Source organism: Glycine soja, chromosome 17, assembly GCF_004193775.1.
Source record: "Glycine soja cultivar W05 chromosome 17, ASM419377v2, whole genome shotgun sequence".
In the NCBI taxonomy this organism is placed as follows: Eukaryota; Viridiplantae; Streptophyta; class Magnoliopsida; order Fabales; family Fabaceae; genus Glycine; species Glycine soja.
In genome coordinates, this window is record NC_041018.1 from 30,818,326 (window position 1) to 30,962,504 (window position 144,179).

The 144,179-nt window shown below is 35.8% G+C and overlaps 5 protein-coding genes and 1 long non-coding RNA gene across 15 annotated transcripts; 4 read left to right on the top strand and 2 right to left on the bottom strand.

Annotated features, from left to right (window-relative positions):
• Window positions 1–4,659: 4,659 nt before the first annotated feature.
• On the bottom strand, window positions 4,660–14,298 carry LOC114392978. 2 transcript variants are annotated; one of them, XR_003662443.1, is made up of 5 exons: window positions 13,825–14,298; window positions 13,671–13,737; window positions 13,517–13,582; window positions 5,186–5,408; window positions 4,660–5,014 (listed from the first exon to the last, which is right to left on the bottom strand). It is a non-coding gene; the product is annotated as an uncharacterized LOC114392978 (long non-coding RNA). The 2 variants fall into 2 exon arrangements; XR_003662442.1 differs by lacking the exons at window positions 4,660–5,014; window positions 5,186–5,408 and having other exon boundaries at window positions 12,924–13,582; window positions 13,825–14,288.
• Window positions 7,769–12,296, top strand: LOC114392977 (pollen receptor-like kinase 5). The gene is made up of 3 exons (XM_028354238.1): window positions 7,769–8,417; window positions 9,816–10,451; window positions 11,417–12,296. Exons 1-3 carry the CDS (start codon window positions 7,769–7,771, stop codon window positions 12,082–12,084), a joined length of 1,953 nt encoding a protein of 650 aa, XP_028210039.1. The 3' UTR covers window positions 12,085–12,296.
• Window positions 14,299–17,234: 2,936 nt separating the features above from the next.
• Window positions 17,235–23,196, top strand: LOC114394185 (U-box domain-containing protein 52-like). 4 transcript variants are annotated; one of them, XM_028355823.1, is made up of 8 exons: window positions 17,235–17,337; window positions 17,863–18,071; window positions 18,181–18,268; window positions 18,822–19,137; window positions 20,063–20,164; window positions 20,251–20,679; window positions 21,278–22,033; window positions 22,853–23,196. In XM_028355823.1, the coding sequence occupies exons 2-8, from the start codon at window positions 17,954–17,956 to the stop codon at window positions 22,916–22,918; spliced, it is 1,875 nt and encodes a 624-aa protein (XP_028211624.1). In that variant the 5' UTR covers window positions 17,235–17,337; window positions 17,863–17,953; the 3' UTR covers window positions 22,919–23,196. The 4 variants fall into 4 exon arrangements, with proteins under 4 accessions (XP_028211624.1, XP_028211621.1, XP_028211622.1 ...); XM_028355820.1 differs by lacking the exon at window positions 17,235–17,337 and adding an exon at window positions 17,527–17,768; XM_028355821.1 differs by lacking the exon at window positions 17,235–17,337 and adding an exon at window positions 17,527–17,745.
• Window positions 23,197–24,261: 1,065 nt separating this feature from the next.
• On the bottom strand, window positions 24,262–95,128 carry LOC114393389 (DNA topoisomerase 1-like). 6 transcript variants are annotated; one of them, XM_028354711.1, is made up of 23 exons: window positions 94,821–95,127; window positions 94,177–94,707; window positions 93,186–93,550; window positions 90,812–91,463; window positions 90,564–90,650; window positions 90,192–90,238; window positions 88,497–88,606; window positions 88,304–88,404; window positions 65,856–65,948; window positions 65,102–65,185; window positions 64,008–64,091; window positions 63,440–63,508; window positions 58,787–58,846; window positions 58,443–58,514; window positions 57,764–57,871; window positions 57,518–57,594; window positions 56,586–56,669; window positions 37,910–38,021; window positions 37,715–37,804; window positions 28,085–28,150; window positions 26,587–26,682; window positions 25,786–25,915; window positions 24,262–24,634 (listed from the first exon to the last, which is right to left on the bottom strand). In XM_028354711.1, exons 1-22 carry the CDS (start codon window positions 94,914–94,916, stop codon window positions 25,787–25,789), a joined length of 3,213 nt encoding a protein of 1,070 aa, XP_028210512.1. In that variant the 5' UTR covers window positions 94,917–95,127; the 3' UTR covers window positions 24,262–24,634; window position 25,786. The 6 variants fall into 6 exon arrangements, with proteins under 6 accessions (XP_028210512.1, XP_028210514.1, XP_028210515.1 ...); XM_028354713.1 differs by having other exon boundaries at window positions 24,262–24,710; XM_028354714.1 differs by lacking the exon at window positions 24,262–24,634 and having other exon boundaries at window positions 25,299–25,915; window positions 94,177–94,701; window positions 94,821–95,128.
• A 21,294-nt stretch (window positions 95,129–116,422) lies between these two features.
• On the top strand, window positions 116,423–117,534 carry LOC114392023. Its single transcript, XM_028353063.1, has 2 exons — window positions 116,423–116,986; window positions 117,065–117,534. The coding sequence occupies exons 1-2, from the start codon at window positions 116,638–116,640 to the stop codon at window positions 117,226–117,228; spliced, it is 513 nt and encodes a 170-aa protein (XP_028208864.1). The 5' UTR covers window positions 116,423–116,637; the 3' UTR covers window positions 117,229–117,534.
• A 1,752-nt stretch (window positions 117,535–119,286) lies between these two features.
• Window positions 119,287–122,960, top strand: LOC114392022 (probable xyloglucan glycosyltransferase 5). Its single transcript, XM_028353062.1, has 5 exons — window positions 119,287–120,157; window positions 120,790–121,098; window positions 121,193–121,483; window positions 121,635–121,748; window positions 121,876–122,960. Exons 1-5 carry the CDS (start codon window positions 119,438–119,440, stop codon window positions 122,521–122,523), a joined length of 2,082 nt encoding a protein of 693 aa, XP_028208863.1. The 5' UTR covers window positions 119,287–119,437; the 3' UTR covers window positions 122,524–122,960.
• The last annotated feature ends 21,219 nt before the right edge of the window (window positions 122,961–144,179 follow it).

Sequence of the window (144,179 nt, forward strand, 5' to 3'; positions counted from 1 at the left end):
TATATGTATATAGTAAATAAAACTACATTATTTTTAATCAAAGAATTTCTATAACAATTAATTTAATATTACATCAAAAGAAATTACCACTAGGCATTAACCTTACAATTTTCTTTAATTTATTATTCTAGTATTACAATAAATATATACACATAACATGTTGATCATTGTCGTAGAAAAATTAGAACAAGATAATAATTTGTATAAAATAATTCATTTAATAATATTATTTAAAATATAATTTACGTTTATAAAAGGAACTCAATTTTTTTTAAAGGGTTCACACTCAACACAAGAACACATCAATTTCACAGCAATTTCTCATTGAGACATCAACTTGTTCATCAAACATATATAATTCACAGTTATAATTATAAGGATAAAATAAAAATTGCGGAAACACCCCAAAACTCATTCCAATTGATACCCTAAAGATCTCTACACATGTTCTCACTAATCCCCAATTGTGAATAATTCATCCCTTACCTCTAAGCGGACTCACGTGTCTTTCGACAGTGATAGCGGCATCTCTAGCGGTTCCCTGAGATTCCTCTAGTTTTTCCTCTGACTGCTCCAACAGAGTTCCCAAACGTCAGAGAGACAGGGAAGGGATTGAAGCCTCCATTTTGTACTGTCTTTGTGCAATTCGGTTTTCTCTCTCCATGGATACTTTTTCGCAGATCCCAACGGTAAAGGTGTGTGCAATTGAATTTCTAACAACGTATCGAAATTTCACAAAAATCCAACGGTTAACAAATCCGGGATCATAATTTTACCGAGACAGCTCTGGGTTTCTGCGGGAAAGAAAAAGTCACCATGCAAAAAATATTTCTCTCAGCTCCGGCATCTTTTTGTAATTCTCAATGGTGACTCGGAATTGAGATGTGAACTTGGTGCTTAAATTTCACAATGATCCAACGGTTAATGAATCTGAGATCATCATATTTTTGAGACAGATTTGGTGGTTTGTGGGAAAAAAGGTTTTGGGAGGAGAAGAGAGAAAAACAAAAATGAGGGGAAGAGAAAATATCGTCGGTGTGAAAACTGACCTAACACCTCTCTACTTATTATTTACTCTATTTATTTATTTTTATTATTTATAAAAACAAACTATATTTTATTTCCTATCAAATGAATAAATAAAATATCCTTTTTATTTTCTCTCAAATCATTATTTTAATTAATAAAGTATTTCTCCTTATCTATTTAATCATAAAAACCACATCATTTTTCTTAAAATTATTTATTTATATATATAAATCTTTTTTTTAAATTAGTTTACAAAAAAATGAGATGTTACAAAGGGACCTCAACTCATCTAAGATTCTAGATAGAGGGTCCTTATGACTAGTACACCGCCATTAACACTAGATGAATGATGACTCATGTTGGTTCCTAAGTTGTGGTTCTTTCTTGTTGGGGGTTTGAAAAAAAGGTAAAAGCTATGGTTCCAAAAGAACTCAAGATAAGTGTGATAAGCAAGAAGAAAGTATTATGCAATAATAAGATAAGCTAGGTGTGACTAGTAAAGAAAATAAACTATGAAAGTAAGCAACAGGTTAAAGTGAAAGAAATGTAAACTAGGCGGTTCCTAAGAGTGTTTGGATGACCTCATTTAAGGTTTCCAACAAAACACTCACTATCCTAAGGGAAAATTGCCTAAAATTATTACACACAAATGGAAGTAGGGTGACCTATTGGAGGCTCCCAACTTACTTCCAATGAAAGGCCTTTTTGTTACAAAATTTGAAAGCAATAAAAGTAAGCAATTGTCAATTACAAAATTACAAAAAGGTCCTCAATTTTGGTGGTTGTTCTCTCTTTGATGATTCATTCAATTTGGAGTGCTTCTTAGTCCAATAGCTCTTAAGGTGGTTTTCCCTTGCTTCTTGACTCAAATTCTTCAAGGGATGGCACCAATCCTCCTTCCCAATTCCCTATATGGCAACTCACAAACAAGATTTAAACAAAGAGACAAGAAATAACCAAAGACCAAAAAAATGAAATGAAAGCTAAACCAATAGAGTTTTAACAAGACAAATTTTCAAGGATTATTCAACAATTAAAGCAATGAAAAACACATAAAAGCAAGCTAGGACTCAAAGAGAAACTTAGAATGGCTCTAGAGTAGAGTAAAAAAAACTAAAAAAAGACTCAAGAAACCTCTAGTTTTGGAACTTGTTTTCACACTAATTTTCAATTGAAATTGCAGAACTAAGATTGGTATAAAATAGGCAACAATTATAGAACAAATTTCGAGCCAAAACAACAAGCACACTTCCCTTTCACTTTTTTTTCCTGGACACTGATTTTTCTGCCAACTTGTGTGATTTTTCTTATTTTTTTACTTTAATCCAAATCGTTTTTTTATTTTTTTTATAATTTTGTTCCAGATGTCTAGAAAATTCAATAAAAATTTCAGCTCAAAATTCGTAGTAACCAATTCCCAGTAATTTATACAAGTTCGTATGTTCAAGCTACCAGCACTAGCGATTTCAACCTAGAAATCAAGAGTAGTGTTCATGTTGCTTAAGGCTTGGATGGTTATAATTTGTATTTGCTTATGCTCAATTATCTTTAATAACACAAGTCAATAGAGCTAAAGACTTATTTGATTCACAAATCCAGCCACAACTCAGCACCACAACTCAACTTCATCATAGGCATCATGTAGAAAACTTAGAAAACAAAAAAAAAAGTTCAACAACAAGACTACTTCGAGGAATTGATTTAGAACATGTTATGAACTAAATAACATGCATGAATTAGACTCAAAATTCAAAAGATAGACTAAGAATGAAAAGAATACATGAACAAATGTATCTAGAATTCAATCAACAAAATAAAAATTCAACATAAACTTAGAACATAATGTGACAATTATTATGACTAAACATGACTCTAAGACAACATGGATCAAGTTACACTTAGATTTTTGTGTTTTTTTTTTCTAATCAATATTTTGGATGAAGATTTATATCTAAAGGTTTAGCACAAGAAGATTATGACTAAAAAATGTTAACACCTAAAATCAACACAAATACATGATTCAAGAGTAGAACTATAAAATTTAAACCATAGAAATGCAAGAACAAGTGTAGATCTAAGATTTAATCAGTTTATTTTTTTGAATCTACTCTAAAAAGCACCAAACCACAAGACAATGGAGAATATGCATGGAGAATAAGATGAAGAATAAGGCATTAAAGTGAATTGACCGAACAAAAAGATAGAAGAAGCAAAAGAACATCACCTAGATGAAGATGCTCTAATACCACATGATGTAGCTCCATGTAGAGCTTGTAGGCCTTGGATCTTCTTCATCAATGGAGTCCTTTGCTTCTTGAAGATGAATGGCAGCAAAATGGATAAAGAAGATGATTGGACACGCCACTTCAAGGAGAAGATGAGTCAAGAAGAAGCTCACCACCATAGGAAGCCATGGATAAGAGCTTCAAGGAAGGAGAAGATGAGTGGAGGGAGAAGGAGATAAGGAGCATGAAATTTAGTGCCTCAAATGAGGTCTGAACTTTGAAGTGTAATTCTCAAATGATCAAAGTTCAAAAAATGCACACACATGGCCTCTATTTATAGCCTAAGTGTCACCCAAAATTAGAGGAAAATTTGAATTTCTATTCAAACTTCACTTGAATTTGAAATTGAATTAGTGGAGCCAAAATTTCACTAATTATGATTAGTGAATTTTAGCTATGGTTCAGCCCACTAATCCAAGATCAAGTCCAAGATTCTCCACTAAGTGTGCTTAGGTGTCATGAGGCATGTAAAGCATGAAGGACATGCACAAAGTGTGACTAGATGATGTGGCAATGGGGTGTAGCAAACAAATGCTCACCTCCCCCTCTAAAATTTAATTGGATTGGGCTTCTCCCAAATCAATTAAATTTATTTCCAACCACACACATCAAATATTCACTTAATGCATGTGAAATTACAAAACTACCCCTAATACAAAAACTAGTCTAGGTGCCCTAAAATACAAGGGCTGAAAAATCCTACATTTCTAGGGTACCTTACCTATATTATGGAGCCCTAAATACAAGGCCCAAAAATAATGAAACATTAATCTAATATGTACAAAGATAAGCGGGCTCATACTTAGCCCATGGGCCAGAAATCTACTATAAGGCTCATGAGAACCCTAGGGCCTTCTCTTGCATCTCTGGTCCAATCTTTTTAGAGTCTTCTATCCAATGTCCTTGTGGGATAGGATTGCTTAGATTACGTAGGTTTTTCCCAAGGCTTTGACTTTGGCTACTGAGTTATACGAGGCATTGGTGAAAGTGATAAACAAAGGAGAAATAGAACAACTAGAAAAGGATATGCTATTGATTGAAGGTAATGCCAATTGCTCTCCTTTAGAGAGCAAGGCAAAAGGTAGGTCATCAACAGGATTTCAGCCTTCTTTTGGCCTATTTTTAATTTGTTCTTCTATTGTTATTCTGGCATTAATATATAATATGATTTGTGTGTTCAAGATTAGTGTAGAGATCTTCTCTAGCTACATGCATGTAAAATTAACTGCATTAAAGAGTATATGGAGATGCAAAACCACATGTTATGTTGGAGTTGTTCAAGACTCCAATCAGGGAGTATGAGAAGTATTAGTACTGCCATAGTAACAAGAAATGCAAAGGAGACTATCATTAATGATTAGTAAAGCACAATGAATGTTGAAATAATAGGTAAGAAGTCTAAAAAGGAAACTATAAACACATACATAGAATACAAACATTTTTATGCAATTATGTCTTTAACAATGTTAACTAGATGGAAAAAGCATTTACAAAAAATTTAAGCAAATAACCTCACGAAGAGCACTTTCACGATCTTTAATGGGAAATACATCCACTAACCCATATGATGTATCACATAATGACTGCACAAACTCCAATGAATCACGATAAGCCCCTTTCCAGAACTGAGACAAACTAATTGGTAATGGTGGCTTTGTGCTCGACTTTTCACTCTTCTACTTCAGGGATCCAAGATGCTTCTGCCAAAATAATATGGTAACCCCCAAACGAGGCCATAATAATGTGATATGTGAGAAATAATCTTTATCTTAGATTAAAAACTAGCAAAACATAAAGGAGAAAACGGAAATAAATCATCAGACCAATCTAAAAGTACATGGAAATTAACAAAAATCTAAAAAACGAGGTACCTGAAGAAATGGATTCGATGGAATCAAGATTGGACACTTCGATTGGAGATTGTAGCGAAACAAAGGTGGCTCGGGAAGGCACAAAGAGGAAGAAGAAGACGCAAACGTGGACTGAACCATTTCCACACAAAGGAGAAGAAGAAGAAGCGAAGCGGCCATGAAGGAAGAGTGAGAGGGAGTCGAAGAGTGGGAGCACCAACAGTTGTATTTGTGGCTTCGAACCCTGGAGGGGAGTCGAAGAGTGAGAGGGAGAGTCATAATACAGGGAGTGCGAGAGAGTAAAGGGAGAATATCAAATATTAAAATAAGAAAAAACCTTCTAAGACGGTTTTCGTAAGACCATCATGGAGTGGTTGTATTTATTTACAAAAATATCACCGTCTGATATACAAACGGTGTCGTAGAAAATACTTTTTCTAGTAGTGTATGTTTTTATTTTAAGAGCACTGATTTGTGGTGTTTCTTTTTTATTGTCGGTTATGTTTTAGCTCTACATAAAGAGCAATAACTTTTTGATAATCTATGTGCGTGCTTGCAATTATAAAATTCTCATCTTATATTTTCATGTATTTCCATATTTTCTATGTTATCTTTTGATTTGTTATTCCATATTACCACAAATTGGCACCATAGCTTTTTTCTTGTCTATGAGAACAGAAATATACATCAAGAAGGGAGACAAAAACAAATGTTCCTATTGCCATACCCATGTTTGATGACGAAAATTATAATTTTCAAAATTAAATCGGTTGTTAACCTGATCAAGACAGTTAGGATTACTTGTATTGGAGGTGTCATTGGAGTTGTACGTCGCTGAAGCTTCCTTTCAAGGTGTTCAGAGAGGGAGGAACAAAAAGGAGATTTTACAATGAGGAAGGATCCATGATATTATTATGCACACCTTCATAAATCCAAGGACTCTTAAAAGTGATTAATGATGGATCATATAAAATGTGATCCATCAAAGATATAGTTGATGTTAGGTCTATAAATAGAAATTCTTGATGTGAAACAAATCTCCCCCACATGATCACTCTAGATAAGAGAGAGATCATGTGAAGGGAGGATTTACAAGTTTTTTCAAAAAAAGGAAACATGAAGATTAATAAAGTATTGATGAAGTTTCTCTATCTAATGTATGAAAAATGTTTAATAGACACTCATTACGCTATTCAACACCTAGAGAGAAAAGAAAAAAAGAGAATCAAAATATAAGTAAGGAAGATTTATGATATGATAAAAAGAGAGATAAAGAAAAATAAGAGTTGTGAATAAGATGTTTAAAATTAAGAGTAATTTGTGTATCATTACTCATAATATATCTCTATATCTCTAGTATAAAACAAGAAACATCAGTTTTTTTGGTTTAGCAATGCCATAAATTTCAGTTGCTTATTATGGGATATTGAGACCCTCGATACTTTATGTGCTGCAGATAAGAAATATGACGAATAGAAACTGAAAGCCAAGGTTGGTAACCCTTTGATAGATTAGTAAAAGTAAACTTTTCATTCTAAAGTGGGCAAATAACATTAACAATAGAGGCAAATAATACTTTCCTAATAAAAAAACATGTTAGAGTATTTTTGCTAGTCTCTCTTTCTTAATATAGAAATTCTCCAATAATCCAATATGAATTCTTTTTATTATTTTGAGAAATTATTTTTGTACAATCGTAAGAGAACCGGGAATGCAGTGCGAGATAAAATGAGTAATGCGACGTGGAGAAATCTCTCTCTCTCTCTCTCTCTCTTTTAATATAGAAATTCTCCAATAATCCAATATGTATGTAGTCTTTTTTATTTTGAGAAATTATTTTTGTACAATCATAAGACAAATAGGAATGCAAGAGAAAAAATGTGTGAGATAAAATGAGTAATGCGATGTAGAGAAATAGGTAAAAACAATAATATTATTAGAAGTGTCGTAAAATATGTTGAACTCATGATATAACCTGTCTTTTTATATATAGAAATTCTCGTATGACTGGGTACTAATTATATCTACGTTCTTTATTGTAATTGCATAATAACAATGCCGCTATTGGGAAGTTCTTAGTTCTCATCAATATGTGTCGGAAAGAAATGCATGTATGACACAAAATAAAAACACATGGCACATACAAACTACGACCAACGTAACATCAGAATAACAACAAAGCACACACCAAACAAATAAAACTCACATAAAAATTATATGAATCAAGCTACGGCCAATGCAGTAGAAGACACTATCCTCATCAATAACAAGAAAAAACAGCTTTAAACTAACCCCTCTTCTTGATATAATATATGCTATTAAAAAAAAGTACCATAGAAAACAAGGTCCAAATTCAAATTAATACTATAGTATATGGCCGGCCTAACCAGCTTATTATTTGCATGTAGGACTTTGTCAATGTCACCCCTTAAACCATTGAATCATAATTTCCTATGCACACTTCCTTTCAAACTCTCGATAGTTCTTTGTTCTTAATTAGTTTCTCGATAGTTCTTTGTTCTTAATTAGTTTCATTATTCCCTCTATTATTTCCTTTCTCGTCAACCAATAACCCATTTTGGTTCAACCTGTGATCAACTTACTATGGCTCTTAGAAGAGCATATTATTGCCTTCTTATGCTGTTGGTGTTGGCCAATATTTGTTTTGTGCCATTGTTGGGAGACACAAATGCTCAAATTTTGATGAGGTTCAAAGCTTCCTTGTCCAATAACAATGCCTTAAACAACTGGGTGAACGAGTCTAGTTTATGTAGTTGGAGAGGTTTGTTATGCAACCACACTGACCAAACATTTTATGGTTTGAGACTAGAGAATATGAGTCTAGGGGGGAACATTGACGTAGACACCTTGTTTGAATTGCCAACTTTGACAAGCTTTAGTGTCATGAACAATACATTTGAGGGTCCAATTCCTGAGTTCAAAAAGCTTGTGAAGTTAAGGGCATTGTTTCTGTCCAATAACAAGTTCTCTGGTGATATTCCAGATGATGCTTTTGAGGGCATGACAAAACTGAAAAGGGTTTTCTTGGCAGAAAATGGCTTCACGGGTCATATTCCTAAGTCACTTGCTAACTTGCCTAGACTTTGGGATTTGGACTTGCGAGGGAACAGTTTTGGAGGCAATATACCAGAGTTTCGACAAAAGGTTTTCAGAAATTTTAATTTGTCAAATAACCAATTGGAGGGTCCAATACCAAAAGGCTTAAGCAACAAGGATCCAAGCTCATTTGCTGGTATGTTAATAGTCATCTTCTGTTTTTCACCAACAGACTTAGTTTTTAATTTGTTTGTTGTTTATCTTTTGCAGATTTAATTTATTTTATTTGTTTTGAACATCCATGTTTATTGATTACTTATTTAAACCTCACTCCTTTGCCAAACTAAGCCTCTTGCTTCCTATCACTCTTTGCTGCATAGATCATATATATATATATATATATATATATATATATATATATATATATATATATATATATATATATATAGTACATTTGAAAAATCTTGCAGCAGCATCATTAGCCTAAGAATAGACTTTAAATTAGACTTAGATACATACAACATACAAGGTTTTAAATTATAATTGTGGTTTCATAATGTTCCTTAATATTCTGAAAAATTTTGGACAAATACGGTCAATATGGATATAAAAATTGCGGTTGAAGCCGAAAACACAGTTATAGATCGTTTTCCAAAACCTAGTTTAGATTCTCTATAATATTCATCCTGTTTGTTTGATCTTCAATTTATTTTGCTATTAGTGACCCTCTTTTATGTTCTTCTCCTTTTTCTGTTTTGGGAGTGGGTGGAGGGGTAAATATTACTCACATACTCCTTATATCAAAAGGAAAAAAAAAATAATCTTCATCCTAACTAATCCTATTAATTTTAATTAAAAATTAATTTTTTTTTAATTTATCTTTCATTGAAACTTGATATTATGAATAAAAAAGAATCATTAAAATTAAAATCTTAATTAAATTAAAGATGTTTTAAAGATAGTAACATTAAATTAAACAAAATAAAGTTAGTTAAAATATTTCTTATTTAAAGCCAAGAAAACTTTTTTTTTTCTTTTATTTGAGACAGGAGGGATTACCATTTATTTTGAAAATTCAATGAGGTATTGTGTTTCTGGTTCACGTAATATTCCTAGAGGTTTATAAATACACGGGTAATACGTGTGAAGCTTTATAGACTTAACTCCCTGATACAGAAAAAGTTACAACTTACTGGTATTGGATTCAGATTTATGCATCAGCACAACTTGACTTAGTAATTCATTGATCGTCCATTCAAGTGCACATAATCCTTAAAGTTATCTTAGAAAAGATATATATCTTAGACTCGATCAAATGGTGAGTAAGATCTAAAACAAATTTTAAGATAAACATTTTACAATGAGATATTTATACTGTAGATCTATATTTTGTTAATATTGTCGGTATATGAGACATTCTTGCTATATAAAAAATATCAGAAAATATTTTTTTAGGTGAACCTAAAACTTGAACCTTAACTGCTTTATTATTAAGTCGGCTCTACTAAGACTGGTTACTAGATATTGTTTCTTTTTCTTCTTGTTGTTGGATTTTATCTCACATGTTCAATTTATTTGTTCTTGTGCAACACAGGCAACAAAGGCCTATGTGGAAAACCGATGAGTCCGTGCAATGAGATTGGCCGCAACGAGTCAAGATCAGAGGTTCCAAACCCTAATTCACCTCAAAGAAAGGGAAACAAACATAGAATCCTTATAACTGTCATTATAGTGGTGGCAGTGGTTGTTGTTGCTTCAATAGTAGCACTTCTATTTATCCGTAACCAAAGGAGAAAAAGGTTAGAACCCTTAATATTAAGCAAGAAGGAGAATTCCAAGAACAGTGGAGGCTTCAAGGAGTCACAATCATCCATTGATCTGACAAGTGATTTCAAGAAGGGTGCTGATGGGGAATTGAACTTTGTTAGGGAAGAGAAAGGGGGCTTTGATTTGCAAGACCTGCTTAGAGCTTCAGCTGTGGTTCTTGGTAGTGGCAGTTTCGGGTCCACATACAAGGCCATGATTTTGAATGGACCAACAGTCGTTGTGAAGAGGTTTAGGCACATGAACAACAATGTCGGGAAACAGGAGTTCATTGAGCACATGAAAAGGCTTGGAAGTTTGACACACCCTAATCTTCTCCCTCTTGCTGCATTCTACTACCGAAAAGAAGACAAGTTTTTGATTTATGACTATGCTGAAAATGGTAGCTTGGCCAGTCATCTACATGGTATGCCAATGTTTTACATTATAGGCTTGAATATATTTTTTTATTGTTAATAAATATCTATTTTTTGTGTTTTCTCATTGAGTCCCTAACGAGAATAACACTTATTTTTTTCTTGATATTTTGTTTTAGTTTATGATATATAAACAAACTTTGTGTTTGATCCTTAATAAATTAGTGAATCTTGTTTTAGTCTTGACTAATAACAAATGAAATTTTTTTATCAGAGAGCAAATAAAAAATTAGTTAATTTATCATGGACTAAAAATAAGTGTTAAGTATAAAAAATAAAATTATTATTTTATTAAAGACGCAAAACAAAAAAAAATTATTGAAAACAATCGTGAAAATCAAATACTTATTAAGAATAAAAATATATTTAAGTCTATATTATAATAACATATATTATAGTTATAGGCAGAGTCTTGTCACTCTAATTGGCTTCAATCAATTAATGAATTAAAAATGTTAATTAATCCTGACCACTTGAATCAATTCATTTTGTTAGAGATATGAAAAACACACTAGGTGGTGTAGGTGGTGAAGTAGTTCTATTGTTATGGTCAATAATATGTTTAAAATTTTATTAGTAACCAAGCCTAATAATAGGGTGTATGATATATGTAACCAATCTCATTTGGTCAATAATGCTTTTGTTGTTGTTGGAGAGATGTTCATATAATAGCTTAAGCTTTTGGAATAACTCAACAAGAGTTTGAACTTTTATCTCAATGAAAGTTGAGTTTAATTTCTATACAATAATTCTCAACTAATCAGAAATCATCATTGGTAAGAGTTTTAAAGTAATTATTGTAAACATCAATAAATTTATCATACATGTTATATATATGACAATTTGTAATTGGATGACACCATCAGTGCATAAACTATTTATTCATTAAAATTTAGTATAACTTCAAATTTAAAGAAAATTGATCACCATTACCATATTTTGCATTGACATGCAGGTAGAAATAACTCAATGCTAACCTGGTCAACCCGTTTGAAAATCATAAAAGGAGTAGCTAGAGGCTTAGCCTACCTCTATGAAAGCCTCCCTAGCCAAAACCTTCCACATGGTCATCTCAAGTCCTCCAATGTGATTTTGGACCATTCATTTGAGCCACACTTGACAGAGTATGGCCTTGTGCCAGTGATGAGCAAGAGCCACGCTCAGCAGTTCATGGCAGCCTACAAGGCCCCAGAAGTGATCCAATTTGGGAGGCCTAATGTGAAAAGTGATGTGTGGTGTCTTGGTATCATGATTCTAGAGCTACTAACAGGAAAATTCCCAGCAAATTATCTGAGGCATGGGAAGGGTAGGAACAATAATGCCGACTTGGCAACATGGGTGGATTCAGTAGTGAGAGAAGAGTGGACTGGTGAGGTGTTTGATAAAGACATTATGGGGACCAGGAATGGGGAGGGTGAGATGTTGAAGTTACTGAGGATTGGAATGTTTTGCTGCAAATGGAGTGTGGAGAGTAGGTGGGATTGGAGGGAGGCATTGGGAAAGATTGAGGAGTTAAAGGAGAAGGATAGTGATGAGGAGTACTACTCTTCTTATGTCAGTGAAGGGGATTTGTATTCAAGGACTATGACTAAAGATGAGTTCTCTATTTCTGTCACTAATTGATGATGAGTTTCAATAGCTCAATGTGGGGACATACATTGGATCAAGGGGTGGCTTCAACATTGCAGTTGTAGGTTTGGTTATTGGGATTTTGATTGAGGTCATTTTGAGGCCTAAAATTGTTTTTATGTTTGCACAAATGTAAAGAACATTTTATAATTATTGTCAAGATTTTTTTATATAGATTATTATTCATTTTAAGACTTTGTATCAATTCAGTGAAAAATCTAGATCAGATTTATATTTGTGTTGCACTGTAATGACTACAAATAGTTTTTTTTACACTACTAGAAAAAGCATTTTTTAGGACAGCGAAACGACGACGGTTATCCAATAACTATATTAGGCGGTGGCAATTTGGTAAATCCTGAGTTCTTCAAAGAAGACGATTTTTTGATAACCATCTTAGAAATTTCCATTCGACAGAGGTTTTGTCAAAATCGTCTTAGAATGGTTGTCATTCTAATTTAATTATTTTACTCCAAACTCATCTCACTTGCTTTCCTGCTTTTCTCCTCTCTCTCACCTCACTTGCGTTATTAGGGTTTAGTGAGACAGTAGTGGTGGGGCAGTGACAATATAGTGTGGAAACGACGAGGGTTATCCAATAACTATATTAGGCGGTGGCAATTTTGTAAATCCTGAGTTCTTCAAAGAAGACATTGCTGGTTAGGATCAAGGTCATTCAATATTCATAAATTATCCTTTTGATCGAATTTGAAAGATCATTGTTCTAGGAGCAATGTTCATTCATGAAACTCCAATAGCCACGGATTCAAAGTGCACAAAAGTTAATGGACATTCAACAAAGTAGCTATTTTGTTAATTACTTTAGCTAACAATTTAGGTGCCAAAGCTCATGCACAAGTTAAGTAGATACTATCTAAAAAGTATTATAAGAAAAAAAAGATGTCACTCTAATGAACTAAATCTCATAAAAATTACAGAAGCATCCATCCCACAATTCAAATATATACAGTAATATAATAGCAAAATATTGACCTTAATGACATCATTAATTCCATCAACTATGTAATCAAATATGGTTGTGAGCTCAGATTCAAATGCATGCCAATGATGAAGACATTTGCATATGATAATAGGCAATTACCACATAGAAGGAACCTAGCAACACAAGCAAGACAATAGCTATGATGGATGTTTCCAGAATAATAGTTAGCATGAATCCTAACATCATTTAAAAAAAAATGGATTTAAAGAAGAAAAAGAAAGTAGCAAGTTCCAAACATAACAAAATAGTAAGTAATTGGACATACACCACCCATGAACTTCACATGACACTAGGACTTCATAGGTATTATCCAATACACTCATATGTCTCCACCTTCACAGTATCCAGTAACAATGCAAACATAGCAAAAAGTACATTACTGCATATGCAATATAACAATTGAAACAGGGTGCTTTCTCTAACCTTCTCAACCCAAGCCTCTTTAAATTGCACAATGTAGGGATGCTAAATTCGAGCAATAAGAGCAGTCTACAATTCCCAAAACAGTCCACAATGGTCAAATCACAGAACTCGAAGCAAATCAACAAGCAAGAAATTGAAGAAACCAAAAACCTACCTCTTGATCAGTAGATCTTTTGCATCGTTCAGTCTGTCGCGCGAGCCTGATTTTCTTCAACACATACCTGCAATCCACAAACCAAACGAACCGTTAGTTCTCAAAATTTGAATAAACACAAACTAAACGCAAAAAAATCGAGATGCAAATGCACTTCTTCTTCTTCGCTTTTGTGGTTTACGAGAATCACGGTGCCAAACGCGCCACGACCGATCTTTCTCCAATGGACGCAATGAGCTCGAGTCCCTTGTGCAAGACCTATTTCTGCGGCGGAATACCTCGAGGCATTTCACTGCTTTCCCTATTTCCCCTCTCTTCCCATGGTACTCTGCGAGTCCCCATAGCCCCTCCGCCACCGCTTCCATCCAAATGCGATTCTGCTTCCATTCAAATGTGTAGCTCTTTCCATGGAGTGGAATGCGGGGAAAAGGAACAGAGTGACATGGAGAAGAGGAAAAGATGTGAGGAGAAAGAGGAAAGAGGAACAGACGCGGAGAAATGAATGCAAGGGAAAGGAATGAATGGAGGGAATTAAAAGTTGAAAATAAAAAATATTAAGAAGACAAACAGATGCAAAGAAATTTTCTCAGGGAGGACGGGTTTTTCTAGAAACGATGTTAAAATCTAAGTTTAAAGACGGTGTTAACAGCACCAGTCTTTAAAAAGTTTCATTTAATTACAAAAGGACCACCACCAATCAACAAGGACGGTGTATCCATAACTGTTTTTAAATATATGTCGTAAAATAAACATTTTTTAGTAGTGTATACGTGTATCGTCACAAACCAATAAAAGTTAGCTATTTAACCGTATCATATTAGTCATTAAAAACTATTTTAAATTAAAACAACTTCTAAAAAAATTATCCAATCTCTCTTTTTCTTCTCTTTGGTAACTCTTCTAGTTCTATTCTCCCATCTCCAAAACTCCAACACTATTTTTTCGGCCACCATCCTCCACTTGAGCATTGTCAACTTATGTTAAATGTTATGCTTTTGAATATATCATATGTCATATCTTAATAATAACACTTCAAACAATTATTAGTAACTAAGTTTAACTACTTCAATTTTGGTTTATAGTAATTTGTCATTATTAAAACATTCAGTTCCTTAAGGGACTTTGTCTCATCATCAATTTGAAATTTTGAAGATGAAAATATCAAAAGTTTTTAGAAAAGTAATTTTATTATTTGATCTTACAAATTAAATATAATTAAAATAAATCATATTTAAAATACGAATGTACAATAACATTATAAACTCTCAATTTTATTCATAATCATAATGTCTATCTTAATTATTTTTTTAATGAGATAAAAATTACTCAAATTTTCAAAACAATAATTATTACAAAAATTTTCAAAGGAAACTTATGCATCGTAGCTGTTGGAATTCAGTTTCAATTTATAATTCAGGTGTAAAAAATTCATGCATAAGTAAATGGATGCACCATTCCGTTTTACAAGGAATAAGCATATATTTTGTCCGGATACCTCATTCCGTGTCAAAAGGGACAAAGTCAAAGGAAAACCGCAAAGTCTGGTTATTCTCTCTTGGGAGAGAGAAGAGAGAGCTCGATCTGTGTGGTTGTTACGTCCGTGAAAAGCTCAAACTGGCTAAAAAGGAAGCCAAAAATGGTTGCGAATTCTAGTTAGAGGAACTTGTATATCCTTAATCTTCTTTGTTGTTGAATACATTGTTTCAAACACCGAAAAGATACAAAGAAGCAAAGTACGCAAATAGAACACATCCAAGTCCTTTTGTCTCTCGGCATTGAAGGAGGGACAGAGGAGATTCAAAGAAGAAGAGCAAACATTGGCGTGGCGTTTGCTTCATTATAGGACCCTTTTGAAAATAGCAAACATAAGAAAAGAAAAAGAGATAATAAAAGAGGAAGAGAAAAAAGGAAGCAAGTTTAGAGCTAGGTCCTTTTGATAAGAGTTTTTGGTTTCTTTTCATTGGAAGAGTAAAAAAAAAGTGTAGTGTTTAGAAAGGAAAAGTAAGGAAAGTAATGTGGCTTCAAAAGAATCATTGGGACAAGAAGGATGTGGTGAAAGGAATAGTGGCAGTGGCAATAGATTCAGACAAGGGGAGCCAAAATGCTCTAAAATGGGCCATTGATCACCTCCTCACCAAAGGTTCAAATGTAGTTCTCCTTTATGTCAAGCATAAGCCATCTTCTCTTTCTGCATCAGCTTCTCTTATGACCCCAAGTAAGTATTCATTATTATACCTCATTCATGTTCTTTTCAGTCCCATGGTATGAAATAATAATATATAACACATTCTAATTTTACAATTATTTTTTACTACCCTTTGCACAATTAGGAATCGGATAAGGGGAAGTACTTATAAAAAATAAAAATAAACTGAATTGAATTGAACTTTTCGTGTAAGTCAAATTAACTTATGCACATCTAATTGCTGAGACATTAGATGAGAGCGTTTCTTAAAAAGTTGAGAAGAATTTATTTTTTTTATTTGCTTAAATGTTTTTAAAGAAATTTATTCAAATTGAACCATGAAGAGATGAAAAATAGTTTGGGGTAAGATTAAGATAAGTGATGTAATGAAGAGAAATAAAAATAAAAAACAAATAAATCATACAAAAAATTGTGTTGTAAAAGTTCAAGTAAGAGAATGATAAAAACTCAATATATAATAGCCTATGCATGAATGCCTCCTTAGATTATTTATGTATATATATTATTTGTTATAACTCGCATTTTAAGATGATATTAGATTTTATTTTAACAAAATTTGTTGGGCCTATCAGGCCACATGCTATCGGGTAGTCATCAGATCACTTGCAAATATTCGGTCTGCCAAATACACACTTGACATGTTCAACCCTTGGTGTGAGGGAGGTGTGTTCGAGATTTCAATCATCTAAAGAAATGATCAAATAAGTGTATATAAGAGGGAGTCAACGCTCACCTTACAAGCTGATTTTGTAGGATTGAGTTACACCCATAATATTCTAAAATGTTATATGAATTGTTCATGTTTAGTTTTAAAAAAATAAAAAAAAGAAAAAAGTTTCAAGCATGGAGAAAAAAGGAATATTTGCATGCATGCATTTACTAGGCACTAGATTGTTTAGTAATATTGTTGGTTGCAGGGGTAGTAGCAAATGGTATTGGGCATCCTGAGCCGAGTGCACTTGTTTGTCATGACCCTGATGACAAAACCAAAGAAATTTTCCGCCCTTATCGTGTGTTCTGTGCACGGAAAGATGTAAGTTTTTTTTTCTTTTTAGTCCCTTCTCTTGCTCCATTTTTTCTCTACAAGATTTTACTGTTCTCTCAATTATGTTTTGGACTTTTGGTTCATAAACATTTTTACATTACATCAATAGACTTTTTTAAAGTGAACCGAATTTGGGATTCAAAATGGAAAAAAAAGTAATACTACCGAATTTGGGATTCAAAATGGAAAAAAAGTAATAGTAGTAGTAGTAAGAATAATAATAATGGTTTTCATTTTGGAGTTCTTGACATTATTTGAGCATCTCATCAATTTTATTTTGTTGTTGTTCCATAGATACACTGCAAGGACGTTGTACTAGAAGATGTGGACATATCTAAAGCTTTAATTGAATATGCTTCTCAATATGCAATTGAGCATTTGGTCATAGGCTCTTCAAACAAAGGTGGTTTTCTTAGGTATGTCTTTCTGTTTCTCTATCCATGCCAAATGGCCGTGTTGGGCCACGAAATTTCACAAAATTTGCTTTCTAACTCTTCTTTCAAGGTACCAATAATAACATATACATGCGGTCATTAGAAGAATAAACATTGTAAAGTGCATCTTATAAATGAACTTAATAACAATGAATCATATAAAATAAAGCAAAATTGGCCTGTGATCAAGCTTGTGTCATCTTATCATTTTTTTCCATATGCTATTGGTTGGAATATAGATTGACTTTGTCAACAACATAACTCCACCGGAGAATCTAGCTAACGACCTTTACCCACCAACCATGTTCTTTTCTATCCAGCTTGAACCCGAGACTTTGGTTAAGGAATCTAGGCTCAATTCCACTCCATTTTCTTTCATTTGAACTTATGGTTATATACCTTAGTGTATAAGTGTACATTACTAAGCACAAATATTTGCTTGAATTTCTCTATATTGGATATCTATCTGTGTGTGATTTAGTAAGGAAAGTTTATTTTTTTAATCAGATTCAAGGTAGCTGATATTCCTGGAACAGTATCAAAAGGGGCACCAGATTTCTGCACAGTATATGTTGTTGCTAAAGGGAAGATTCAATCCATGCGATCTGCTTCTCGAGCTGCCCCTGCCTTCTCCCCTCTACAAAACCAGCTTAGTCATGCCAGTGCTAGGTCAGACCATTCAGAACCACGTGGGCCTCTGGTTAATGGTGCCAAAGGTAACATTTAATTTTAACTCTTCAAAAATGGTATCATCTATCTATATGAGTGTGTGAGTGTAAATTGCCATGATGTTGCTGAATGAGAAATTTGGTTTCTTTAATTTAGGACCTGAAAGGAGGTCCTTTGAGGCACCACCCCGTAGATCACAGGATGCACCCCGTAAATCAAATGATGGAACAACAGATTCCTTCAGGTAATGACATTTCATTGTATACACTGCATGGTTAATTTTTTTATCCGTAGGAATTGAACACGATGCCAGGAAATTTACAATACTTACACCTTGATTTGCATAGTTCATTTATTCCTTCGCTTGAAAAAAAAAAAAAAAAAAACAAGAGAATCTAGGGTCTGAACTTTTCACTCCCAAAATGCCATCAGGAACTACCAATTTCTCAATTAGTCCTTCTTCCATTTAAACATAATTAGTTTTTTGGTCACCATTTGATTGGTGCGAAGTATCCATTGGCAATTTTTTGTGAGATTTTTCATCTAAACATAATAAGTTTAGTAATAGTGTTCTCAGAATATATAGGTTAAGAGTGTAATTCTTTATAGAAAATGATTACTAATATATTTTTTTCAAAATTTTCAACAAATCTTTATTTACTAATTCATTAACTAATATACTTAGAACACTTGATAACAGAATTACTTTTTTCTTTCTACGTTTTTGAACCATTTAATAATACTGACATGATGTTAACCACACAACAAAATACTGAAATACTAATTATTGGAAGCAGGTCACCATTCACTAGGAGAGGTATGTATGACAAGTCATATGGAGAAATTTCAGTGCCAGATTCTGACATAAGCTTTGTAAGCTCTAGAAGGCCAAGCACAGATCCCTTATTCCCTTCATTGTATAACAACAACAACAACAACCACTCGGAGACAGGAATATCCAACCCCCGGCTATCCTATAGCTCTGACACTGATGGAAATAACTATAGCTTTGAGTCTATGCATTTTGGAAGGAGGTCTATGGATATCAGCTCCGACTTCTCATCCTTTTCACAAGAGAGTGAGGGCTTGTCATCTTCTGCATTACGGGGTGTGGTAAGCAGAAGACATTAAGGGAATGTGCATTTTTATTTCCTACTCTATTTGTGCATGTCTTAGCAGTTAGTACTTCTCTTAGTCTCACTCTTATAAGAGGCCAAATAATTTTATAATTTATATAAATTTAGCTTCTCTAAACTTCGAAGTTGCACTTTAGAAGAGAAAATAAAATTATGGATTTGGCTCTTCTAAAGCGAGCAACTCACTTTAAAGGGTAAAGTAATAAATCACAGTCGTGGACTGGAAAAAATCATGGATATATTGAAATATCTTGATTTTTTTTCATCAACAACTTACTTTAGAGGAGTCAAATCTTGAAAGGTAGATTTTCAAGATGTTGATCATGATGATAAATACATCAATAAGGTGCTAGGACAACATATCTTGCAAACTATAATTGCTTTATGGAAGATGTTTCAGTCCATGTAAAGAATCAGTATAAACAAGGGTAAATTAGGCAACCATGTAACGTTAAATTATAGCTAAATTGAGCAAAATGTTTCATACAGTCAATATGATGGTTGATAAAGTATACACTGTCTCATAACAGTTTACTATAGTTTAACATAGAAAACTTTATGTAATTAACCAAAATGTTTCATACTTTCATAATATTGCCAAATATAGTAACAGAGACCAAAGTCATAACAGTGGTTAAAAATGCTGTCAATATTGCCTAAAACTGTAACCAGTTTAAGCAAAGTTGATGGAATTTACCAACTTTTACTTTAACTGAAAGGGTTAATGACTAATAGAAAAAAGTAAGGGGATAACTTGAGCAAGTATTAAACTAAAGGGGTAGAATGTAGTTTATACTGGAAACAAGTGATCAAATAGTAAAATATTTCAGTTACTTATAATGTTAAGTATTTTAATTCTTGATTGGTACTACCTTGTGGATAATCATGTCTTGCAAGTGTAGGATGACGTGGAGGCTGAAATGAGAAGACTGAAGTTGGAGCTCAAGCAAACAATAGAATTGTATAACAATGCCTACAAAGAAGCACTCACGGCTCAACAAAAGGTATGAAATAATAATAATAGCTTCTACTTCTGCATCTTAAAAGCACGAGATGATCTGACTCTGACATGTTATGCAATGCATCACAGGCTGTGGAACTCCAGCGCTGGAAATTAGAGGAAGAGAGGAGATTGGAGGAGGCAAAGCTCGCCGAAGAAGCTGCATTGGCAGTTGCAGAAAAGGAGAAGGCAAGATCGAAAGCAGCCACGGAGAGTGCTGAGGCACAGCAGAGGATTGCAGAACTGGAAGCACAGAAGAGAATCAATGCAGAAATGAAAGCATTTAAGGAAGCAGAAGAAAAAAGAAAAGCAGTGGATGCTTTATCAAACAATCATGTGAGGTATAGAAAGTACACAATAGAGGAGATTGAAGCTGCAACCAATTTTTTTACTGAGTCACAGAAGATTGGAGAAGGGGGTTATGGTCCAGTTTATAAGTGCCATCTGGACCATACACCCGTGGCAGTAAAGGTTCTACGTCCTGACGCAGCACAAGGAAGGTCACAGTTTCAAAGAGAGGTAATTAAGCAGACCAACAAAACTCCTTGCCCATATATACAAGACTTCAAATTCAATACAATAAATGAAAATTTTAAATTCAACTAATTTAGTCAATCAGGCAAGAAATGGATAAGATATATGACCAAGATATATACAAAGGTTTTTTATGAGACATCCATATAAGTAACATCTCATTCTCTTGGGCTTGTCCATTTTGGTGATGTGAGACTTGGTTATTAACATAAAGTTTGTATGTTTAGACTTGCTCGCAGGGTTTTAAATTGGTAAGAAGTTTCATTAAAGTGAAAAGGCTTCTAATGCTTCTAAAATGTAAAAGTGAGGGTGCAACCAAAATTGATTTAAATTAAAGTGTATCTTGAAATTAAGCTACTCACCTTTACTAGCAAGGGTTAAAGACTTCCTCACATCAATAATCTTATCCTAAAAATTGTGGTTGGTAACTGTCATTACAGTTGTAATATTGTGGTTTGAAAGGTCTCTAAAATTGTAATTATGCCACATTTGCCTACATTTTTCTGCAATTTTAGTACTCAACACAAATATTACAACAATTGCATCCACAATTTAAAACCATACTTTTGGATGAAAATTACAGGTTGAGGTATTGAGTTGCATTAGGCATCCAAACATGGTTCTTCTCCTAGGAGCCTGCCCTGAGTACGGCTGCCTTGTATATGAGTACATGTCAAACGGAAGCTTAGATGACCGCCTCTTCTGCCGAGGAAACACTCACCCAATTCCATGGCAGTTGAGGTTCAGAATTGCAGCTGAAATTGGCACAGGCTTGTTGTTCCTCCACCAGACCAAACCCGAGCCTCTTGTGCATAGAGACCTCAAACCAGCCAACATCTTGCTGGACCGAAACTATGTTTCCAAGATCAGTGACGTAGGTTTGGCCAGGCTGGTTCCACCCTCTGTAGCAGACACTGTGACACAGTATAGGATGACATCCGCAGCTGGAACATTCTGTTACATAGACCCTGAGTACCAGCAGACAGGAATGCTTGGAGTGAAATCTGACATATACTCTCTTGGGATCATTTTCTTGCAACTTTTGACAGCAAGCCCTCCAATGGGTTTGACTCATCATGTTGGGAGAGCCATTGAGAAGGGCACATTTGCTGATATGTTGGATCCAAAAGTGTCTGGCTGGCCGGTAGAGGATGCCTTGAGCTTGGCAAAGATCGGTATCCGGTGTGCCGAACTGAGGAGGAGAGACAGACCTGATCTTGGCAAGGAAGTGCTGCCTGAACTAAACAGGCTAAGAGAACTTGCTGAGAACAATGATCATCATTCAATGTTTAGTGGCTATGCTAGCCCATCCAATCAGAGCCAAGTTTCTCTTCAGCTGGTAAGGTTCTTTCAGTTCATGTAGGAATTACTAAAGGATCTTTACAAGAGTTTTTATGAAGCTTGTGTTTTGGTAAACAACTTAACTAACTTCTTATTGAACAAGTGTTTATCATATCTCATATAAACGCTTGTGTATAAGCGCTTTTTATAATTGAAGTGGAAAGAAGTAAAGTTAAACTGTTTTCATATAAGCTATAAGTTGTTTTCCTAAACTATCTTGAAGAGCTTATTGAAATAAACAGAAAACAGCTAATAAGCATATCTTAAACACTGTTTTCATAAGCTTTCTCAAACACTAACACAAAGTTCATGAGAGTAATATATGTCCTTCCTACAAATTCTTTACTGCTTAATTCCTATAAGCTCATGTGCATGATAAGTTCACAAGGGATTGATTAATCTGTTTACCTAAATGTCACAGGGTGGTCATGATTAGGGTATTTATACATCAGTATAATCATACCTAATAAATAACTATATTATAAGTGGGTATTATAATTATAACCATAACTTGTTTTTTAAATATGGGTATATAACTAGTTATATAACCAATTATATGACAAGTTATATTTAAAAACATTTACCTAACTAGTTATGAATGAATAGAAATAAGTTAACTTGAAAAAATTATTTCTATCAAACTTGATATAGTTTTACAACTATAACTATTTTTTCAATAAAAATAAGTTATTTAAAATACTCATAATTATAAAATTGATTATAGTTCTATACCTACTTTTATATAACTAGTTATAATTATTTTTCAAAAACTAGTTTTTTTAAGCATCCTTACATAATTTGCATTACCCTTTTGCAGGATGGAGCCAGTTCTCCACTTGCCTATTCTGGGGAGAGCATAAGAAACGCATCAAGTCCTGTTTGACATTCAGTCAAAACAAGATCTTCTTCAGTAAAATAGATAGTATGTTCGGTGGAAATGATCCCGAGGATAAAATGTAAAATTACTTTGGTGAATTGATGTAATAGATTCTTTGATTCTTTCAATTTGTTCATTTGATTTCGTTTTCTCGTTTTAATTTAGATTGTAAAAACAGTAGAGTCGAAGTGTAAGATCATTAACCCAAGTAACTTCACCGTGTCTCTCTCCAGGGACTATTTGGTCCGGAAATGATATCCAGTCAAGTTATTTTATTTTCTTTACTTATTTATTTTATTTAATTATTTATGTATTTACGGTAGTTGGGTGGGAAATTGGAAAATGGGTGCAGGGAAATCGAACATCCACCTTGAACACCACAATCCTCTAACAGTGAAGAAGTTGCTATTTGGTTGCCGACAATGTTTAATTAGAACTAAAGTGAACTTTAAAATGAAGTTTATTTTTGGTACTTAAAAAAGGAAGTATTTTAAACCATGTAAATTAAAAAAATATCCAGTAATATTATGACAAGTGTTTGATATTTTTTATTGATAATAAGTGTTTGATTTAAAATATAAGAGAAATTAACTTGGTTTAATTATTATTTTAGACCTTGAATTTAAAATGCATGTTTTCTTTTAGTCCTTTACAAAAATTTTAATAGAGTTTAATCTCTAAAATTTAAAATTATTTTTTCCTTAAATTTTATCAAATTATACTTTTTAGTTTCTAACATAATAAATTGACACTTTATAGTTATTTTTAGTTATCATAAATTAATTTTTATTTTTTAATTATTTAAATTTGTATTTTAAAATTATCACACAATACTAAAAAGAATTATCAAATCATTTTAAAAACGTTATAAAATATCAATTTATTATGTCATGAAATAAAAATAATAATTTATCAAAATTCAAAAATTAAAAAAATTTAAATTTCGAAAAACTATGTTTGATTTGTATTTTCATTTTTTGTTTTCATTCCCTGTTTTCATTTTCTGAAAACTGATTTCATTTTCAAAATATTTGAATTCTAAAAACATGTTTGATTTGACTTCTTGTTTTCTATTTTTATGAAATAAAAATACTGAAAATTTATTATATATTGACTTCTTGTCTTTTTGTATTTTTAGATTTGCTTAAAATTACATTTATTGCTACCGCAATTTCATTTTACCTGAAATGAAGTTTCTGTTCTCAAAAAACACTGAAAACGAGAATTTATTGTTTTCATTTTCTGGTTGTTTTCTATTTTCATTTTCACTAAACATGTTTTCAGAAATCCAACTAAACACATTTTCATCACCGCTTTCTATTTTCAGTGAAAATGAAAACAAAAAACAATCAAACCAAACACCCCCAAAAAAATTCATTCCCTAAATTTAACGACTAAAACATTAATACGTTTAATCTTATGTGTCTGGTTAAACATACAGGTGGCTGATTAAACATCACAAAATCTACCTCACTGTCATACGCAGTATTAGTCAAAGCATCAGTACACATATTGACGTCCTGGTATATATGAACAACACGAGTCCCTTCGAAATCCGCCATCAACTTTCTAATGGTTGTTATCAGTCTTCTGCCATTAGAACTTCCAACATTCCTCCCTTTGATGCTCATAACAGCAGCCTGGGAATCAATCTGCAGCTCCACTTTAGGAAATCCCTTAAGCTTAGCTAACTGCAATCCTTCCAAAACACCCACAGCTCAGCTACATATGAAGCAGCCAAACAAAATATGAGTGATCAATGATTTAGATTTGATATGGTACCCCCTTAGTGAGAACCCTGATCAAGTATAATAACAAGAGAGACCTTTAGAGCAGCATTTTCTATTACTTTTCTGCAAAAGATATTTTAGTGATAAAAATATAAAAATAGAAAGAGAGGTATACATACTAATTAATGGAGATAAATATATTAAAATTTACTCATTTAATCTCATGTATTTCTTTAAAAGATTCCAATCCAAGAAAATAGATATATTTATTTATATCAATTATCATTTTAATGATCAACTCCCATATGTCGTATCATAATATTGGTCAATTCCTTTCTTTTAACTAATTAGAAAAATATATTTGCAAAATAATAAAACCTTGAAAATGAATATTCCATCTCTAAGGAAAATCATTATGATCCCTTTAGAAAATCGTCTGACTTTATCTACGCTCCCCTGTTAGCTGATTACTCGATTGTTTTTCCAGGTGAATTTTAGTTATTTTTTGAATTCCTTATTGCTAAAAAAATAAGAAACAATTCATCGTATTAACTTTAATACTGTTTTAAAAGTTATAAATATTACTAACACTTTTCCACAATATAATCATGTTATTAACTAGTATATCCTTGCATAAATTAGAATAGACACCATCGTTATGCAAGTTTTGGGCTCAGAGAAAGCTAATTTAGCAGCCACTCTTAAACCCTAGCAAGGTCAACTATTAAAAATTAAAATAAAAGGTACGAGACAGATTTAAGACAATGTAATGAATATGCGTCTCTATGAATTTGTTAATACAATAAAAGAATATCAACCCTTAGGCTTCTCAAAATCTGGCAGGGCTTGGAATCAAGTTCAATCAGGATTCGCTATAACAAATTTCTATCTAAAGTAAATATCATATTGGCCAAACGTTATGGACAGTTAACCAAAAAAAGAGACGCGCAACAAAATTTCTAAAACAGTAATAAATATACATTTGGCTCCATAAAAGAATCTTCCAGGACTCGTCTGGGATTTGATTTGCAAACTATGGTTGGAAACTTGTTGGAAATTGCCACTAGCTAAAAGCAGGCATGCTGAAGAGACAGGCCAAAGCCTTAAAACGCTTATAAATATGCTGAAGAGAAAGGCCAAAACCTTAAAACGCTTCAATAACTTCAACTTCTTGAACTTTAGATTTGCCTTTTGGACGACCAGATCGTCTAACATCATCACCAGATAAATATTCAAGTGCTTTTTCCAGGGTAACATCACTTGGCTTCACATTCTGAATGTCAATTTCAAAAAAAAAAAGGTCAAAAAACACAGCAAGTGTCAGTTTGTAAACCCAGCCAAATCTAAGTTTAGTGAAAAAATTTAGCTTTGGAAAAACTTGCTTTGAAATGTTATTTCCCATTGGAAAGTGAAGAAAAAATGTGAAAGGAAACTTTTTTTGCGACTGATCAAATGTCTGTCTTTTTTCCAGCGGAAAACAAAATAAAAAAACCAATGTACGTGTTAAAAGACAAAAGGAAGAAAACAGCAAAGTCCTTTAGAATAGCCTATCACCCCAACTGACTAGGCCATAGAATCAATTTCTAAAACAACGAAGGGGAAAATTCACAAAAAAATATCCATCCACAATTGTCATTTCTACCATACATTAGATGCGTGTTTGCTTCATTGGGAACAAGATTTTTACAAATCCAACATGCACCAACATCGGAAACAGAGCAATGCTAAATGTTTTGTTTCCTTTCTCTTAGAATTAATGTCTTTATTAATGTAGTTACATCCTAAAAGATAGTTTAACCAAAATATGTAAAATCAAAACCATCCACAATCACATTTGCAAATGCTTACCGAAACACATGCTTAACTACTAACTATGTTGCTATGGTGGCAAATATGGAATGAAAAATATCTAAAATTAGAAAATGTTTAAACCTACAATCATACCTTAGGAACAGAAGCAACCGTGCGCCGATGTCTAACACAAAGCCCAGCTCTTGCAAGCTTTAATATGACAGGCTGCCCATCCTTAGGATGATTACCCTAACCACAAGAAAATTAATAAGTTCAACAATGACTACAAAATGCAGACAGGGATAGAGATCAGATCTGTTAGTGCACAAATCAAAATATCATACGAATGAAAAATATTTTATAGATCAAATAAAATCATTTGATTTCAAGTTCACAGTGTACATGTCTTGTTCATAAAATCTCATTAACTATGGATGATTTATGTAACCCAACAGTATTTATTAAAATCAACACCAAATAAGCTTTTTAAAGCATATGTGTGTGTGTGTGTATCAACACCAACCATTTTCTCATATTTATAATTGTTAAAATTTGGAGTGCAAAATCAAGATTGTTGAATTTAGAGGGAGAGATTTAAAATGGAATGGCTAGTGTAGATGATGATAATATTTTGAAGAGTACTTTTGAATGAAAAGTGCAAGGGGTGAGTAAAATTGTAGACAAGTATTGGAGATTGATATTCTGCTGGTTCAAAGGTTAGGAGATATGGTTATAGCTCTAAAGTTTGTTGTGGACTAACATGATCATTGCTTACACACCAAAAGATAAAAGTTTGAGAGGATTAGAAGCTTTAGTCCAAAGAATATCATTAGGGAAAAGTTAAAATTTACATGCTGAAAATTGGGAAAAATGTGCGACAGCTAAGAAAGATGCCAAAAAGGCACTAAGTGAGGCAAGACAGCCAGAGCTAAACCATTTGATGCATTATACCAATCCTTAGGCACCAGAGAAGGAAAGAGACATTTATAGCCTAGATAAAAGTAGAGTGTTTAACTGAATAATCATCAGCAGAAATTTTTGGGCAAGCAAATTATACACAGCATCAACTAGAATACTCCAAATTCATCAAGAAAGGTCACTGGAAGTTAATTGAAAAAATTGCTGCAAATTTCGCCAGTAGAGAGGTTTGCTAGAATAGGTCACTATAAAGTTTGCTGGAGATGACATTGTAAAGTTCAACTAGCAATAACAACTCACGGAAGAAGTTGCAGGAAAAGAGTAACAGATGAGGATGTCAGCAGGACGATTGCCTATTTGCACCAGATGATGAGGCTAAGGAGAAGTAATAAGGAAAGAAAAAAAAAAAGATAAACGTTTTAGGAATGTGGCAGTGAAATTGTGACGGGACAAGTCAAAGGGTGGTACCACCCGGATACAATGTTGAATTTAGTGAGAATAGTATGAATGAAGTTGCTTTCTTATGCAATATATCCTTTATGCAGCTCATCCATATATATATATATATATATATATACTAATTCATATGCTACTTCCTATGCTAAGAGATACTAATTCATACAAACACTAAATGCATTTAAAATGCGGATACATGAAATAAATGAATCCAGTGTACATATTCTATCAAACATGATAAGTACCTATGGCTCAAATTGAAAAGTGAGAAACATACCAATGTCAATGGGTATTGTAGCACCTCAAGTGCATCTTTCAGGGTGATAGAATCCACATCCTTGATCTGAAACAACCCAAATTGTTACTTCTCTCCTTTAATTGGAAGATATAATAATTGGTCATATTTGTACAGGCAGCAATGTGTAATTAGGGAACCATAGTCCTGCTAAAATTGGCCCAATGTGTTATTTCAACAGTACAATTTGTACTGATTAAGATATAATACAATATTATTTTCGCTGAGTAAAAAAAAAAAATATTTGTACAAGCAGCTCTTAACTCACAAAAAAAGACAAGACATCAACCAGAAGTTGCACAAATGCATGCGCAGCATACTCACTCAGCAGCCACATTCATAGAGGAACAAGAAGAATTTCATGCACTATGGAAACAAATAACCACGTTATATAACAGACTTCGAATATAGAGTGTATTCTACCGATTTGATTTTAACAATCATATTAAGAAAATAATTTCACACAAAAAATCGGTCCGTCCGCCCAAACAAAAATGCTACCCTAAACAGGGGAGGGGGGGACTAGACAAATGACTTCAGTGCAGTAAAATTAACAGATGACTCAAAAGAGAATCAGGTTAAGTAAAGGTGCATTAAAAACTCTAGGGGAAATTGGTTTGTGAATCAAATAACTTTCAACTTCACCGTCAATTGGACTATTCATTAGACTGCATTACGACTTTCAAAAGTCTTATTCATATTTCCCTTTCTGCTAAGACAACTTTTTGTCCTTTAACTATACATTTATATCTTGTTTGAAGAACAAAAATGTAATGCTTATATATTACAGTCTGATATCTCCGTATCATTATGGAATATGAACTGTAACTCTAATCGCATTAGTTTCAGAATGCTTTCAAGTCAAGCAAATTCCAGAGTTTTATCAATCATAAATTCAATCAGAAATACATTTCTGATTATCATTTTTTGTCAAGATTCCTGGAAGATTGGGTTCGAGGATTCCAAGTTACAGTATATTTAAAGGTGTGAACTGTGACGCCAATATTCTGTAAAATGAACAATGCCACTGATCCACGGAATGATTCTGATATGTTTTTACTATTCTCCTTTATTGAAATATCTAGCCAATATTATGCAAAGATTTTTTTTATAAGCAAAATAAGCATGTATTCTATTAATTAGGGGGAATAAGTTATACCCAACCATCCAAATAAAGTTATACAAATCCATCACCAAGATCCCAATAGCCGGTTACTCCCCATTTATGAGCAATTATGTCAGATAAATGAAGGATAACCAATAAACAGCAGGAATCACGAAAAGATCAGAATTAAAGCCCCACCAACCTCTCCCTATAATTCGGCACATTACATTTATGTCTCACCAACCTTTCCACCGTATAGACAGCTTCGAATCCATTTGTTCATGTTAAGGTCTTCACCGTCAATCACATACGTGTGAAATCCTCCTCAACTCATTACGCAAATTCCATAGGTGTCACCATCGTGCACCAGAGTGTGTTCTATTCAAAAGCTGCAGATCCAGATTTCTACCAAAAAATCTTCTCAAGTGACAATGGTAGAGTAGTAAACAACCTTCCTTGTAACATCCCTAATTTTTGAGGTCTCGGAAAAGGCTACCGACGGAGGGTTCTGATCGGTGGAAGGTTCTGACCAACAAGGATGTTGAGTAAAGTATCATCGTGTGAAGTGTCATAGTGTGAGAGCCGCCGAGAAGTTGAAAATCAGGGATATCACAAATGGTATCAAAGCAAACCTCTCTCCCAATACAGTGTGGTTCGAGGACGAACCAGGCGGAAGCTGGTGGACATGTACCATCCCGATCAAATCACACCAGAATAAGAGAGATCCAAAGGCTGTGCAAATATGAGACTATACAGCTAAGGATGTTACACATAACCTGACTAAGGTAGTTAACTAACCAAAGTTAATTACTGCTCTAACAGAATAACAAAATCACAGTTGTTCTAATTGAACCATAACTGCTCTAACAGAAAAACAGCTGCTCTAACTGAATCACAAAGTAAAACTTACTTAATACACTAATACTATATATACTAACAAGATGCATTTACTTTTCGGTAGTCCATCACTTAAGAAATTCATAGTTAAACGTGTTTGGCTTGGAGTAGTAATGGGATGGGTGACCTTCTAGATCAATTGCTTGGAGCGTTAATGGTCTCTAAGATAGACTTAAGGTCAGGATATCACCAAATTAGAGTCAAGAGCAAAGGCATTCCTAGTACTGCCTTTAGGACAAGGTATGGGCACTACAAGTATTTAGTAATGCCCCAACCGTGGCAATTGATTCTAGTAAGGTTGATGCAGTATTAGGATTGGGGCAACCTAAGTTAGTGACAAAAGTGAGGAGTTTCCTATGATTGGTGGGTTACTATAGGAAATTCATAAAGGGTTTCTCTAGACTAGCTTTACCCCTCACTAAGCTGACTAGGAAAGAGAAACCTTTTGAGTGGGATAAGGAGTGTGAAGCGAGTTTTTAGGAGCTTAAAAAGCAGTTGGTCTCATTGTAACATCCCGTTTTTCGTAAATAAATTAAAAATATTTTTAGTAAAAAAAAAATAGAGTTTTAGAAAATGGTGAGATTTTATAATTAAAAAAAATAAAGAGAAATAAGTGTATTAAAATAATGGTTTGAAGGAAAAAAGACAAGGAAAGATATTTGATTTATTCATTTGATAGGAAATAAAATAGAGTATTTGTTTATAAAATAATAAACAAAGAAAAATAGAATAAATATTAGGCTGAGTACCCTAACTATAAATAGAGGCATCTTAGGTCAGTTTTGAGACTGACGATATTTCCTACGCCTCCTCTTCCTCTAAATTTCGTTTTCCTTTCCCCTTCTCCCAAAACCCTCTCTTTTTCCCGCATACCACCATACTTATCTCAGAAAAACAATGATCTCGGAATCATTAACCGTTGGATCGTCGTGAAATTTGAGCACCAGGTTCGGAACTCATTTTCAAACATTCTCACCGTTGGGAATTACGAAAACATGTCGGAGCTGAGAGAAATACCCTTTGCATCGTAACTTTTTCTTTTTCCGCAGAAACCCAAAACTGTATCAATAAAACTATAATCTCAGACTCGTTAACCATTGGATTGTCATGAAATTTTGATATGTGATTCGCTATTCATTTCCGCACATCTACACCGTTGGGATTTGCAAAATAATGTTTGTGAAAAGAGAAATACTCATCGCACGTAGACAATGGAATGGAGGCTTTAATCTCTTCTCCTTCTCTCTAATGTTCGGGAACCCTATTAGAATAGTCAGAGAAAAAACTTGAGGAATCTCATAAAATCGCTAGAGATGCCGTTATTGTTGTCACAATACACACGTGAGCCCACTTAAAGGTAAGAGATGAGCTATTCACAATTAGGGAGTAGAGAGAACATGTGTAGGGATCCTTAGAGTATCAATTAGATGGATTTTCGGGGTGTTTCTGTAAATTTTGATTCTATCTTTATAATTATAATCGTGAATTATATATGTTTGACAAACCAATTGATGTGTTCTTGTGTTGAGTGTGAACCCTAAAAATTGAATTATTTTTATTAACGTGAATTATACTTTAAATAGTATTCTTTTTAATGGCTTATTTTACACGAATTATTATCGTATTCTGTATTTTCCCACGATGATGATCACAGTGTGTGTGTGTGTGTGTGTGTGTTTCTAAAACCCTTTTGATTAAAAGTAAATTGTGACAACATGAGATGTGAAATTGTGAACATGAGTTTTAGTTGTGAATAAGTGTGTGATTAACACCTGATGTGACATTACTTGTATTATAAGCTGTGAATTGTACAATAACCCTACCAGTGTTTATCTTGAGAAAAGTGTTGATGCGCAATGTTAAAAAAAAAGTGTAGGTTTCCTATTTAAGAACTAATATTAAATTGTAGCACAATGTGTTAAACGTGTTTAAAACACAAGTGTGAGGTCGTGGGTATTGTATAATTCATGAGCAGTGTCTGCATGCAAAAAATTGTTTTAGGGGTTGGACCTGAATCAGGAGGAAGAGGCCTTGACAGACTCTTCAAAGTGTAGGCCTTCAGGGTAAATACATCCAATTTGAGTGCTCCTTTAAGCTTGTGCCGATCCCACATGGTTGGAGCATTCTCGTAAAACAGCGTGACCCTAACTGGTGTCCCTATGATTTTACTTAGTGAGAGTGACCTGATATACCCATTTTGTAGTGTGTCTTGTTATGTACTCCTAAACGCCCCAAGATGGTTTTTAACTAACATGGTACCACATTGCATATAGGCTTGAGTCTTAGCATAACCGTTGCATAACGCTTGCTAATTGTTTATTATGAAATTGATGAATGTTATTATGTCTTGATCGGAGTGTATGATTCATGTGTAATGTGATTGATGATTGAAAAGTGAATTTTAAATGACAAAGTGGTGGAATTACGTAAGCTATGTTTAAGTAAGTCGTATCTCATTTATATGATATGTATATCTAGTTGTCTTGTTTCTCTATTAGTTAGGAATGTAATAACTCACTCCCCGTGTGTCATTTGTGTTTGGATCCTGTGATGATCTTGAATTTTGTGTTTGAGGGAGCAGATGATTGGGTGAATTGCTTTAAGGAACCTTGTGCTGAAAGGCATCGGGACACAATGCTCTGATAGGATGTGACTTTGGGACATAAGTTTCTATATTAATTGCATGAAGTCTTGAACAGCCTTGTTTTAAGCCAAGATGATTTTAGTATTTATTGGACAAGTCATTTTATGATGTTAGAAAAATAAATGTGAGTCTTTTACCATTTTAAAATGATTTTATTTAAGTGTGTTTTAAAAACTTTTAATTAATTCTGAATTCTTATTCCTTTTATTATTAGTACATATATGTATGGGGTAGAGGATGTCACACTCATCAGCGGTCTTGACTATTCTAGATCCCTTGGTGAGCCTTGTGATGCTTCTAAAAATGGCTTAGGGTGTATGTTGATGCAAGAGGGCAAGGTAGTGGCATATACGTCTAGGCAACTTAGGACCTTAGGACTCATGAAGGAAATTACCCCACCCATGATCTTGAGCTACCAGCAATGGTGTTTGCCTTAAAGATTTGGAGGCATTACTTTTATGGTGCAAAATTTGAGGTTTTCAGGGACCATAAAAGCCTTAAATATTTGTTTGACCAGAGGGAGTTGAATATCAAACAAAAAAGGTGGATAGAGTTTCTCAAGAATTATGATTTCGAGTTAAAGAACCACGTAGGGAAAGTCAATGTAGTGGTTGATGCTCTCAATAGGAAGTCCTTGCACATGTCTAGTTCGATGGTGCAAGAGATGAACTTGATAGAGAAGTTTAAAACTTGAATTTGAATGTGTCTCTGACTGCATTAAGCATGAAGTTTAATAGATTGCAGGTTGGTAGTAACATTAGAGACCTGATTAAGAAGGAACAACTTATACACTAAGAACTATAGTCATTGGTGAACAAAGAAGGTTATAACTTATTTGTCAATGACCTAGTGTTATTTAAGGAAAGGGTTGTAGTCCCTAAGGAAGGGAGTCTCAAGGAGAAAATTTTAGAGAAAGCCCATAAGGGTAAGTTCACCATACATGCATGGATAACCAAAATGTATCAAGATTTAAGAAAAATGTATTGGTGGCTAGGAATGAAGAAAGATGTGGCTAGCTTTGTATCTAGGTGTTTAGTATGCCAGAGGGTTAAGATTGAACATCAAAAACCTTCAGATTTGTTGCAACCTTTAGAAGTTCTGGAGTGAAAATGGGAACGAATCTCTATGAATTTTGAGACGAGTTTTCCAAAGACTCATTTGGGTCTAGATGCCTCTATCTAGGGAAGAGATTTTGGATATCTGCATCGAAGGTGGGGAAGTCAATGGGACGCCATTGCATGGAATATGAACTCATAGATCCTTTGAAGAATCTGAGATCTACACTGGTTCCCGGAACCAAAGAATTGAGCATTGTAATTTTGGAAATCACTAAGTTATGTCTGTTATATTTACTTGGATGCGTTGAGGTGTTTCCGTTTATTTAAATATATATTATTTATTCAAAATTTCATGAATTATTATTGTTTATCATGATTTTTACTGGTTTGTACATATATAATTTTATATTAAATTCATTGTTGATACCATGATTGATTTTTCGTATTACCGTGTCAACTGAGAATAATACTATTTGCGAACACCTGTTAACTGTTTTATTCACCGAGATTCATCTCATTATAAGTGTTGTTTTAAGAGCTCGAGGAAGAAGTTGTTGAGTTTGACGAGACTCGAAGACATAATTTTCTTAGTTACATTCATTTTAGCTTGATTAGTACTTCAAAATAAGACGGCGGATGGGGTCACTTTCGTTATATTTTTAGTGTCCATTTAGTATAGATGTTCACATTTAGTGTTCATTTAGTTTGGATGCCCATATTTTGAGGATAATATTTTTACTTATGTAAAAACTTATTTATTTGACTTTATATATTATACAAGAGGTATTTTCAGATTATTATAATTTTGAGATTTTATATTCTTTTAGCATAGATTACTTTTTTTAATGAAGGGTGTTACATTTTGGTACTTTATTCATTGCATGGAATAATATCCTCAAAATATGAACATTTAAACTAAATAAACACTAAAAATATAAGGGTGTCGCGACCACTGCCACGGCCATACGAGCCTCGAGAGCCACCAAAATCATTGTTTTTGTAAGTGTTTGGGTGCGCATAACCTTGGGTGTAGTTCAACGACGCAGAACTAACCAATTAAGTATCTCGATTGTATCGTGTTAGCCTGGTTTCATGACCATAGAGAAGAGCTTTGATTTCTGCAATTGATGGAGTGCGCTTTTTACTCTCAATGACAGAAATTACCGGTGCATAATCAGACGGTAATCCTTCAAGGAGCGCATCAACATACTCCTCATGACGAACAGGAACACCTACACCAGCCAGTTCATCTACGTATCCTTTGACCTTGCGCAAATATTCATCAATTGATTTTTCATCAAGAGTGACTGCACGCATCGCGGTGCGGAGTTGACGTGCACGGGATTTAGTGTGGAGACTGAAATATTCATGGATTTTGTTCCAAACCTGATAGGAATTGGAACCTAGAACTCTTGACAACACAGACTTCAAAAGTGTAGATAGCTGCCAAACAAGAAGCTTTTGGTCTTGAACTTCCCAGGTTTCATACTCTGCATTGACGCGATCAGCAATATGATCATCCTCAGTGAGATTTGATCACTGGTTCGACGTGTTGTCGCCAATGGAGATAATTCGAATCATCAAGCTTCTGAACAACAGAGTTAGGGAACGACTGAGAAATGAAATTTGACGGAGCGGAAGCCATGAAAGCACATATCAGGACCTTGAAGAAGCACAAAATTACAAAAAAATGACTCTAGATACCATTTTGATAAACTAAGAGGAAAATAGAGAGAAAACAGAGAAGAAAAAGGAGAAGAACAAAGCTGATTTTTATTGATCTGAAAAACTAAGTTAGAGATAGTTACAGTCCAGGTATTTATAAATCTCTATACAACAGAACTAACTCTAACAGAAAGCTAACTAACTCTAGAGAAGCCCTTGTACTCCCTGAATTACTAACTACCACAAAATGGGTGTTGTTAGCAAAAGCTAACAGCCCTTATAGTAGATACTCAGTACAGAATGGGTGCTGTTAGCAAAGGCTAACAACCCTTATAGACAAAATACAAAACTATTTTCATAGTTATACATTGACATATACTGATAATATTACTATTATTATTATTAGTTTATTATATTATACCATAAATAAAAGTTCATAGATAAACAACAGTTAAAAAAACCCACTCATGTTGAACTCAAATTTTGGACACAATTTAAAGCTCAAGGCCCAACAAATCAAAAAAGACAAAAGGTCATGTAACCCTAGTCACTAAGGACGTGTCTGTTAGCCAACGCCGCCGCTGAAATTTAAGTGATCTTGTGCAAAAACGCAAAGTGAAGAACTTCTATATTCATATAGCATTTCAGATATGAAATAGTGAGGATTTTTTTGGGTTTTCGTTCAAATTTCAGATCGCAGGGAAGGATCTGCTCCAAGAACCGCAATCGTGCCGCCCCGCTCCACCGCGACTACAAGCACGACAACCTCATCATTAAACCATTCAACAAGGCTCGTCGTCACAGTGCAGGGCCACAATTGTGGCCGCAACGACAACAATTAACAAGATTTGACCATCAAATTATAAACCTCATCATCCTATCAATTTGAACCCTTATGCTTTAATCTTTTTAGGTTTAGATAACAGGGAAAGGGAGAAAAATATTGACAAATGAAACTGATATTATTGAGTCTGAAACTTAGTTACTTAGTTACAAAAGAGGTATTTATAGACTTCTAGACCTTCAGCCTAAGCACAAAATAGAATAACAGAATTATGTTATAACAGAATAACAGAATTCTGTTAGTAATCTAGCATCCTGATACAAGTGTAGTGCTGTTAGCAAAAGCCCTTGCAAACTGTTATCACAGTTATTTACATATACTCTAATAAATCTCCTACCTAAAAAAATCTCAGGGATTTTGTCCTTGTTCAATAATCATATATGGAGCAGTTACTCCGGGTCAACCCCAATAAGCCAAACTCATTTCCAGGTTGGGATGGACCTGCCAATTTAATGGCAGATTAGAAATTTGCTATCCCAATCCAGCCCTTAGCGAGCCACTAGCCCATGGGCCACTCACTTTTATAAAAAATAGAAAGTTAAAAATTATCAAAAGAAATTAACTTGTATATAACAAGTTAATAAAATACTTTTTATCGCTGTAAACTAAAATAAATAAAATATAGGGTGCCATTTGTACAACAAAATAGTGTTGTGCAACCGAGAAGGGGTAAATCCCAGATAAATTTATACCAATGAGTCATGAGCAACCACATAAGTGAACTTGACACCACACTTTAACCCAAAACCTTAAGGCTTAGGTTTATGGATCTTTCCTTCACTAATATGGTGTTCAATCTTCTCATTCTTACATGATGTGTGACTTCATCTCACACTTGTACTCCAACAAATAGCAATACATAATACACAATAATAGAAATCAAGTAGTGCACTAATTGTAACAATAAACAAGTAGAAATTGAAAACCAAACTCAAGGTACAAGAAATATTAGCCTTAAAATAGACATTAAGAACAGCACATATAATATTGAATTTATCATTTTCTAGTAATTATAAAAAAAAGTAAATAATAAGAAAAAAAGGAACAAAAGGCTGGGAAAGGAACAAAAGGCTGGCCCAGCCTACACATGTCACCCCGATTTTGGCTAATATAAATTTGGGCTAGGCCAAGTCAAAATCAGGCCAGGCATGAATTGTCATTGCCCAACCCAACTCATGCATTAGCTAATCCGACCAACTTATCGGGCTTGGCCCATTTTCACACACCATATCATGTAAACTTATATTTACCATTAAAATACAACATATAATGCACATCTAAGACATTTACCTCTTAAAATTTTCAAGAAACATACTATTATTGAAATACCTGGCATCCATAGCCCAAAAATTAGTAAAATAAAATTACTTGAAGCTTTGAAAATGGAAATGTGACATACATGAGAGACAGAAGCTCTTTTAGGTATATATCCCTTCCTGTCTTCTCCGAGCTGAACATAAACTCCATAAGGCCCACTTTTCAAAAGAACCTGAGGGAAACATAATGCCCATTCATACACAATAATTAGTAGCCCAAAAAGAAAATTAAATAAGTCCTTTACAGCATATAGCCAAGGCCAGGATCTAAAGCAAACCTTTTCATATGAACCACTAGTAACACCTAGGAGTTTTGGTTCCTCTACTCTACTGTTTGGCTGAGATGCATCCTCTTCCTCCTCTGTACCGTATAATGTTTTAGCAATGTACCTGTTTTCAGCAATCACAAGAAAAACTAATAATGGATTCATTTGTAAATTTTAGCAACAAATACTACAAAAGGTATAAGTCAATGCTGTAACTTGTAATAGGATACAAGAAAATTAGCAGTCCTAAAATTTAGATGAGATCCCATAAGCTCAGCACATCCACTATTTTAAGAGACTATAGACTAAATGTACTCACCATTAATTCTTAGGAACAAAGAATAGCAATAGGAAAGAAAAGAAACATTTTATTGACTAGAATGAAAAGAGCAGAAAATGGAGAGAGATCTCCTCCAAAGATTTCCCCTTCACAAAAGATTTCTCCTTTTACAAAGAAATGCTCAATTCTCAAATGATACTCATTTGGATGTCCCCTTCCCTTACGTCCTCCTACTATTCATATTCTTGACAAACCCCTTCTAACAAACTAAACCCTTCAACTAACTAACTATGATTAGTGTCCCAGTCAATTTTCTTAACTCCTAAAATCAATCATATCTATGAACCGTACAGCTAAAAAGATACCAAAAATGCGCATAGCAATCAATTATCAATTCAAAACAGTGGCTTAACCGAACAACAGTACCAGGAATAATATTAAATGTTTCTTTCAAGGCATGATAGATCAAAAGAGAAAAAAAGAACTAGGAAAAAGAAATAAACTCTACTCGACCCATTTACTATTAGAATGAATGTATAAAAATAACTGTTACAAACAGTTATTGTAGGACTGTTAGGACAGTTAGTATAAGCTAACTACTTTTCTTTCACTAACAGAATTTTGTTAGTTAGTTGTTACTTAGTTTGTGATTAGCTTCAAGGTCTAGAGGTTTATAAATACATCTTTTGTAACTGTATTAAGAGAAAAAAAACTTTTCTGAATCAATAAGATCAGTTTTACTATTCTCTGTTTTGTTCTTTTCCCCGTTCTGAAACTTTGATATTGTATCAGAGCTTGTTTTCACGTAAAAGTCACTTTCCTCAGTTTATCAAGCTTCATCTTCACGATCATGGCTTTCGCATCTCAAGGTTTTGATTCACATTCGTTTCCGACGACAATAGCAGCAAAATTGGATGATTCCAATTATCTACACTGGCGACAATATGTTGAGCCAGTCATTTAATCGCATAAACTGTAGAGGTTCGTGATTAATCCGATTGTTCCACCTCAATTTCTCACAGAGGATGATCGGATCATGGATTGGGTTAATCATGATACGAAGCCTAGGAAGTGCAGGACCAAACGCTGCTTGTTTGGCTTCAGTCGACACTCTCGAAGTGTGTCCTTTCTCGCGTGCTAGGCTCGAATCACTCCTATCAGATATGGGAGAAGATTCACGAGCATTTCAGTCTTCACACCAAGTCTAGGGCACGTCAATTGCGAATGGCAATGCATGTTGTCTCACTCAAAGGGAAAACAATGGACGAGTACCTTCACAAAATCAAAAACTACGTCGACGAGCTCGTCGGTGTTGGAGTTTTGGTTCTCCATGAGGAGCATGTTGATGCTATTCTTGAAGGTTTACATCCGGATTATGCACCAATGGTTTCCATGATTGAAAGCAAAAAACATACGCCATCTATTGCAGAGATGGAGGTTCTCCTTTATGGCCATGAAACTCGCCTGGTTCGATACAATCGCGACACCCAAATGCTTGTATCTCTGTCTATTAATTACGCTCAAGGCTATTCATATGGAAGTTCGTCCAAAGCTACTGATTCCAGTGGTTTCAGAGGAAGTTATGACAGAGGTAATGGTGGCCGCAATACGTCATTTTATCGAGGTGGTGGTTGCGGTGGTTCTGGAAAAGGCTGCAGTGGAGGCAGGTTTGCTAACTTCCGGTGTCAAATCTGCCTCAAGTATGGTCACACTACTAATGTGTGCCACTTTCGTTTTGATATGAATTTTCAACCTCATGAGTCACTCACCTTTGTTGATCCAACTACACTCCAACCAATTCCTTATTTGATTGCCTCGGGTAGGACCTCAAACACTTGGGTTAATCCTAACTCCAAACCAGTTGCTCAATCCTCCAATCAGCCTAGTGTGATGCTTACCAATTCGACACCTCAGGGTAATGGTCAAACTAGCTCAGCATGGATTCCAAATTCTGGAGCTAGTTTCCATGTAATTGGTGAATCACAGCATATCAAACAGTTGTCACATTTTGATGGACCTGACCAAATCTTTATAGGAAATGGTGAAGGTTTGAGCATTTCCAACATTGGTTCTTCATCATTTTTGTCTCCTATGACTCTCATATTACTTTCAAACTTAACAAGCTATTACGTGTTCCTTCCATTTCTAAAAATTTGCTAAGCGTCAATCAGTTTGCTAAAGATAATGCTGTTTTCTTTGAATTTCACCCTCACTTATGCCTTATCAAATCACAGGGGACCAATAAAGCGCTCCTTCAGGGTGCTGTGGGTGCTGATGGTCTCTATTCTTTTACTTGAAACTAAAGGAGTGAAAAACACCCTCTTTTTCCCTCTTAGCTTTATTAAATTCAAAAGGTTACATATATATAGAGAATACAAGAGAGAGAGAAGGGCAGTGACAGTGACAGCTCACTGCTGCCCTTCTGAACAAGCTTACCAACTAAGCTACCAAAAGTAGATAAACAATACAAAAACATTAAACACTCCCCCTCAAGCTGGAGCATATAAATCATATGCACCAAGCTTGGAACATATAGTCTGAATTTTGGGTCCTCTTAAGGACTTAGTCAAAATATCCGCTGGCTGATCATTAGAACCAATAAACTCAGTGACAATCTCCTTGGACAGAATCTTCTCTCAGATGAAATGACAATCAATCTCTATGTGCTTAGTCCTTTCATGAAAAACTGGGTTTGAGGCAATATGAAGAGCAGCCTGATTATCACAATACAACTTCATTTGAAACTCTTCACAAAACCTCAATTCCTACAGAAATTGTTTAAACCACATGAGCTCACGAGTAACCATAGCCATAGATCGATATTCAGCTTCAGCACTGGACCGAGCGACAACTGTCTGTTTCTTGCTTTTCCAAGAAATAAGATTTTCTCCAATGAAGACACAATAGCCTGATGTAGACCTTTTATCCATGGGACAGCCAGCCCAATCAGCATCACAATATCCCGATAGTTGTGTATTACCCCTATCTTCATACAACAACCCTTGACCAGGAGCCTTTTTAACATATCTCAGAATACGCATGACAGCATTCCAATGGTCCAAATGAGGATTCTGCATAAACTGGTTAACCACTCCCACAGCAAAGGAGATATCAGGTCTAGTAATGGTAAGGTAAATGAGTTTTCCCACAAGCCTCCTATATCTCTCGAGGTTAGGATAAACTTCACTTTGATCTGCCATGAACATCAGATTCGGATCCATGAGGCTCTCAACAGGTCTACAATTCTGCATACCTGTTTCTTCTAAAATATCAAGAGCATACTTCCTCTGAGAGATCACAACACCATCTCCTGATTGACCTACTTCAATGCCAAGGAAATACTTCAAAGAACCCAGATCTTTGGTCTAGAAATGACTGAATAAGTGCTCTTTTAGCTGGGTGATCTTAGTAGTACCATTCCCTGTAATCACTATATCATCAACATAGACCATTAGATAAACACATTTTCCAGGAGATGTATGACAATAAAATACAGAATGATCAACTTCACTTCGTTTCAGTCCACTTGAATTTAAGTGTGAGGAAATTTCACTCACATGACTCTCCATATTCATATTTCAGCTTACAATTTATAGAGTACAAAGCATAAGAGAGAGAAAGGGAGAAAAGACAGCCTAGCCTGGTCTATGTGACAGCCTAGTCTAGTCTATGTCTGCTGACTTCTAAAACAAGGAAAAAATATTTAGTAATGATGCATACAAATCTAATTTAGAAACCCCAAAAGATATTCAACACTCCCCCTCAAGCTGGAGCATATAGATCATATGCACCAAGCTTGGAACAAATAGATTGAATCCTAGGTCCTCGCAACGACTTAGTCAAAATATCTGCTGGCTGATCATTAGAGCTAATGAACTCAGTGATAATTTCTTTGGGCAATAGCTTCTCCCGAATGAAATGACAGTCAATTTCTATGTGTTTGGTTCTCTCATGAAAGACTGGATTTGAAGCAATATGGAGAGCAGCTTGGTTATCACAATATAACTTCATCTGCCCAACTTCACAGAATCTCAATTCTTGAAGTAGTTGTTTGATCCACATAAGTTCACATGTAGCCATGGCCATAGATCTATATTCAGCCTCTGCACTGGACCGGGCAACAACAGTTTGCTTCTTGCTTTTCCAAGAGATAGCATTCCCTCCAATGGAAACACAATATCCGGATGTGGATCTCCTATCCATAGGACAACCAGCCCAATCAGCATCACAATACCCAGATACTTGTGTATTACCTTTGTCTTCATAAAGTAATCCTTGTCCTGGAGCTCTCTTAATGTATCTAAGAATACGCATAACAGCATTCCAATGATCAACACGAGGATTTTGCATAAATTGGCTCACCACTCCAACAGCAAAGGAAATATCAGGTCTTGTAATGGTGAGATAAATGAGTTTTCCCACAAGTCTTCTATATCTCTCGGGATCATGACACAATTTACTCTGATCCGCTAGGAGCTTCAAATTTGGATCCATAGGGCTATCAACAGGTCGACAATTCTGCATGCCTGTTTCCTCCAAAATGTCAAGGGCATACTTCCTCTGAGAGATCACAACACCATCTCCTGACTGAGCCACCTCAATACCAAGAAAGTACTTCAAATATCCCAGGTCTTTGGTCTGGAAATGACTGAATAAGTGCTCCTTTAGCTGAACAATCTTAGTAGCATCATTCCCTGTAATCATTATGTCATCAACGTATACTATCAAATAAACACATTTCCCAGGGGATGAATGACAATAAAAAACAGAATGATCAGCCTCACTTCGTTTCAACCCAAAAAGTTGAACAATATGACTGAATTTACCAAACCAAGCCCGAGGGGATTGCTTCAACCCATAGAGAGATCGACGCAGCTTACAAACAAGACCATACTCCCCCTGAGCAACAAACCCAGGAGGTTGCTCCATATAAATTTCCTCCTCAAGATCACCATGGAGGAAAGCATTCTTAATGTCAAGCTGATGAAAAGGCCAATGACGCATGGCTGTCATAGCAAGAAACAGACGAACAGTGGTGATTTTAGCCACAGGAGAAAAGGTGTCACAATAATCAAGGCCATAAATCTGAGTATAGCCTTTAGCTACCAATCGAGCCTTAAGCCGATCAACCTCACCATTAGGCCCAACTTTAACTGCATAGACCCATCTACAACCCACAGTCTTCTTGCCAGGTGGAAGAGGAACAAGTTCCCAAGTACCATTATTTTCAAGGGCCTGCATTTCATCAATCATAGCCTGTCGCCATCCAGGATGACTAAGTGCCTCATGAACATTAGAAGGAACATGGTGTGAGGATAAAGAGAAAACAAAGGAAGAATATGAAGGAGACAAGCGATGGTAACTCAAAAAATTATAAATAGGATGAGGGTTGCGAGTGGATCGAGTACCTTTTCGGATGGCAATGGGCCAGGCTGACTCAGAGTGATGAGAGACAGGTGAGGAAGTAGGATCCATGGTTGGAGGACTAGTTGGAGAAGGATGAGAATCACGAGGGGAGGCTTCAGGTACTGTAGAATTAGTTGGTCGTGTCCTGTGATGATATGTAAGCAGAGGTGGAGAGACAACTTCAATTGAATTTGGTAGAGAAGATGGGACTTCATTGACATTTTGGTCGGAGTTACCTAGAGGACAAGGAATTGGTAGTACTTCCTGGAGAGAAGAAGAATGATCTACAGAGGATAAGAAGAAAGGTGTGTCTTCAAAGAAGGTTACATCTGCAGACATATAATATCGTCTTGTGATTGGAGAGTAGCATTTATAACCCTTTTGAAGACGAGAATAACCCAAAAAGACACATTTTACTGACTTAGCTGAAAGTTTGTCTAAACCAGGGGAAAGATCATGGACAAAACAAGTACAACCAAACACTCTAGGAGAGACATGAAACAATGGGTCATGAGGAAAGATAATTGAGTGAGGAATTTGGTTTTCAAGAGAAGAAGAATGCATCCTATTAATTAAGAAGCACACAGTAAGCACTGCGTCTCCCCAGTGATGTGTGGGAACATTAGAATTTAACATTAGGGAACGAGCAGTTTCAAGAAGGTGACGATTTTTCCTTTCAGCTATGCCATTTTGTTGAGGTGTATGAGGACATGTGTACTGGTGTAGGATACCTTTTGAGGATAAAAAAGAGGAAAGATCATGAGAGAAATATTCTTTTGCATCATCACTTCTGAAAATCTTGATTGTTTTTCCAAATTGATTTTCAATCTCATTGCAAAACGACTTAAATATGGGCAAAAGTTCAGATCTATCTTTCATTAAATAAACCCAAGTACATCTGGAGAATTCATCAATGAAGGTTACAAAATATCGAAAATCAAAAGATGTAACACGACTTGGTCCCCAAATATCAGAATGAATGGTAGAAAAAGCCGAATCACATCTTTGTACAGTTTGAGGAAATGATGACCTAACATGTTTTCCTAGTTGACAAGACTCACAGTCTAAGACTTGAAGGTTTTTAAGACTAGGAACCATTATTTTCAGCTTGGATAAACTTGGGTGACCCAGACGATCATGCAAAAGTTTGGGTTTTGAGGATGCAAAACAGGATATCGGAGAGCTGGATTCTAAATAACACAGTCCTCGTGATTCACGTCCTTCTCCAATCAGTCGACCCGTCCCATGTTCCTGAATAACAAAGGAATTAGCGGTAAAGGTTACTGAACAATTTAATGAGCGAGTCAACTGACTTAATGAGATTAGATTATATGGACACTGAGGAACAAATAATACAGAATTTAATTTCAATGAAGGAGATAATGATACTTGACCACTTCCTTGAGACGCAACTTTGGACCCATTGGCTACAGTAACAAGGTGAGGAGTCTTTGGAAAGAAAATAGATGAAAAGGAAGACTTGTTACCAGAAATATGATCAGAGGCACCTGAGTCAAGTATCCAAGGGCTAGGACTTCCGATTGATTGAGAAACACATGCTATTGAGAAACATGGTACTGATGAAGATGATGCTTGATTGCTGGATTTCTCGGACTTGAGCTTCAAATACTCTTTGTATTCCTCATTAGAAAACTTAGACTCAGGTTTTTCTGACTTGGATACCTATGCCATTTTGTCAGGGAAGCCATGCAAAGAGTAACAATTTTCTTGAGTGTGGCCCATCCTCATACAATATGTGCATTGCGGACGTCCACTTCTTCCATTGCGGCCTCCTCTACTGTTACGGCCTCCTCCTCCGAGGTGCCACCATGGCTGATGTTTTCACAGCATCAGTGAGATTTTCAACCTTCAACGCATGAGGTACACGGAGAAGCCTAGTAATGAGAGAATCCATCGATGGGACTTGATCTCCAGCTAGGACCTGATCACGTACATGATCAAAATCTGAGTGTAGACTCCTCAAGATAAGGACCATGTAGAACTTGTCCAGTTTCCTATTCACCTCTTCCAACGAATCAGCCACAAGAAACCTTCTCAGCTCTTCTACTGCTGCCCGAGCTTTACCCATATGTGCAATCATGTCATGGTTAGATTGCTTGAGAGCTGTAACTTTCACAGTCGCATCAAATAGGCTTTGAATATCGTTGGCGAAGATCTCTTGGGCCTTCCTCCAAAAAAGATGACATGTTTTAAAAGATCTGAGAATTTCCAAAACATCTGACTCGACTGATTGCCACAGAACAGCACATAGTTGATAATCTACCTTCTCCCATTCAGGTTTCTTGTCGTTTGGAACAGCATTGACGTTTTTCTCTAGGTGGTCATGGTACCCTTGACCAAGAAACCACAACTCAACTGAAGCAGACCACGACAAATAATTTTTCCAGTTGAGCTTGGCAGTTGCAATGGTTGGGGTTCCAAAAAATGAAAAAACAGGACCAGAAGTAGCCATTTTGACCCAAAAAAAATTCCGGCGGCCGGATTGCGGCGACCGGCGGCAGCAGACGGTGGCTGGAGTTGGCGGTCGGCGGCGGCAAACGGTGGTCGGAGATGGCGGCCAGCGGCGGTGGACGGTGGCCGGAGCAGCGGACGGTGGCGGTGGCGGTGATGGCCGGAACCCGCTCTGATATCAACTTGAATTTAAGTGTGAGGAAATTTCACTCACATGACTCTCCATATTCATATTTCAGCTTACAATTTATAGAGTACAAAGCATAAGAGAGAGAAAGGGAGAAAAGACAGCCTAGCCTAGTCTATGTGACAGCCTAGTCTAGTCTATGTCTGCTGACTTCTAAAACATGGAAAAAATGTTTAGTAATGATGCATACAAATCTAATTTAGAAATCCCAAAAGATATTCAACAAGTCCAAACATTTGAACAACATGACTAAATTTACCAAACCAAGCATAAGGAGATTGCTTCAACCCATAGAGAGATCGGTGAAGCTTACACACAAGACCATACTCCCCCTGAGCAACAAACCCAGGAGGTTGCTCCATGTAAATATCCTCCTCAAGATCACCGTGGAGGAAGGCATTTTTAATATCAAGCTGATAGAGGAGCCAGTGACGCATAGCAGCCATAGCAAGAAACAGACGAACAGTGATGAGTTTGGCTACAAGAGAGAAAGTATCACAGTAATCAATGTCATATACCTGTGTGTAGCCCTTAGCCACCAAGCGAGCCTTAAGCCGATCAACCTTATCATTTGGCCCAACTTTAACAGTGTAGACCCATCTACAACCTACAGTGGTCTTACCAGGAGGAAGAGGAACAAGCTCCCAAGTACCGTTATTTTCAAGAGCCTGCATCTCATCAATCATAGTCTGTCGTCAGCCAGGATGATCAAGTGCCTCACGGACAGTAGAAGGAATAGTAAGGGAGGACAATGAGAAAACAAAGGAACTGTATGAAGGAGACAAACGGTGATAACTTAAGAAATTATAAATAAGATGAGGACTACGAGTAGAGCGAGTACCTTTCCTGATGGCAATGGGCCAATGTGAGTCAGAAGGAGAAGAAGTGGAAGGGTCCATGAGTGGAGGACTGGTTGAAGAAGAACAAGAATCACGAGGAGAAGCTTCAGGAACTGGAGATCCAATCGGCGTTGTCCTGGGTTGATCTGTAATCAAGGGTGAAGATACAACTTCAGGTGAATTGGGTGAGGAGGATGGAACAACACTGACATTTTGGTCTGAATCATCTAGAGGACAAGGAATAGGAAGAACTTCCTGGAGAGACGATGAATGGTCTAAGGAGGGTGAAGGGTGTGTCTTCAAAGAAGGTTACATCTGCAGACATGTAGTATCGTCTCATGATTGGAAAATAACATTTGTAACCTTTTTGAAGACGAGAATAACCTAAGAAGACACATTTGACTGACCTAGCAGAGAGTTTGTCTAAATCAGGAGACAAATCATGGACAAAACAGGTACAACCAAACACTTTAGGAGAGACATGAAAGAGTGGATCATGAGGAAAGACAATTGAGTGGGGGATTCGATTTTCAAGAGAAGAAGAGGGCATTCTATTGATTAGGAAACAGGCAGCAAGCACTGCATCACCCCAATGATGGGTAGGAACTTTTGAATTTAGCATTAGGGAACGTGCAGATTCAAGAAGATGACGATTCTTCCTTTCTGCTATGGTATTTTGTTGTGGTGTGTGAGGACATGTGGACTGATGTAGAATACCTTTGGAAGACAAAAAGGAAGAAAGGTCATGAAAGAAATATTCTTTAGCATTGTCACTCCTGAAAATTTTAATTGTTTTTTCAAATTGATTCTCAATCTCATTATAGAATGACACGAATATAGGCAAAAGTTCAGATCTGTCTTTCATTAAATAAACCCAAGTACATCTGGAGAATTCATCAATGAAGGTTACAAAATATCCCCAAATATCAAAATAAATGGTAGAGAAAGCCGAGTTACATCTTTGTATAGTTTGAGGAAATGACAACCTGACATGTTTTCCTAGTTGACAAGACTCACAATCTAAGACTCGAAGATTCTTGAGACTATGAACCATCATCTTCAATTTTGGTAAGCTTGGGTGGCCTAGACGATCATGCAAAAGTTTGGGCTTTGATATTGCAAAACAAGCCCCAGGTGGACTAGATTCCAAGTAGGAAAGCCCTCGTGATTCATGTCCTTCTCCAATCAGTCTCCCCGTCCCATGTTCCTGAATAACAAACGAATTAGCAGTGAAGGTTACTGAACAATTTAACGAACGAGTTAACTGACTTAATGAAATTAGATTATAGGGACACTGAGCAATGAAAAACACAGAATTCAATTTCAGAGAAGGAGATAAAGAAACTTGACCACTTCCTTGAGACGCAACCTTGGAACCATTGGCCACAGCAACAAGGTGAGGAATTTTTGGAAAAGAGAAGGATGAAAAGAAAGACTTATTACCAGAAATATGATCAAAGGCACCTCAGTCAAGTATCCAAGGACTAGAACCTTCAATGGATTGAGAGATACAGGCTGTTGAAAAACATGGTACAGATGAGGATTGAGCTTGGTTGCTGGGTTTCTCGGATTTAAGCTTCAAATACTCCTGATACTCCTCATCAGAAAATCTAGACTCTGTCTTCTCTGATCTAGAGACCTGTGCGACCTTGTCGGGAAACCCATGCAACGAATAACAATTATCTTGGGTGTGACCCATCCTCTTGCAATAAGTGCAATGAGGACATCCACCCCTTCCACTGCGACCTCCTCTGTTGTTGTGGCTGTCTCCTCTTCCTCGAGACGCAACCATGGCTGACGTCTCCACGCCATCGGCAAGATTCTCATCCTTCAATAAATGAGGCACGCGGAGAAGTCTAGTGATGAAAGAATCCATAGATGGAACTTGGTCCCTAGCAAGTACTTGATCACGAACATAATCAAAGTCTGAATGTAGGCTCCTCAGAATAAGGACCATGTAGAACTTATCAAGTTTCCTGTTCACTTCTTCCAATGAATCAGCTACAAGGAACTTCCTCAGCTCTTCCACGGCAGCCCGAGCCTTACCCACATGAGCAATCATGTCATGACTAGTTTGCTTGAGGGCTGTAACCTTCATGGTTGCGTCAAACAGGCTTTGGATATCATTGGCAAAAATTTCTTGGGCCTTCTTCCAAAAAGAACGACACGTTTTAAAGGACCTAAGAATTTTCAAAATATCTGGCTCAACTGACTGCCATAATACAGCGCAGAGCTGGTAGTCAAGCTTCTCCCATTCAGATCTCTTGTCATTGGAATGGAATCGGAAGCTTTCTCCAAGTGGTCATGATGTCCTTGACCGAGAAACCAAAGTTTCACAGAAGCAGACCATGAGGGATAATTCTTCCAGTTCAGTTTAGCAGTAGTGATGGTCGGAGTCCCGGAGAAGGAGAAAACAAGTCCAGAGACAGCCATTTTGACCCACAAAATGAAACCCTAAAGGGGTAAAAAGAAGAGAAGAATGGAGTGATACGTTCCAGGCGACAAAACCCGAAACCGAGGGCTGGAACAAACTTATAAGAAGCTGACGAGCAGATTGGCGGCGACGCGGCGGCATTCCGGCGACTGCACGGCGGCGCGTGGACTTCACGCGCCGAAAAACGTGCGTGAGAAAGGCGGCGCGTGGCAGCGCGTGGAGGCTCCTTTGGAGGCACAACTTCCAGGGGTAGGTCGCGCTTTTCGAGGCGATCCTAACCCTGGTCTCGCCAGTGAAAACTGGCCGGAGATGGCGGCGGCCGGCGGCGGGCGCGACGGCGGACAGCGGACGGTGGACAAACCTGCTCTGGTACCAACTTGAAACTAAAGGAGTGAAAAACACCCTCCTTTTCCCTCTTAGCTTTATTAAATTCAAAAGGTTACATATATATAGAGAATACAAGAGAGAGAGAGAAGGGCAGTGACAGTGACAGCTCACTGTTGCCCTTCTGAACAAGCTTACCAACTAAGCTACCAAAAGTAGATAAACAATACAATAACATTCAACACTTTTCATAACATCAAACTCTAGGATCACAGACCTCAGCTATTATCAACAACATCTACTTCTAATAAAGATTCTACTGTAACATCTAGTTCTGGTTTTTCATCTCCTAGCATTGTTAACCTTTGGCATGCTAGGTTAGGACACCCTAATAGTCATGTACTAAAACTTGTTTTTGATTAGTGTAACATTTCATCATCTAATAAAGTGATTACAGATTTTTGTGTCTCTTGTTGTGTGGGAAAATCTCATAGGTTGTCTTCTCATGCTTCCACTTCAGTTCATTCTCCTTTAGAGCTTGTCTTTACAGGTTTATGGGGGCCTTCTCATTTAACCTCCTACTTTGGTTTCAAATATTATGTATCATTTACTGATGTCTTTTCACGATATACTTGGATATTTCCTATTAAAACCAAAGCTGAAACTATGTCTGTTTTCCAAACTTTCAAGTTATCAATTGAACTTCAACTTTACACAAATAAAAAGTGTTCAATCTGATTGGGGTGGTGAATATAGACCCTTCTCTGCTTTTTTAGCTTCCTATGGCATTTCACACAGGTTAATCTGCCCACACACTCATCACCAAAATGGTGTAGTTGAAAGGAAGTATAGGCAAATAGTTGACCTAGGTCTCACATTACTTCATCATGCAACTCTACCTCTACAGTTTTGGGATTATACTTTTGTCACTGCAGTCTATTTGATTAATAGGCTACCCACTGCATCACTCAACTTTGCTATTCCATTTGTTTTTTAACAAAGAGCCTGATTTTCGCTTTCTTAAAACATTTGGTTGTGCATGCTTTCCTCTGTTGAAACCCTATCATTCTCACAAACTAGATTTCAGGTCTCAAGAGTGTGTTTTCTTGGGGTACTCCTCTTCACATAAAGGCTATAAATGTCTGTCTTCAACTGGTAGAATTTATATTTCTAAGGATGTTTTGTTTAATGAGTTGAGGTTTCCATATTCAGATCTATTTTCCTCTTCCTCTAGTTTAACAAAGAATATTACTTCCTATTTCAGTCTCAATCCTGACCTATCTCCTACTGTTTCAGCCTCTACACCTTCACTTTCTCAATACCTTCCTCCAATTCCCTTTCAGCTCCCTCTGTTCCTCCTGGTTTCTCTGCTACTGCCTTAAATCAGACCTCATCTGAATCCACTTCCATTCATCCTCAATCATCCAATACAGTGTCATCTAGTGAATCTATACCAACTGCACCCTCTCCCCCTCATCCTCAATCACCAAATATTATGTCTCATAGTGAATTTGTGTCTACATCAACTCTAATTCCCATTAACACTCATCCTATGCAAACTAGGTCTAAATCTGGAATACATAATCCTAGGCTACATCCTTCATTATTTCTTACTCATTCTGAACCTAAAAGTGTAAAGCTGGCCCTAGAAAGTTCAGAATGGTTTGTAGCTATGCAGGAGGAGTATAATGCTCTAATGAAAAACAAAACTTGGGATTTAGTTTCATTACCAGCTGGAAGACAAGCTATTGGATGCAAGTGGGTCTTTAGAATAAAAGAAAATGTCGATGGTTCAATCAATAGGTACAAAGCTAGACTAGTTGCTAAGGGGATTCATCAAGTTCATGGCTTTGACTTTCATGAAACATTTTCTCATGTGGTAAAACCAGTTACAATTCGAGTAGTTCTAACTCTTGCTCTCTCACAAGGCTGGGATTTATTTCAGCTTGATGTCAACAATGCATTTCTAAATGGATTACTTGAGGAGACTGTCTATATGACTCAACATGCAGGTTTTGAAGTTGAAGGAAAATCCTTGATTTGTAAACTTAACAAGGCTCTCTATAGGTTAAAGCAAGCTCCAAGGCAGTGGTTTGATAGGTTAAGGCCAACACTAATACAGATTGGGTTTGTAGGAAGCAAGTGTGATCCCTCTTTGTTCATTTATACACGTCAACAGCACAATGTCTACATTCTAGTTTATGTACATGATATCATCATCACAGGAAGTTCTAACTCTCTCATTCAACAGTTAACTTCGAAATTGAATACAGCCTTTTCTCTCAAACAGCTGGGTCACTTGGACTATTTCTTGGGGCTGGAGATTAAGTATCTCTCTAACAGGTCTATTTTGATGTCTCAAAGCAAGTATGTTAGAGATCTACTTCATAAAACTCAAATGGCTGAGGCACACTCTATCTCTACTCCTATGGTTACAAACTGCAAATTGTCCAAACATGGAGCTGATCTATTTCATGATCCAACTCTCTATAGATCAGTAGTGGGTGCCCTACAGTATGCTATCCTTACTAGACCTGAGATTAGTTATGATGTTAATAAGGTTTGTCAGTATATGGCTAATCCATTGGATTCTCATTGGGCTGTGGTCAAAAGGATATTAAGATATCTCAAGTGTACTATATTTCATGGTTTATTCCTTCAACCTGCTTCTGTTTCAAAACCTATGGCACTCTATGCTTTCTGTGATGCTAATTGGGCATCGAATATTGATGGCAGACGTTCCACATCAGGAGCAGTTATCTTTCTTGGCTCAAACTTGATATCCTGGTGGTCCAGGAAGCAGAAAGTCACGGCAAGGTCCAGCACTAAAGCTAAATATCGAAGCTGGGCCCAAAAATCTATTGAATTGACCTGGATTCGAACTCTTCTAACAGAATTACACATTTCTCTTCAAACTCCTGTGATTTACTGTGATAATCAAAGTGCAGTGTCCATAGCTCACAATCCAGTGTTCCATAGTAGAACAAAGCATATGGAAATTGATGTCTTTTTTGTAAGAGAACAAGTTTTGGCCAAACAGCTCTCATTTGTGCATCTTCCTGCCTTAGACCAATGGGCAGATGTCTTAACCAAGCCACTTTCCTCAACAAGATTTGAAGTACTGAGGGACAAACTCAATGTGAAGCATTTTTTCTTTAGAAAAACCTTCCCCTTCAGTTTGTGGGGGGTATTAGAATAAATGTATAAAAATAACTGTTACAAACAGTTATTGAAGGACTGTTAGGACAGTTAGTATAAGCTAACTACTTTACTTTCACTAACAGAATTTTGTTAGTTGTTAGTTAGTTTGTGATTAGCTTCAAGGTCTAGAGGTTTATAAATACCTCTTTTGTAATTGTATTAAGAAAAAACCTTTTCTGAATCAATAAGATTAGTTTTACTATTCTCTGTTTTGTTCTTTTCCCTGTTGTGAAACTCTGATATTTACTATTTCAAGTCAAAATGTTTTGCTTGTCAAAGGGAACAACACATCAGGCAATGAACAATATAATTTTAAGCATATCGTTAGGAACAAATTTGACTTGTAATAGTAGATCAAATGGGGGTTCACATGCAAAGTTTCATCCATTTATTTTTTCAGTTTTGGGTGGATTTATGTATGATCATGATGTCGACTTGTATCCTCAAATTTCCCTTCACATTACATAAGTAAATATCTTTGTGTTGGAAAATCACCTTAATTAAGGTCAACCCCTAACCTGTCTTAGTTGCAGCCTCTTTGGGGGATGTCGTAATTGCAGGCTCAATGGTAGTGATTTAGTACCATATCGACTAGAGACATGGCTTAAATATAACTTATAGAGTTGGGGCACTCCTCAACTTAAAAGTCAGTTTGTGGAGTTGAGTTAGGTCCTAAGCCCAAATTCTAAAATGGTATCAAAACCTATTCTAGATCCATTGTTGGGCCACCTACATTTGCCACACTCCAAGCCGGTAGCCCTGGGCATGAGGAGCAGTGTTGGAAAGCCACCTTAATTGAGGTCAACCCATAGCCCACCATAGTTTCCAGCATCTTTGGGGTTGTAGTCTTAATGATGGTGGTTTAGTCCCACATTGTGAGTGTATACTCCGTAAGTTAACTCTATCTGTTAGAGTCAACCCCTGTTAGTTAGTACAGCTGTCAGTTAGTTACACAGCTGTCAGTTAGTTACAATAGATAATCTGTTAGAATTAGAGATAATAGATAATAGATAGTTCAACCTAGGATTAATCCCACTTCGCTTCTAGCACATGCTGAACCTTAATCTGTTAAACTAGCATTACAGGATCCTAAGTGTCTTGCTGCTATGAAAGATGAATTTGATGCCTTTGAAAACAACAACACCTGGTCTCCAGTTTCTTTACCCTCTAACAGAACTGCTATTAGCTGTAAAAGGGTATTTCGAATCAAAGAAAATTCTGATGACAGTATCAATAAGTATAAGGCTAGGCTGGTGGCAAAGGGTTTCCACCAAAAGTTTGGCTTTGACTTCCATGGAACCTTCTCTCCAGTGATTAAACCTGGGACTATCAGAATTATTCTTACACTTTCCCTCACTTATAAATGACCTCTTTTGCAATTGTATGTCAACAATGTTTTTCTAAATGGCTTCCTAGAAGAAGTGTATATGGTTCAACCACTAGGATTCGAATCCTCAGACAAATCTCTGGTCTAGGAGTTAAAAAGAGCTTTATATGGTCTCAAACAAGCTCCCCAAGCTTGGTTTGAGAGGTTAAAATCCACTTTGCTTCAGTTTGGGTTTACTGACAGCAAGTGTGACCCTTCTCTTTTCATCTACAACACTAGAAGATGTGTATATGGTTCAACCACTAGGATTTGAATCCTCAGACAAATCTCTGGTCTGAGAGTTAAAAAGAGCTCTATATGGTCTCAAACAAGCTCCCCGAGCTTGGTTTGAGAGGTTAAAATCCACTTTGCTTCAGTTTGGGTTTACTGACAGCAAGTGTGACCCTTCTCTTTTCATCTACAACACTAAATCTGATGACATCATCACAGCAAGTGTGTATATTCTGGTGTTTGTTGATGACATCATCACATGAAGTTCTACCTCCCTGGTTCAGGAGTTAGTGGACAAGCTTAATGGTACTTTTGCTCTGAAAGATCTTGGGATATTGGATTACTTTTTGGGCATTGAGGTTCGTTCTCTGTCCAATGGGTCATTGATGATGACTCGGTCAACATATATCAGGGATCTTTTTTTTTTTTTTGCACAGCAAAAATCAATATTGTATTAGAAGTAAGATTCAGTACTAGGTGTACTGAAATACAGAACAAGAAGTTACAGAGGCAATGATATGCCAAACCCAACTAGAGAAGACAAAAGCACAGGAGCTGAACAAAAAAGGTCAAAAAAACCCCTTCTAAGATAATTCTTCTATGGCATCCAGCTGCAAACTGTCAAAGCATGGCTCTGAACCTATGAAGGATGGTTCCTTTTACAGGTCCATTGCTGGTGCTTTACAATATGTCACAGTAACTCATCCTGAACTAAGCTACTCTTTAAATAAGGTTTTCCAGTTCATGTCTTCTCCTCTTGAGAGTCACTGGACTGCTGTAAAAAGGATTCTCAGGTATCTCAATGGTCACCTTCATCATGGTTTGGTTTTTCGTCCTGCCCCTCTATTAGAGCACTTTGTGATTCTGATTGGTTTTTCGTCACTGGACTACATCAATCCTTCTCCATTAGAGCACTTTGTGATTCTGATTGGGCAGCTGACCCTGATGACAGAAGGCCTACTTTTGGTGCTGCAATTTATAATGGTCCCAATTTGGTTTCTTGGTGGTCTAGAAAGCAAACAGTGGTCTCTAGCTCACGTACTGAGGCTGCGTACAGGAGCCTTGCAGCTGCTACAGCTGCTATTTTGTGGATTCAGACTTAACTCAGTGAACTTGAAGTTCCTCATCTTACTCCTATGGTGCTTTGTGATAATTCCAGTGCTGTGCAGATGGCTCATAATCCAGTTATTCGTGCTAAAACTAAGCATATGGAGTTGGATCTCTTCTCTGTCAGAGAAAAAGTCCTGTCCAAGAAGCTGATTGTTCAACGTATTCTGCTAGATTTTCTTTTCTAAGTTCCAAACTTAATGTTTCTGAGCTCCCTTTTTTTCTCAGTCCCATTAAGTTTGTGGGGGGTGTGAGTGTATACTCTGTAAGTTAACTCTATCCGTTAGAGTCAACCCCTGTAAGTTAGTACAGCTGTCAGTTAGTTATAATAGATAATCTTTTAGAATTAGAGATAATAGATAATTTAGAGATAATAGATAATTAGAGTTTGTTAGAGTCTCTGACTATAAGTATCAGTTAGTGCTCTCAGAGATTCAATTGGCCAATTACATTTTCTGTTATGATATCAATAATATCAGTTCATCAACACACAACGACTAGAGATATGGCTTAAATATAGCTTATAAAGCTTGGGCAGTCCTCACTTTACAAGCCAATGTGGGGCTTAGTTAGGCCCTAAGCCCAAATTTTAAGACTTTGCAATGCCACAGACTTTTGCTTTATAGTTTATTTCTATTATAAGAATCATAACAGGACTGAAATCATATTATCTCCTCACATCAGTAGAACACAATTTTTAAATACTCCATTCTTCCAAATGTGTAACTAACAGTATATAACATGTGCAATGTAGTACATAACATGTACAACACTGCATAAATCACATATCAGTTAGGTCAGAACAAGAACCTACAAAATAAATATGCAATAAAATACTCACTTGCACCTAGGATGTTGATCACAGCCTATAAAGTAGCCAGCACCAAATCTACTTACTTTAAAAATAAGTGTGCCTTCCATACAACTGAAACAAGTTCAATCAAAACATATCAAGGGGAAATCTGACCAACAAACTCAGAACCATATAATGAATGCAATCAACATCATTTTCTTCAAATAAATAAATCAGCATAGCATAATCACAGTACAAAATTGGCCCAGTATAACGATAACATTCCAAAACAAGTTCATATGTCCCTCAGTTATCAGTATTAGAGTCTTCTCTGTCAAATGTTGGCACAGCTCTAGTGTTGAATCAGCAGAGTTAGTTTTAGTTACCTGCCACCAGCCCAACTACAAATGAATCACAGAGACTGTAAAACTGAAACAGTTTTTAGTTGCAATCTTATTAACAAAATCACAGTTTCATTATCTTTTGAGCATTTTTAGTTGAAGTGTAATTTCCAAAACTCCTCAAGGTGAAGCATAGATGTCAAAAGCATCCAGCTAGATGCAAATATAAGATATTATTGGTTCTTGAAGATATTCAGCGAGTAAATCAACCAGCTGGTCATCTGAATTTACAAATGAGATGATAGCTAACTGAACCCGATTTAATTCCCCTACAAATGATGTGGCAATTAATTTCTATATTTGGTTTATTTGTTCATGGAAGGCTAAAATGAATGCATTCCGGAGTTCATATTCCTAATCTCACAAAATTTCAACTCTTCTAAGACTTAATCATAAGAACTCACATGCAAGGAGCATCATTGCTCAGTATTCTACTTTAGCACTTGTACTGTTTTATCTAAATCAATAATATAATATATATTTCGCCTTCCAAAAAAAAATTCTACTTTAGCACTTGATCTAGCAACATTTTCTAATAACCTCCCTAATTCAATTCAATCCATACATGGAATAACTTACCTTGGACACACCCGGCTCTGATCTGGGAGAGAAGCAAATAAATAATCGCCAAATTTTTTTTCCAACATCTTCTCAACCTGCAAACATAAAACCATTTCATTAGTAGATAACCAAAAAAAAAAATACTGAATACGTGAGCATAAACAGTGCATTGAGAAATATTTGAAATTGCCAATAGAGCATAGCAACAAAGTTAAAATTTTAGATATCCAAATTTCAAGCCTTGAGCAAAGAGAGAAGTCACACCTGATGAATATGAACATTAGATGTACGCTCACAATATGATTTAAATCGTGTCCAATAGTCTCTAAGGAGGCCTTTCCATTCAGTTAATCCACCAGAAACATTATCCAGCTGAATCAAGAATGAGAGATAAATTAAAAAATACAAAATAATAATAGGAAAATAACAACAACCAACTAGATCAAACCATAGACAAAAGAATCAATTAAAAATAGTGAGGGACCTTGTCAAATTACAATAGCGGTACAGTTTCTGAGCTTTAAAATTTAGGATGACAATGGATAGGTTTTTGTAGGGTGCTAGAGTATCTGTACAGATACGGGCATTTAAAAAACAAAGGACCCGAACAGTAACCATACCCATGCAAATAGAAATTTTAATGTTCATGTTCATACCCAATGGTTGTACCCAATCTAGGCAATGTCTGTGGGTACCATTGGATAGGTACTTGTAGGGTGCTAGAGTATCTGTACTCATACGGGCATTTAAAAAACAAAGGACCCGAACAGTAACCATACCCATGCAAATAGAAATTTTAATGTTCATGTTCATACCCAATGGTTGTACCCAATCTAGGCAATGTCTGTGAATACCATTGGATTTAATCACATTGTCATCTTCGTTTAAAATACAAAAACAATACAGAGATCAAATGGGGCCAGGACACAATCATAGTAGATACCTCGGTTTCCATATCGGCAGTAAAACCGTAGTCCATGACCTCTGAAAAATGATGCGACAGAAAAGCTGAAACCTAAACATCACCCAAAAAATTGCATAAAATACACATCACATATTGTAGCTTATATAAAATTTCTGCAAAGAAAAATAGGCAACGAACAAACCTAGATTTGAAACAGAAAAGGAAAAATTATCATATTCCCCTATAAGTCAGGAGCAGAAGAGGTGTGTAGTAGGACAAACTTTGGAATATTCTCTGGGGGTATATTAATTAAATATTACAAGAATGTAACTATTATTTTCATCCAAACAAAACAATAAATTCGAAAATAGCCCAAAGCTTACCATGCAACCACGAAACTCTGGAGACAGAACTCGACTTTTTACTGTCACATAGTTTCTATCCTGGAGGAACAAAAAATTTAGGACTCAGAATTCTATCAAACATAGATTGAGAAGTAAACAGTTGCATATTGATAAATTTTCAATGCAAGATGCAGTATACATATAGAAACAAAGTGACAAAAGCAACAAGAGAACCTCACATGCATCAAAACCATAAATTTAAGTTTTTGAGGAGGATCGATAATAAAAAAAAAATGGTAAGTTGTTTGTTATACTAGGTTGAATTCTCAATTCTACTTTGGAACATCATTAATTGTTTCAATACAGAACTATCACTGCACCACAAGCTCAACAAATACAATCAGAAGTCACAAACCACAATATGTAAGTGTTGATAAATGACTTTTTTACTTTAGTTGTGGTCTTAGTACAAGGATCTGCTTGTTGGATGCTGAAGGTTTCTTTTGTGTTCAGGGTGCTTCTGTTTTATATGACACCAATGTGTTCTATAATGAATGGATGAGAAATTACTCACGTCAGGTTTAAATAAAACTACACTTATTGCAGTACACAATCATTTCATTTCACAACCTTAAGCTATCAATAATGGCTGAAAACCTGAAGCAACACTTCTTTGATCATACAAATACCAAATGATCATGAATTCAGAAGTCACAATTATTTTTAACCAAATAACATGAAGGAATGAGCAACTGTTAGAAATTTTATGAGCACAAACTACCTATGATGGGAACTGTTAATGGAATTTGAGCGTGTTTGGCTAAACTTATTTTGAAGAGCTTTTGAAAAATAAGTGATTAGTCACCTTGAAATAATCTAATCTAAACATGCTATTAGATGGATTCATCGGTTAATTGAGCCTCTACCTCTACAAATTTCTGATCTGGTGCAGAGTAATAATGGAGCAAAGGAGCTGAGCTAAGCCTAAGTGACAAATGTAACATCCCAATTTTTCGTAAATAAATTTAAAAAAACTTTTTAGTAAAAATAAATAAATAAATAAATATAGAGTAAATAATAGGCTGAGTACCCTAGGTATAAATAGTTATGTTAAGTCAGTTACCTCCTTTTGGCCTCATTTTCGTTTTTCTCCTTCTCCTCTCAAAACCCTTTCTTTTTCCCGCAGCCCACCAAACCAGTCTCAGAAAAACGACGATCTCAAACCCGTTCACCGTTGGATCGTCGTGAAATTTGAGTATCATGTTCGCAACCCAATTCCGAACATTTTAACCGTTGGGAATTTCAAAATCATATCTGAGCTTAGAGGAAAACCCTTCGCATTGTAGCATTTTAATTTCCCGCAGAAACCCAAAAACTGTCTCGGTAAAACTACGATCCCGGTTTCGTTAGCCGTTGGATTTCCATGAAATTTGGATATGTTGTTCGAAATTCAATTCCGCACGCTTCCACCGTTGGGTTTTGCGATATAATATTCGTGGAGGGAGAAAAAGGAATCGCATGAAGACAGTACAAGTGGAGGTTTCAATCTCTTCTCCGTCTCTCTGACGTTTGGGAATTCTATCGGAGCAGTCAGAGGAATAATTGAAAGAATTTCAGGAAACCGCTAGAGATGTTGCTATCGCTGGCTGAAGACACGTGAGTCCGCTCAGAGGTAAGAGATGAGTTACTCACAATTGGGGATTAGTGAGAACATGTCTAGGGATCCTTAGAGGATTAAATTGGGGTTTTATTTTGGGATGTTTGTTAAATTACAATTTTTTCCTTTATGATTATAAATAAAATATTGATGTCCTAATGAAGATTGCTTGATAAATTGTGCTCTTGATATTTGTATGTTTCGACCTATGATTTTGATATAATTGTGTAATATTATTTGAGGGGTTTTAATCCTCATGTTGTGATGGTCTTTTATATAAATTGTTATATTGAGGATATGAAATGATGATTCAAATTGTGAGTATGTGATGAATTGCAGAATAACATGTTGCTTTGAGATTATAATATTGTTATTGAGGTTGAGTATAAGTGTAAAGTTGAACATGTGTTAATTTGTGAGATACGTGTAAACATGTGATGGTGGATTGTGACATTATGAGATGTGAAATTGTGAATGAGTTTTGGTTGTGAATAAATGTGTGATTAATTCTTGATGTGACATTATTTGTGTTGTAAGCTGTGAATTGTACAATAACCCGACCAGTGTTATCTTGAGAAAAGTGTAAATGCGCAGTGTTAAAGAGAAAGTGTAGGTTTCCTATTTAGGAACCAGTGTTAAAGAGAAAGTGTAGGTTCTTGTTTAGGAACCAGTGTTAAATTGTAGCGCAATATGTTGTACGTGTTTAAGACACGAGTGTGAGGTCGTGGGTATTGTATAATTCACTAGCAGTGTCTGTGTGCTAAAATGATTTTAGGGGTTGGACCTGAATCAGGAGGGAGAGGCCCTGACGGACTCTTCGGAGTGTAGGCCTTGGGGGTCATCGGGTTTGAGTGCTCCTTTAAGCCTATGCTGATCCCATATGGTTGGAGCATTCTCGCAAAACATCGTGACCCTGACTGGTCTCCCTATGATCTTACTTAGTGAGAGTGACCTGACAAACCCATTGTGTGGTGTGTCTTGTTATGTACTCCTAAGCGCCTCAGGGTGGTTTTTCACTGACATGGTACCACATTGCATATAGGCTTGAGTCTTAGCATAACTGTCTCTTGCGCTTGCTAATTGTTTATTATGAAATTGAGGTGTTATTATGTCTTGATCAGAGCGTGTGATTCCTATGTAATGTGATTGATGATTGAAAAGTGTGATTGATTGATGAAAAGTGAATTTTGAATGACAAAGTGGTGGAATTACGTGTAAGTAAGTTTTATTTGGTTTATATGATATGTATATCTAGTTGTCTTGTTTCTCTATTAGTTAGGAATGTGATAACTCACTCCCGATTTATTGTTTGTGTTTGGATCCTGTGATGATCTTGAACTCTGTGTTCGGGGGAGCAGATGACTAGGTGAACTGCTTTAAGGAATATTGTGCTAAAGGACGTCGAGACACAACGCTCTGATAGGATGTGACATTGGGGTATAAGGTTTTATATTAATTGTATGAAGTCTCAGACGGCCTTGTTCGAGCCGATCACTTTATTATTTATTCGGACAAGTTTGAATATGATGTAGAAGAAAGGGATTGTGAACCTTTTATCCCTTTGAAAGGCTTGTATTTAAAAATGTTTTAAAAAAAAATACTTTTAATTAATATTTGAATTTGTATTCCTTTGTTAGTATTATTTGAGGGGTAGAGGGTGTCACAACAAAGGGTGTGTTTTTGTTTCTTAGTTTTTAGAAGCTATTTTATAAAGCAATTTTTATAACTAATATTAGAAAGTAAGAATGAGAGAAGAAGATGAAAAACACTACGAGAAAGAACATAAGTAATAGAAAACCACGAGTAAAAAACTAAAACAGCTTAGAGATGTTCTGATTTTTTCATTTTAAAAACAGGAGATATTTTTTAAAACAATTTTCAAAAACTGCTTATCAAACAGGTTTAAAAAAAAAAATCAAACCCTGAGTTCCTAAAAAAAAACAACAACAACAACAACGCCTTATCCCACTAGGTGGGGTCGGCTACATGGATCAACTTCCGCCATAATGTTCTATCAAGTACCATACTTTTATCCAAATCATTAAGTTCGAGATCCTTTTTGATAACCTCTCTTATAGTCTTTTTGGGTCTTCCTCTGCCTCGAATTGTTTGTCTTCTCTCCATCTGGTCTACTCTCCTCACTACAGAGTCTACCGGTCTTCTCTCTACATGCCCAAACCACCTAAGTCTATTTTCCACCATCTTCTCTACAATAGGCGCTACTCCAACCCTCTCTCTAATAGCTTCGTTTCTAATTTTATCCTGTCGAGTCTTACCACACATCCACCGCAACATCCTCATCTCCGCTACACCTACTTTATTCTCATGTTGGCTCTTGACCGCCCAACATTCTGTTCCGTACAAAATCGCCGGTCTTACCGCAGTCCGATAAAACTTTCCCTTTAGCTTGATCGGTACCTTTGCATCACATAACACCCCCGATGCTTTTCTCCATTTCATCCATCCTGCTTGAATGCGATGATTCACATCCCCTTCAATTTCCCCATCATCCTGTATTACAGACCCAAGATATTTAAACCGTGTGACTTGAGGGATAATATGGTCTCCTATTTTCACCTCTGAGTTAGAAACCCTCCTTCTTTTGTTGAACTTACATTCCATATACTCTGATTTGCTTCTGCTTAGGCGAAAGCCATGTGTTTCTAGAGCTCGTCTCCAAGTTTCCAACCTCTCATTCAACTCCTCCCTCGACTCTCCAAGGAGGACTATGTCATCTGCAAAAAGCATGCATCTCGGCGCTATCTCTTGGATTTGTTCCGTGAGGACATCCAGAATTAAGGTAAAAAGGTAGGGGCTAAGGGTTGACCCTTGATGCAAACCAATTGTGATGGGAAAATCGTCTGACTCTCCACCCTGTGTCCTAACAATTTCGCTAAATCAAAGACCTAAACAACTTATACAATTATCTTACTAAGTCACAACTTACAATTTAAATTGTTAGAATTGATGTGATATGATAAATGAGATACGCTATGGAATGGTCATGGTATTACATTGTTCCAGAAGTAAAATACCTGTAAAACTTTTATTGTGGATGCATATGTTGATGGCCTTCCAATCCCAAGCTCCTCAAGTTTCTTAACCTATAATATAATTGGGTAAATCTTCAAGAGAGAAAACAAGACACAGAGCAAAAGAAATGAACGCTGTCTGCCATCCTCCTTGCCAGCAATAATGTTTTAATGAAATCCAATTCATGGTGAACTATGTTGCAACAAATCTATTTATTTTAGATAAGTCAATATTATAAATCATATGAACATGTTGAAAGTTTTACCATATGCATATGCTGCCAAAAATAGGTCTCAACATGAAATCATGAACCAGAATCCTTTATAACAAATTAACAAAATTCCAATTATAACTTTCCTGTGCACAAGCCGACAGCATAGGCTTGACAAAGAGTTATTAGCTATAGCCAACAACGTGATGGATAAGCTTAAAACAGTAACTTGTGTTTGAAAACAAGAACAAAATGAAAATAAAGTGGCAAATATGCAATTAAAAGTGAAAACAAGAAACAAAAACACATTTTCTAAAAGTAAACAGTTTAATCTTAAAGACAGAAACAAGATGACTTACCAATGATGCTTCAGAGTACCGTGGTGGTGGTTGTGTATGGTGCTGATTAGGTTCAGTCTGAACCACATGTAATGGATCCCCTGTCTATAAAATAAAAGTTAATGAAGGGATGTATTGCAAAGATTATGGCATCAATAAATGCTAGGGTATAAATCGAGAGTAATTATGTCACAAATATGTTCATGTCCTGTTGACTTGTACGACTTTCAGCATCATACATGGTATTCACAGATTAAAGAAACAAAACAGATGCATAGCAAAGCTAGCCTAAGAAAAAGTGAGAGCAATTACCAAAGGGAAAAGGTTATTCAGAGACATGAAAACATTCTTGAGCCACCATCTAATATCTAAAGGTTTAGGGAAGTTTATCCTTGACATGGTGTCAAAATCCCTCTATGGAGTAAGTGGTCAAGAGTTTGATAATTGTTTCCCTCATTGTTCCAAGTAAAGCAAATTTCAGTACAAGGGATAATGGACCTATACACGTCCACACTTTAAGCCCAAAGGGCAATTGCGTGAGGGAGAGGGATAGAGATATAAAATATTATTGAGATTTCACCTAACAGCACTGTTAAATAGCATGTTTTAGACATGGTTATAATTGAAAGACTCATGTTAATACCTATAAGATAGTCGTTACTATAATTAGTGACTTGATTTGTATTGGAAAAATCCCAAGTCCCACATTGACTAGAGATAAGGCCAAAATAAAGTATATAAGTGAGAGGCAACTCTCATCTATGAACTAGCTTTTGGGGTTGAATCAGCCCCAAGCCCACATTCTAAGATGGTATTAAAGTCTATCCTAGATCCATTCAAAAGGTCATCCACCATGTTATCCACACATGAGGGGGTGTATTGCTAGAGATAAGGCCAAAATAGAATATATAAGTGAGAGGTAACCCTCATCCTATAAGTTAGCTTTCGAGATTAAGTTAGGCACAAGCCTACATTCTAACATAAGACACTGTTATAAGGAAGCCAAGAACAGCATCCTATCTAAATAAACAGAAAGGGCAGACTGCCATATGGAGAAGGCATGAAATTGTTTTCAATAGTATAAATTATATAAATTAAGCTTTCAGAAATATTACCTTCAAGGAATTTAGTACTCCAAATGTTTGATCACGGCTGAATTCATCACTGTCTTTATCTTGAACAGCTTCAGTAACAATGTCCTAGAAGGAAGGAAAAATCACACGTAAGTCAGGAAACACATCAGTTTTAGTTTCTTATATTAAAGGTACATGTGGACATTCTCTACCACAGCTGAAATTAGTAGAGATACAAAACCATTTTTGGGCCTTCAACTTGACCTAAATAGCAGGTAACCTCTCATAATTATATAGATTTGAATCAAATATGAGCTTAATGAAATCATTCAGTCTCTTTTTATCAGGTAATGCATACAAAATAGAACCACCTGCATATTCATGCTAAATTATATGTTTCTTTCGGGATTTGGAAATTCTGGAGTAACCTTGCATGCATATACCAAACAAGAAAGAAAGTCTTTCCAAAACATTTTAACTCCAATTTATGAGATCTTGTTCAACATCAAAACATGATATTATCTATTAAGTAGAAAACACACTTTATATCATGTAACTTTGGAAATTTACTTTTACACAAAAAACAATAAAATTGCAATATATGTTTTCCCAGTAGCAAGTAAATGGTACTTACACTCAAAACAATCCTAATAGTAAAATTAAACAATTTATTTAATAGAAAATAACAATAGTAATAAAAAATTCAAAATGTAAAATCATTATTATTTTGGGTATTGTCAACTGGTATATAAGTAGTTACAGATTATAAGCTGCCAGCATCAGCAACTAACCATACCGTAAAAACTGCCCGATATCCAGGAAACTCAACCCTTGAGCTGGAAGACCGTAATATAATAGACTTATCAGGATTTCCAATATTAAGTTGTATCTGCAATCAAAAGGAAGTTATGAAAAAAAGTCTGGTCAAACATAATAATGTCAGATGGAAGCAGATAATTTTTATATGAACACAAATGTAATTTCAACAATCAGAAATTATTCATGAATCATGATCATTCTCTAGCACACAGACACAGTCTACCATTAGTATTTAGTAGACCTGGAATAATGAAGATACCATGAACAACTTTAACATTTTAACAAACCAAAGTTCCATACAACAGATCAAACAGATCCTATCTGGCTATCTGCTATAAAGACAAGGAGAAAGAGATAGAAAGTGGATATTTTGCTAAAACAACCACTGGCTGAAGCACACAAGACCAGGATACATGAGAAACCTGAATCACAGAGGAAAGCTAAGCTGCTAATGATATGCTTACATAATGCATATGTCTAATATAACTCTTCCCATCAAAAAATACGGGGGAACATCACCTTGTTACATGAATAATGCTTTAGTTCAAAAGTGTCTTGCAACCCATCAAACCACAGTCAATCAATCACATACTGTCAAACCATGCCAGAAAGCTAGAATGGCAATCCAGCAACCTAGGCCATTTGCAGTAACTATGAATGTATCCATAAACTACAGAAGAGAATACTCCATAACAAAAATATGCCCAAGTTGTTAGTCCTATTAAAGATATGATTTGTAATTAGGAAATATCTGCAGCTGATTATTAGGGAATATTATGTTTCCATATATTGTAAACCAATCTCACTATGAATAAAGGATCATTTCTGTGAAACATGCACACAATTACAGAAACCCGTTTTATATGGTATTAGAGCTTTAGGGTTCCTCTTCTCTTTGCCACAACCCCCCTTTTCCGTGTGAACAGTAACACACAGGCTGCGAGCGCCCTTGCCCTGGCACCGCATTGTCATCACGCCAGTGAGACCCTCTGACCAGGAGCACCCCTCTCCGGTGAACCCAACGTCGACTATCGCAACCATGTTTGCCGCCACACTCCAGTGCGTGAAGTTCACGCGCCTCCACCATCTCCGTCCATGACGTGTTTTTCCGACTCACCCTCCTCCGTCGACCCTCCCGCCATTCTTCTCCCCTTCGTTTGGCTACCATTTGACGACATTTGGTTGTTTTGACTGCTTTTTGGTACTTTTATCATGGCTACCAAATCTACCACGACTTCCGTTGTGACCTTTACCACTATTCCACTGATCCCGTGCGAAAAACTCATTGGGACTAACTATAGCACTTGGGCCGCTGCTGTTCAGTTATGGTTCCAAGGCCAAGGCCGCACCGATCACTTGACAACAAAATCGACAGATGTTCCAACTGACAACCGAGCTCGTTGGAAGCAAATTGGTGCTTCTTCATGCAATGTTCTTTGGTTTTCTCTTGTTCCTAATCTCCAAGCACAATACCAAGCTTTTACAACCTCTTATGATGTGGGGACCAAGGCCAAGAAAGTTTATTCCAACGATGTTCATCGCTTCTACAGTGTACTCACCAGCCTAATTAACATTAAGATGGCGAACATGGACATGCAATCATACCTTGGTAAGTTGGACCGTTTAATTGTGGAATATTCCACTCTTATGCCCTTTACTAGTGATGCAGAGACCTTTTACAAACAACACGGACAGTTCTTCATGGTGATTGCTCTTGCTGGACTCACACCGGACCTTCAGGCAGTCCATAATCCGATTTTATTGACTCCCACGATTCATAACTATGACTTAGATCAGGACCAGTTGTTGCGTCTCACCATTCCACAAACCTTTCGACCTTCTTCCACGTCTGTCGAAGATTCCTCTGCCCTTGTCTCTCATTCCTCCTATCGTGGAGGACGTGGTGGTGGTGGATGTGGTATTCGCTGTCACTACTGCAAGAATTGGGGTCATATTGAAACTGATTGCCACATCAAAGCTAGAGAACTGTCCCGGTCAATTAATGTAGCCCAAGTCATCACCTTTGCTTCAAATATTACTATCACTGTTGTTGAATATAATAAGCTTCGAGCAGCCAACGAACCTGCATCACCTGTTACCTCTGTGGCTCAATCTAGTAATCTTGTAACTTTTGTTTCAGTCCTCCTCTATTGGATCTTGGATTCTTGATTCTGGTGCCTCTGATCATATGACAAGTAACTGAACTCTTTTTTCTTCCTTGACTTTTTCGAACATCTTGCCTTATGTTACTCTCGCAAATAGCTCTCAAATTAAAGTCCAAGGCATCAAACAAACACATCCTCTTCCACAACTTTCATTAAATTTTGTCTTATTTGTTCTTGGTTGTCCTTTTCTTGCTATGGGCACCATCAGACATTGGCCACTTCACTAGTTGGACATCAAAAATGTCTTCCTACATGGTGACTTGCAAGAAGACTATACATGGATCAGCCCCTGGTTTTACAGTTTCCGGCGAGTCATACCTTGTCTATAGACTTTGACTTTCTCTTTATGGCTTGAAGCAATCTCCCCGTGTCTGGTTTGGTCATTTCAGCGCCACTCTGCTTGAGTTTGGAATGACTCGTGAAACTGATCACTTGGTATTTTCCCCCCATTCACCGTCTAGCCTATGCATCTATCTAGTTGTTTATGTTGATGACATCGTCATCACTGGCGATGACTCTAATGGTATTCTTCGCCTCAAGTCTCACCTCCACAATCAGTTTCAGACCAAGGACTTGGGTCCGCTCAGGTACTTCCAGGGCATTGAAGTTACCCAATCCTCATCTGGCAGTCATTTCCCAACGGAAGTATGCTATAGACATTCTGACTGAGACTAGTATGCTCGATTGTCGCCCAAGCGACACTCTTGTGGATCCTAATGTGAAGCTTTTTTTTTTGGAAAGCAAAGATATATATATATTGATTAAAAAAGTACCAGAGTTACTACAAGATACAAGTAGCTAGGTCTGTAAAACAGAAAAAACAACCACCCTACAGAAACAACACCCTACTAGGGGTCACACTAGCTAAAAGCTAGAGACATTCTTGAAGACCAGCAATGGAAATGAGTCTTGAAATCTTTTTCCAAACCCCTCAGCCAAGTCCATAAAAGGAATAAGATACTATCTGTCAACTTAGAGATGTCAAAGGATTGATTATGGAATATCATATCATTCCTGAGTCTCCAAATTGAGATTGTAGCTGCTACCCACCACATTTTCCATCTATTGTTAGAAGCCTTTGAAGCTGCTGCAGAATAGTGTTGGAGGAAGTTATCCATAGGCCTGCAGTGGATAACCTTGTCTTCATTGACCCAAGAGAAGAATTCCCACCAAATAGGCATAATCTTATCACATTTGAAAAAGAGGTGAGGTGCAGATTCAGGTTGACTGTGGCAGAAAGGGCAAAGGTCATTTTCAACCTGAATTTGTCTCTTAACCAGGTTATCCTTGGTAGGGAGTCTATCCCAAAGCAACCTCCAAGCGAAGGAAAGAGCCCTAGGAGGAATTTTCAGCTTCCAGAGTTGCTAGAACCCTTCGAACTGACCTTGATCATCCAGCTGAGGTTGAAGAACTTGGTAAGTAGATTTAGTTGTGAACTCTCCATTAGCTTCAGCTCTCCAAGTCCAGGTGTCTTCCAGGTTGGTATTTAGACTACAAGCATGGATTTGGTCAATGAAGTTAGATGCTGACTGCAGCTCATTATCGAAGAGATTCCTTCTCCAAGACAGGTTCCAGACCCAACCATTCTCAGTCCAAGATCCCATCTCAGCCACCTTGGAATGTCTTTGGGAAGAAACTCTAAACAGCTCAGGAAATTGATCTTTAAGAGGAATTCCCTCGTCGCCCCAAGGATCCTCCCAAAAGAGAAATTGATCACCTCTACCCAACTTCCAACAGATTTGATTATCAGCAGCAGACATACTCTGATGTTGAGTAATGGCCCTTAAGTCAGCCCACCAGTTAGAAAAGAAATGTTTGTGAGGTCCCCGGCCCAATCCCCTCCAGCCATTGTATTTAGATACCAGAATTCTGTTCCAGAGTTGATCCGATTGGTGGAACAGCAACCATTTCCATTTGAAAAGAAGTGCTTTATTGAGGGTTTTAATATCTTTAATCCCCAGACCTCCCTTATCTTTAGGAGTGCAGCAAAGACTCCAAGATAACCAAGCAATCTTCCTCCCTTCTGGATTACCTCCCCAAAGGAATTGCCTTTGAATGGCAGAGATCCTATTAATAACAGCTGAGGGGATCCTGAAAAAGGACATAAAAAACAGAGGTAATGCTGTTAGAACAGCATTAATAAGAGTAATTCTACCAGCCATAGAAATATTCTTCTGGTTCCATTTGCTCAGCTTTGCCTCAATCTTGTTAATAATTGGATTCCAAACCACCCTTCTTCTTGGATTTACACCAATAGGAATCCCTAAGTAACAGAAAGGAAGCTGTAACATATCACAGTTAAGATAAGCAGCAGCAGAATTGCACCACCCATCAGCTTGACCTATGGCACCAAACTGACTTTTAGTGAAATTAATTCTCAACCCAGAGACCATCTCAAAGCTTCTGAGAATGACCTTCACAGCCCTAACATTCTCCATGGAAGCTTCTCCAAAGAACACAGTATCATCAGCATACTGCAGGATATCCACAGGAACCTTGTTCTTCCCCACCAGGAAGCTTTTGAAACAGTTTTGAGATACTGCTTGCCTCATAAGCCCTGTTAGGCCTTCAGCCACTAAATCAAAGAGAAAAGGGGCCAAAGGATCTCCTTGTCGCAGCCCTCTTTGAGGTTTAAACTCTGAAGTAGGGCTTCCATTAACAAGAATAGAGATGGAAGCTGAAGAGAAGCAGGCCTTTATCCATCTAATCCATCTCTCATGAAACCCCATTCTCTTCATCATATAAATGAGAAATTGCCACGAAACAGAATCATAAGCCTTCTCAAAGTCTACCTTAAAGACCATACAAGACTTCTTGGATCTTCGAGCCTCCTCAATCACCTCATTAGCCACCAAAACTCCATGAAGCAAATGTCTGCCTTTTATAAATGTTGTCTGCCTTTCATCTATAAGACAAGGCATGACCTTTCTCAGCCGATCAGCCAGCACTTTAGCTAGAATTTTATAGATGCAGCCTATGAGAGATATAGGGCTGAAATCATTGATAGCTTGGGGATCTTTCAGTTTAGGAATGAGGGCGATAAAGGAGGAATTGCTGCCTTTGGGGAAGGAGGCATTAACAAAGAACTCATCGAGAAACCTAAGAAAGTCAGGTTTGAGCTGTTGCCAAAACTGCTTGATAAAAGTGAAATTAAACCCATCAGGCCCAGGGCTTTTATCTTTGCCACAGCTCCACACAGCTCGCGTAATTTCCTCTTCAGAAAAAGGCTCAACCATTCTGTCCCTTTGAGAAGCATTCAACACACTGAATTGAACTCCATCTAAGCTAGGTCGTTGCAGCTGGGGTTCATGGAATCTGTTTTGAAAGTGCTGTAAGATCTCAGCCTTGACCAAGAGAGGATCTTCAACCCAAGAACCATCAATCATCAGCCCCCTAATTGCATTTCTCCTTCTGCTGTAGTTGATAAGTTTGTGGAAAAATGAGTTGTTGCTGTCCCCTTCTTTAACCCATCTACTTCTAGCTTTCTGTCTCAAGATGGACTCATGGAGGTTAGCCTTCTCCCAAAGCTTAGATTGGACTTCCCTCAACTGCTTAATTTGTTGCTCCGAAGGTTGAGATGACATAGAATTTTCCAGCTCATTCATATGCTGCTGAAGCTGCTTTATTTGGGTGCATATGTCTGCTGAGTTCTCCTTACTCCACAATTTCAACCTTTGTTTAAGGTTCTTAAGCTTGCTTTTTAAAACAAGGCCCCCCCATCCCATGGGTTGATAAGCAGACCAACACTCTTTGACTACTTGATTGTACTCCTTTATCTGCAACCAGCCATCAAAAACCTTGAAAGGCTTTGGGCCCCAGTTAGAGATCTTCGATTTGAGGATAACAGGGCAATGGTCAGAATAATTCCTCTCAAGATTATGTTGAGAGGTATCAGGCCATAATTCAAGCCACCCATCTGAAACCAACACTCTATCAAGCTTGCTCTTACAAGTTCCATTAGGCCTCACCCAAGTAAAAGGCTTACCCAGGCAAGGAACATCCTCCACCTCCATATCAGCAAGCCATTCATTAAAGTCTTGAATGATTTGAGAGTCTGAAGTAGTATTGTTAGCTCCCTATCTTTCTAGAGGATGCCTAATACAGTTAAAGTCCCCAACCAAGCACCAACAAGAGTCTTGGAATTGTAATTTTCTAGAGCTAAGATTCTGCCAAAGGTGTCTCTTCCCAGCATGATCACAGGGAGCATAAATGTTGATGACTACAACTCTTTGCATTTGAGGTAGCCATATACCACCCAGCATAATGAAATCTTTGTCTGAAATCCTTACATCAACCTGGAATTTGTTGTTGTCCCAAACACATAACAAACCCCCTGCAGCATTTAAGGCAGGCTGCCATTCCCAATCTAAATCAGATTGCCCCCATAAGAATTGACACGAAGCTTTGTCTAACACATCCTTTTTAGTTTCTTGCAGACACAGAAGATCTATGTTAAATTTACCCACCAAATTCCTGATAGAAGCCCATTTAAGGCCTCTACCTAGCCCCCTGATGTTATAGGACAGAATATTCATCTCTGAATATATCTGTTTTCCATCTTCAAAGCTTCTCTCCTGTCCCGAGACTCCATAGCTGAGAAAGAGTGTATGCCTTCAGGATCTGATTCATGGTTCAGGCCCATGGACTTCGCAAGAATCCATTGCTGCTTGGCCTCTTCGCAGTCTTCAAACTGATTTTCTTCTTGGTTAATAGTCCCCTCAACTGCCTGTAACTTAGTGGTATTTGGGCCTTCAGAAGACGCATCATTTAAACCACCCATAGTATTATCCTCCTTGGAGCTATTAGCTTGTTCAGGTTCCAGCTCAAGGAGACAAGCTTTAGCTAGGCCGTGTCTCTGCCTCACGTACACTTTAAGGAATAGTCCAGAATCCCTTTTTGTTGACTGGGCCAAGACTGGTTGAAATTCATATTTGTACCCCTCTGTATTTTTTATTGGGCCCGGATTGTGGCTTGGCCCGATAAGCTTTTTAGTCTGCAACGAAGGATTAGCTTGTTGAGGACCTTTAGCCGTTGCACAGCCCGAGTATACCCCAGCATGGTTATCTATCTTTTTTGGATCCTGAGCAGGATTCAAAAAATTTCCAATTTGGTCTGCGTCAGACTGGTAAGGCGCAGGCCTATCAGAGTCCGAGGTTATCACTTCTGAGGAAGCAATCCCCTGAGCCTTCTCTGCACAACAATAGCCAGGGTTAACCTTTGCCGAAAAATACCCCAGACTAGCGTTCCCTGCCTCTGCTGACTTCTCGGTGTAATTTTGGACCTGTGGGTTATTACCCAACAGATGTGGGTGGTCAGGAGCTTGGTCGGAGGATCCATTGGGTAAGACAGGAACCTGATGGTCGGAAGGTAGCCGGTTTTTGGCAGATGACAATTCCGGTGAGTAGGAAAAGGAAGTGTCATCGTCTTCGTCTTCTCCGGCGTCGCCGTCCTCCTCCGACGTGATCTCGTCCGTCCACTCTCCGGCCAGAGGGTTCCTGGTTCTGCTGGCGTGTCCACCGTCGCTGATCTCCTTTATTAGGCGCACCCTGTATTCCTCATCCCCACAGGAGACCATGACCTCCTTCATAATCGCCGGCGGCAATGGTGTTCGAACCAGCAGTCGCGCACGATCCAACCGGTGCCGGTCCTCCGTGTCTTCGTCTGCTTCAATGACGTCTCCGATAAAGGAGATAACTCGCTTCATATTTTGAACGTCCCACACTTCGATCGGGAACCCCCATATTTGAATCCACACAGCCCGATTAATAGGTCTACAACCCGGTCTCCATTTTTCAAGGGAGTAGAAGAGGGAGCTACCACCTTCAGTCTCCGATTTGATAAGCTGATTAGCTTTGTCCTCTGTGAGGCCGGTGAGAAGAACCATGTCATCGCCAAGGAGTCTGGTACATATGTTATACCCTAACTCCCATGATACGCACTTCTCTGTCATCTCCAAAGACATATACTTCTTCAGTCTACCAACCCATGCCCCATTGCACCAGAAATCACGACCTTCATGAGGTGTGATGGTAATACGTGGAGTGTCTCCTACACCACTCATGTTTCCTCCCGAACCTCCTCTCTTTGTCACCACCTCTGCATATGATCTCACCCGAGGAGCTCTATTGGTTTCTAGGCCATTAATGATAGCTTCTCTGTGCTTCCCTCCATTCCCTGTCTTTGTATTTTTCTCAAGGTGCGTAGCTGACCTAGCAAACCTTGGAAGATTGACGAACAGCTTGTGATCGTCTATGAAGATGTTGTCCAGCTGCGTCTCCAGGAACTTTACGTCCGAAACACCCTTGAACCTCACGAACCCAAACCTTCTGCCTTCCTTGTTCCGACGTTTTGCGATAAATATCTCCCGCACGTCACCCCATGCCTTAAACTTCTCCCAGAGCCTCACTTCGTTTACCCCGTCTGTGAAATTAGAGAAGTAATAGGACGTAATATCCTCCTTATTTCTCCAGCTGAGGTGATTGGGTGACAAGTTATCTCTCGAGTCCTTCTTGTGAAGTTCGTTACTCTCTGAAGACGACTTCTTCCTTTTCCTTGCCTCCCTTCTGCTGGTCACCTTTGTCCACTCTTCAGATTTCACTTCGTTGTGGAGGCATTTCTTGTCGTTTCGTTGATGTTCCCTTCGGCTGCAACCTAAACTTCTATTTAGAGAATCGCTGCGACTCGTACTATGCAAACCTCCGTAACTCCTGTGTCTGACTTTGCACCCACGACATGAGGAATATGCCTCGCTGTTCCTCCCCCTCTCCCTTCCATGACTACAGACTCTTCCATAGTCATTGGAAGGCTCTGTACCTCTCCCTCTAACTCTCGGACTATCTCTCCGCCTATCTCTCTCGTAAGTTCTTCCTCTCACAGGCACTCTCTCTCTCAAGAGGTTCTCTCTGTCGAAGGTGTTTCTCTCTCTAAGGTGTTTCTCTCTCATTTTTAACATATACTTCAGGCAGTTTCCTAATGTGAAGCTTCTTTAGGGTCAAGGGGAGCCATTGAAAGACCCCGGAAGATATCATCGTCTAGTCAGCAAACTTAATTACCTCACTATCAATAGACCAAATATCACATTTGCAGTCAATGAGGTTAGCCAATTCCTGAAGGAACCATGTGTTAGTCATTGGAATGCCATCATACATATCCTTCGATATCTCAAGAATGCACCAAGTCGCACATTAATATAGGAAGTCCACTTCTGAATATTGTGTTCTCATTGGAGGAAACTTGATCTCTTGGAGGAGCAAGAAGCAGAAAACAGTTGCTAGATCTAGTGCCTCAAGGGCTCTCGTGTTAACAACATTTGTAACAAGCTTGGATCATATGATATATATGCTCCAGCTTGAGGGGGAGTATTAAAGATATGATTTGTAATTAGGAAATATCTGCAGATGTTTATTAGGGATTATAATCATTGTTAAGGAATATTATATTTCTATATATTGTAAACCAATCTCACTATAAATAAAGGATCATTTGTGTGATACATACACACAATTACAAAAATCCCATTTTAATAGTACTATAGCAAAATATGCATTGTTTTGCAGTTACTTTGTTTTTGGAATAGACTATGTGGATTTAGGAAACTTTGGGCCTGCCCAAAGGATTTGTGATTAATTTCTATGTTTTGGATGGCCAAAGAGGCTAAAATTTTGTGACACTGTTATGTCTTTTGTGATACAGCAGTGTTTACGGTTGGAGAGGAATGCTAAAAATTTAAGGGAACTTATTCAATTCTAGTTGTCATTTGAGATGGGGGTTATTGTTTTAGCCACACAGGTGTTCAGTTCATGGTGTATTTATTATATAAAGACATTTATTTTTCTGACATGCAGAGAGGTTGGCATGCTCCGTTACATTTCCAATCTCCTAGATTCTAGTTTTGCTCTGTTTGTTTTGTTTTCTTGAGAGGATGTAATACACTCTGTCCTTTTCATATAATTTCCTTCACCTACCAATAAAACAAAAAAGTGTTACATTCCCAGTCTCCTAGGTTATATTTTTACTTGTTATAATTATGTGTATCTCTTGATAGATTTTCTGTTTTTAGCTTTCTTAGTTTCCAGCTTAGCTTGTTGTAGAAGACAGCAGTATGTCTTGTCTTGTCAAGCTGTCTCTCTCCTTTTTGGTGTATATATATGTGTTATTTGAATGTAATAAAGTTAAGCTAAGTGAGAGACAATTTTCCTCACTCAAATTTCAAGCTTCAACTTTACTCTTTGTTTTGTTTTGTTGATAGGATTTGTTGCTGAGTTATGTTCTATTTTAAGTTTTTGTTTTGCTAATGTCATGCATATATTTTTGGGATTAAAATTATTTAAACGACAAACTGCTGATTTGTGATTTTGTATTGTAATATTGTTTCTGCTACATACATTGCTAATAATTATATGCTTATGAGAATGAATGAGAGAGAGCGACACTGTGAGAGAGAGCGACACCTAGAGAGAGAACCAAACACTGTGAGAGAGCGGAACATAGGAAGAGAGCCAAACACTGAGAGAGTGCATGATGATGTGAGTGAGACTGAGTGGATGACCGTGAGACATAGGAAGAATAAGAACCTGCCACCACGCCGTTATGGAAGGAGTGGGACACGCCAGGAAGACCATCCTCACCGAAGGAACTGGAGGGATAGAACAGAAATTACCTCATTTTACTTCACTCGATTCACTGATGAAGTAACAGAAATGGAGCTGTGAAGTCATTTCCGTAAGTGGGGGGAGGTAAAAGAGATTTTCATTCCTAAGGGAGAAACAGAGAAGGGAGGAGGTATGGTTTCGTCCGTTACAAAGGGATCTCTGATAAAGGAAGAATCGAAAAGGAACTGGATAACAGCATCGTAAGAGGCCTTAAACTCCATGTTAACACTCCAAAATATGGAAGAGGAAAGACGAAGATGGACCAATACAAGGTCGTTCTTGCGAAGAAAGGGGAAGGTGTGGTTGCTCATGATCAAAGGGAAGAAGTATCGTTCAGAACAACAAAGAACAAGGCACCTAAGAAGTCATATGCAGAAGTAGTGGCCTTGTCGTCAGATAAAAATACACACACGAGAACTGGCGGTGCTCAGCTGGTTAGTTATGGGGGCTCACAACCATCGATAACATTGGATATATCGGAGGAAGATATACGGCGATATGAAAATGTTTGGGTGGGAAGATTGAAGCAGTTAGAGATCTTCGAAAGACTAGAAGACGAGGTCTCATGGAAACTGGGCCCAGGTGTGTCGCCCAAGTACTTGGGTGATGACATGACCCTTCTTCTCGGCCTCTCCGACACGAGAGCAGCGAAGATTATGGCGGAAGAAATCGAACAAGGTTCATCCTTGTTCTACTCGTTGACGAAATGGAAACCACAGCTTCGTACTGGAAACAGGCTGACATGGCTTCGATGCTGGGGTATCCCATTAGTCGCGTGGACAATAGACAACATCCGTAAGATAGTGACGGCGGTGGGCAATCTTGTTGAGGTAGACGACGATGTGGAGCACATGCAGAGACTCGACTGTGCTAGAGTCTTGGTTAGGACTCCTCGACCACCGTTAATACAACAGGTAGTAGAAGTCCACGTCGGAGGAGAGACTTATCACGTTCACATGGTGGAAGAAACGGCAGTGACGGGTCGAATAACAGGTGTCACGAGAAAAGTAGATGGGAGTCTTCGGAGGAGATTATATCGGACGATGATGATATTGACAGTGTCCGATCATGGAGATGCGCAGCGACGCCGTCATCACTGGACGGAAACCGCGTAGGCGACAGGCGCGAACCACACTCAATCCTCTTACCCACTGGTCTCGACATAGCTGATGACCCAGTGGGTAAAGACCACTCTGAAAAGGCCCTCTGTCTAGTTCACACTTCGAAAAGCACACCAGACCTTAAAAGGAAAGGTTTTGAAACTACAGACGGTCAACACACACCATAACCGGCAGATGACGAGGAAAAGGAAATAGCTACAGCAGAGCTACGGGTCAACATAGATGGAAAAAGGGAGGATGACACCAGCTCAGCAGCAGGAGCTTCTGAAAAATCCTATAATGAGCCTGCGTCAGATTCTAAGCTTGGCAAAAATGTGGATAACATTAATAGCTCCAACGGTCCAAATATGATTTCTTCAGATTACTCACCAGCTCACAACTTCAAACTTATTGGGCCTACTACCAGTCTGGACTTTTCCACATATAACACCCCCGAGGCCCAAAATAACATATCTGCCAATTCTAAAGTGCAACAGCAGGAGTCAACTAATACTTTACAAGTGTACACAAGAAAAAAATGGTGCAGAAAGAAAGAAGCCCAACAGGAGGTTATGGAAGACATGGAGAAGGAATTTTCAGACATTGAGAAACAATTCACTTCTGAAAAACAATGGGAGCTTATAAATCAAATGGGTCTGACTCATGGGGGTGAAATTCAACAAATCAAAGGGGTGTTGGTTGATATGGAGAACAGAGACAAAACAATGGCAGTTGAGAAGGGAGTAAACATCACTGATAATGATAATTCTTTCATATAATTGCAGAGGTTTGGGCAGGGGGATAAAATGGGCTGCTATTAAAAAGCTCAATTTAAAGTACAGGGTGGACCTTGTGTGTATTCAGGAAACTAAGAAGGAAAACTTCAACAAGCTTACCTGCCAGAGCATATGGGGGGACTCTAATGTTTCATGGGACAGTGTTCCCTCAGTTCACACTTCTGGTGGATTACTATGCTTATGGAATAATTCTGCTTTTGAGGTAGACAGCAGGGTGAAAGGCAGCAACTTCCTAATGCTTGCAGATAGATGGATAAAGGATGATCAGAGGATATACATCGTTAATATATATGCCCCCTGTGACCTACAGGGGAAGAGAGCTTTGTGGGAAGAGTTGAGGCAACTAAAAACCTCTCACACTGATGGTCTTTGGTGTTTCCTTGGGGACTTCAATAGCATCAAAAGTCAAGAAGAAAGAATAGGCACATCTCAAAGAATGGGAAGTAGCTCTGATATCTCTGAATTCAATAATTGGATTTCTGATATGGAACTGCAGGAGATCAAATCCTATGGTAGCAGATTTACTTGGTTCAGACCCAATGGATCTGTCAAGAGCAGATTAGATAGATGTCTGGTCTCAGAACAGTGGTTATCCCATTGGCCGGATTCCTCACAACATGTAATTCAAAGGGACTTTTCAGACCACTGTCCAATTTTATTGAAAACAGATATGGTGGATTGGGGCCCTAAGCCCTTTAGGGTGCTGGATTGGTGGCTCAAAAATAAAGAATATCAAACACTGGTGAAGGAATCATGGATCAGAGATCAGCAGACTGGTTGGGGGGGAATTGTGCTTAAAAATAAGCTGAGGAATTTAAAATCCAGCTTAAAACAATGGAGTAGAGAGTTTGGGGATGTCAAATTCAAGAAAGTACAGCAGCTGAGACAGCAGTTAAATGATATTGATACTATTGCCTGTGATAGAAGCTTGACTGAGGCTGAACTTATGTCTAAGAAGTCCATTCAACATGACCTGTGGATGGCTTCAAATGCATATGAATCCCTCTTAAGGCAGAAATCCAGGGCTAAGTGGTTCAAGGAAGGAGACAGTAACACAGCCTATTTTCACAAAACAATCAATTTCAGAAGACATCATAACACTATCCATGGAATCTTCAGTGAAGGGATATGGGTCCAGCAACCTAAATTGGTCAAGGATGAAGCTGTCAAATTTTTTGTTAGAAGATTCACTAAGGAGAACTTCTCTAGACCTACTTTGGATGGGGTTCACTTCAATAGGATTACTCACAGCCAAAGGGAGAAGTTGACTGCCTCTTTTTCTGATCAAGAACTTTTTTTTTTTTATCAGCCAAAATAAATATATAATTATATTAAGTGAGTACCAGAGGTGCTGAAAAGGTACATGAGTAAAATCACAAGTGTGACATTTGAAATCAGCCCTCTTACAGAGCAGGCCCTATAACATATGATTGCCCTGCACTCCTAATGATTACTACATCTAATTCTGATTCCCTCCAGCTCTTGAATAAATGCAACTGCCATCTCCATCTCATTATCAAAGAATGATCTTCGCCACTTAAATTCCCACTCCCAGCCTGAATCTTTGTGATTTCCCATGTTCTGTATTAATTGGTTTTGCTGTTCCGATATGGTATATAGCCGAGGATACTTCTCTGATAGTTGATTCCCACCTCCTGTCCATGAATCCTCCCAGAATTTTGCTTGGTTTCCACACCCAACCTGCCATATTATTGAATTGTTCAAAAGCTGCCCCTGCTGTGTGTGTTGACACAATTTCTTCAAATCCCTCCACCATATAGATTCTTTAGCAGGTCTCGGATGTTCACTTAATCCTCTCCATCCACCATACTTTGAATTAAGTAACCTTACCCACAATTCCCCTTGGCTTTGAAATAACTCCCACTTCCATTTGCCCATAAGTGCCACGTTAAAAGATGTGATATCTTTAACCCCCAAACCTCCTTCCTCCTTTGGCATGCACACCGCTTCCCACTTGATCCAAGCGATTTTATTTTGCTCGGATGCACCATCCCATAAAAAGTTTCTCTGAAGTCTCACTAGCTTGTTCACCACCTTTTTGGGGACCCTGAAAAAAGAGAAAAAGTAAATAGGCAAGGACGTTAGCACTGAATTTATAAGAGTCACTCTCCCCCCGAAAGATAGATGTCTTTGTTTCCATCTCTCTAATTTTCTCTCGCATTTAGTGATGATAGGGTCCCACGTTTGGCATCTTCTCGGATTGGCCCCAATAGGGATACCAAGATACGTGAAAGGAAAGGCCATCAAGCTACAATGCAAGTAATTGGCTGCCTCGCTTATCCATTCCTCTGAAACACCGAACGCCCCGCAACTACTTTTTGCAAAATTAATCTTTAATCCCGATGCAAGCTCGAAAGTCCTCAAAATTGCTTTAATAACTCTAACATTCTCCATAGTTGTCTCCCCGAAAAATATAGTATCGTCTGCATACTGGAGGAGGCTGATTTCCACATTATTTGAGCCTGATAGAAATCCCTTGAATAACCTTTTCTCCATGGCATTGGTCATAAGGCCATTAAGACCTTCAGCAACGATGTTAAATAGCAAAGGTGATAGAGGATCTCCCTGCCTAAGTCCTCTTTGAGGCACAAACTCAGATGAAGGGCTGCCATTAACAAGGACTGATACCGATGCTGATTCTAGACAGTCATCTATCCAATGAATCCACTTAGCACAAAATCCCATTCTTGTCATCATGTACTTAAGGAAATCCCACGACACCGAGTCATACGCCTTCTCATAATCAACTTTGAAGATAACACATGACTTTTGACCTCTTTTAGCTTCTTCCACTTCTTCGTTTGCTATTAACACACTATGAAGCATGTGCCTGCCTTCTATGAATGCTGATTGACGCTCGCTTATGATGGAATGCATAACCTTCTTCAATCTATTTGCCAAAATCTTAGCCAATATCTTGTAGGTACATCCTATCAGTGAGATAGGCCTGTATTTGTTCAACACCTGAGGATCAACTACCTTTGGAATTAACGCTATGAAAGATGCATTAAGGCCCCTTGGCACTACTCCATTTACATGAAATTCATCTAGGAATCTTAGGAAATCAGGTTTGATGATATCCCAAAAAAGCTTGATGAATTTAAAATTGAGTCCATCCGGACCCGGACTTTTATCACTACCACAGCTCCACACCGCCCTCCTAACCTCCTCCTCGTTAAAACGCTCCACCAGCATTTGGTTTTGCTGGAAATCGATGGACTGGAAATGAATACCGTCAAGTCTTGGTCTTGCCTGATCAGCTTCTTGAAAACGCTGCATGAAAAAAGTCCGCACCTCCTCTTTGACTATTGTAGGCTCATCTCTCCGCAAACCATCAATCAGCACCCCATTCAAACAATTATTCCTCCTCCTAGCATTTATCATCAAGTGAAAAAATCTAGTATTGCAATCTCCCTACTTAATCCACTTTGATCTTGCCTTTTGTCTTAATAATGATTCATGTGCCTGGGCTGCCTCCCATAAATGCTGCTGCAGCTGCCTTCTAACTTCCAGCTCTTGATGACTCAGCACCCTATCAGCTGACTCCTCTTCCAACTTATTTAGATCTTCTATTTTCTTGTATTTACTTAAAGTGTCTCCAAAATGTGTCTTTTTCCACTCCTTGATGCTGACTTTGAGAGCTTTAATTTTCTGTTTTAACACATATCCTACCCACCCTCTTTGATTATTATGGGACCAGGTTTGCTGAACCAGCTTCTTGAAGGACTGATCTTTAAGCCAGCAGTCTAGTATGCGGAAAGGCTTAGGACCCCAATCAATACTCTGAGATTTGAGCATGACAGGACAATGATCTGAAAAGTTCCTCTTGAGTGTATATTGTGATGAAGCAGACCACTTGGATAACCATTCTGGAGAAATCAAAAACCTATCCAGCTTGCTCTTAGCACTGCCATTTGGTCTGAACCAAGTAAAACGCTTCCCCACCCAAGGCACTTCTTCTACTTCCAACTCCGCTATCCAGTCATTAAATTCCCGGATATTTCCCTCTTCTAGCCCCCTCTAACTTGAACCCACTCTCTCTGCAACTGTCCTTATATTATTGAAATCCCCCAGAATACACCAATAGCCTTCAGGATTTTGATTTTTCAGCTGTTTAATGTTTTCCCACAACGTCCTTTTATCTTGAAGATTACATGGTGAGTATATATTAATTAAATGTACTAACTGTGATTCCTTGCGCCATTTGCCTGTCAGCATTATGAATCCAGCTCCTAAGATTCTTCTTTCTACCTTGAAACTTTTCTCATTCCATATACATAGAATGCCACCAGCCGAGTTGACCGAAGGTTGTGTTTCCCAGCTAATATCTGGATCCCCCACAAGGCAGTGCACATGGACTTGTCAACACTCTCCTTTTTGGTCTCCTGTAGGCATAACATGTCTATGTGATTCTCCCTGACCATCCTACGGATTGCAGGCCACTTTACCCCCCTCCCCAACCCTCTTACATTATATGAAATAATGTTCATTGATTCTGCCTCCTGCTTCCCAACCTTTGAACCTCTTGAACATCTCTGCTCTCCAATTCCAACAGCTGCTGAACGTAATTTTTTTGAGAATTGCATGTAATCAGCCCTAAGTCTGTGACCATTCTCCAAGTGCTTTCTGCCTCTTGATAATTGCTTACTGATTGGAAATCCCTATCATGTTTTAGTTGTTGGAAATCCCCATCATATTTCAGTTGTTGTTGGGCTGTGTGTTGTTGCAAGGAATCACTTAGCTGTCCTTCTGCTGGGTTTTCGATCATTTTCTGGTGTTGTGATTGAGAGGCCACTGACTCAGAGGCTATGACATCCCGCGGGCTATTAGCTTCACACGTTTGGGCTTGTTTCTTTTTGCCCCTTCCTTTTCGGGAGTAGGCTTGCCAGGAACTGCATTGGGCTTGAGTGGGGCTATTTGGGTATGTTAATTGGGGGTTACACATTTTATTGAGGGTGTGAATATTAAAAGCCCCATCCACTTCCCGTCCCATGTGCTGGTCACGTGATTTTTCATATTTAAAACCCCTCTTCCTCTCTTCAACGTTCATGTCTGGCCCCCCCTTTCCTCTTTCGTGATTGTTCTCTGCACTTTCCCCTGGAGCATAGGTTCCCTTTTGCCGAAGACCTTCCTTATGGTTCACAGGTAGCTGTTCTGTCCCCTGCGCCTCCCTACCATGCATCTGCACCTGTACATCCTCTGTCTGCGCTATGACAGACTGCGGTATTGCCTGGCAGTCACTAACGTTGTCCCTTGGTTCTGGTCCATCATGCAAACCTATGGTTACCCGTATCGGTTCGTCTCCCTCGGTGCCGTAGTTATGGCTTTGAATCAAGTTTTCCGGCCACAACGGCTTCTCATGCTCCTCCGTTGTCTGCAACGCTCCCTTGGTACCATCAGACGTGTCACCCGCGACTGGGATTGCCATTGGCTCCTGCGTCTCTCCGACATGCGTGTTCGTCACCTTCACGCTTTCCTCCCCCGCCGCGCTGCCTTGTTTGGATGACGGCCCGACCTCGCGCGAGTTGCCATCGCGAGGAAAGTTTCCTCCCAGTGATCTCCTCGATTCCTCCTTTGACCCCGACATCGAGGCTTCTCCTGTCAACTCCCCATGATCGTCCTCTTTGTTTTGCTGTTGCATGCGAGTCCAGCACGATGACGTGATATCTTCCCATGTTGTTCCATCTTCACTTTCGTCCGACTGTATCTCTTCCGATGAGCTATGATCACTCCATTGTCGACGTTGGCAATTGGCACACGACTTCCCGCTTTCCTCCACTATGTGCACCTCGTATGACTCTCCTTGTATGTGGACATTCACGATGTGCTGTATGAGTGGCTTCCATGATGTCCTGATTAAAATCCTTGCCATGTCCAGCTTCTTGAGTTCTTCTACATCATCGTCAGCATCCACCATTTCACCGATAGAGGCCACTATTTTTTTAATGTGCTGCATGTCCCACGCAATCAGTGGTATTCCCCAGCAATGAACCCACGTCAGTCTAGAGCCAACACGAATTTGTGGATTCCATGGCTCTAAGGAATTGAAAACGTCTCCCCACCCTTCTTTGTCTTCCTCTAACATTCGCTTAGCTTTTTGTTTTGTGAGACCATGGAGTAGCACCATGTCATCCCCGATGTACTTCGGGTATATGTTCTCTCCAATATCCCACCACAGGTACTCCTCTACCCTATCAAACATTGCCATATTTTTTAGTCTCCCTATCCAAGCCCCTTTGAGCCATTGCTGCCCTATCCCCTGAATCTCAAGGTTCACTGATGACCTCGAGCTATAACAGTTAACCTCCCCTTTAGATAGGGTTCCCCTCTGTACTGTTCTTGAAGTGTGTCTCCTCACTACCTCGGCGTACGTCCCTTGCTGAATGTGCGCCTTTTTTTCTGGTTTCAATGTCAAGTATGATTCTCGAGACCCCTCCAGATTATACTTACCCCCAGTTCTTCCTTTACCCTCTGTTTGTGAGTATTCACGTTTTGATCTCCCAAACCTCAGAGTGTTTACGAACATTTTTAATCCTCCAAACACCATGTTGTCGAGCTTCTTCTCCACCTGATGAACATCCTGCACCCCTTTAAATCTAACGAACCCATATCTCTTTCCCATTTTGTTTCATTTTGGAGATATGAAAATCTCCCTCACATCGCCCACCTGCTTGAAATGCCACCACAGGTCTTTTTCCGTTGTCTCTTCAGGGAATCGAGTGAAGTAAAAGGAGGTTATGTCGTTACGTTCTCGCCAATTAGCTCGCTGGTAGCAGTGATGGTCGTCGTTCCTTTTCCGATCAGTGCTCAGACGAGGACCCTTCTCTCTCCTCTCCCATCTATTCCTAACACTCTCCCACCCACTATCTCTCTCTCCTCTCTCTTCTCTCATTCTCTCTCGATTTTTTAGAATCCCTTGGCTATTCTGATCAAGAACTTAAAGAAGCTGTGTGGAGCTGTGGAGGAGATAAATCCCCTAGACCGGATGGTTTTAATTTTAATTTTATCAACGAGTTTTGGGGGGTGCTAAAACCAGAATTTAGGAGATTTGTGGATGAATTCCATGTGCATGGTAGCTTCCCTAAAGGCAGTAATACTTCTTTTCTGGCCTTAATTCCAAAATCAAATCAACCTCAGTCATTCAATGACTATAGACCTATATCCCTTATAGGTTGCATGTATAAAATAATAGCCAAATTATTGGCAAATAGACTGAGGATGGTGGTGCCTGGCCTTATTGATGAAAGACAATCAGCTTTCATAAAGGATAGACATATCCTTCATGGAACTTTGATTCTCAATGAGGTTGTGGAGGAAGTTAAAAGATGTAAGAAGCCAGCTTTGGTATTTAAGGTAGATTTCGAGAAAGCATATGATTCTGTTTCATGGTCATTCCTGGATTACATGTTGGATAGGATGGGTTTCAATTTTACATGGAGAAAATGGATCAATGCTTGTTTGCAATCTGCCACTATATCAATCCTAATAAATGGCAGCCCTACAAAGGAATTTGTTCCCACTAGAGGTTTGAGACAAGGGGATCCTCTAGCCCCCTTGCTCTTCAACATAGTGGCTGAAGGCTTGACTGGAATGATGAGGGTTGCAATAGCTAAGAACTTGTATAGAAGTTTCCAGGTAGGGAAGCAAAATGAGCAGGTCAATATTCTGTAATATGCAGATGACACAGTATTTGTGGGGCATGCTTCATGGGATAATGTCATTGCTTTGAAGGCTATGCTGAGGGGTTTTGAATTGGCATCTGGATTGAAGATTAAATTTGCAAAAAGCCAATTTGGGATTTTTGGAGCTGAGGCTAACTGGATTCATGAGGCAGCACAATTTTTGAACTGCAGACATATGGAGACTCCTTTCTATTATCTGGGCATCCCCATTGGGGCAAAGTCTACCAGCAGTTTGGTGTGGGAACCGCTGATCAGCAAATATGAAGATAAGCTATCTAAATGGAACCAGAAAATTTTATCTATGGCTGGGAAGGTTACTCTCATCAATTCTGTCCTCACTGCTCTATGGCTGGGAAGGTTACTCTCATCAATTCTGTCCTCACTGCTCTACCCATTTATACTTTATCTTTTTTCAAGCTTTCACGAAGAATAGCTCTCAAACTTGTCTCCTTGCAAAGGAACTTCCTGTGGAGGGGTGATCAAGGGCATAAGAAAATTCCTTGGGTGAAATGGGAAGTAATATGTCTCCCTAAGGAGGATGGGGGTCTTGGGGTCAAAGATATTTCCAATTTCAATACAGCTTTGATGGGTAGATGGGTATGGGCTCTTTCTTCTAATCATAATCAGCTGTGGGCCAGAATTTTATTGTCAAAATACGGTGGATGGTCAGATCTTAGTAGTGGGAGGGATAAATCGTGGCATTCTCAATGGTGGAGGGACCTTCGAAAGATATATCAACAGCCTGAGTTCAGTATTATTCAGCAGCAGATGGTATGGAAGGTGGGAGGAGGGGAAAAAATAAAATTCTGGAAAGATAATTAGTTGGGGGAAGATTATAAACTTGAACAGCAATTCAATCAGTTATTTCTGATTAGTGATCAGCAGAATAGTACCATATCCAACATGGGAACCTTCTCCCAAGGCAATTGGTGTTGGGACCTAAAGTGGAGAAGGAATCTATTTGACTATAAGCAACATACAGCTGTGACATTCATGGAAGCAATTACTGACATTCAAATCCAGCCTCATATGCAAGATATTAGGGTCTGGAAAGCTGATCCCAGTGGTATATATTCTACTAAGTCAGCCTACAGACTATTGAGGACCAGCAATCCAATTCCGGAGGCCAACATCTTAAAGACTATATGGAAGCTGAATGTACCCCCAAGGGCTGCGATTTTCTCTTGGAGACTTATTTTAGATAGATTGCCCACTAGAGGAAATCTCCTTCGAAGAAATGTGCAGATGCAGGATAATTCATGCCCTCTGTGTGGGAATGCTCAAGAGGAGGTGGATCATTTGTTCTTCAATTGTAAAATGACTTTAGGGCTTTGGTGGGAATCTATGAGTTGGAATCAGATGGTTGGCACCATTGCATCATCTCCAGCATCACACTTTGTCCAATTTTGTGAGGGTTATGTCGTAGGGCAAAAGCAATCTCATCGATATGGATGGTGGGTAGCATTGACTAACTCTATATGGAAGCATAGAAACCAGTTGGTATTCGAGGGCAATCACTTCCAACCATCTAAAGTGTTGGATGATGCTTTATTCCTCAAATGGTCATGGTTAAAGACCAGAGAGAAAAATTTTAGTATTTCTTTCAACCAATGGTCTTCTAACCTTGTGGATTATTTTAGTTGATATGGGCTGGGTATATTGACTTTTTGTAATGGGTTGGATATATTTATCCTCTGTAGTGGGATTAATGGAGGGTTTTGTTTATGTTGGGAGGCGACACTCTAAATGTCCTGTAATTATGTATAATTCATCAGTACCTCTGGTACTGCTATGATCTCATTAATAATATATATATATGTTTGCCTTCCAAAAAAAAAACGGATGTATTTTACACTGTCACCTACCAATAAAACAAAAAAGTGGCACAATTTTGATTTCTAATTATGAATCTACAGCCAATACTCTAGGTACAAACTAGAAAAACAGCAAGTTTAGAATATAATTTAAGGTTCACGCAGTATATGTTGAAGGATATTTAGTAACCTAACCTGCTCAAAGACAGCAGGTCCCATTTGACATGAAACTGTTCGTGACCAAATAAGTGTGTAGAGCTTCAAGGATTCTCCATCAAGTATCCCAGAAAGCATTGCTGACAAATCATCAACAAGTAATATTATTAGCAGTCACCCTAGGCAAACCATTCAAGTAAAATATTCAAAAAGGAAGCATGTGTCATAATACATGGCAACTTGCATATGTCAGTTGGTCTAATGGCTTCATGGGCTTCTTGTGCATTTTTCACCTTTTTATAATACTTTGGTGCACTTTGCGAGACAAAATCTTGTCCATACCTGCATATAGTAAACTCTTGTTCATGCACATGAAAAACAATCAAAAATTGCTTAAGCCACATAAACTAAGCATTCAAATTTAAAATAATAATGCAACATCAGACAAGGTAAGGCTGTTTAGTTAACTGTCTTCAGATGTGTTTATTACTGCTATATAGCAGAATTGAAGAGCTTTTACTCTGATGCTATATTCTATAGATTGGCTGTACTTTTTGAAGTTTTAAGAGCATAACTATTATATTCCCACATAACCTTCTTGCCTTCCTTTCAAATTAAAATTCATCTATCAAAATATTTTGAAGACTATATAGTATGTTATACACTAACATCACTGTAGCTGTAAGGTTTAAATCCCAACTTGCATGTTTGTTGGCAAAGTGTACCTTACATGAAATTTTTAGAAAGGGGATATGGACCTAACTCAACCCTACAAAACCAGCTTGTAAGGTGAGGGTTATCCCCACTTATATACTATAATTAGGCCTTACCACTAGGCGATGTGGGACTAAACCACCACCCTTGAGGTTTCAATTAAGTCAACCCCAAAGAGGCCGCAACTAAGGGAGGCTACAGGGTCTACAATTAAGGCGGCTTTCTAACACTCTCCCTCACGCCCAAGACATCCAGCCTGTAGCGTGCCAAATGCAAGTGGCCCACCAATGGATTTAGGATTGGCTCTAATACCATCATAGAATGTAGGTTTGGGCTTAACTACACCCTAAAAGCTAGCTCATAGGGTGAGGGTTTCCCCCCACTTATTTATTCTATCTTGGCACTATCTCTAGCCGATGTGGGACTTCCCAATACACCGCCTCACGGCAAACACTTTTGGGCTAGGTGTGTGGAAAATATGGTGAGTGGTCCATTAATGAATCTAGGATAAACTCTGATATCATCTTAAAATTGTTTTTTTTTTTTTTTTTGCTCAGCAAAGATAAGTAATTATATTAATGAAACACAGTACCAGAGGTACTGAAATACATATGTAATTGGATAGCCTTACACATGGTTCCTAATCAGACTAAATAGAGTCTAGAGTGGAACCAAAACAGGCTACCCTGCCATACTACCATTAAGCTGCTACTAGTTTATATGAATTGACTTTCCTAATACCAAAACCCTTCTCTAATATTACTAGATCACTGATTAAAAGGTATTGAGAAATCCTTCTCCAAATTCGATAGCCATGTCCACAATAGAAAGGATGCCTCGTCCATCATTTTGTTACTATCATAGGAGTCGTTAGAGAAGATGATCTTATTCCGCTGCTGCCAAACGGTCCATGTTACGGCCAGCCACCAACATTTCCATCTAGTCATCCTTATCCCTCCAAATGTGATGAAGCCATGTTGGAGGAAATGTTGCCTTGGGTCTTTTGGGTAAGCTCCAGAGATATTCATCTTAAAATTGTGGGTTTTGGCCTTTTTAGCCTAACTCAACCCTACAAAATCGACTTTTAAAGTGAGGATTGTCTCCCCTTATTACACTTCGCATAGTGATAAAATGATAATACATTAGTAATAACGAAACTTTGATGGCAAACATACATAGAAACTATAAAGGTGTATGGAGAAATGCACATCACCTTTCAATGATCAACGAGCGTATACTAGCAACAACTTCATCAGAAATCTATGGAAGAAAATACAGTGAGTTGTTAAAATAAAAGCAATCATCTGTAAACAAAATTACTGGGTTCACATAAGGAAGGTTTAAACTTGCCATCCACACATGCAAACCCACGAGAAAAAATCAAAATTGTGATCTAGTATAGGAAGAATCGTGGGAGATTAGTGATCACGTTTAAACAGATAAGATTCATGAAATGGTTGTTACAAAAGAGAAATGGGTGGGAGGGGCGGGGGGTGGTGGACAAATAAATGATATATGGATATAGAATGCATCTAGAGTAGTTTACAACATTCCATCACATTCATGCAACCAAAGTGATACCTACATGGAGTCCATCAGTTCTGATATATGTTATCAGACCCACTGCTATACCATCAGACAGTTCAACTCCCTCGTAGAGCTTCTGTGCAAGCTGCACTCAGAAGGCAAATTGAGATTAATGATAAAAGTAATTCTAGAAGACTTAAAATTTAAACATAATTAAATATTAATTACACAGGAAAGGCAAATCTTATTCATTACAGCTGTGAATAAGTAAGTAAATAAATTAGGAATAAATAAAAATTGTAGTACCTTCATTGTGTGACTTGCCGTGAAATGCAACTTGTTTGCAGCATCTTGCTGAAGTGTCGATGTTATATAAGGTGTAGGAGGATTTCTTCTACTTTTGCTTTTTTTCAAGCTAACAACATGAAAATCAGCTGAGTTTATAGTGCTTTGAATATCTCTAGCCTCAGTATCAGAAGTAATCGAAAACTGATTCAACTTTTTTGAATCAAAATGGGTCAAGTGAGCAGGAAAAGTAAGGTTCTTGTTTGATCTCAGCTCTTTCTTTTTCAATTGAACCTCTACAATCCAATACTCCTTTGGTTTAAATTCATCAATTTCCATTTCTCTATCACATATAAGAGAAAGTGCAGCAGATTGAACTCTTCCAGCTGATTGGCAACCTGGTAACTTCCTCCATAGTAATGGTGAAATGCTAAACCCAATCAAGTAATCAAGAGCCCGCCGTGCAAGGTAAGCTTGAACCAAATTTATGTCAATCTCTCGCGGTGTTTGTAGGGAACCTTTTATAGATTTTTCAGTTATTTCGTGAAAGACTACTCTTGCTAAAGAAATATTATCATGTAGAGCACCCTGTTGTTGTAACATCTCAATGATGTGCCAAGCAATAGCCTCCCCCTCACGATCAGGATCTGATGCAAGAATAAGGTTTTCTGCTCTGTCAAATAACATAAAATGAATTAAACAGGATAAATGCTGTCAACCACCTATGATGCACATATACTTCAAAATTGGCAACATATACATACTGTACCTGTACTACTGGAAACCCGATATGCGTATTATTATATGGCTGTCTCAGTATAAACACTTGATTGTGTTACGTTCAAATCTTTTCATACATTTTATATACGGATGATAAAGGGATTATCATAACTTAAATATAATATTTTTATTTAAATTTGATTATGATTGTTGGAGATTGAAGTATGTTGTTGAGATTTAAATCATATTAATAGTAAATCAATGTATCATAGGAAATAGTGTTATTTTAATTTGTGTCTTGTGATTGTGAATTGTATTTGTCATTATTATCTTGTAATCCTCCTGCCTATAAATGGAAACATTGCTAATGCTAATCACTGGAGCCAATTCAGAAAATTCTCTGCATTTCTTATTCCTCACAATGATTATGTTTTTCCAATAAACTTTTCAAGAGGATAAAGACCCAAATGGTCAATACTCAGCACAAAGTGCTAACAATCTGCTGATGGGGGAAACAATAGAGGAGAATCAGGATGGAGTTTATGAGGAATTATGGAAATTAAAGATTCCAAGCAAAACATCATTCTTTGCATGGAGGTTAATTAGAGATCGACTGTCAACAAAATTAAATCTGTGAAGGAGACATGTAGAGACTAATGATATGCTATGCCCATTCTGCAGGAACAAGGAGAAGGATGTAGCTCATCTAATTTTTCACTGCAGCAAAATCCTCCCTATATGGTGGGAATCTTTGTCTTGGGTGAACATCTTAGGTGTTTTCCCGCAAAATCCGAGGCAACACTTCCTTCAACATGTACGTGGGCTGGATGATGGAATAAGGGTTAACAGGTGGAAGTGTTGGTGGATGGCTCTAACATGGACTATATGGCAGCATAGGAACAGGATAGTTTTCTCCAACGACACCTTCAACAGCAAACTGATGGATGATGCAATATTCTTACTTTGGACATGGCTCAGAAATATGGAGAAAGATTTTGTAATCCATTTTAATCAATGGTCAAGTAACCTTAGAGAAGGTTTTGTTATCAGTGGAGGATAGCAGTTATAGTATCTGATTAGCCTATATTAAAATGTATCTAGCTTTTGGTTCTTATATAGACTGTTTCAAGTCTGATATTTGGAACCAAATGACTGGACAATCCCAAATATGTAACCTTTGTACCTCTGGTACTCTGATATATATCTAATTTATCTTTGCTGATAAAAAAAAAGGAGGATAAAGACCGATAGTAAGACAATGATGATGGAAAGCTAATATAAATGTCAGCAATATTAAAAAAATAAAGAAAGAAAAATAAAATGATAAAATCTAAGCGATTTATAAAAATAATTATATTTTTCATAATATATTGTGCTGTGCCTGTGCTCTCAGTTTTCAAAAAAATAATACCGTATTTATACACCATAATGCACCCAATACTCTTACCCATACCCATGCATACAAAATAATACCGTATTTATACACCATACAAGTAATCATGAAACATCTCCATTACTCTAATAACATCATATAGAACAACTAACACCAACATTAGCTCCCAACAGATTATATACCAAAACGCACACACAGACATACACCAACAAAATCACCACTATAACCATCCAATGCTGCAAAAAACAATAGCAAGTGGATGTGAGGGATGGGAAAATGTACCCGCTCAGTGCAACCTTGATGCTCTTCAGATGAGTCCAAGCAGGCGATGGAACCTCCCACACCATACTAAAATCATCATCAGGTCGCACTGATCCAGACCTTGCAGCCAAGTCTCTTACATGACCATAGCTTGGCAAGACTTCATACATATCACCAAGGTATCTCTTAATAACCTTCGCCTTTGTAACAGACTCCACAACCACCACAGACTTTCCAGTGGGAGGATACAATGGCTTGTACGTAAAATTCCATAGGGGTTTTGCCTCTTCAATTAGACTAGAATTCCCATTTTTCTTCTTCACTTTGTCCTTCGCAGAAGCAGAATTCTCTGTTATTTCTTCAATAGCACTCTCAGTCAAACTCTTCTGAAGAACCACAGTTTAGTGTCATTCTAGGAAGCACAAACACAACATGGGACACAAATTTGATGACAAAAATACAGCAAATTTTTAAATCCATAGGATACAAACACAACCATAATACACAACATAAAAAATTATCCACCATTAACATAAAAAAAAAAAAAAAAAAAAACTTAGCTCACAAGAGAGAATTAATGTTTTAAAATAAACACTAGTCGCAGACATAATAAAACACTAAAACCTATCATATTATTATTGTATTTTCAATTATATATTTGCATAAAAATTTAAAAAATAAAAGTAAAAAATTTATAATAATACAACTAAAAGTATTCAAAGTATTCATGCTGTAAATGTCTAAGACAATAAGAACTATAGTTAGAAGAAAATGAGTTGGTAATTAATGTCCTCTCGTATGCTAAAACCTTCTTATACAACTTATACTTATACCCTTGAATTATTATAAAATTTCTCTTGTGTAACTTCTCCCAAAGCTGAATCTAACTAATGCATAAGCTAATTTTAACTCATGGAATAAAGCTTAATTCAGTTTACCTTCTTTTTTTTTCTTTTTTTTTGTCTACTATAAGTGTTTATCGAGAAATTTATCCAAACTATCGATTACTAACCTTCGAATCCTTCTTCTTGTTCCCTTTGGAAGATTTTTTAGAAGCTTCAACAGCACCATCCTCTTGCGTCGACGTCGTCTTCTTCTGCTTCGCCGTTTTCTTCTTCACACTCTTCTCGTCCTCTTCGCCACTCGCAGCGGCGCGTGACGATCCCTTCTTCTTCTTCTCGCCCAAACTTCCCTCAGAAGCAGCCGCATTGTCAACCTCTTTCGACGCGGCGTCGTTTACCGCACCTCCGTCCTTCTCCTTTCCGCGAACGACGGCAGCCCTTACTTGCCGCTTCTTCTGCTTGCCACCATCAGTCGCGGGGCGCGTGGCGAACCTCCTCGAGAAAACGCCGCCGCCAAACGGCGTCGTGGAGTTCAAAGCAAACTGCAAACGGAAATTACCAAACGACGTCGCGTGGCACTTCGCGGTAACTCTTGGAGGGAAGAGAAGACGAGTTCGAAATTGGACGGTGGCGCCGGTGAGAGATGACGTGGCGTGCGGCGCGAGAGCGATTGGTGGAGTCTGGATCGCCCTGAACTGCAACTACAATGCGACGACGTCGTTTCGCAAGCAAAAACACAATTACGTTATTATTGAAAGGATAATCAAAATAAGGAAAATTAGAAAATTTAAGGGAAAATTAAAAAGAGAGAGACCATGAAGTGGCAGAAAGAGAGGGGGTGTGAGGAAGGTACGGAGGAGGAGGAGGTGGTGGTGGTGGAGAAGAAGGTTCGGTGAAGTTGAAGAATCATTGTTGTTGTTGTTCATTTCATTGTTGGTTACTTGGTTTGTTAATGCGATGAGTGAAGTGAAAGAGAGGGTTTAAGAGTAACGGCACATGGAGCTGTCTCGGCCAGGGATAAAGGCGAAAGGTGTATATACATCATCGGTTTTTGGTTATGTTTATGTTATCTCTGCGTTTTAGAACGGGGAGAAGAGCCTAAGATGGGCCGGGGCTATTTTCGGACGGGAGAGATATGGAATTTTATTTTTGCAATTTTTTTTTAAAAAAAGATAGTCAAACATCCCAATAGGAAAACAGGTTATCCAACACTTAGATTTTTATTAATTTTTAGATAAATAGTCATTTTCATCCTTTAATGTATAAATCATATAAAAATTCGTCTATGAAAAATTAAAATTCAAAATATAATATTTAAAAGGGTAAAAAGTACAACAAATTTTTTGTTGAACTTAAATATCAGTATGTTTTAATTATACTAATTTATTAGACCCCAAATATTTATTAGTAAAACAAATATATTAATATGATTATATAAAACGTTCAAAAAATTAACCTAAAACTGGAATATGGTACAATATTATACATTAAATAAGAGACTTATTCTAATAAGATTCCAATTAACGTCATCGAGCACTTTTCTTTGGATATTTTATATTATTGTAAATTTTAAAATAAATTAAATAATATAGATGCAAATTTTAAAACTAAATATAAAGAAAACCACTCTTTTTTTAATAAAGCTATATATATATATATATAGTATTCCAAATGAAAGTATAGCATACTTAAGATGAAATACATTCATAAAGTAATTGAATATTAAATTCATCTTTAAATTTTACAATTCTTTAACTATCATTTTAGTTTACCTTAAATAAATGACTACGTTTACATTCTAAATGATAATAAAAGTAAATTTGTTGAAACTATTTACTTTTTTTTGTTTTTTAGGCAATTTTTTATGCACATGTATATCTTTTTTCTTAAAAAATAACCTTACAATCTTGTTTTAAATATAGTCATAATTAAAGCTTTTTCATTCCTTCCCAAGTTTGTTTAGTGTATATCATATCACTTTCACAAATTCAAGTTGAATGAGTTGTGCCTTTTGAGTTACCAATAAATAAATAAAAAAAAGAGTAAATAGTCAATTTTGTCTTTGAATGTGTAAATCATTGAAAAATCTGTCCCTAAAATATTAAAATACAAATTTTGGGGGAAATTTAACCTAAAATTATGTTTTTTTACCCTTAAATGAAACGTAATTTGAGTTCTAACAAATTAGTCTAATAGAAATATACTGAATTAAGGTCCAACAAAAAAATTACTGACACTTACGTCTAATAAAAAACTACTGACATTTTGATACAACAGAAAATTACTACATTTTGATACAATAGAAAATTACTGACATTTTTGTCCGATGGAAACATGTAACGCCCTGAAATTTCAATAACTAATAGATGTTAGATGTATTTCTTGTATTATTTGATTAATTTGAATTACTTGAGATGTTGTGTGAATTATCTCTGTGCGATTGTTTGGTGTGGATGTTAGGTTATGTGGAGTTTGATTAACCTATGTTGGAAATGTGATAATTCAAGTGTGACCCAAAACTTATTTCCATAAAATCACAATCCTAGAGTTGTTAATCGTTGAATCACCTTCAAATTTGCATTGTAGGATCCTAACCCAAGTCTACATGCTTTTACCGTTGGAATTGGCAAAATAACATCTTGCTTAGCGAGACAAGTGCGCTAAGCGCAATTTCAACTCGAGGAGATAATTCGCTTAGTGAGATTAGCGCACTAAGCACAATTCCAGCTAGCAGAGAAATTGCACTCAACACCAAAAGTTGAATTTCGCTCAGCGAAACAAGCTCACTAAGCGAGATCTGCAAATTATAAATATGTTCTCAAGCGTGAAAAATACGATTTTCACCCATCTCTCTCTAGACTCTCACCCAAACCTTAGAAACTCCTCCACCACCACCCACGACCACCGGTGACTGCTACGAGTCGCTATTGCTTGCCACCGGACTACCGCACGGAGATGAGCGCTTTAATTAGAACAGAATCTTCAAAATTCACCTCAAGGATTCAGTAGAGAACATAGCTCTCAACCCTTCCTTCGTGGTTTCTTCATGGTAACCATGAATCCCTTGTATTTTCCTAGTTAGTTTGAGTTTCTTTCAGTATCTCTTGTGATTTGGGCACCATAATAAGATGTTTTTACACTTCCTTTGAAAAAACTTTGGAAATGAGACGTTGTAAAAGTTACCATTTTATAAAATTGATGTTGTTTTTGTGACATTTGTTGAACCCCGGTCACATTAGTGTGATCGAAATTTCAAAATGGCATCTCTTTGATGTAGACCCCAAAACACCGCTTAGCCCTTTTTTAATTCAGATGGATATTTGACCCTAAAAATTAATAATAACTTTGTCCTTGAAATCTATACTAAATTGTCTTTGATTTGGTATATAGAGCTCTATGATTGGACCGACGGACGTGAACGTGAGAGACATGTGAGCGACACAAAGAAGAGCTGACAGAGAGATATCGATAAGTGAGGGTGGTTTATTTTTAGTTTACAACTTTTGATACCGTAGTTAGGGTTATGGAACCCAACTATGGAGATGTATGTTTGTCCTTGTGCATTCTAGTTTTCAAGAAAAACTGAGTTTTTTACTAATGGGATGTGATGTATTTGTTATTAATGAATGAATTTGCGAATGATATTTGTTGTTGTATGAGACTTGTGATGTCTGAAGAACTAGGGAGTGTGAATCTCATACATGAAATTTATATGTATATATGTGGAATGCGATAACATAGAGATGAGATGATGTTGATGTTTGTGATAATGATGGTATGAGATGATGTTGATGTTTATGATAATAATCATATGAGATGATGTTTATGTTTATGATAATGATGATATCAGATGTTGTTGATGTTGATGATGATATAGAGATAAGATGATGTTGATGTTAATAATATCATTGAGATGAGATGATGTTGATGTTGATAATATCATTGAGATGAGATAATGTTGATGTTGTTGATGATGATATTGAGATGAGATAATGTTGATGTTGTTGATGATGATGTTGATGTTGATAATGCCACTATGATGGATGTATGTTGTGTACGTATATGAGGGGTGCAGTGACCAAGTTAGATATCCCTGGTGGGAAAATAGAATGGTTAAAGAGTTTTAAGCATCCCTAGAGAGAGAAGGGGATGACTTAGAATCTTTAATTATTCACGGTCAATGCATTAATGGTGTTCATGTTTCAAACTTCATACTACATGAAAATAGTATAAACTTTGTCAAAAAGTACTTGTAGTTTTTCATGAGGAAAAATACTTATACTTAGGGGCATGTTACTCGGTTTAGAACTTCTTTGAGACTCAGGTTAACCACCATGGGGGGAAGTTTCCTATGCAGCCTCAACACTTGTTATCTAGTTTTCCTAAGTGAGAGTGTCACGTGGACACGCTTAGGTTATTTCCTGACGAATGGTACCATGTTATATTTGAGAGTTGAGTTAGGTGCATGCATCATTGATTTGAATTGTGTAGAAGTTTATGCCTAGTTTGTTAAGTGTATGTTGAATTGATAGATTATTGGGAATGAATATGGTTATTGTTAATGTTTTCTTGCTAATCATTATCATCTGATGCTTGTTGATTTTCTTTTTATATAATAAACTCACCCTTGCAATTTTGTATTTTATGGTTGGTACCTGTGATGATCGCGAACCTTCGTTTATGCGAACAGATGAACAACAGTAGATGAAGTGGAGAAAGATTCTTTTGTTGGAGTCGTCAAGCCGATGTGATGATGTTGGGATTATTTTGGAAGAGAGTTATGTTTTGGCTATCAACTCCTCTGTAGTTGGTTACTTGATTCTTTTTTATTTGTACATGTAGATCCTAGGCTTAGATACATGTATAAACTAAATTACATGTCATGTGAATGATGTATCATGGTTTATAATATATATATATATATAAGCATTTATGCATTTTTGGTGTATGTATATTGTGAAAGAAAAATTTACCCCCATTTTTCATAATCAAATTAATGGAGTTTTTCACTTAAAACTGAAATGTCATATTTTAGTGTTAATGATATTGTAACCACAAGGCGGGTTGTTATAAAACATACTGACGTTTTGGTCCAAAAAATAATTACTAACATTTTTTATCCAAAAAATATTATTGACATTTGCGTACAACAAAAAATTATTGACATTTAGATCCAATAATGATAACTTATTGACATTTTCATCCAATCTATTCAGCATGCTCACATCGACAATCAATTTTGTGACAAATTTGTCCCTTAGTGTTACGTAAGCTATTTTATTAACTATAATAGATGGATAAGTTTGTCACACTTTTACACTTTTGGGACTAAATTTTGAATTTTAATCTTTCAAGAATGAATTTCTTACTAGAGTGCAAGGCGCAATAACCTATCAGCATGGACTTTTCATGAAAAAGAAACATGCATTTAATGCAAGCATTAAATGTTTTAAAGAACTCAAGACTTTAGACAATGATCAGAGTGAAGAATTCAACTGTTGTGAGATAACAAATACTTGGAAATGAAGGCTATATATTGAATAAGAAACAAAACATAAATCAACTATATGATCTTATTCTTTCATTCTTTCATGTAAAACTTTCTATAAATTCTTGTAAAAATATTATGCTCTCAAAACACCTTATATACCTTGAGAGAAAAGATTAAAAGTGTTGAGTGATATATTTGTCTATAAGAAAATCACATATTTAGAAAGTGTGCAATCTTCTAACAAATCATGTTGATTTGTTTAGAGGCAACATTGACTTGGTAGGACAAAGAAAACTATGTTTTAAGTCAAGCTTATGGTAGAACTTGCAAGTTTAAGAGCCAAAAGTGGCAATGAACAATACTTGTAACTTTGATAAGTTAGTGAAAACTTTGTGGTTATCAAGAACTGAAAGTAGTCTCAGGATTAAGATGAACTAGTATAATTCTTTGTATGCTTATTTATATTGCTTGGACTGACAAAGGGTTTGAATTTGTTTTTAGATCTTATATCTCTTTTTGTTTTACAAAGAAAATTATTTTTTTCATTATCTAATAAAGTCTGAATCAATACTTTTCTAAGTGATTTTAGGTTTATCTACATTAGATGATAAACATGTTTTTAATCTTAGAAAAGTTTTAAATTGCTAAAAACATAATTGAATCCCCCCTTCTTGTGTTATTTGCTTCTGCAAAGTTCTTTAACGTGTTTTGGTTCAATTAGTAAGTATATTGACCATGCGTATCACAATATATGTCATGCAATAATTGGTTGAGAGCAACCTACACGGTTGAATGTAATAGTAAGCTTAACTTTGGACATAACTAACCATTGTAAGTTTGGATGTAAAACTAAATTCAATCGAATGTAACCACTTATGTTACTAAAGTAACCTTAATTTTGGACATAATTAACCAGTAAAAGTTTAGATGTAAAATGAAATCCAAAGGAATGTAACCACTTAAGCTACTAATGTAATACTAACTTTGCGTATAACTAACCAATAAATATTGTTTATGTGATTCCCTTGGTACATTAGAATGATTCTCTCAATGTTATTATACAAGCTTTGTTAATACAAGTTCAGTCTTTCATGCATGAACCAAAGAAAATCATGTTAACATGTGACTTTTGAGTAATAATATTATAAGAGTTAAAGTTAACCACCAATGCTAAAAGGACAATCTTTGTTTATTATAGACTTAACCACCTTGTTCATAGCATGAATACAATTTTTCATAAAATGATATGCCTAAATTTAAAACAATAGTAGGAGTTAATATGTGCACTATACACATATCAAATCATTTAGGATCATCATTTTTTTGTAGTTTATAATGAAAGTTTGGCTTTAAAATGAAATCCAATCAAATGTAAACAATTAAATATTAATGTAACCTTAACTTTGCGCATAACTAACCAATAAATATAGCTTAGATGATTCCCTTTGTATGAGTAAAATTATTCCCTCAGATGACGTGATACAAGCTTTGCTCATAAAAGTTTAGTTTTTTAGGCATGGACTAAAGAAAATGTTATTTATATGTAACTTTTGAATAATAATATTAGAAAGGTTAGAGTCAACAACAAATGATAAAAGGTAACATTTATTTATTCTAGACTTAACCACCTTATTCATAACATGAACACAAATATTCATCATATGGTGTACATAAATTTAAAACAATAGGAAGAGTTAACATGTGCACTATACACTTATCAAATCATTTAAGATTTTTTTTTTGTAGTTTCTAATAAAAGTTTGGATGTAAAGTGAAATTCAATCAAATGTAAACACTTAAGTTACTAATGTAACATTAACTTTGCGCATAACTAACCAGTAAATGTAGTGTGCATGATTTTCTTGGTATAAGTAAAATTATTTCATCAAATGACATGACAAATGTTTATTTTGATGTTACTCTAATTCAACCATTATACGCACATGGTTGTCCTCAAAATAACATTCAATTAATCATAAATATATAATGTAACACATAAATGAAGACTCTACTCTAAAACAAAGGATTTTGTCATTTTTTCCTAAAAAGTATTAAGACCTTACGCTATAAACAAAGAAAAAAAATCATCCAAGAGTAATGCTTCCTTAATGACTATTTATAAGTCAACAAATGTGGATAACAAGTTTAAGATTGAATAAGTTAATACAATCTTAACTAAAGAAAAAAAATACATTCCAATTGCTATAGTTAACATAGTTTTCTTGCTCTTCTTCTAATTCCAACTACTTGCATCAGGGATGGGCCATTTTGGCTGCGTAAAGCTTAGAAATTTTACTTTTGAGATTCTCAATTCTATCACCAATATCATCATCCTAAGAAAATAGGTCTTCATCTTTAGCAACTAATAATAGTGTAATAGTGCATCAGAGGCTTTAATTCCATTACAAAGTAATGTGAGGTAAACACAAAATAAATAATTTTTTTTGAGTTGGTAGTAACACCTATGATTCCATTGGAAATAAATGAAAGCAAATCTAAAATAGGGCGACAAAGATATTCATAATAAGGGCTTTGTCTCTGCTTCTTATAGAGATGGTGTAAAATTGTACTTTTGATCTTCGCCTCATTACTGTTATGATCCATGCTTTCATTAGTAGTGAAGGTGTTAAAAGAGTAGTGAAGGTGTCCCATTCTTAAATTTAATTTTTGGAAGCTTTCACAATCTCAACCTTCACTTTTAGAAGCTACATATAATTGATATATTAATAAGGGAGAAAAAATTCAAAAGGCCAAAAGACATGTAAACACTAATAGGTAATAAAAGACATTGGTAGTCTATTAATTGTTATCAACACTACCATTGTCAAGTGAAATTATTCACTTTCAAACACAACACTAATAAACTAACTTTGACATCAAATTTGTAAAATGAAATCAATTCTAAAAAGACAGTTAAAGTTTAAAAGCAACATTAGAAAAATTAAGAAAATAAAATACAATCAAAATGCATCTTTGAAAGTAAACAAGCACATATAATTTATCCACAAAACTTCTAACCTGAGTTATTACCAACTTAACAGACAAAAACTCGAAGTAATCAGTGGTGGCTTCTTAACTGCCAAGTTATCCTATAATTACTTAGTTATCTTCTTAACTTTGTTCAATCTCTTGTATTTCAACCTCATAAAAGATTTTAAAAATTTAGGCTTGTTAGTGAAATCAAATCTCAAAAGAGTCATTTCATTTCAAAGGATCATCAATTCATAATGCTATAATGGAATCTCACCTAAAGCTTTGAAGCATATGAGTTTTGAGTTACTATAAAAAAATATATTAAGTACTCATGTAAAAAAGAATAAAAAAAATTCAAGAATTGATTGTCAAATCCAACAACATGAAAACCTTATTCAATTAAATATTTTTAGTACCGACCATTGCCTAAAAAGTAGAAGCAAATAAAAACCAAAATACTTTATAAATTGTTTTTAAAATTAATTTTATTTGAAAATTTCACTATTATATGAGGATTATGAAAATGTCACAATTGAATTCTAGAACTATGGTAGGAAATTCACATCTTCTAAGGATTGATGACAAGTGAGAGCGAGGATTTAGAGTGTGGAATGCATCATAGAGCTTATGGAATTGCTAAATGGGTTCGTAAGTGTATTGTTAAGAAAATTGTGAATTTATTGTTGGACTTAGCCCTAGTGGTCAATCCATTTTAGACTATATTTGTATCATGATTATGGTTTGTATATATGAGGCATGTCAATTATTATGTTATTAGTTTTATAGTATAATATTGTCCTCATAATAGGTGATTCATTCGATGGAAAATAAACCAAGAATTGATTGTGAGATTCATTGAACAATGAAATGTTGTTCTAAAAGTATTCGTAGTCAAGTATTATTGTTGACAAAGACAACAATAATGTATTAAGGCTATTGTGTGAGTAGACTAATGAACACGTCTTATAGGTCTTGGATATGATATATCAAGTCGACACACAGTTATAAACCTTAGGAGTAATATTTATATTGGATAGACTTACTATGAGAAAACTTCATAATAGTTATGTAAGTGTCATAAGTGCTTCTCATGGCACCCATAAGGTGATAGTAGTCCTTTGACTTGAAGTCACTATGATTCCTGCATGTAGAGTTGTAAGCTTTAATGTTATTAAATGTCATCCGTAACAGGGTGATCATAAAGGTAGTACTTGGCCCTGCAATGAATCATCATATTGAGCGATGTAAGTGATGTAGATAAGATTTGTCCCTCCTACATAACAAGAGTTATGTTTGTGGGCCTCTCAATAGAATGAGACGCGATATATGCGTGGCCATACAAAAATGACCCAATATGAGATATTGGATCTATTTTTGTTTACATGTCCACTTGGGTATCAAGAAATTGATAATCAAACTTAGCGAGAATGATACTTTTATGCCTCGTGTTCGATCAAAATATTTGGATGATGGGACAAAGACTATATGGAGAAAAATGGTTGTGGTAATGTTGAAATTGAATCACAAATTTTTCTCATGGGCTAGGTGGCAATGATGCACTCCTAGATGTCAATCATTGTCTATAATATCACAAGATAATATTATTATTAGTCTAGTGGGAGCATATAGGGCCACACACAGAGTGAAATCAATTGGAGCAAATGAATAAATTAAATGTGATTTAATTTATTCTGTAGTTAATTAATTAGTTAATAAAATAAGATTTAATTAAATAAGACATAATCTGATGAGATAATTAATTAGATATGTTTTAATTAATTATCTATATATATCTTGTAAGATAATTATCTATAGATTTAAATTAAATAAGATTTGATAAAGATAAGATTTAATTGAAATTTGGATAAAATTACTCTTTTATATATATGAGAGAGATGAAACTGATACACAACATGAAATTCATTATTCACTATTGAGATATAAAGTGTGTCACACCAAATTCTTACGCATTTACCATCGACTAACACCAACGAGACCCTAATTCCAAGGGCAAAACTAGGCATTACCCTATATGGGTGTCCCCCCCCCCCCCCCCAAAGAAAAATGTCTTTAAATATTACAAGAAAAAAATAAATAAATCCCCTATAGTATTTTTTTTTATTCATAAGTAGAATGTATATTTTCTTCCCCAAACAATATTGGTTGGTTTTGCCCCTTCCCGTTTCGATTGTTGCTCTTGTGGATGAGTAAAGGCATCGTACTTTCGACGCTTGGTGATATAGAGCAACTCATTCTTTGAAAGCACGCTACAAAGGTATGTCCTAATGCCTAATTGATTTATGTGTAAGGCATGATCCATGGGATGAGATTTACTTTCTGCTCATGGTCTCTTAGAAAATTTCAAAAAATAGACCATCAAACCCCAACATTTATAACATAGTGGAAACTTGTGGTATTAAAATTGTTTAGATGTATATATTCATACATGTTCTTGCATGTGGGTAGACACTCAAGTTGAGATTGCTTGGTGGGCTCTCAACTTACTGCTGGAGGTTTTCGTGATGGCTAACAGAAGGTCTTGCAAACCTTAAAGGGGTATGTCAATATCCATACTTATTTATATTCAATAAAATCATACTTATTTCACAAGGTCAACTCAAGGGACTCTTTAAATTGTTAGAAAGTGGGACCATGTTAGGGGATTGGGCCTATGGGGGACCGCCCAAAAGTTGTAGAAATCTCCATTGAGTGGAGTCTGCATGACATAACATGATGTAAATACATATGAGATAAAAGTATAGTTGTGATTGCCTTATGGAATGATATTGTTTAGTTCATGATTTGTTTGATTAATAAAAATTCCTTTTTAAACGAATTATCTCATAACTTTACCTCTTTAAACAATCTATATTCCTTTTGTATATAAGCTTATCCTTGTGCCTTGTGTTTGTGTTGTATGACTGCAATGATTATGTGGATGTCACATGAACATATAGTGGTGATGTTTCAGGTTCTCGGGTCACCCGTGACTAAAGCAAAAGTAGATGTTGAAGATGGGATAAGATCCCACCTTTTTTTTAAACTAAGATCCCACTTTTTGATATGTTCTTATATATACATATGTGATGAGGATTCTGAAACTGGACAAATACAGGCTAAAGGCCCAAGTGGAGAAGGGCGAAGGCCCAAGTGGAGAAGGACAAAGCCCCCGAGTGGAGAAGGATGAATGTCCAAGTGGAGAAGGATGCAGGCCCAGAGGTAGAGACACTAAGACTATTAATTGTTGCTAAAGGCCCAGATTAATTTGAAGGCCCAAGTTAAATATGTTTTTTAGTTATAATTTTTATTTATTGTAATTTTGGCCCAAACTGTTTAGAAGGCCCATGTCTATTTTTATCTTTTTGTTCAGATACACTATAAGTATTGGTTTTTGTTTTGAATAAAAAAACTTTTGGCATTTGATAAAATTTGGTGAGAGTTTCTCTCTGAGTTCCTTGTTGAACCAATATCCGACTTATCAAGATAATCCTTGTTTCTTCTACCCTGGCTTATCTTCCTTCATTGGAAGTGGCGTCATCCAAAACTCCATAGCCTCTATCAAGTGATCCGCCCCGTAAGATTCACATCAATATGTATATAGTATTGAGACTAGTTTAGGACATATGCATAAATACTTGTTTATTGAGAATGTCCTCTAAAAGAAGACCATTTTGATATTGTATGCAAAACACACATATTTATAATTTGTAAGCTAGACTTAGTACCTTTATGATATAATGATGACCACTAAGGGAAGGCTTGTATATGTCTATGTGTTATATGTGGGGAAAAATGTAGGTATTTTCATATGATGATAATAGTTATAAAATTATTTTAGTATAATAATTTTGTAACGAAGATGGGTCGTTACAAATATTACTGAAGTTATTGAAAACATAAAATTACAAGCAAGGTTTTTAAAATAATTTTGTGAAACTCACATCATTTCATAAATCTCAATAAATTTTAATTAATATTAGTAATAAAAATATATTAAAAAGAATGCTAAAAAATGTATTGTTTATATTTTTTAAGAGAATCTTTTTTTTTGAATGATTTTTTTAATAGAAGCTTTCATTTGAGTAAGTTTTGTGACCATTTATAATCTCTCCACCAACACTATTATTCTACTAAGAGTTGAGGATTTTGAACAATGGAGATTTCTTTTCTTTGACAAATGTTTGATAAAAGGATATCATTATTATTAGGTTAAATTACTCATATGGTTCCTTAACTTTATCTTTGGACCTAAAAGGGACATAAACAAGATGAAATTTGCATGAAAAATGTGTCCTATGGACAAACAAAAAATAAAACATCTCTTGAAATCAAATGGAAAGTTGTCCGTGAGACACTTTTTCATATGTCTCTTTTTGGTTTTTACATTAGTTGTGTTCCATAGTTTTCATGTAGGTGTGTGAGTGTTGTAGACTCATTGATATCGTGTTCAATTCCTACGAATAAAAAAATATTGGTGAATATCCATCCCCATACCTAGTCCCAATACGCGAGTAATTACCCATCTTGCTTGTAGATATTTTTGCGGATACCTATAAGGTTCGGGTAGACATTATCAATCTCTAGTGTAACTTAAACTTGTTGGTAACGACATACATAATTAAGGAATTCGGACTCCAATTATTTTAAAAGTGCATAATTATATTGAAAAGTGTATTTTTTTATAATTAAATTGGAACTGTTAATCATAAATATTATGTATATTCAAATTAATCTCAATAATAGATTTATATTGAAAAGTGTGTTTTTTTATTTTAAAAATATACAGTAAGTACACAAATTTTTGTCATGGGTCAAAGACCACAAATGTCCTTTAACCTACTAGGTTATAGACTAATTCCGCTTGCGGTGCGTGACTGTCGCTGACCTAAGGGAATATAATAGACAAATGTGTAACAGAACAAATAAATATTCATCATTGATTAAAGTTAATTAAAGTTACAAAATGCTTTAATTAAGATAAAAATAAATACACTTTTATTTTCTCACTTTATAGGTTGAAATGTGTTCTATTTTCTATTGTGATAATCTTGAACAACAAACTCTTAGTAAGTCTTGTGCTCAAGTAATTCCCACATTTTGCATGAGTGTTTTTCTTTTACCTTCAACTCTAGAAGATGAATTGCAAAAAATGATGAACTCTTTATGGTGGGGATCAAAAAATAATTCAAGAGACATACATTGGATAAGTTGGGATAGATTAACTTTTAAAAAAGAATTTGGTGGGATGGGTTTCAGGAATTTACACATTTTTAACTTGTCTATGCTAGGGAAGCAAGGTTGGAGGTTTATCTCACACCCAGATGTTATGGTTACTAAAGTGTTCAAAGTTGAATATTTCTCTAATGTTAATTTATTGGATGCCAATCTTGGGCACAATCCAAGTTTTGTTTGGCATAGAGTCTTTGCTTCACAGGTTGTGATAAGGGAAGGCTTTAGATGGAGACTTGGCAGAGGCAATTCAATTACAATATGGAAACAACCTTGGTTGAAAACATAGACAATCATTTAGTAACCACCCCAACACCAAATGGTCTTGAAGAAATGAAAGTCCAATTTCTCATTTACCATGACAATAAGGTTTGATAGGATGATCTACTGTAGCAGTTATTCCACATTGATGAAATTCACCAGATAAAAAAAATATCCCCCTCATTAATGTCAATGTCAATGACATCAGGATTTGGAAGCTCACACGTGATGGTAACTACACTGTGCATTCTACATACCACTTTATAATGGACTTTCCCTATCATGATGAATCAAATAAAGTCTCAGGTAAATGGAAGCAACTTTGGTCCTTAAATATCTCACCAAAGGTTAATGAAACTGTATTAGTTCATGATGAAGAGAAAGGAAGAAAGCTTTGCAAAGAAGAAAAGATACACAGTTCAGAGAAGTGTTAGATCTTAGATTAATAAAAGTTTTTTTACTGAAGGTGTTATGTCTCACATGTATTTATAGAGCTCAACTATAACTAATTGTAACTAACTTAACAGTTAATGACAACTCAATTATAACTAACAAAGCTAACTAACACTCTAACTAAAAATTGTAACTAGAAATGATTATTCTATCAATATCCCCCTGCAAGCTGAGGAATGGATATTAGACATCCCTAGCTTGGAATGAAAAGACTAAAAAACACTAGGAGAAAAAGCCTTAGTGTAGATGTCAACAAGTTGATGAGTAGAAGAAATAGGTAGTAACTTCAAGAGACCAGAATTAAGTTTCTCTTGAATAATGTGACAATCAATCTCAATATGTTTTGTATGTTCATGAAACATAGGGTTGATAGTAATGTAAAAACCAAACAATTATCACAGTATAGGAGTTCTGGTCGAACAAAAGGAATTCAAAGGTCTTCCAATAAGTAAGTCAGCCACTGTAGTTCACAAGTAGTGCTAGCAAGAGCATGATATTTTGCTTTTCAATAGCTTTGAGAGATAATTGCTTGGTTCTTATATTTAAAAGAAATAAGAGAAGAACCAAGGCAAACAACAAAACCAGTAATAAACCTTCTAGTGTCTATGTAGCCAGCCTAATCAAAATTGCTCAAAGCTTTGAGTCGAGCAATATTAGTTGCTAAAAAGAAGAAACTAGAACCAAAAGCACCCTTGATGTAGAAAATAATATGAGTTGTTGCTTGTTGATGAGCAATAGTTGGGTGAGAAACAAATTCACTAAGGTGTCACACAACATATGTGATATCATGCCTAGTATTAGTTAGGTGGATTAATCTATCAATCAAATGCCTATAAGATGAGGGGTCAAACAACGGTGTTCTAGAATCATGATGAATTCTAGTGTTGTGATCAATTGGAGTATTGACAAGACGAGATCTTAGAAAGCCAACATCATATAGAAGCTTAAGAGTATACTTTCATTGAAAAATATTGATACCATATTTACTTTCGGCAACCTCAAATCCAAGGAAAAATTTTAAATCTCCAAGATCTTTAATCTTAAAAGCTTTGCCAAGTTTTTCAGTGATGTGAACTATTTCAGACGGATCATTGCCAGTGAGTACTATGTCATCAACATAGACTAATAATGCAACCATATAAGACTCAGTCCCAAAAATTTAAGAACAAAGAATGATCAGAATGAGATTGAGTGTATCCATGAGAAATAAAAAAAGAAGACAAACTTGCATACCATTGGTGACTTGCCTGCTTAAGGCCATAAATAGAATGTTGTAATCGACAAACTTAGCCTAGTTTTGAAGGAGACCTGGTGAAAGCATCATGTAAAATTCTTCATTAAGGTACCATCTAGGAATGCATTGTTGACATCTAATTGCTTGAGGTACCAATTTTTCATAGCCACAAGTGCAAGTAACAAGCGAACAAAAGTTATTTTAGCCACCAGTGAAAAAGTATCTATGTAATCAAGACCTTCCATTTGAGTGTAGCCCTTGGCTACCAATTATGCTTTGTAGAGCTCAATTGAACCATCAGGTTTGTGCTTGATTTCATACACCCAACAACATCCAATAGCATTTTTGTGTGAAGGTATATCAGATAAAACCCATGTATGGTTAAATTCTGAAGTAGTAAGTTCTTGTTGCATAGCTTTTACCCGACAATCAGATTTGGAAGCCTCAATATAAGACTTGGGTTCAACATTGGAGGAAATAGACATAACAAAACTATGATATGATAGTTGTCTTAAGAAATAAATAAGGAGAGGGGATAGTGAATACCTGAAGTATGAGTGGTAATAACAAATGTGAAAGTGGTATGAAAGTCATTGTACCTTGTTGGCCTTTGTTTCTATTGATTAGAACAACAAGGAAGAAGTTCATGGGATTGGGAAGGTAAAGGTGAGTCATTGGTGAATGTCATTTTGGCAAGTATCTTCAGTAGATAAATCATCATATGTGATATTGGAAGAAGGTAATATGAAGGAAGATAAGGGTGAGGAATCAACAGATGATGTTTTTAAATAAAGAGAACAATCCTCATAGAAAATCACATTTTATGAAACTTCTATGGCTCTAGTTTGAAGACTAAAAGTAACATATCATTTGGTACGGGGTTTAAACCCAAGAAAAAGGGAAGGAATAGTTGAAGAATCAAGATTCTTTCTATGAGCAGGTAAAGTGCCAACATAACATAGACAACCAAAAACTCTAAGACGGGAAATATAATTAGGCTTATCATAGAATTTTTTATATGGTGAAATATTTTTTAGAAAAGGAGTTGGCAAATAATTTATTAAATGAGCAATATGTATTACTGCAAAAGACTATAACATAAGGGGTAAGTGTGATTGAAATAATAGAGCACGAATGACATTTAAAAGATGTTGATGCTTTCTCGCAACAAAAGCATTCTATTGAGGTGTCTCAATACAAGATGTTTGGTGAATAATGTCTGTTGAAGCATAAAATTCACACATAAGAAACTCTACACTATTGTCAGACCGAATGGATTTTACTTTGGTATCAAACTATTTTTCTACTTGAGTAGTAAACATTTTTAAAAGAGATTGTGTCTCGGCTTTAGTTTTCATGAGAAAGACCCAAACATATCTAGTGTGGTCATTAACAATAGTAAAGAAATATCTATGACCATGCATGGAAAGATTGGCACAAGGACCCCAGATATTAACTTGTATCAAATTAAAAGAATTAGAGGCATATGAATCACTATCGGGAAAATGTAACTTTCTTTGTATAGCATGATCACATGTATCCCATACAAATGATTTATCATTGAAGATAGTGGGATAAGATTGTTTCATAACATGTAATCTATCATAAGATGCATGCCCTAAATGAAAATGTCATAAATCTATTGCTACTTTATTACAGAAGATGTCATAACAACATCGTTGGTGGTTCTAGCTGTTATCATGTTAGAAACATAAAGCATGACCAACTTGTATAATCCGTCAATCACATCAATTGAACCAATCTTCTTTAGGATGCTCGTTTCCTGTAGGTAACACTTATTAAAGAGGAAAGTTAGTTCATAATTCAAAGGTGAACCAACTTGGAGATAGAAATGAGATTAAAAGAAAAACTGAGAAGGTAAAGGACATCAACAAGTGATAATGATTCATACAATTTTATTGTCCCTGAATGTGTGGCTAAGCCTTGTTGCCCTATAAGTAATCTGACTATAATAGGTTTAATTGTTTATATGTGTTGTATAAGGACAAAGATGAAGAAAGATGGTCGATTGCTCCTAAATCCAATATCTAGGTCGCAATGTTTTCTTTGTATATGGTGCAAATGAAAGGAAGAACATTACCTACAACAGATACATTGAGTTGTGGAAAATTACTAATTTGGTTAACATGAGTTGTAGAGGATGAAGCCCTAAGGTTGGATTGCTGCATTAAAGCCATCAAAGCCTCATATAATTGTTGTGTAATTGTAAAACAAAGATCATCATTTTCTTGCTTTAGCTATTCACCATCACTGTTATTTTCTGCTTCTCATATTACAATGTTGTTAATTGTAGCTTTGTTATTACAAAACTTGTGTCCTGAAGGATAGTTGTGCTTTTAGTAACATTCCTCAATAGTGTGTCCACTTTTACCATAATAACTACACATTTTGGTTCCTCTACCATATGAAACTCTACATCCTTTACGTCCTCTAGAAGAGGGAAATCCATTCGTTTGATATCATACATCTATAGTGTGCTTAACTCCACCACAATAACTACATATTGGTGTTGGACCTGAGCTAGCAACATTAATTGTGCTCCCTTTAACCTCAAAATTCAAATTTCTAATTAAACTGGAATTAAGCACTTGTCGTTCTTGTTGAACAACATATGAGAAAACTTTAGGTATTGGAGGCAAAGGATCCATCATCAAAATATTTGATCTAACATTACTGTATTGATCATTCAAACCACGCAAAAATTGCATAACTTGATCTTGTGGTATTCTTTCCATTACACTAGTAAAAGCATCACACGATCACTTTGTTGCACATGTGCATATTGGATTTGGTCTATAATTTTCTAACTCATCTCATATCATGCGTAATTTTGTAAAGTAATAAGTAATTGAAGAATCATCTTGTCTAATTGTTGAAACCTCTTGCTGCAAATCCAAAATTTGTAACAAATCTCCTTGTGAATATCGCGACTTCAAGTGTTTCCTAACATCTATTGCTTTGTCTGATTGAAGCTGAGACTAAATGAACAGGCCATGAAATCACCATATTGTTGCATCTCTTTCATGAAAAATGTAGAGGATTGGTCATTAAAGGTTGCAAATGGGTTCCATCAATGAACTCTACTTTTTTCTTTGCGCTTAAGGCTGTCAACATAGATCTACTCCATGAATTCTAATCTGGTGGATTGAGAACTAGTAAAAAAGTGCCATCGCTGGATTCTCACTTGGATGTAGGTAATAGGGACTATGAACATTTATGGTTTGATTGATTTCACCATAGTGAATCAAGGTTTTTCGAAGCTCAAAAATGAAAAACAAAGAACAATGGATAAAGGAATTAGAGTGACACAGCAGAGCTCTTCATTTGAAGATGAAGAGTTCTAATACTATAATGAAACTATATTGGTTCATGATGAAGATAAAACAAGAAAACTTTGCAAAGAAGAAAAGATACACATAGTTCATAGAAGTGTTAGATCTTAGATTAATAGAAGCTTTCTTACTGAAGGTGTTATTGCTCACATATATTTATAGAGCTCAACTATAACTAACTGCAACCAACTTAAGAGCTAATGACAACTCATCTATAACTAACAAAACTAACTAACACTCTAACTGAAAATTGTAACTAAAAATGATTATTCTATCAATAAAGGTCAAGCACCTCATTTGGAGAATTGAAAGAAATTGCCTTCCTACAAGAGTGAGATTACGTTCAAAAGGAGTACAATGCCCATCAATATGAGTTTTGTGCAAAAAATAATTCAAAAAACAATTGGCATCTATTTTTTGATTGTGACATTGTTATCTTGGTTTGGCTAGCTTTTGGAATTTGGCCAAAAATTCAATAATTTGTTCAATAGGCAAAAGGTATACATGAGCTTATTTTTCTCCTCATTGCCTCCCTTAAAGATGATAGCGACTACAACACGTTGACCACTATCTTGTGGACTATCTAGCATCTAAGGAATGACAAGGTGTGGCATGATATTGACACTTCTCCAACTATGACAGTATCCATTGCTTACCAAAACCTATTTGAATGGCAGCAAGCATGCCTCGCTGCACCAACAATCAACCAACACCAAGAACAATATGTAGTTTGGACCCCACCTCCACCAAGACATGTGAAGTGTAACATTGATGTTGCACTCTTCAAGGAGCATAATCAATTTGGGATGAATCTTTGCCTTAGGAACAAATGGGGAAAATTCGAAGTGGCCAAGACCGCAATCAGGTATAACTCACTGAACCCAGTTGAAGCAGAGACTTGGAGCCTTTTACATGCACTGTCATGGCTAAAAGATTATAATTTCCAATAGGTGGATATTGAAATGAATGCAAGGATAATAGTAGATGCCTTACACAACAACTCTCACGGAGCTTCAGAATTTCAAGTTTTAATCAATAAGTGTAAAAAAATATTTTTCTTCTTTTCCAAACCCAGTACTGAGTTTTATAAGACGACAAACAAATCATGTTGCTCATAACCTAACTAGAATGTCAAGATTACAAGCTAGTAGTCATGTCTTCTATCAAGTACTACATTATATTTTCTCATTGATTATTAATGAAATTGCATAAGTATATTTCCTTAAAAAATACTTGAACAATAAACTTTTGTAAAAAAAAAATTGAACAACTCATAGTTATAAAAACTAGATCAGTCCGACTGGTCGGACTGATTCAACTAAAATTCAGCACCCTAGACGGTCTAGTTAAGTTGTAGGAACAAAAATGCGATATACCTAATTTGGCCTAGTTTGGTGAAATCCAATGACCCAATTCGGGTTGGTCCAGTTTGACCTAGTTGAATTTTTTTTACGATTCCTATAACATGTTAAATTGCTAATAACTAACTGTTGAATAACATATAATATGCTCTTATAATATTATTTTCTTTTTTCTTGATAACAACAAATATATAATAACTAATTATAACATATTAATTATAGTATGATTTAATATTTATGTGTTTTATACGTCTTCACCAAACTTGTTTATGATCATTTGATAACTTTTGTATTTAGTCTTGAAAAAATAATAATTTCCTTCGTTATTTAATGATAATGCCCATAAAATAATTTATAGTAATAAATGATTATATAATATTTATAGTTCGATTATAACAATGAATTTAATTTTAGAATATAAAAATATGGATTAATCACATTTTGTTAGGTATTTTATATATATTTTAATTTTTTAATATATATACTAAAGCAACCGGATCAATAAGTTATCCCACTAGTTGATCTTGTCTCGACTGAGTCGATGATTGGATCAATTTTATTAATAATGATTCTATTTGATTGTTAAAGTAGGACTCAATTTGGTAGAAGCTTAAAAAAAGAGTGAATTTGTTAGATTTTTTTTTCCAGTCTTCCCTTCCTGATCATTGCACACTGTTAGTTTTTTTTCACGTCCCTACTTGATTGTTCTATTATCATTAGAGTTTGTTACATATAGTTAGTTAATTATTATTAAAATAATCTAGTATGTTAACGAGCTGTCACTACAACTTTTTAATTATAAATAAAAAGTAAGACTGGCTATAATATAAAAAGTTCGCTTTTATAATAAATTAAAATTAATTTCTTTACGTTTATGTATTGAGTAAAGGGTAACATCTTAAGTCTTAAAAGAATATTGTTTTTATTTTAATTTTTTGTAATTAAATTGATTTTTAAAAGGATGAAGTAATTAATTAGTTAGTTAGTGGTTGTAGTAAAATGAACTTGTAAACAAGTTAATAATTTTAAGTTTTATTCATAAAATGGAAATTTTCCAAAGAAAGACAAATTAATACAACCAACATGTTTATCTATATCTAGTTTATAGTTATTAATAATCAATTATTATGCTTTGGTATATCAATGTATTAATAAATATCTTGTCACTTTGTTGAATGTATTTCCTAATTCATTGGTGAGTTTTATCATAAGACAGATAAATTAAGTAACTCATTTTCTTGTAAAGACTTCTTGACTTTTTTTAATTGTGTCCATCATTTTGATAATATTTCAAATTGTTTCTTTCATCTTATTACTCAAGCAATGAAATAGTTATCTTTGTTTAAAGATAAATAAAAAAGGATCGTGCCACTTTCATATGAATTAGTATCTCAGAAAGAAAAATATTGTTCTTTTCCACTCATTGATTTCTCCAAAGTTTCTTCCATCAGGTGTTTTCTTCATATATTTTTTTATTCTATTCTGTTAATAAAGGATAGATGTTTTTTTGTGTCCATAGACAATTTTATCATTTATTATTTTTAAACTTTTATTATTCCTTTCTAATAACTATTTACTACTATGATGTTTTTACTTTTTTTTTTTAACTTTTATTTAAAAAAGGCAAAGAGACAGGAGTGTATCTCTCCCCTAATAACAATAAGGCAAAATTGCACTTTTGGTCTCCCACTTTTGCTCCAGTTTCACATTTGGTCCCCCGATAATTTAATTCACAAATTCGGTCTCCCATTTTTATAAATATCTCCAATGTTGGTTCGGGACGTCCCAATTGGACGTTGACCATTAGCCTCAGACGTTGATTGTCATGTGTCAACGTCTGATAGGCTCTTGAAAATTTTTACCCATATGTGATGAAAATTTTTTAGGCTTACCCAATTCCCCCTAACCCTAACCCAGTCCCACAAATTCTAAAACCAATTTTTTAAAAATCCCTAACCAAATCCTGTAACCCTTGGAATGTGATATCCATGTCTGCTAGATTCCGCAACAACTCCACCAACGAATCTTCAGACTGATAAATGAGAAGGAAAGAAAAAATCAGAAACACAATGAAGCTTAAAAAAAAGTCATAAATCATGAAATTAAAAGAAAAAAGGCATGGTGAGGGTCTTCGAGTTGCTCTTTAATGTCTAGAATCTTCTTTTGCTTGTTGCTATTGCCCTCTTCCATTTCCTTTTCCCACACACTTCCAATGATCACAATTCACAACAACACTCACTCACCTTAATCAAACAAAACCACACACAACAACAACAATGATGAGATTCTACGACCTCTCCGACACCGACAACGACTCTGCCATCGAAGAAATAATCTCACAGGCCCAAGACGCAGTTGTTCTGGACCAAGTCTCTACCATCAACTCCTCCGCCTTCACTGACGACTCCCTTCTCCCCTCCCACCTTGAAACCCGTTTCCGCAACCTCAAATCCTTCCCTCCCACCAAACCCAAACCCAACACCATCGCCAAAGCTCGCACCTTTTCTTCCAATCTCTCTTCAGCAAACCCCCAAAGTCCTAATTTTTCACCACCAAACAGAACCCAGATTCTGGGTACACCTCTTCGCACGAGAAAAATAGTTTCAGAGAAAAAACTAAAGATGGGTCTCTTTCTGTTTCTGCTTCTTCACCCCTGTTTGCTTCTGCTTCTTCCCCTTACGATTTTCTTGCTTACGGTTGCAGAGAGAGGGAGAGAGAGCTTACGGTTTTCTTGGCGGCAACCATTGTTGCGAAGAGGAACCGGAAGAGGGACGACGATGGCGAGTAAGACTGCCACTAGGGTTGGTTTAGTTTGCTTTGTCTTCAACCTTTGTTGTAATTACATATGTTTTAGGGTTTTCATTTAGGGTTAGGGTTCTTGTCAGCGTAAATAAATTTTACCACAGCTGGGTAAAAAAAGCAAGTCTTTCAAGAGAACCGATCAGACGTTGACACGTGAGAGTCAACGTCTGCGGCTAATGATCAATGTCCGATTGGGACGTCCCGAACTAACATTGCAGGGATTTATAAAAATGGGGAACCAAATTTGTAAATTAAATTAGCAGGAGACCAAATGCGAAGCTGGAGTAAAAGTGGAGGACCAAAAATATAATTTTGCGTAACAGTAAACTTAATTCTTCGCAAAATTCTTCACTCTTGCGAAGTAAACTTAATTCTTCACTCTTGCTATTACTTAAACTCCTTACTACCTGGCCGAATCTAATGGATTTCTCAAAGTTAATTCTTGGTTGATTTTGATGATTATTTTGGCAGTTTTCATATTAAACTCACGTTTAATCAAAGTATTTGTTTAAAAAATCGAAAGCTAATAGTTTTAATAGAATGAATTTATTGGTAAGATAATAATTTTAAAATTAGTTTATATAATGAACATTAAATAAAACAAACTAACATAACTAACATGTTTATATACCTAGATTTTAGAGTAGTATTAAATAAGAAGATTTTTTTTACATAAGAGTGAGACAAATAAATATTAATTGTTATATTTTATTATTGATGATTAAGTTATGTAGTCACGTTATATCACTTCTTTAAGTAATAACATAAATTTAAGAAATTTCTATTTTAATCATTTATGCGTGTTTATACAATCCAAACTTAGTACTTCTTTAACATAAATCTCCTGATCTTTAATCATTAATTATTATACCCTAATTATCAACAAAGTTCGACACAACTATTAGATAGTCGGATTCTTTAATTATATTGGGTGTGAAAGATTTCATTTCTTATCGTGTGGGTATAGAAAAAACTTTTAAGGAATGCAATACGTATGGTTTTTACTCTCAGAAAAAAATTAGTGATAAATTTGTTTGGGGAAGCTTCTTTAAAAATTACTTATAGGAGAAGAAAGATAAGAATTTTTTTAATGAGTTCTTTTATAAGTTAAAATGAATTCTTAGTTAATTTGTGGATCTCCTCTCGTTTCATAAATTATATGAAAAAAAATTATAAATTCATTAATGAAAATCTCATTTTAATTTATAAAAAAAAAACTCATCTAATTCTTCTTATTTTTTTTCTTAGAACTGTTTTTAAAAATAACTTATCCGAACAGGCCATCAGTACGTGACTTTTAGAAGTTAAGAAATATCCTAATTAAATAAAGAAGAAGAATGGTGCCACTTTTAGTAAAGTTCATCAATTGTACTTAGAATTTTCAACTCATTCTAGCTAGTGGGTAGACCAATGGTCTTTATTTCAATTGAATTAAATTCCTTAGAAAGAAAAGAATTGTTCTCTTCTACTCATTCGGTTCTCAAAACTTCCTTCCTCCATGTGTTTTTCCCCTAGTTAACTCTTGGTTGATTTGGATTATTACTTTTGCAGTTTTCACATAAAACTCACATTGTAAAATAAATTCATGCTGACTAACTCATTTTACAAGAATGTTGATTCAAATCTGGCTGCCAATGTAAAAAATTTCTTGGAAGACAATATATAAATACTCTTCTAAGCATTTAGTCTTGAGGCATGCGTCGCCTTGCTGAATTCCTAAGACCCAATTCTCCTAAATTTTTGTTAAAAAAAAATTATGCTTAGAGTCAAAACTCAAAAGGGTAAGGGAATGTGGAATTAGTTAACTGGAGTAAACCCACTTGATGTTACTAGCATCTTACAGCTGCAGATAGATAGAGATACCTTCCCTCATAATGGTGGCTTTCCCATGTTAGGTACCCTTTTCTTTCTTTTAGAGACCCTCCACACTACAAAAGAAGCCCCTTCTCACTCAGTTCACGTTTCTCACTTTTTGTGTGCCTGCAGCAGCATTTACTTATTAAATGCTGAACCTCCAAGAGGGTGGTTCTCCTTCTGGACCAAGTTGGAATTTCTAGCTACTTGTTGCCACAAAATGATTGGTCTCATTTTCATGGGGGGGGGGGGGGGGGGGGGGGGGGGGTTGAGATCTGAGTCTTTAGTCTTTTTCACTGAAAAAGATCTATAAAGTTGGTGTCTTGAGTCCTTGTTTGTATGTATGTGTATATAAATGCTATGTGTGCTTGTAGACTTGTAGTGAGTCGTTTTTGTGTGGAAGTGTGAATCTGTGTGGAAATGGCTCCAAGCTTTGATTTTGCCAATAGGTGGATGAAGGAGACTCAAAAGGGTACCCCAGTTGTGGTCACAATGGAGAACCCTACTTTCTCTGTTGTGGAGATTAATGGTGCTGATGCTGCATTCATGCCAGTGGAGAAAACACGTGGCAAGAATGCTAAGCAAGTCACATGGTTCTTGTTTCTCAAGGCTTACCATGCTATTGGCTGTGTAACTTGGTTTGCCACAGTTTTGTGGTCTTTCATGGGAGCTATAGGGAAGAGGTTGATTCATAGGGAGGGTTTGGCCTTGGAGAGTGAGAAGTTGGAGAAGGGGAAGATTCTGTTTAGGGTCATCAAGGTGTTCGTTGTGAGTTCTTTGGTGGTTATGGTGTTTGAGGTGGTGGCTTACTTGCAAGGCTGGCATTTTGGGAATCCAAGTTTGCACATTCCTCGCCCTGTGGATTTGGAAGGACTGATGTACTTGGTTTATGTTGCTTGGCTGACCTTTCGTGGCGAGTACATTGCTCCACCAATGCAGGCACTTTCAAAGTTTTGTATTGTTCTGTTCCTTATACAGTCAGTGGACCGTATGATGCTTTGCTTTGGGTGCTTTTGGATAAAATACAAGAGGATTAAGCCTAAGATTGACGGGGATGCCCTCAAGGTTGATGATATTGAAGGATCTGCGTGTAACCATCCCATGGTTCTAGTTCAGATTCCCATGTGTAATGAGAGGGAGGTAAGACTTCAGACTTATGTTTCTTCTTGTCCATTATATGGTAGTTTAAGCTGTTGCTACTATTTAATGTAGCAGCAAATTTCAATATATAAATTTTATTTAGTTATTTATTTATTGAAGAGACTAGATTACATGATTTTTAGTCCTATGAAAAGGGGTGGAGGGAGATCAGGAAGGACATTAAAGGAAATTATTAAAAGAGATCTCATGATGCATAATATCCCTAAGAATTTAATTTAGTTTGTAACTAAGCTTAATGACATCATCATGTAATCCATGTAACAGACCTTGCTTAGTGAGATAAGATTATTGTTGTATTTATTTACTCGAATAGATTTGGAAAATGTCTCAAGAAGCTATATAACTTGTTATGCAAATGTCATCTCGAATTAGAAGAAAAAATGCTTTTTAAGCCTACACATCTTAGAGTAATGAGCTCCTTATTTTCAGTTTCTGTAATACACAGCATTACTTAATAATTGACAAGATAAGTCTTTATCTTATTAGTGTTGGGGGTGATGTGTAGTATTGAGGCATTTGTAAGTATGTCACTCTAATAAGCAATCAGTGACAACACATGATTTTCACTTGATAGAATTTTAATCCTATGCCTTTGTGCTGATTTCATGCAGGTGTATGAGCAGTCTATTTCTGCAGTATGCCAAATTAATTGGCCAAGGGACTGTTTACTAATTCAAGTACTTGATGATTCGGATGATGAGAGCATACAGTGGTTAATTAAGACTGAGGTCACAAAATGGAGCCAAAAGGGAATCAACATAATCTACAGGCATCGCTTAGTCAGGACGGGATATAAAGCTGGGAATCTCAAGTCTGCAATGAGCTGTGACTATGTGAAAGACTATGAGTTTGTTGCAATTTTCGACGCAGATTTCCAACCAAATCCTGATTTTCTTAAGCAAACCGTGCCATATTTCAAGGTTAAGAAGAGAACACCAAACATATTCAACAAAGATTCTTGGTAAATCTGTGTTTAGCGTAATTTTTAATGCATATGCCCGTCTTCTATTACAGGACAATCCTGAATTAGGCCTTGTCCAAGCTAGATGGGCTTTTGTGAACAAGGATGAGAACTTGTTGACACGTCTCCAGAACATTAACTTATGCTTCCATTTTGAGGTAGAACAGCAGGTCAATGGGGCATTTCTCAACTTTTTTGGATTTAATGGAACTGCTGGTGTTTGGAGAATCAAGACCCTAGAAGAGTCCGGGGGCTGGCTCGAGAGGACCACCGTAGAAGATATGGATATTGCCGTCCGAGCACATCTCAATGGCTGGAAATTTATCTTTGTAAATGATGTTAAGGTAATCATAGATGAGAATTGTTTGTCCATTAATATCTCCATTCTTTGCAGTACATACTATAGTGCTACTAGAATAGTATTCATATACATGCTAATGTGACATTTTGCTTAACTAAACTACTCTTGAAATCTTCAAATTCGTAAATTTTCAGGTACTTTGTGAAGTTCCTGAGTCCTATGAAGCTTATAGGAAGCAGCAGCACCGGTGGCATTCCGGTCCAATGCAACTTTTCAGATTGTGTCTTCCAGCAATTTTGAGATCTAAGGTATATCTGTTACTCAGCTAAAGGTAGTAAATAGAATAATGATAAGTGAAAACAAATTCTGCTAACTTGCAAGTATTCCTTAAATATACACAACAACCTAAAGGACCTCAATTCTCTTTAACTGCAGATATCACCATGGAAGAAAGGGAATTTAATACTGCTATTCTTTCTGTTGAGAAAACTCATTCTTCCCTTTTACTCCTTCACCTTATTTTGCATAATTCTTCCTTTAACCATGTTCGTCCCGGAGGCCAAGCTTCCTCTATGGGTGATCTGCTATATACCTGTATTTATGTCATTCCTCAACATTCTTCCTGCCCCGAAATCTTTTCCTTTTCTTGTTCCATACCTTCTTTTTGAAAACACCATGTCTGTCACCAAATTCAATGCCATGATCTCTGGACTCTTCCAGTTGGGTAGTTCTTATGAATGGATTGTCACAAAGAAGGCTGGCAGGTCATCAGAGTCCGATTTAGTGGCGGCAGCAGAAAGGGAAGCCAAGTCAATAATAGAACAACAAAAGATCCATAGAGGAGCTTCTGACCGTGTACTTGTTGAGTCAAACCAAAGTAAGGAACATAAAGAAACAAGTGGAAAACCTGTTAAGAAAGCTAACAAAATATATAAGAAAGAGTTGACTTTGGCATTCCTCTTACTCACAGCTTCTGTCAAGAGTCTGTTGTCTGCACAAGGAGTTCACTTTTACTATCTTCTTTTCCAAGGAGTGACTTTCCTCCTTGTTGGTCTTGATCTAATTGGGCAGCAGATGAGCTAGTTTTGATTCAAAACAAGAAAAAAAGGAGAATAAATGGAAAGAAAATAAGCTTCATATTCTTGCTGCAAAACAAGCAATGTTGTAAAAGAAAGGGGTTCTCTTTTATTGAATTCTATCATTTCTGTTCTCACACCATTCATCCCAAATTTCAAATATAGACCTGGTCATTATATTGAATTCTTGCTTATAGATAAGACTGGAAAAATTTTCATTTTTGTAAGTTGTGTTATAGTTAGTGTCTTTTTTTTTTTTAATGAGATTTGGGAGTCTATCTTCAAGTTTAGTATTTTACAATTCCGAAGGTCTGAGTGGAGTGTAACCCAAACTTGCTTGATGCTTCTTGAACCATAGGTGCCTTCTATTTGGTAAAGGCTACATCTTTCGGTCAATTCATCTTGTTTATCTAAAAAAAAGTAAATTTTAATTCCCCCTACTCACAATTTGTGAATTGATTTATTTTTTATTTCAATCTTGTTCTAATTTTAGTTATGTTTATATAAATTCACCCAAATTTATTTGAATTTAAGTATAGTTGATTTAAATTAATCTTAGTCTTAATAATTTAATTTTATCAGCTTACCCTTTGTCTTTATTATGGTGCAAATTAGTTTAACCATTTTACCCATCCTATTCGTTCCTTGTATATAAAGTCACATCATTAGTGGTAGTATAACATATTATAAAATACCATTAATTCATTTCATTCTTAACCAGTGGTGCAAATTATTTTAACCAAATGTGTTTCAAATAAGGAAAATTCAATTGCGAATTAATTGATAATTTTTTATTTCATAATTAGTTATTTAGTTCTAAGCAATTGATTGTTTTTTAAATTTTCTTTATTAATCAAAACAGTTTTAGTTATTAACATAGTATAACATAGTTAATAGATAACCTAATTGTTTCAACTTGCAATCAAATACTTGATCTCCATGTATGTATGCTTGGAAGAACACTTTTTAAATGAATATAAGTACTTTTTAAACAAAAAACACCTTATATATAAAAAAAAAAAAACAGTTTTAGTCCATAATAATCTAAGATAGTGTTAAAGGGTTCACAACAATTCATGCAATCTGCATAAATAGTATCAAGATTCACAACAATAATTTAATCAACCAAACCAGCTGAATTAGATTCATGACAAAACGGTTTTAATTATTTTTCTCGTAAACATGCAATTTGCCTGTTTTACATGCACGAATCAAGGCTCTATAAACCAAAGTGATGTAGGCAAGCAAATAGAAGAGACAAGCTCATGTGGTTTGATACTTTATTTGGACCCACTAATAGATTCATTGTCTTTTAAACCGATTCCTACATCACTGACCCAGCTAAGTAGGAAATGAGGGGTACTTGCTATGCTTGTATGGTAATGATGCCACGTGAGTGATGAGCGGTTCAGGATGGAATTGGCTTACTACCTTTAAAGGATATTTAAGACATGACATCGAATTACCTTCAAAAGGAAAAAAAAATCCACCATATATTATATTTCATTCCTCATTTTAAAATTGAAATAAGTTTATATATATCCTTTTAAAAAATATATTATACACTTTTTAAAGTAATTTTACATAATTATTCAATTACAAAATATTATATATGATAAATTTATTGAATTTTATAATAATTATCTTAAAAAATCATATAAATAATAATTTATGATTAAATAATGGTGTAAAACTAATTCATGAGCATTAAATTCTTTTTTTTCTAGTAAACATGCATTTTCTTATTTTACAAAGGTGTTTTATGATTTTTATATTGAATCGAAATGATATTGTTTCTTTAATTATTATATTATTTAATAATTAAAGACAAATTTTTAGTTTGGATTAACTATATAATTAGTTTTTTTTATAATTCAAATTTCAATTCAATTTTTCAATTATTAAAAAATTGAATCAGATATTTTAATTATTTAAAAACACTTATTGTGACATACGTAATCTCAAGGTCATTCTGACTTGACTTCTTGTGATTGTTTATTTGAAAATAATTGTCTCCACCATAGACATGCTAATTTAAAATTGTAAAAATCATATATTTTACGTTCAATGATAAAAATGAGAGCAAATGCATATTCTTACGACTTTGGCAGGCAAACATAAAAGTATAGTGTTGGGTTGGACTTGGATAAGAGCATAGTGGGAGATCCTAAATTAGTATCTTATATTATTTTTTTTATTCCAAGATCACGCAGGATTGAAGATTTTTTAATATCTCTTTTATTTTTTTTATTAATAGATCTTATTTTAGAATCTTAGATAAATTTTAATAGGTTTTACATGAACTCTACCTTAAATATTTATTTAATTAAATATAATTAATTAAGTAATTAAATTTAATTAATAAAACATGTAAGGAAAAAAATTATAAATATTAAGAAATGGGAAAATAAACATAAATTTAATTTTTATTTATGAGTAAATATTAAAAAAATGAAAAATACATAACTTTGATAATATAAAAATGCAATACATTAATATCAAAGAAAAATTAAATGACTAGTTTCATAACGGTTAGTTTCATAACGTCTACTTATGCAACAAATAGTTTCATTATAGCTAGTTTTATAACGATTAAGTTTCACAAATAAAAAAAGTTAAACAAATGAAAAAACGGTTACCATTTTTTTTAAAGACAAATCAAACATGATTCCTAAAAATACAACTTAAAAAGACAGTTACAACAAATTAAAACTACCTAACAAATTAATACTACATACCTAGTTTACGTCTAATTATTTTACAAAATGCTTGATAGTATTTGGAGTTGACTTTCGAACATTGTAGATATGTCCTTCATTAGAATGTCGTAGTACTTATTTTTCAATGTTTTCTTCCTTAAGACTCTAGTTTGACGTTGAGAATATTTTTTTCCCTTATTGCTTCCTTCACACTAGTCAAGTCCACAAGATTGGTAGATATTCCTACCCATTTCCCCTTGCTCTTCCTTTTGGCTACCTTTCGACCCATTGGACGAACAATTAAAGACGGCATGTCAGCTTTAGAATCTTCTATCAGTGTTTTTGAATTAGATGACGATGAATATGCCCCAAATGCGGAAATCTTCTTCCTTTTAAAGTCATTTTCAATAAACTGGTCCAACCATTTCGGTTGATCTTTTAGAAGTCGTCAAGCATGCTCCAAACAAAAATCGATTCCTTCGTCTTCCTTTTCCAAATAGCATATGCATGAAGCATGACATCATTATATGTGCAACCGCTTTTCTTCAATGATACAACTTGCTTGTAATGACCCTTGAACTTTTGCACGCCTAGATTAATTTTTTGCTATCGTGATTTTAGTTGATTCACTGCTCTTTCCCATAGTTCCCCTCGAAATTTGTTGTTACTCTTATGAAATAACATCTTGGTTGACCATCACCAATAATTGGATCCATTGAGACATTAAGCCACAAACTAATAAGATGTGTATCCTCTTCAATAGAAAAGAAAACTCTCAACTTCTTTTTTTGTAGAATACTTTCCTCGTTCCATTAGTGTGATGTTTTGTAGCCCAATTTGAGTAGAAAATTATGGAAATTGTGTTTCAACGTCATCATTGGAAGGAATTTATGGACCATTAGAACTATTGGGAGGCTTACGAAACATGGAAGATTTTTTTTGTGGTGTTGAAGGAAAAGTTTGAGAACTTTGAGAATTTTCCGTGGAAGGGGTTTGATTATTTTGCATAAAATTCATTGGTGGTGGTAGTGACAAATAGGGAAAAACGAAGGAGGATTTTGAGAATTTTCGATGAAAGGGGTTTGATTATTTTACATAAAATTCACTGGTGGTGGTGGTGGCAAGTAGGGAAAAAATGGAGGAGGGTTTTGAGAATTTCCGATGAAAAGGAATTGATTATTTTGCATAGCATTCATTGATGGTGGTGGTGGCAAGTAGGGGAAAAATGAAGAAGAATTTTGAAAATTTTCGTTCGAATGAAGAAGTTAATAATTTTGCAAAAAATTGTAATAAACTTGCCAATTATACTGATTTGGATCCATTAAGGATGAAACTAAAGCAAGAGATTGAGATTGCAAGTAAGAGATTAGATTGCAAGTAAGAGATTGAGAAATAAAGGATGATAAGGAGAATTGGTATGCAAAATATCAACAATATATGTTCAATTATAGGTTATAATATATATATATATATATATATATATATATATATATATATATATATATATATATATATATATATTAAAAAAAACACAATCTACTATAAATAGACTAAAAAAAATTATCAATACTAGTTGTCTATTGATTGAAAAGCAGCAATAATTTTTTTGGAAGCCAACGTTCAGTTCTCCAATGTTCATTTTTATGCAACGTTCAATTTTACTTTTTTTAATTTTTTTTCTCTTCAACCTCCCCCTCACCCTCGCCTTTCCCCCCCCAATCCGCATCCATACCCTTCCTCTTCCCCTCTCCCTTTCCTTTTATTTCTCTACGCCTCCCCTTCCCTTTCCCCTCACCCTCACATTTTTTCCCAATCCGTGTCAAGACCGTTCCTCTTCCCTGCTCCCCTTCCTTTTTTTTCTCTCTCTAGGTAATGCGGCAGTGTTGTCAAATCACCACACCTTCGCTGATGCAACAAAGCCATATACCGGAGAAGATCTCTTGTTACGGTGGTTCGTCGGAATGTAGCATGCAACCCATTTCATGAACCTTTTTTTCATGTTATTTGATTTAATCTTATTGGATGAACTAATCTTGTTTTTTTTTAGTGGATTTGATTTTTTGTTCTTATTTTATTTTGATTCAACCCATTTCATTTGCTATTCTTCCCTTGCATCTTCAATTCGTTACTTCCCTCCCAAACCTGTTCAACCAGTCACATTAATAGGGTTCTTGAGGGTTCTTGTGCAAGACCCATTCTTACACCATGGAGATCCTAGGTTTGTCTCTACTATTGGATCTTAGCAAAAATGGATCTTGAGTGTAAGAACCCACTCCAAGATCCTGCCCTAACGTTGCTTTAATACACTTGTTTCATCACAATGCTCCAATCACAAAACATAAATCATATATGTACAAAAAGAAATAGTTCTAGGCAAATATAGAGAACAAAAGCATTGTCAAGATGGAAAATCTTTAAATAGTTCAAAGAATATATTTTAACTACAAATGCTACCAAAACCCAACCTATGTCAATTTCAACATAGAATCCAGGGGTCAAATTGTTTTATTGAATGGTTTTTTTCCTTGTGCTATAACAACCAATACCAAACATAATAATTGTAACTTCATCCATTCTTAAACTTTAGATGGAAAATGAATCAAACCCCATATTTCATATCAATAGCCTTACACACATTCCCAAATGTTAAAAAAAATACTAGGAAGCTTTCACACAACCTAGAACAATACAAAGAAAAAAAAAGACGAAAGAAAATAAAAAGTAGCCTCACATTTCTGTTACTATAATAGTACAAGGTTGAGGTGAAAAAGCAAAAGAAATAAAGAAAGAGAAATGCAAAAAAAAAAAAAAAAATAGTTGAAGCATTTTTGCACCTAGAGTCAACCAAAGTGGTTGAAAGAGATATGAATAAAGAAAAACCAACTTGCAACATAAATGAAATTTTGCTGGATATATCAAATTTATTTCAAATTATTAAAGAGAGTTAAGCCGATATGGATGTCATAGAAGAACAAATTTACCATTTGGGGGCAAACAAATTTCCTATTTTACTTTCATGCAAAGTTTAACTATCGAATGAATATGTTGGCCAGAACTACAAAATTCAAGTACTAAAATGCAAAGGATTAAGAAAAATATAAAATTTGAATGTTACCAAATAAAACAAAAAATAATTTACCTAAAAAAGAAAAGGATTAAAAAGGTGAGCAATTGAAGTATAAATTGGTCTGTCATTTGTTGTTGTAAGACCTGTATTTTTTAAATTGTGAATAATCGATTGAATAATTGAAAAGAAAATTTAATTTAATTTAAATGATAAAATATTAATTAAGAATTTGTGGTTATGTTTTGTGTGTATTTCTATAAAGATTTTTGTAGAAATTTGACATGTCTGGCTACTGGTAATGTAGAAATACATTGTGAAATAAATGACATATAAAGTTGAAGTCTCATAAATTGAAAATTTTAGAAAATGGAAAGTTGAAAAATCATTATATAATAATCCAAAAATCGCAATAGAAAAATAATCCATAAATTGCAATGGAAATCTGATCTTTAAAGTTCATAAGTAAGATTTATGTTTTTATAATTATTAAGACATTCTATTAATGAAAATAAGTTAAAATCCTTTTCCTACTTAAGTAAAAGTTGACTTTCTTTGACTTTTTGGTAATTTCGTTGATTTCTAACTATATTTCAATCATTTTGAGAATATTAACTAATGTAATATAATTCAAGTGAATTAATGATTAATAAATATTAATTACACCCTCTGGTTGAGTCATATTATTCTAAGTGGTGGCTCAACTTGTTGTTGGAAAAGTTGTTTTGAGAACTTAATTTGTGTTGAGGGGTTGCTATGGGAGAACCTATACTTATCCTCAATTTGGGATTTCTATTTGTAGGACTTTGTTGTTGATGGAAAGATGATAAGTATTGCACCTTGTTGACCTAACAAGAGTTATTTGTCTTGTGGCTCTTGTTGTTTTTAATGATGATGTGTAGAGGCATACATCCATGAGTCCGCGGCTTTGACCATGTTGTTGTTGCAGTGCATGTTGTGCTCTAATAGTTTCGGTTGTGTTGGCAAGTACACACGTGAGTTTGGGGTTGCTTGGTGGGACCCTATACCTAGTGTGGGAGAGATTAGTGGAGGATGGACTTTGTCGGTATGGATGAAGTATAGGTGACTCCGCATTTTAGGTCAGGATGATTGCAAATCTTGTGTTACAATAAGCCACTACCCACATACTTCTATCATGACCAGACCATTATATCGCTTCATAGATAAGTTGTTTGGGATCCCCAAATGATTTTTGGCAATTGCCAATGTTGTTTACCCAGTTGGGGTGTTATTGATTTTGCTATAATTTAGGGATTTTCTTGCCTTTTATCACTTGACCGCATGAATCTCCATTTAGTAGTCACTACATTGCGAGCATGAGAGGTCTTGACGTTGCTTTGCGAAAGTCGTCATTGTGTTGCATGAGTTGTAATGACCCGCCTTATCGTTACGATATCATAACTCTAAAACGCATAAATTTCAATTTTTAAATGAAAACTCCATTAATTTGTTTATGAAAAATGAGAGTAAATTTTTCACGATATACTTTCTGTTAGACAAGTGGCCTCAGATATCTTAAGAAGGGGGGGTTGAATTAAGATATCCCAAACTACTTCCCCAATTAAAAATCTATTTGACTTTTTTATTCAAGTTATAAATTCCCTTAACAATGAACTTTTTAAATATTGATTCAAATAAAACAATTTGAATATGAATATAAAGCAATAATAAATAAAGAAGTTTAAGGGAAGAGAAAGTGCAAACTCAGATTTATACTGGTTCGGCCACACCCTTGTGCCTACATCCAGTCCCCAAGCAACCCGCTTGAGAGTTCCACTATCTTGTAAATTCCTTTTACAAGTTCTAAACACACAAGGACAATCCTTCCCTTGTGTTTAGAATTCTTTTACAACAAGAGACCCTCGGTCTCTTAATCCCTTAGAGAATTAGAAGGAGAAGAAGAATTAATCTCTCTTGAAAGAGATAGATTTTACAATCAGAGCACTCAAATGATTCCTTAATGAATTGCTATTGAATTGGCCAAGGAATTCTTAAGAGGATAAAACGATTTTGCTTTTTGAGAGAATAAACACTTGTTGTTCTGAAAAACTCTGAGCAAATTCGTGTTCTAAGTCACATATATATAGACCATTGGTGGTCATGTAAAAACTTTTTGAGAAGTTGTGACTCTTAGAAATATTTTTCTGAAAATCTTGTCTGGTAATCGATTACAGGATTTGTGTAATCGATTACAACTTTTAAAATTTGAATTAAAACGTTTATTAACTGCTAGTAATCGATTACCAAGATTATGTAATCGATTACAAAGTCTAAAAGTTGAATTCAAATTTTTGGTAGCTGTTGTAAAGCATATTTGGCCACTGGTAATCGATTACATCCTCTGGTAATCGATTACCAGAGAGTAAATCCTTTGAAAAACACTTTTTAATTTAATTACTTGGCCAAACCTTTTGCTAATTCAATTAGGAATTCCCTTCCTAATATACTAGCGATCATCTTGATGTTGTGACTTGTATTCTTGAAGTATTGTCTTGAATTTAAACTTGAAAAGCCCATTTGCATCAATTGCATCATATCATCATGATCATCATCAAAACACCAAAGACATTTGCATCTACAATCTCCCCCTTTTTGATGATGACAATACAAGTCCTGAAATCAAGATTCAAGAGCAAGCAACAAACATTTGTATATATATAAAATTTACGTTTACTCCCCCTATGTTTTGGAATTTATGATCACTTGCTTGCAAAGTTTGTTAAGCTTTTCTACCCCATTTTTCTCCCCCTTTGGCAACATCAAAAAGCCAAAGTTCTTGAGAGGTAAACTAGAGATAATAATGGAATAGAAACAGATGAACATCAAAGTGTAAGGCATAAGCAATTAAACTCACAAATGAGAAATAACCAAACCATAATCCAAATAATTTAAAACCAAACCACAAAGTATCAAAGCATAAAAGTTGGAAATTCAAATTCTACAAGATAAATAGAGTACTTAACATAATAATTTAAACTCTAAGAAACCAAACAGCCAAAATACACGGCTTATAAGAGACATATAATTAGAAACTAAATTCTAAGAAGGTGGAGGTGGTGATGGAAGATCGAAACTCTGACGAATGTATCCTACATCCTCTTCGAGTTGTGTGAGGCGAATGTCCATGCCGGCAAAGCGTGTATCTAATGAGTCGAAACGGTCACCAACATAAGAACGAAGACCCCGTAATTCGGAGAGGACTTCATTCATGAGTGCTGAATCATCGCGCTGAGGAGGAGGTGAAGGAGTACGTTCATCTTGAGGAGGGAGTGCATCCTTCTTCAGCCATTGACCATTCCGATCTTTACGGTACCCAAAGGAAGTCACGGCACCAGCACCAATTGCAAAGGAACGCTTGACTTGAACAAATGGTTCATCATCAAGCGGAATTTGAAAATGATGCAGAAACAGAGTAATCAAATATGGATAAGGGAGAGGTGCATTGGCCCATAATGCCTTATGTATTCGGTACCGAACCAAATGGGCCCAGTCGATCTGACGACCGGTAAGAAAAGCCCACATAAGAATCAAATCCTCCTCAGAGGCTTGTGCTAAATTTGAAGATCGAGAAAGCAAAATTCTAACAATTATATAATGCATGATGCGATTATCAAATGTTAATGACCCGGCCAGCAATCTACCGGTCATTTCAGCTTGATCATTGCAGACCATACGATGAGCATCATGACTCAAATAATCAAATTTCCAGTCATCAACAATGGTGCCCTCAAAGGGTGCACCTTGACTGGGTAAATTAGTTAAAGAAAAGAACAATGACTGATCAATGACCATAGGAATACCATGCACCTCAGAAATAATAATGCCATCCTGAATTTTTAAATTGCAGTAGAAGACCTTTACAAGTTCAGGATAATATGCCAATTTTAATGACATGAAATCAATAAGGCCAGAATTTTGAAACACTTGATAGCAATCAAACGTTTCATCATTAAAGAACTCTACATCTAGGTACTTAGGGTCTAAGATGATCCTAGAGGAAAATTGAGAGAGGTACCGTAGACGCTGATCATCGGAAGAAAACAATGTGGATGATCTTGGAGATGATAAAGATTGGTGAATAGGTGTTGTGGGTGCTTCGGATGGTCCGTGGCGGCGATGGGCAGCAGCAGCGGTGGTGGAGGATGATCCCTTTCTCTTCTTCGATGACTCTGCCATTTGATGAAGTTTTAGTGGATTTTAACCGGTGGAAGTGAAAGAGGAGTGAAAAAGAGGAAGATTGGGCTTTACGGGACGTAATTTGGTGAAGAATTGAGTGAGATTCGAAGATTTGAAGTTTTAGGTATGGAGGAGACGTGAAAGGAGGCTGTGGTTGCGCAGCAGCTCTGATTTCGTGAATATTTGTAGATGAGGACGAATTGTAATCGATTAAAAGGCTTGGTAATTGATTACGGGAGTAATGAGCCCTCTGGTAATCGATTACAGGATGTTGTAATCGATTACAAGCTGTTTGTTCTTGTGTAATCGATTACAATGGATGGTAATCGATTACCAGACCATAACTTAGGCTAGTTTCTTAAAAAAAATATCTATGTCTATTCTAAACACATCTAATATGATTAATCATCACTACTAATGCACTTAAATCAATTATTCAACTATAAAACACACAGGAATACATAAATTCTATCATAATAACAAGAATTAAACAAAATCAATCAAAGTAACATATAAACAATCAATCAAAAGAGTAAATTAATCAATCAATCATAAAGCTTTACCTATCCAAATCACTAAGATCTAAAAGTCCTAATTCTCTTCTTATTGAAAAGAAAATATCCTTTGGGAGAGGTTTTGTAAAGATATCAGCAAGCTGATTCTTTGTATCAACAAACTCTAGCAAACAATCTCCCTTTAGAACATGGTCTCTTAGAAAATGGTGCCTAATTTCTATATGTTTCGTTCTAGAATGTTGTACAGGGTTTTTGGATAGATTTATGGCACTAGTGTTATCACACCTAATAGGTATTCGATCAAGAAGAATACCATAATCAGATAATTGTTGCTTCATCCATAAAATCTGTGCACAACAACTGTCGGCAGAAATATATTCCGCTTCAGCAGTGGATAAAACAACACTGTTTTGTTTCTTACTATGCCATGAGACAAGAGCCGATCCAATGAATTGACAAGTTCCACTTGTGCTCTTTCTATCAGTTTTAGATCCGGCAAAATCAGAATCAGAATATCCTATTAAGTTACATGTTGAATTCTTAGGATACCATAATCCTAAATTGATTGTACCTAATAGATATCTCATGATTCTCTTTACTGCACTCAAATGTGATTGTTTGGGGTTGGATTGAAACCTAGCACACATGCATACACTAAACATAATATCAGGTCTACTAGCAGATAAATAGAGAAGAGATCCGATCATACCTCGATATTGTTTTATGTCTATAGACTGACCAGATTCATCTTTATCTAAGTAACAGCTCGTGCTCATTGGTGTAGACATGTGTTTTGCACTTTCCATCCCAAATCTTTTGATCAATTCCCTGCAATACTTGGATTGATTGATGAATATACCTTCTTGAGTTTGCTTGATTTGTAATCCCAGAAAGTACTTTAGTTCTCCCATCATTGACATTTCAAATTCACTTTGCATATCAAGGGAAAATTCCTTGTCCAATGAATCATTAGTGGATCCAAAAATTATATCATCAACATATATTTGAACCAACAAAATATCATTGTGCTTTCTCTTTATGAATAATGTGGTATCCACTTTACCTCTAGAGAATTCTTTTTCTAGAAGAAAATTACTTAAGCGTTCATACCACGCCCTAGGGGCTTGTTTCAAACCATAAAGAGCCTTTTGTAATTTATAAACATGATTTGGTTTATCCGGAATTTCAAAACCAGGGGGTTGTCAACATATACCTCTTCTTGAATTAAGCCATTTAGAAAAGCACTCTTAACATCCATTTGATAAAGTTTAAAATCCATTATGGATGCATATGCTAAGAGCATTCTAATGGCTTCTAATCTTGCAACAGGAGCATATGTTTCTTCATAGTCTATTCCTTCTTCTTGATTATATCCTTTTGCTACTAACCTGGCTTTATTTCTAATAATTATACCATGTTCATCTAATTTATTTCTAAAAACCCATTTTGTTCCTATGACAGGATAATTTTCAGGTTTTTCTACTAATTTCCACACATTGTTTCTTTCAAATTGATTCAGTTCTTCTTGCATGGCAATGATCCAGTTATCATCTATTATGGCTTCTTTTATATTTTTAGGTTCAAACATAGATACAAAAGCCATATTATTGCATAAATCTTTAAGAGAATGTCTAGTTGTTACCCCTTTTGAGATATCACCACTAATATTGTCGAGGGGATGATCTCTTGAAGCTTTCCATTCTCTTGGAAGTTCATCATTGGATTTGACTTCTTCTAGAGGATCTTTATTGTTTCCTTTATCATTTCCTTTGGAATCTTGTTCATGAATATTCATATGTTCTAAAGAATCTGCAATATCATCTAGCATATTCTTTCTTGACAAGATAGCATTAGATTTTTCAAAGGTAACATGAATGGATTCCTCGATATTCATAGTTCTTTTATTATATATCCTATATGCTTTGCTTTGTAATGAATAACCAAGAAAAATACCTTCATCAGATTTTGCATCGAATTTTCCTAAGTTATCTTTACCATTATTGAGCACAAAGCATTTGCAACCAAAAACATGTAGATGAGAAATATTAGGTTTTCTACCATTATATAACTCGTATGGGGTTTTCTTTAAAATGGATCTTATTAAGACCCTATTCATGATGTAACATGCAGTATTGACCGCTTTAGCCCAAAAATACTTTGGAAGAGAAGTATCATTTAATAAAGTTCTAGCAATTTCTTCCAATGACCTATTTTTCCTCTCAACAACTCCATTTTGTTGAGGGGTTCTAGGTGCAGAAAAATTGTGTTCAATACCATGTTCTTCACAGAATAATTCAAAATCTTTGTTTTCAAACTCACCCCCCTGATCACTTCTAATGGATGCAATCTTAAGATTTTTCTTGTTTTGTATAACTTTAGCAAGTTTTCTAAATGCTTGGAATGCATCACTTTTATGTATAATAAATAATGTCCAAGTATATATAGAGAAATCATCAACTATAACTAGGGCATAGTAATTTCCTCCAAAACTCATGGTTCTAGACGGACCAAATAAATCCATATGTAATAATTGTAAGGGTTGAGTGGTTGAAACAACATTTTTAGGTTTGAATGAGACTCTTGTTTGTTTGCCCTTTTGACATGCATCACATAGTTTATCTTTTTCAAATTTCAATTTAGGAAAACCAACTACTAAATCTTTTGAAATTAATTTATTTAAGTGATTCATGTTTATGTGAGCAATTCTTTTATGCCATAACCGTGGATCATCATCTTTGCTAAGAAAGCAATGATTGTTTTCTAGTTTTATGCTTAAGTCTATCATGTAAACATTATTAACTCTATGTCCTACATGCTTTATATTAATGTCATGCTTATGTTCTATAAGACATTTCTGAGAATCAAATGATACTAGATAGCCTTTGTCGCATAATTGACTAACGCTAAGCAGGCTGTGCTTAAGGCCTTCAACAAGTAGAACATTTTCAATGGAGTTTGAAGAATTTGTACCTATTTTACCAACTTAATGGATTCTTCCTTTGTTGTTGTCACCATATGTTTCATGCCCGCTTTTCTTTGGAGAGATATGTGTAAACTTTGATGCATCTCCAGTCATATGTTTTGAGCATCCGCTATCTATGTACCACTTCTTTCTCAAAGATACCTACATAATCAAGTTTTTGACTTAGGTACCCAAACTTTATTGGGTCCTTGTATGTTAGTATAAACTGAGGATCCTTTTGGGACCCATATCATTTTAATGTTGCTGTAATTTTTCTTGATGTAGCAAGTTGATATGCCATGTCCTCTTCTTCCACAGTAAAAACAAGTAATAGAATTAGAATTACATTTTTGTGTGGAAGTAGAGAAGTTTTTATGAAACTTTTGTTGTTTTTCATATTTATACCCTAGTCCATTCTTATTGGAAACATATCTTTGTTTACTTAATATAACATCTAAATTATTTTTACTATAAGAATTTTGCAAGTGAATTTTTCAACTCTTTAATTTCTTTTTCATATTTTTCACAACAACTGCAAGAATCTGATATTTTCTTGTCAGAAATAGTGGAGATATTAACTTTTTCATTTGTTTTAGAAATTGAGACTTCATTTCTAAGATGATCTAATTCTTTGTTTAATTTTGAAATTGCATTTTCTAAATTTGAAATTGTTTTCTTAGAAGATGAAACTAACTTTGCAAGTTTAATTGACTCTTTATGCAGATCAGCAAATGCATCTTGCAATTCATCAAAAGAAATAGATAAGTTATTTGAAGATGTTACCTCTTCATCACTTTCATAACTTTTAGCCATAAGGCAGAGATTTATCTCTTCATTTTCTAAATCTTCAGAAGATTCCATATCGTTTTGATCCCATGTGATGTATGCTTTCTTCAGTTTCTTTTCATTAAGATTTTTCTTTTCAGATTTCTCCATCTTTTTCTTGAAGATGGGACAATCAACCCTCAGATGTCCAGGTTGATTGCATTCAAAGCATTTTAACGTAGAGGATGAAGTTTCTGTCCTTCTCTTTGATTTTAAATTGGGTCGCCTCTGATTTCCTCTTACTTTAAGAAACTTGTTGAATCTTTTTACAAAAAGACTTAGATCATCATCATCATCTGGATCATTTTCCTGATCACTTTCTTCTTGAATTGAGGATGATGCTTTAAGAGCAATTCCTTTCTTTTTCTTGTCATTTTCTTCATGTTGGTGTAATCGCAATAATTCCATCTCGTGTTCCTGTAACTTTCCAAATAAAGTGACAAGGGACATGTTAGACAAATCTCTTGATTCAGTAATGGCCGTTACTGTAGGTTGCCATTCTCTACTTAAACATCTTAACACCTTGTTTATGAGATCCTCATTTTGAAATTCTTTACCTAAGGCTGCTAGATGATTTACTATATATGTAAATCTCTTTTGCATGCTTTGAATATTTTCATTTGCATTCATTCTAAATAGTTCATACTCATGAGTTAGTGCATTTTTCCTAGATCTTTTAACATCTGTAGTTCCTTCATGTGTTAATCGAAGAGTGTCCCACATTTCCTTAGCACTCTTACAATTTGAAACCCTGAAATATTCATCTATTCCCAGGGCAGATGTTATTATGTTTTTGGCTTTTAAATTGTATTGTACTCGTTTTCTATCCTCTTCAGACCATCTATCTCTAGGTTTTTCTATTGTTATACTTTCACTTGATGAACTGCCATCTATTGTAACTCTTTCTACTGTGGTGGGTATATAAGGCCCTATTTCTATGGCTTCCCAAATATTTAGGTCTATTGTCTCAATAAAAATTTGCATTCGGGTTTTCCAGTAATGGTAACCCTCTCCATTAAAGATTGGTCTGAAAAAAACACTTGTTGTTCTGAAAAACTCTGAGCAAATTCGTGTTCTAAGTCACATATATATAGACCATTGGTGGTCATGTAAAAACTTTTTGAGAAGTTGTGACTCTTAGAAATATTTTTCTGAAAATCTTGTCTGGTAATCGATTACAGGATTTGTGTAATCGATTACAGCTTTTAAAATTTGAATTAAAACGTTTATTAACTGCTGGTAATTGATGACCAAGATTGTGTAATCGATTACACAGTCTAAAATTTGAATTCAAATTTTTGGTAGCTGTTGTAAAGCATATTTGGCCACTGGTAATCGATTACATCCTCTGGTAATCGATTACCAGAGAGTAAATCCTTTGAAAAGCACTTTTTAATTTAATTACTTGGCCAAACCTTTTGCTAATTCAATTAGGAATTCCCTTCCTAATATACTAGTGATCATCTTGATGTTGTGACTTGTATTCTTGAAGTATTGTTTTGAATTTAAACTTGAAAAGCCCATTTGCATCAATTGCATCATATCATCATGATCATCATCAAAACACCAAAGACATTTGCATCGACACTTTCACCAAAACAATGCATAAATACTTAAGAGTGCATTTGGATAGAGAATTTTAACTGAGAAAAGTAATTTATCAGAAAATTTAAATTTCTTCAATCAAAAATTCATTGTTTGGATGTTTTTTTATGAAGAATTTAAATTTTTGGAATTTTAAAACAGAATTTTAAGCAACTAAAAATGTGGAATTTTAATTTCCTTCTAAAATGTGAGAAATTGAAATTGTATTCTTGATAGAAGAACCTTCTAAAATGTTTGTGTATTTTCTTTATAACCTTCATCCTCTCTTCTGCCTGAAAGTTCTTGAAATTCCGTTCTCGAACTCGCGACTCTTCCCTCACGTTGATGATCATCTTCTTCAAGAAACACCGTCTGAGTTCACTGAGCGTTGATCGGGTGTGGGGGTAGTGGGACACATAGAACTGCACCAGCCAGTCAGGGAAGCAGTCGTCACTACCTATCACGTGATGGAAGTGCTCGCTGACACAGAGGGCCTGGGCCATGCCTTGCGTCATTGATTGAATGTTGTGGTTGGGTATGGTGATGTACGTTGTTGTGTCCTGGTTTCCCTGTGACTCCCCTTGCCACATTAATATTCTTTTCTTTGGAAGCACACCAACCATATTTTCTCTTCTTTTTGCATTCATTTTCTTTCACCCTCACAATTTTAATTTTTTTATCCAAATACAAAATTTTGAAAATAAAAGAATTTCAATTGAATTATTTGAAATTCTTAGAATTTAAAATTTTTCAAAATTTTAAATTCTCTCATCCAAACACACTATAAATGAATATGTATATATATTAACCAGTATACATCATTGACATGACAAAAAGTAAATTAGTTTATACATATATCTAATTTTGTGATTTACATGCCCAAATCAAGAGAATTACGGAACCAACTACAGAGGAGTTGATAACAAAACACAACTCTCTCCCAAAATAATCTCAACGTCATTACGTCGTCTTAGTGGCTCCAACAAAAGAATCTTTCTCAACATCATCTATTGTTGTTCATCTGCTCCCACGAATGAAGGTTCGCGATCATTACAGGTACCAACCACACGGTACAAAAATTGCAAGGGTGAATTTATTATAAAAGAAATCATCAAAATATCAATTAACAATGATTAGCAAGAAAACAATAACAAATACCATAATCATACACAAATATCCATCAGTTCAACATACACTTAACAACTAGTCATCAATGTTTCCACAATTCCAATCAATCATGCTCAATATGATGCATGCATTTGACCTAACTTTCAAATGCAATGTGGTACCATTTATTAGGAAATAGCCTAAGTGTGTCTACGCGACACTCACACTTAGGAAAAATAGGCAGTAAGTGTCGAGGTCACCTCATCATGCACAGGCACCCCTCCCCCCCCCCCCCCCCCCCCACTCCCATGGTGATTAGCCTGAGTCACAAGGGAGTTCCAAATCGAGTGACATGCCCCCAAATACAAGTATTTTCCCTCATGAAAAACTAGAAGTAATTATTCACAAAGTTTATACTATTTCTATGCAGTATAAAGGACACATGGACACCATCAATGCACTGACCATGAATAATTAAATATTCTAAGTCATTCCATTCTCTCTCCAAGGATGCTTAAAACTCTTTAACCACTCTATTTCCCCCCACCAGAGACACCCAACTTGGTCACTACACCCCCCATTTACATACACAACATACAACATCATCTCATCTCAATGTCATTATAATCATCAACATCATCTCGTCTCAATATCATCATCAACATCAACATCATCTCATCTCAATATCATTATCGATATCAACATCATCTCATCTCTATGTTATCAACATCGTTAGTAATCGCATTCCACATATATATACATAAATTTTTATGTCTAGGATTCACACTCCTCAAGTCTTCAGACAACACAAGTCTCATGCAACAACAATATCATTCACAATTTCAATCATCAATAACAATTAAACTGTATCCCATTAGTCAAAAACAAAGTTTTTCTTGAAAATCAAGATGCAACAAGGACATACATACATTACTATGGTTGGGTTCCTTGACCCTAACTACAATGTCAAAGTGGTAAACCAAAATAAACTACCCTCACCCATCGTTATCTCTCCATCGACTCCTCTCTAGGTCGTTCGGAGGTCTCTCATGTGGAAGCAAAGCTACCATGATGATTCACCAAGATGTTTTGATGATGCCAAAGCTCAAAGATTTGTTTCAAGATTAAAGAGTCAAGCATTCAAGATTCCACTCAAAGATTCAAGAATCAAATGAAGAAATCAAGAAGCATTAAGCCAAGTCAAAGTAGGTAGTAAAAAGTATTTTTCAAAAAATATCAAATAGCACACTTTTTGTTTGAAAAAGGATTTTCTAAAATCTTCTAAGTTACCAGAGTTTTTACTCTCTGGTAATTAATTACCATTTGGTAGTAATTGATTACCAGTGATCAGGATGGTTTTCAAACTGGTTTTTACAAAGGAGTAATCGATTATTAGTGCTTTGCAACGTTCCAAAATGATTTTAAAATAGTGTAATCGATTACACTATATTAGTAATCGATTACAAGTGAATCTGAACGTTGAAATTCAAATCCAATTGTGAAGAGTCACAACTTTTCATAAAATATATTGTGTAATCGATTACACCATTATGGTAATCGATTACCAGTGAATGCTTTTGAAGAAAATGTTAAGAGTTATAACTCTTAACATGGTTTTCTCAAAAGGTATCAATGTTCTATAAATATAAGACCTTGGCACGCATTTTATATATACAATAAAACAAAGAAAACACATCTGAATACACAGAGCTTTCCACTGCTTTTCTCTTGCAAAACCTTTTCCAAATTCATTGTAAGTTTTTGTTCAATCTTTCCTTGAAGAAAGGAAAATTCTGCAAAAACAAAAATTGTACTATCCTTCTATTTTTCTCTTCGTCTTTTTTCCTTCTCCCTCTTGCCAAAAGAATTCAAAGAACTAACCGTCTGAGAATTCTTTTGATTTCCCAAACAAAGAATTCAAAGAACTAACCGTCTGAGAATTCTTTGCCCAAACACTGAATTCAAAGAACTAACCGTTTGAGAATTCTGTGTAAGAAGCGGGTAGCTTCTTGGTTGTAATAGTGAACACAAGAGAGGGTACATCCTTTGTGGTTCACTTCAAGTAGAGGTTACATCTATTTGGTTGTTCAAAGAGAACAAGGGAGGGTACATCCTTTGTGGCTCTTTGCTTGTAAAGGATTTTACAAGGTTATTGGAATTCTCAAGAATCGTGGGTTGCTTGGGAACTGGATGTAGGCACGGGTCGTTGCCAAACCATTATAAAACTTGTGTTTGCTTTCTTCTTCCCTACGCTCTTTACTTTTCCTCTGTGCACTTTTTATTTCTGCTTTACTTTTGTCCAAGTTATTGTTTCTGTTCTTTACTTTCTTATAACTTAGAAGTAAAGCCTAATTGAATCTAGTAACATTAAGAAGGATAAATTTTTAATTAGTCAAGACACGTTCATAATTAATTTAATCCCCCCTTCTTAATTATTCCGACGCCACTTGTTCCAACAAGTGGTATCAGAGCAGGTTTCTTGTAGAAAGTTTCACAATTTCAAGATCAATGGCCTCCTCAAATTTTCTGTTCTCTGAAGGAAACTCCATCCATAGGCCTCCTATCTTTAATGGACAGGGTTACCACTATTGGAAAACCCGTATGCAAATCTTCATTGAAGCAATAGATTTGAACATTTGGGAAGCCATAGAAATAGGACCTTATGTACCCACCATAATAGATGGAAGCACATCAACATGCACAACAATACAAAAACCTAGAGATAAATGGTCTGGAGAAGATAGAAGAAGAGTTCAATATAATCTTAAAGCCAAAAAGATCATTACTTCTGCCCTAGGAATAGATGAATATTTAGAGTCTCAAACTGTACAAGTGCCAAGGAGATGTGGGACACACTTCAACTCACACATGAGGGCACAACTGATGTTAAGAGATCTAGGATTAATACTCTAACCCATGAATATGAATTATTTAGGATGAACACAAATGAGAACATCCAAAGCATGCAGAAAAGATTCACACACATAGTTAATCACCTTGCCTCCTTAGGAAAAACCTTTCCCAATGAAGATTTAATTAATAAAGTTTCGAGATGCTTAAGTAGGGAATGGCAGCCCAAGGTAATTGCCATTTCTGAAAGTGAAGATCTTTCTTCTATGTCTCTAACCACACTCTTTGGCAAATTACAGGAACATGAGATGGAACTCCAACGGCTAAATCAAAATGAAGAAACCGACAAGAGGAAACAAAGCATAGCACTAAAAGCCTCCTTATCAATGCAAGAGGAAAATAAAGATGAAGAATCAGAAGATAAAGAAGACTTCTCACTTTTTGTGAAGAAGTTTCACAAATTTGTCAAGAATAAAAGAAGTGAGAGGCGTCAAAATTTCAACGATGGAAAAAGATTCCAAGAAGGCTCTCCAACTCTTAGATGCTACAAGTGCAACCAACTTGGTCACATCAAAGAAAATTGCCCCTCAAACAAGCAATGGCCTGAGAAGAATGATAAGAAAAGCCATGAAGAAAGAAGGACCAAGAAGGCTTACATCTCTTGGGATGACAATGATTCATCCGAAGGATCTGAAAAAGAGGAAATCAACCTTCTAACAAAAGACTATGAGAGTGAAGAGGACATCACTCAAAGGGGGTAAAATCATGATGACAATCTGATTTCCATTTCATTCCAATGATGAAGATCAAACATTCCAATCACAAAAAAGGTATTATCTTATCCAATTACTCAACTTAAGTGGTTCAGTTCATTAATTTTAAATTAAATTGTTAACATGATGACTAAATTTTTTTTTATTGTTTTGGGATTGCTTTTAAAATGATTGATTGTGTTCTTTGAACTTTCCAAGTTTTTAAATTTCCTTAAACAAATCTGAATGTTTGATGATGCCTGTGATTTATATCCTTCAATCCTTGTGTGATTCTTGTTTGATATGTTTGAATTACTTGATTGATTGCTTCGACTTTCCACTGCCACCATCCACTTAGATTATTATTATAGTTTATCGTATTTTCTATCTTTAAGCCATGTATTTGGCTATATTTTATGACATTATGTTAGTTATTTACTCTCTGAACATTGGTTATGTTTAAGTATTTGGTACTTAATTAGTTATGACTGAACTTGGTTATTTTGATTATATATGACTATTGTTATGTGTTTAAATTTGGTGTTATTTAAAATTATGCTTTATGTATGTTTTAAAATTGCTTATGTATGATTTTATTTTACGCACTTTGGCTTTTTTTTATGTTGCCAAAGGGGGGGGGGGGAGAAAAAGGGTATTTTAGAAATCAAGATATTATATTTACTAAGTTTTTAAAAATTAAGCTTAAACTCAAAAAGAAAGGGGGAGAATAAAGTGAGTGAACGACTAGAAAATAGCTTGTATGCATCTCTTGATTTCAGGTTTGTCATCATCAAAAAGGGGAGATTGTGGAAGCAAAGCTACCATGATGATTCACCAAGATGTTTTGATGATACCAAAGCTCAAAGAGTTGTTTCAAGATTAAAGAATCAAGCATTCAAGATTCCACTCAAAGATTCAAGAATCAAATGAAGAAATCAAGAAGCATCAAGCCAAGTCAAAGTAGGTAGTAAAATTTTTTCAAAAAACATCAAATAACACACTTTTTGTTTGAAAAAGGATTTTCTGAAATCTTCTAAGTTACCAGAGCTTTTACTCTCTGGTAATCGATTACCATTTGGTAGTAATCGATTACCAATGACCAAGATGG

What these genes read in the sequence shown, in the direction of transcription:
- LOC114392977 (XM_028354238.1), top strand. Translation starts at nt 7,769, where the DNA reads ATGGCTCTTAGAAGAGCATATTATTGCCTTCTTATGCTGTTGGTGTTG. An exon ending in GGATCCAAGCTCATTTGCTG is followed by an intron (nt 8,418 to 9,815) that starts GTATGTTAATAG and finishes TGTGCAACACAG; the next exon opens with GCAACAAAGGCCTATGTGGA. An exon ending in CTTGGCCAGTCATCTACATG is followed by an intron (nt 10,452 to 11,416) that starts GTATGCCAATGT and finishes ATTGACATGCAG; the next exon opens with GTAGAAATAACTCAATGCTA.
- LOC114394185 (XM_028355823.1), top strand. Translation starts at nt 17,954, where the DNA reads ATGCGATCTGCTTCTCGAGCTGCCCCTGCCTTCTCCCCTCTACAAAAC. An exon ending in GGTCACAGTTTCAAAGAGAG is followed by an intron (nt 20,680 to 21,277) that starts GTAATTAAGCAG and finishes TGAAAATTACAG; the next exon opens with GTTGAGGTATTGAGTTGCAT. An exon ending in GCCAAGTTTCTCTTCAGCTG is followed by an intron (nt 22,034 to 22,852) that starts GTAAGGTTCTTT and finishes ACCCTTTTGCAG; the next exon opens with GATGGAGCCAGTTCTCCACT.
- LOC114393389 (XM_028354711.1), bottom strand. Translation starts at nt 94,916, where the DNA reads ATGATTCTTCAACTTCACCGAACCTTCTTCTCCACCACCACCACCTCC. An exon ending in CAGAGTTTCGTGGTTGCATG is followed by an intron (nt 58,515 to 58,786) that starts GTAAGCTTTGGG and finishes GGTGATGTTTAG; the next exon opens with GTTTCAGCTTTTCTGTCGCA. An exon ending in CGGTTGCTTCTGTTCCTAAG is followed by an intron (nt 25,916 to 26,586) that starts GTATGATTGTAG and finishes ATTGACATTCAG; the next exon opens with AATGTGAAGCCAAGTGATGT.
- LOC114392023 (XM_028353063.1), top strand. Translation starts at nt 116,638, where the DNA reads ATGATGAGATTCTACGACCTCTCCGACACCGACAACGACTCTGCCATC. An exon ending in AGAGAAAAAACTAAAGATGG is followed by an intron (nt 116,987 to 117,064) that starts GTCTCTTTCTGT and finishes TTACGGTTGCAG; the next exon opens with AGAGAGGGAGAGAGAGCTTA.
- LOC114392022 (XM_028353062.1), top strand. Translation starts at nt 119,438, where the DNA reads ATGGCTCCAAGCTTTGATTTTGCCAATAGGTGGATGAAGGAGACTCAA. An exon ending in CCATGTGTAATGAGAGGGAG is followed by an intron (nt 120,158 to 120,789) that starts GTAAGACTTCAG and finishes GATTTCATGCAG; the next exon opens with GTGTATGAGCAGTCTATTTC. An exon ending in TCTTTGTAAATGATGTTAAG is followed by an intron (nt 121,484 to 121,634) that starts GTAATCATAGAT and finishes GTAAATTTTCAG; the next exon opens with GTACTTTGTGAAGTTCCTGA.